This window comes from Cyprinodon tularosa, unplaced genomic scaffold (genome assembly GCF_016077235.1).
Source record: "Cyprinodon tularosa strain WSP-4 unplaced genomic scaffold, ASM1607723v1 ctg11, whole genome shotgun sequence".
Classification (NCBI taxonomy): Eukaryota; Metazoa; Chordata; class Actinopteri; order Cyprinodontiformes; family Cyprinodontidae; genus Cyprinodon; species Cyprinodon tularosa.
The window spans coordinates 583,803-705,698 of record NW_024037893.1 but is presented as its reverse complement, the minus strand read 5'-3'; the positions used below and the strand labels follow the sequence as shown (position 1 = coordinate 705,698).

At 38.9% G+C, this 121,896-nt stretch overlaps 3 protein-coding genes and 1 long non-coding RNA gene across 10 annotated transcripts; 3 read left to right on the top strand and 1 right to left on the bottom strand.

Annotated features, from left to right (window-relative positions):
- Positions 1-211: 211 nt before the first annotated feature.
- ndrg3a (ndrg family member 3a) lies at positions 212-52,861 on the top strand. 4 transcript variants are annotated; one of them, XM_038294812.1, is made up of 17 exons: positions 212-375; positions 28,780-28,865; positions 31,263-31,295; positions 41,896-42,001; positions 42,098-42,218; positions 42,739-42,801; positions 42,894-42,954; positions 44,971-45,057; positions 45,607-45,663; positions 46,554-46,657; positions 46,841-46,906; positions 47,003-47,054; positions 47,143-47,190; positions 47,277-47,312; positions 47,413-47,464; positions 50,967-51,005; positions 51,485-52,861. In XM_038294812.1, exons 2-17 carry the CDS (start codon positions 28,809-28,811, stop codon positions 51,658-51,660), a joined length of 1,158 nt encoding a protein of 385 aa, XP_038150740.1. In that variant the 5' UTR covers positions 212-375; positions 28,780-28,808; the 3' UTR covers positions 51,661-52,861. The 4 variants fall into 4 exon arrangements, with proteins under 4 accessions (XP_038150740.1, XP_038150759.1, XP_038150748.1 ...); XM_038294820.1 differs by lacking the exon at positions 212-375 and adding an exon at positions 16,190-16,364; XM_038294831.1 differs by lacking the exon at positions 50,967-51,005 and having other exon boundaries at positions 213-375.
- Positions 52,862-53,432: 571 nt separating this feature from the next.
- Positions 53,433-59,622, top strand: LOC119789770 (src-like-adapter 2). The gene is made up of 7 exons (XM_038294851.1): positions 53,433-56,896; positions 56,985-57,084; positions 57,170-57,256; positions 57,556-57,659; positions 58,303-58,455; positions 58,533-58,653; positions 59,049-59,622. The coding sequence occupies exons 1-7, from the start codon at positions 56,776-56,778 to the stop codon at positions 59,170-59,172; spliced, it is 810 nt and encodes a 269-aa protein (XP_038150779.1). The 5' UTR covers positions 53,433-56,775; the 3' UTR covers positions 59,173-59,622.
- Positions 59,623-63,487: 3,865 nt separating this feature from the next.
- On the top strand, positions 63,488-80,126 carry trpc4apa (transient receptor potential cation channel, subfamily C, member 4 associated protein a). The gene is made up of 18 exons (XM_038294789.1): positions 63,488-63,649; positions 67,552-67,680; positions 68,139-68,255; positions 68,347-68,404; positions 68,513-68,568; positions 68,707-68,835; positions 69,493-69,694; positions 69,768-69,953; positions 70,029-70,171; positions 70,257-70,388; positions 70,479-70,537; positions 70,622-70,807; positions 70,903-70,993; positions 71,118-71,258; positions 74,397-74,508; positions 74,631-74,743; positions 75,431-75,637; positions 79,082-80,126. Exons 1-18 carry the CDS (start codon positions 63,524-63,526, stop codon positions 79,217-79,219), a joined length of 2,325 nt encoding a protein of 774 aa, XP_038150717.1. The 5' UTR covers positions 63,488-63,523; the 3' UTR covers positions 79,220-80,126.
- A 1,205-nt stretch (positions 80,127-81,331) lies between these two features.
- LOC119789739 lies at positions 81,332-89,297 on the bottom strand. 4 transcript variants are annotated; one of them, XR_005281625.1, is made up of 9 exons: positions 88,873-89,297; positions 88,228-88,298; positions 87,994-88,073; positions 86,650-86,748; positions 85,946-85,998; positions 85,549-85,644; positions 84,607-84,722; positions 82,259-82,514; positions 81,332-82,190 (listed from the first exon to the last, which is right to left on the bottom strand). It is a non-coding gene; the product is annotated as an uncharacterized LOC119789739 (long non-coding RNA). The 4 variants fall into 4 exon arrangements; XR_005281624.1 differs by lacking the exon at positions 84,607-84,722 and having other exon boundaries at positions 88,152-88,298; XR_005281620.1 differs by lacking the exon at positions 84,607-84,722.
- Between the last annotated feature and the right edge of the window lie 32,599 nt (positions 89,298-121,896).

The window sequence follows — 121,896 nt, the reverse complement described above, 5'->3', positions numbered from 1 at the left end:
ATAAACACTGATAATACATCACAGGTAAGCTATAAGCCAGTAAAATCTACGAGTTTCTCTTAATTTCAGTGTTAACTGAAAAAGTGGTGACTTTTTTTTTTTAACCATGTTTTTGGGTGCAGGGTGGAGACTCCTGTTTTCCTTCTCCTATCTATGTTGTTAGGACGCCTCCCATTGGGTAATCAGTGGTTCTCGTCCGCAGCGTGTAGTTCCGCCCACAGTCACTCGGATATACAGGCTGTCGTAGAGAGGTAGCGACAGGCAGAAGCTGGCTGATTAATACAGCTGAAAATACACATTTATTACTTCATTTTTAGTTATTTACCAAGCCCACAGTTAACTTAAATTCACCCGGAAAAAACTTTCACCGACGAGGTAAGTGTTGTGTCCGTGTTTCACGCAGAACTCCTGTTTAACCGCTGTTGTGCAGATGTGCCCGATGCTACAGGAGATTACCTAAGCTCTGTGGATACAGCCTGCGCCGTTTACCGACCACATTTACTTTAAAGCTTAAGTCGAAAATTCGTTTGAGGTGAAAGCTTCAATAGAAATAAAAAAGTCCCGACTTAGCTCCTGTAAAACCTCATGTTTGAACCACGGTAGGACTGAAAATGAGACCCTATGGTTCCGTCTGAGAAAAACTGCAGTTCAGTTGGTCTGGATCGAGTAAGGGTGCTCTCCTCTCACAGAGATGCGACATTAACACACTCAAGAGCTTATCTCGTTCTTTTTTTTTAATCACGTCTCTAATATACAACTGTTTTTTATCGTGAAAATAATCAAATACATTTTGTTTGTTATTTTAAAGGTGTAATACAAGTGGAAAGAGGCCTCTCACGATGCGTTAAGAGCCGAACAGGTTATTACAGCTCTGACAGAAACACTACTTATACGCTCTGTATTATACAGGTTTTAAACACATAAACATCAAAATAAAAGTCCCTGCTGTTAGGTTGTTAATATCAGGACTCTAACATTGTTTTTTTATTCCACTTAAATACTTTAATAATAAGGAGGAAGAAAAGTGACTTGATCAGATTGTAAACGTCTCCTAGATTTAGTAATTATTTTATGGCTTCCAATATCTTACATAAAAAAAAAAAAAAAAAAAAACATGTCCCAGCATGCACTACAATGTCATCAGCCAGCTCAGAAGGTCACACAGGTGTTCACATTGTGTCGTTTTGGATTAGCACTAGAAAGCTATTATAATCCGATAGTTTAGTTACCTCTGATTTAAACAAGGTTACTACTAGTAAAAGGTCATTGTGACCTTTTTTTCTGATTTCATCGAACCCTTGATCAAGTTTCCTCGTCTGCATGCTTCACACCTGCTTTCTATCTCCCCCAGCGTCCTTAAACGCATCACATGGTTGGTTCATTGTGAGCCAAGCTTACACAACAAGCAGGGACCCTGAGTTTGTTGTTACTCACAACATGACTGCTGAAGACTGTTGCTCCACCCTCAAAGGCCACTAGATAACAGATTAGAGCCAAAGCTGACTTCTTTCTGTAGGATCAAGCCTCCCGAAGTACTAAGAGGATAACCGCCATGGTGGTGCAATCTGTTGCTTGATTATTACGCTGATAAGTCACTGCTCCACCAGCGGGAGTGTTAAGAGTTGATCATTAAGCCAAAGGTTGCCCTTAGGATCTTTGAATTTTTTGAAAACTTTTTTTAACTGGTTTTTAAGGAGAAATGTTCTCGTTCAAATTCCACAGTTTTTACAGCAATGAGGTCCAACTCATCTGTGTGGGAAAAAACAAGCGCAGATTTGATGTTTATTTTTAAACTTTTACCCATTTAGATTACCTAGCTTGTAAGAACGAGAAACAAACAGTGTTCATAAAAGTTTATTTGGCCTCCCTGCCATGAGATGTTATTTAATTATTAACGTAAGAAGCAACAGTGATATCACAGTGGATGAGAGAGAGAGCAGCAGGGGGGGGAATTTATATTTCACAAAATTGACTTGGTGTTTTAAAATCTTCATGTTTTAGGATTTAAGGAGCAAAGTTTCCTGCATAGTTCCAGAGCAGGAAAAGGCTACTTTATTAGCATGTCTAAAAACATCAGTGTCTGTTCGCATCCCTGAGATCCCGATTTCAAAAAGCCCCCAAGTATTTATGTTCTGTGACAGAGAGAGGATGAAGGCTTAGAAGAATGAAACCGAGCAAGTTTGCCATTCAACTTTTCTCTGATTCAGTTCCCTCCTTCACCCATTTGCTTCCTGCTTCATTTCTTATTCTTCTGACTTCTTTTTATGGCCCTCACTGGTACTAAAACCGGTAACCCTAAAGGTTTAGTGGAGGATTTTTGTGAATTTTGGAAAAGACCCGCCCTCTCCACTTTAAAAACAAACAAAAAAAGAAACGAACATGCACAACCCTGTAGCCACTCCTGAAAGGGAACGCCTATTAAACACGTGTGAGAGCGTGCACAAGCCCATTTCTTCTCAGGCATGCTTTACTTAAAAGTTGCTGTTTGCATCGCACATACAAGCTTACTTTCATAAAGAAGATTTGCAATTTTTCCATTATGTCAGACTCACCACCGGTAAGTGAAAATTGGGATGAGGACGTAGGACGTCCTTACATAAACATATCACCAGAATGACTAAAAATTAGGAGGACTACTTATTTTGGGGATCCTCCGGGAAAAAGAACATCCTCCACTATACATTTTAGTCTCTTATCGCTCGGTAAACACGTCAACTCTGAAGAGAAATGTTGCCGTTGTTTGGTTTTGATTGGATGGTGCGTTCACTGATCAGAAAAATATCTTAATTTGAGATTTTCCCAGACTACAGACAGTTTAAGATCTACTAGTTGTGGTCACCAGCTGATCCATCTTCTCTTCTCTATATTATTTTACAATTTTGTTTTTTTTTTATATTAAGACTATTAGTAAAGAAATAAATTCAGCGTGTTTGCATCAAGTAAAACTGCAATGAGTTGTAGGGATTATCAGGAACATGAAAAGGCAATAATGCTCTTGTGTAGCGGAGGATTTCTTAGAGCAGCGGCAGGGATGAATGTCAGGCCATAATACCCACTATGGGGAAAGGAGGAGTAATTTAGCCTGCGTGCTGACTGTCAGCTTGCCTTGTTTTTTCCATTCCACCTCAGCATTTGCTGCCTCTTTAGACTTGCGAGCATCAGTTGGGTAAAACGTGATCCATGTTCAGGCCCAGAGAACTAAACTGGCCTGTGTAGACCCCTGATGGCTCTGTTTGAACGGTGGACTGGTTTAAAAAGTGTTTATTTTTTCATGATGTTCAAAGAATAAAATGTATAAAACACAACGTGATAACTTGCGTCTTAAAGTTTAAGTTTATCTCTATAAAAATTTCTTCCTCAAAAATCACCCTAAGCTACAATGGCTGTTAAATCAGACTTCAAAAATTTTAAATATCACATTAAAGTCCTTAAACTGACTGCATTTGTATGAAAATTGTTCCAGTTATGGCTGTGACACATTTGGGAAAATGGAAACCTTTTTTTTTTTTTTTGTGTTTTCTCTTTCTTCTCTAACAGCATGATGACCCTATTGCTCCCTTACATTGAAACTCCATCTAAGTGACCAATGATGTTTATGTTTATTGTTTTCCTTGTCCAACTTTACTTTTCTAACATCTAACTCCAGTCCCATAGATTTCCTAACCTCTAGTTGATGAGATTTCATGTTAAAAAGTTGATTCTGTGTTAAAAGTTGCAGATAAATTTCCAAATTGTTCAACAACTTGTTGGAGCTTTAGATCTTATTTTTGCTGATTTGCTTAACTTAAATAAAATAAATGCATTTCTGCCCCTTGTTCTCCTGCCTACTTGTGGGTGGATGTATTAAAAAAATCTGCTGCGTTTATTATGTTCAGATCAGTGTTGGATAATCTCCCTGATAACCTTGAATAAAATCATGATGGGGAATATTAAGAAGGACATTTTAAACCTGTGTTTAACTACTGTTTAGTTTTAGTTGGAAAACAATGAATCAAGCCACCGTTGAAACTGTATATATGTACAAGTAGTTTTAATGTTGCTCATTCTTTATATGAGAGGGTCCAAACTTTCCTAAAGCAGCTGATAATAGCTGATCTAGGAGATGATCTCCTGAATCAAGTCCGACTGACATTTCAGGCATAAATGTGATTCTCTGTCTGATACGTTTGGTTTTGTTTGATTGTTTTGGTCAATAAGGAGGATTAGTTTTGCTCTAACAAAGGAAAGCATGGCGATAGCATGGGCAGTTACTGAGAAAGGTTATCTGGAGAGGCAGGGAGAGAGCCGTCACATTTGATCTCCTTTTTCATGATCAACAGTAACAGCAGCGGGTGCTAAGGATTCAGGTTTTAAGATTTTTGATCCTAAATATTAAATCCAGGCTGATCCAGATGCCCTCCTACAGAGGCCATGCTAAGGTCTAAGCACTCTGGGAACCTTCTTTAACACATGTTTTATGTATTTTTGTGGATTTAATGTCACAGAACAACTTAAATTAGTAGTAGTATGCATGTTGTACTTAAAAAAAAAAAAAAGTTGATCCATGGTTCAGAACCATTAAGAATCACCTCATCTTCTGTGTAATGCTACTCTTCCATATAGGCCAGATTTGAGGTGTGTGGTAACAAAAAGTTGTCATATGAATGGATTCTCCAAACTCTGCTGTTTCCAGACTAGCAAAGGACCTATGACTGCTTTCCCAATTAAAGCTCTCCCTGTACAGGTTGTTTTGTATGGATGGGCAAGGCTGGGTGGACCTGCTGTTCTACCAGTCTTACCCGAGGTGGAAGCAACTCGGCTCCTCAGGGCTGATTCCAGTCAGAGTTGATCCGATGAAAGCATCGCTGCGCCTTTCTGAAACCTTCCATTGTCCGATTCTCTATAATTGACAGCTGTTCTATTTTAGCCATTTGACGACTCAAATCCACGTGAATCTAGAGCGGATTGTTCTGGCAGGAAGACCGATGATGATAAGCAAAACAGATCTGGTCCACTTTCTAAATGAAAGACTACATATGCAGACTTCGGATGACTTTTCCTGTTTTTTTTATATCATTAAACAGTACCATACCAACTTTATTAATGAAGCACTTTACACACCGACAGGACCAAAGTGCTGTACGCAATCATCAAATACAATTCAATTATAAAATAGAAAAGATTAAATATAAAATACAGACACAATAAAACAAAGGGACACCTCTCAGATTGTGCCAAAAGCCAAAGAAAAAAGATGGGTCTTAAGAAGAGACTTAAAAACAGTGAGTGAAGAGGCCTGTCGTATGCCCAAAGGAAGATCATTCCATAGCTTGGGAGCTGCTACAGAAAAAGCACAGTCATCCAGTTAATCAACAGCCATGATGAATATGAGGAAAAGAAAAAAATAACAAAATCTTTTAACTTTCTTATCCGTGATGGAAGAAAAAATATGGAGATTAAAGACTTGGCTGGTTCATGTTCTATTAAAAGCCTATAAGTACACTATGATAGCAGGCTGATGTTATCATGATGTGATCAGAGTCTAACCGGACAGAGACGCTGCACTTTGAAAATGCTCCTGGCATAATATTCGTGTTTTTAAAAAGCTGCGCCTCAGCTGAAGCGCTGCATGTCTGCACCGTGTCCACTTTCTGCTGAACCCTGCTTTAAAGAAGACTTACTGTAGGTTTGAAAGTGCTGTAAGTTCCTGCTGAAGTGGGTCTGATGCTCATAGAGATGAACACCTGATCTAAAATGCATGTAAGACGGTGGGTCTCCCAGGAGGGAGCATGTGTATGATGTACAGATCAATCCAGAAAGCTTGGCCTAGCCGTGTGGTTTTCCACATGTCGGCCAAAGTTGTGAGAGCAGAACGACTTTATGTAAATGATGGCTGGAAAGGTCATTAGAGTTCACGGGCACCGCCAGCTGAGAAGCGGATGTTGATGGGCTGAGTGGTTGCCAAGGACACTGAGGACCTCCACAGCCAGCGTTGGCTAAAGGAGGGGCAGTGAAGCAGCGTTCCCTCTGTGTCTCTGGAGAATGAGTCGACAGTAATCAGTCACTGTGACAGCCAGGCCAACCACATGGATGACTCTATTAGTTGAGGCCGTGTTCCTGTGAGGAAGTGGCATATCAAACCGAGGATGACACGTTTGGATTGAAAGCTCCCCATGCTTTAACGGACACCATGCGCTCCCTAATGCCTGCGTATCACTGCATCCATGTTTTATTAAAGCCATGTCTCATGTTCTCCTTCTTGTCCTGTTGAACGTTTTCTCTCTGTCTCTGCTGGTTCCTTTCGTGAGCAGGCTTTTCCAGATGGCCTCCGCAGCTGCCCTTGTCTGCCGATTACACTGGGCGTCCAGCAGTGCTTCGCTGCTCTGATAGCTGTGCTTCGTCACAGCTGCTGCCTGCAAGCAGAGACTCTCAGTCTTTTTGCTGTGTGCTTTACATCGACAGGCATGGCGGAGGAAATCCCTACAGACCTGCTGCTCGCTTAGTGTAGCAGAGACGGGACAGGTACTCTATTAGCAGCCCTGAGTGCAGGGCTGAAGGTGGCGGCCATTCAGTTTTATTTATAGCTGAGTAGAAGGAGGGGATCGGCCGGGAGACGCATTCAGCTGGGTTTAGACCCCACTACAACCCTGTACTCCAGGTTTTGGGGGTTCTTTTTTAGGCTAATTCTCTATAGTTGTTATTTATTATCTGGGGGAGACTTATTGGTCATAATTTTGTCACCAATTTCCTATCTCTAGTTTTCTTGAGCCTTTGATCTGCCTATACTGCTTTTTATCTATTGCCCAATTTACACTACCCCTATTAAACAGATCTGTCTGCAGCAGTTCAGACCAAGCATAGATCAGTTAAATGTCTCGAGCTTAGTTCTTTCAACCATTTACACATCATGCTAGCAAAGTTCCTCACCTCCTACAGCTCTCAAGGTGGGAATTACGCAAATAAAAAAATGGATAGTGTACTCCGCCTAAAATTTAAATGATAATAATAATAATACCCAGGTCGCACCACGCTCTTTTGATATCGTTTATTGTTAATAGGCTGAGAAGATATTCGTGTTGTGAACAGGTGAAGAGATCTGTGAACTACAAACCCGGACACACCAGAAAACCCTCGAAATAAGTACGCTGACTATAAATAGGAGATGAAGCGGTCGGCTCATGCGCTCTTTGTTATCAGAGAACGAGCCACAACTGAACTGTGCCAAGCCCTACTGTCTACGGTCCAATTCAGTTGCATTCCATTTACACTCAACAGTTATCTACCGTGCTTGGACCGATCTCTGCTCGATTTCAAAAGGGTAGTGTAAATGTGGCTTAAGACACCCTGAAAGCTGCCATCATTTCCATTTCTTAACCTGTTCCATCACTGAATTTGAGAGACCAGAATCTCCAAACAGATTAATTTTTAGCCTTCCTGTTATCTGCTGAGTATCTTGCTCTCTTGCAGCCTGATTTTAACTGCAGATCATTTTGATTTTGTCATAAATGGCTTTCATGCATTCTCTGGCATTATTATTTAGCATGCCACTGTTTTAAAAATGGCTAACTTCTAGCCTCCATCACTAGAGGTGCCTTTATTGATTTGGCAGAGATTTATTTATTTTTTTACTTTCCAATGAGCCAATCAGAAGTGATTATGCTGAAAATTAGTCATTAGCTTTTTTGAAGCAGTCAAAGTTAAAGCAAAGACTAAATACGTTTTTGTGGCTATAAGGCAGATGATTGATGATAATATGTTGATGTGACATTAAGCAAGGGAATCATGGCTGCACCTTAAGAGCTGAGCTGTAGAAGTAGATCAAAGTTAGGTTTGGAAAAAGGTCTTAATTATTGGTTTTATCTGTTTTTTTGTTCTTCTTAGTCTTAGCTTTATCAGCTCAGTAGGAAGTTCTAAGAGTTTAGAGCCATCGTTCTATCTATACTACCATCTACCCAAGGGGAACAGGATGCACCAGCCCCTTTAAAAACATCTCAACCCAGGATTTAACTATTGTCTACCAATCTTTACAGGTTTTCTGCTAGGATCAGGACATGTTGGGTGGGGGTGTTTAGTCCTCCCACTGCTTATACTGCCCTGTAGCTGGCTTTGCAGCTTGATGGTGTGATGTATGAAGCCACGAGGTACAGCGGGTGGCAACACACACACATCCTTTTATTATTGCAGTCAACACACATTAACAGCTTTAGCAGAAGTCCTAAATTCATATCAAAGTGTCTTTTGGTTTAAAAAAGGCTGCTTTATTTTTGGAAAAAAAAATCATGGGAGTCATTTTTGGATGAGAGGAACCTCAGAGAGGGGACTGTGTTTGTTCGAGCTCAGCTAAATAATTTGAGGGTCCTGATCCTTTTTTGTCGCTGTAAACTAACTGCTTGCTCCAAACATCTGTGATTGACCTCAAGCTGGTAGGTATATTTATTTGAGTGGTATAGCCTTGTTTTTGTCTTAAAATGGATTGTAAGAAGAGTTAAAATGACCTTTAATCATCGGTTAGCAAATTCGGTACAGAACTGGCTCCTAAGAAGTGACTCACAGCTGTTTTTGGAAATCCTGTGGTAGATGACACAATATGGTCCTTACAAATGTCTAACAAACAGCCTCTTACAGATCTGTTCTGGTTCTGGATCCCCCAGAGGGTTTCGTCTTTCTTTCTGTAAGTCAAAACCAATACCACCTTAACTGATCCCTTTTCACCTACTGAAAAAAGACAGTTTGTCGCCGTTGGACGGCATCTCAATTCCTTGTTTAATCAGGAGCCAACCCATGACTGCTCTTTAGGAGCCGAATTCTTTCTCCAACAGTTTTCAGGTCCGTTTTCTGTGCTCTTTTCATGTCAAGGTGAATAACTCAACCACAGCAATAGATTTGATTCAAATGCTGGTTGGAGAAACGGTGTCGTGTGTCACCAAACTGCTGCTGTTCTGTCTGGTTTTCCATCGTACTCTTAAGGCGCCTGCTTGTTAAGTGATGAACTGTTTAAATGTCAATAGGTTCTGTTTAATTCTAACTATACGTGTATCCAGGTGTTCATTCACTGGTGTAAATACAACCGTTCCAGTCTGTTTTCTCTTTGCATCAGTTAACCATTACAACATGCTTGCTTATTATGAAATCAGCAGGAGTTTTTTAATAACGTAGTGTTGTCTTCCAAACGAATCACCCCCTGAAGGTGTCACTGTTTTGATTTCTTTTTTTTGTTTTGTTTTTTTTTTTTTATGTGGTTTTTGGTTACTACTGTAAAGCCTCCTTGAAAATGGCTGATTTGAAACACTCCCATAAAACTGATATGCTACCCACTGCAGAAATTGTCCTTTAATCATGCATGAAGTCGACTAAAATAGAGGCCTTGGTATCTTTGTGAGGCCGTATAGAGACAAACGCACTAAAGAGAGATGGACAGGAGAGACTGACTCGCATCCCAGCTGTCCCTGCTGAGTCCACAGCTGCACTTCCCTCTCCCTTTATAGGAATGGTGAAGTTTCCAGTTTGCGCCACTGGTGGAAAATATTGAATCAGCTCCTTGAGTCTGGATTGGTGGGATAAAAAAAAGCGCACCTCTTACAAACGGGTATTGTTTTCAGAAAGCCTTTCAGTTTTTCCCATCACTTTCTACCATATCCAGGAGGAGCATGCTGATGATATGAAGAAATGTACGATGCTGCTGTTTTATGCCTGGCGACGATTCATTCATAAATTGAACCCTCACATTTCATGCAAGACTCTAAAATATCTTAGCATAATGACATGCTTTCTGCAGCTAGACCTACATGACGAGACGTTTATGTTGTGTATCACTCTAAAGGTCCTGTTTAGATGGATGAGCGCGCATCCAAGGCTTTCCCCAGATAGAGCCCCAGTTCTGAGTGATTAGAGGAGGGCCTCCCCTTTGGCAGGCCGTCCAACACGGAGCCTGTAACTCTGTGCCAGTTTCTATCTTTGCTAATGAACAAGGCTTTTCCTCTCAGATATGTACACAGTCATTACAGTGACAGATACCATCCCTCTATGGGATTTTCTTAGCTCTCTTATAAAGATGCATTGGTACAATTACAGACATTTTGTGCCACATTTATAAAGGGATTGTGTAATGTAAATGATTTCTCTAGACGTCCTCTAAATCAATTGCACAGATTACGTGAAGAGTTCAATTTACAGATGTAATGTGATTAAAGAGATTTACAAACGGGGGTTTCCGTTTCTTCGTACCTGCAGAACTTGGTCAAATGGGACATAAAAGGAAAGGGAGGGGAGTAATTGAGAGGGATTTAGTCATAACTTGGAAAATGACCAGAATATGTCTATTCCTAGGTTGGAGTGCTAAACACAAAGCTTTTTTTCTGTAAGGTTCTCAGTCATAAGTTCTGGAAGGAATAAATACATTTTGTGAAAGCTGAGAAGATGTAATTCAAAAGAAGCTTTTAAGCCGTTTTATATTTGCAGGGTTTAAGCCTTGCTAGTTAGGAAGCAGTGATCTGTCCAATTATAACTCCATTCTCTGTCTGTCCTCTTTTCATGGATCAATTACCAAAATAAATGTTAAAGTTGCTAGAAATTATGACATTTGTTCACTCAAGTGAGTCAAAGGCAGTGGAATTTCCTGCTCAGTAAGTTTCTCAGCAATGTTTTCCATAATTTGAATTAGGGCTGCAACTAACAATGATTTTGCTAATCGATTAATCTATTATTTTCTTTATTTTAATTAGTCGATTAATATCCGATAGCAAAAGGTCACTTAAAAAGAAAATTTAAACCAGATGAAGCCAAAACTTTTGCAATTGAGAAATTTTGGATATAATATGATGACCGAAGGGAACATCTTTTTATTTTATTTTATTTTTTTATTTTTTTAAATCATTTTTATCTTAAATGCAATATGGTAATATATTTTTTATTTATTTTTCACTAATATGATTGCTGTCTTAAGTGGGTTGCTCTGTCAGCTAATGGCATGTGTCGGTGTCTCTATACTTGAGTTAATGCTTAATAAATTGCTAGATTGGTTGATTGACGATTATTTCGATAATCAATGCCTCTGCATTAATGCGATTGTTTCAGTCCTAGTCTGAATATATCTTTTTAGAGTTATCCTTCTTTTTAGAGTAAAATCAGGTTAGAACTTTTTAAATCAAAGCCCCACACTGGCTTCTGAAAACCCCAAATTGCAGAAAATGTCTTAAAATCGGATTTTTGACATGATAGGAGTTAGAATATCTTAATATTAAAGCTGTTGAGCAATTCACCCTCAGCTTCTACCTACGTTACTTGATTTATTGATTCAAAATGCTTAAAATAAAATCTAACTGCGCAAAAATGGCAACCAGTTACAGGGAAAGGTCGCTTCCAAACTGTTTTTCCAGTTTTTGTTCAATGCTACAAATACCAAACTAGTTTATTTATCGTTGAGTATTTGGAATACAGTCATTGGATTTGTTCAGTTGTGTTTGGATTTGTTGTATTTTCCAGCTGTTCTATAAATTCAGCTTCCTGTCTTTATTAAATTAAACCACAGAGCGGACATTGTTAGGAATTTGGTTTAATGCGGTGCGATCTGTCTAATCAGTCTTCAGTAACTTGATTTCATGTCAGCGCTCTGCTTCATAACTCACCGCCTCACTGGCCTGCCTGCCGATTAGTGCCACGAAGCTCAGACGAATCAAAAGGAAGAGAGGATCATGAGAAGTTTTGTTTCCTGATTCATGTTTTTGATATAGATGGCACACACCTGGAAGTAACATGAAGATTATTCCTTTACAATAATAAGTTGGCACTCCCAGTCTGTCTGTGATCATCTATACAATCAGTGCCACTATATTTTGAGATATCTGGTCAGAGGTTTCTCATTCATTTCCAGTTTTATTTGTGGGTTTTGTAAAGCTTTGACCTTCAAATACACATTTTCTTTCTGGCCACAATTTCTCTTCAAGAATTATAAACATATTCTAATTATAAATATCTACTCTAGCTTTCATGCTGTGATCACTTATTGTATTGTCATGCATGTTCTTACCCTTTTTCTTTTTTTTAGACTAGCATGTTATAGCATTGAGCATATTTTGAAGATAAGGTAGATCTCTATTTTAACTGTGATTTCTGACAGAATGTTTAAATCTAGAAAGTCTCATGATGGACAGAAATCGGAAGCTTCAAAGGAGTAACTTTGGTAATCCATCCCAAAGTGTATCCTGTTCATGGATCCAGACAGACCTGCCTCTTATTGATTGATTGGTTAATCTCACTGTAGAGAAATGTACTTGTTACATCAGCTCACATAGTCAAAAAGATCGGTATTTATCTATAACTATTGCCCTGGGTATCACCAACTGGGTATCAAATGTAGAGAGACAGGTTATCGCACAGGGTGTTAAATAGTAATTGCTCATTATACATTGCACAAGTTATTGCCATTGTAGTGTCGCATTGTAGAGTCTGGTTGCAGCAGGGATGAATTACCTGTGGTACCGCTCCTTTTTGCAAACGGGATGTAAAAGTATTTCACTGAAGGAGCTGCTCAGCTCCTCTACAGTCTGGTGCAGGGGGTGGAAGGTGTTGTCCATGATGGATGTAAGCTTGGACAGCTTCCTCCTCCACTGAGTCCAGAGTGTAGCCTAGGAGAGGAGAAGAGGCGTCTCTTGCTAGTTTGTTCAGTCTCTCTCTGTCCCGCTCTGCGCTGCCAGGGGCCCAGCAAATGACAATGTAGAGGAAGGCTGATGCCACCACAGAGTCATGGAAGGTTTTAAGCAGAGGCCTGCTCACTTATTCAGAGATGTTACTTTTTGGTGTCTGACTTCCTGTCTGGTTCATCTGGTCTTTTGGAAAAAAGAAATGGAATCAATCCTTCTCTCCGTCTAGTGAGATCAGAGCATTCACTAGAACTGCCTCTGTTTGGGACAGAGAGAAAAATGCAGTGATGACCACGGAGTCAGTGAGAACCTGGGGTCTAGCCTTCCTGTTGCTTGCTACACACTCATCTAGGGCTGCCACAACGAATCGATAAAATCGATAAAAATCGATTTTTAAAAGCGTTGGCAACGATTTTCATCATCGATTAGTTGTGTCGCGCGATTAATGCGTCATCTGCGGCCGCCGTCATCACATCCACGTGACTGAAACGGGAGAAGAAAAAAAATTACGGCAGAGCGAGCCAGCGCCGCAGGGCGCAGTGTTGCCAACTCAGCGACTTTTCAGACCCCTCCAGCAACTATTTTTCAAAAAAGCGACTAGCGACAAATCTGGCGACTTTTTACGGTGTCACTGGCGGCTTTTGGAGACTCTTACGTGAAAGCGTGCATCGTTCCTACTCTGCCGTGGGGCGCCTCCCCCATCCCAACCCCGTTCTCCCTCCTCCCGCAGGAGTCCCTCTCAGCGCCTCAGTCAGAGCCGCAGGATGTTTACCCTCAGCGTCCAGACTGCAAATGAAGCGCGCATGCGCCGGGATTGACGGCGCAAATTGATCACAATAATTAAAATAGCCTGCGCTTTGTAAAGTGAAAAAAGTCGTAACATGCAACTTTTGTCAAAACAAATTAACATGGCACGGAACCACCATGTTTGTTTTGTTTTAAAGTGGGGAAACATAACGTTAGTTTCTCAGGTAGCTCATCTGATGCTTTCCCTACCTTGTTAGTAGGTTACAGACAGTGAGAAGGTTGGCTACTTATTTTACTTTTAATTTCATTTGAATTAGCTTAAGCAGCGTTTATATTTACTTTATAAATAAATTAACTTGCAAATTATGAGGGCAAGGCTTTTAAAGTTTAAATCTTCTGGCAAAGATAAAGTAAAGATCCTGCAATTTATGGAAGTAAAGCAGAATAAAATCCAGCAAGATCAGTAATATGTCAATTAATTATATGCTGCATTTCCATGTAAATATCTGTCTTTGGAGGATGTGTTTTTTAGCACCCCTAGTTCTCTCATTTTTATTCCAAATACAATTTATAATTTGAATCACAGGGCTATTTTTATTTCTATGGTTCAGTATTTTCTCAAGTAGCAACTTTAACTGCTATACTTTCCTGTCTTAAAAGGCAGAACTCTTGTAGTCTTAAAAAAAAAACATTTGTTGAAATGGGGGGACCTATAGTTTGAACCCCTTTGGGGCTTTTAAAAACAAAAATGTCTTTTTTTGTGCTTTATGAAACAAAATACCCTATATTTTGTGGATGTACAGCTACATTTCTCATGTAAGTTTGCGTAGTTTTAACACAAACATTTATTTTTCATATTGCACCAGTACAGTTAATGAGCAACCTGTACTTGTGTGCTTGTTTGTTCTGTCTAAAATGTTTATTTTGGAATAAAGAGGTTAATATAAAAAATATTTTTTGTCCAATTCATCGATTAATCGAAAAAATTATAGGCCGATTCATCGATTTTTAAAATAATCGTTAGTTGCAGCCCTACACCCATCCCTGTTAGCTGACTGATCAGCTGGATGAAAATTCAGCTCTCTGTTTAGGATCTACTTCAAACCTTTGTTTATCCTCAGAATTCATTTTGGAAAACTGATGGTCAGCAGCATCTTTTTTACAGGAGTGGTTTTCCTCAGTGCCACCTTGCACTATGTAGCTGTATTAAGATTGAATTTTAGGTTTAGCTCTCTAGGGCCACCCAAACAGAAAACTCCCCAACTTCTGTCACCAGCTATTTTTGTCTTTCTTTAATGGCTCTAACGTTCTATTGATATTTTATTTTTTTTATTTTTTGCCTCCTGTAAAAATAGTCTCTCGTCTTCGTCTTCACATTTAATCCCATAATCTTTCTTTGCAGTGAAGAATTTCTATGGTTTGTTGGAGGTAAATGTTTTCACATAGGATTTAGTTCCATAGTTTCTCCTCAAAACTTTGGGCCAGTTAAAGATTATGTTAAAATCAAATTAGTTTTAATTTAATTTGAATTAAACTGAGTGGCAACTGAAACGTCCCTGATAAAATTGTTTTCATGGACCCCCAAAGAATAGCTTCATTAAAACACTAAATAAAAGGCATATCTGTATGCTGCTGCTAGCAACCAGATGCTGCTAAAACCACAGAGGCTGTAGAAAAACATGAGGCGCTGAACTTATAACCTCTCTTTAAATCGTTTCCTAAATAAATTAACGAAGAACCACCTCACAAAAGGACAATCTTGGATTTATTTGTAGGCTGATTAAAAAAGATAAAGACATTGAAGTTTAGAGTAAGTCTAATGACCCAGAAGTCGCTGGCCGTGTGTGTCTCTGTAGTATTGATCCAGTGTGTGTAATGTCCCATGTTCCGTTCCACAACAACGTCTGCAACATTTTTTTTATCACTTCTGTATTGAGTTATGGCCGACCGTGCGCCCAGGCCGCTGGGGATGCTGCGTCAGAATGGCTTTGAGTGTAGTCTTCTGCTACGGATAGCACAATTACAGTAATGCACTATTTAGATTTTATTAGTTCATTTTAATCCGGGAAAGATTTATCAGTAGGGGGTTATTTTTAAGGAGGTTATTTTTACTCTAAACCGAGTGAGTTTGTAGTCTGAGTTTCAGGTTGCCCATCAGTCTCTTTGTTTCGCTTATCTGATGCGGGATCCTTTCCCAGAACATCTTGTCACATTGTTCTCAGTTTTATTTCTAAACTCATGTGTGGGTGTTGTTCTTGGATCTCTGATCATTTTGGTGTTTTTTTTTTTTTGTTTGTTTTTTTTTGTCACATTGTCTGCTGAAGAAAGGTGTCAGTTTGTTTCAGGAGAATCCTGGGAGCTGTAAGGAGGAGGATGGCAACCCAGGAGAGCAAGCTGTCAATTAATTAAGCTGGCATGCTGGATGGGGAGCTGTGTGTGTGTGTGTGTGTGTGTGTGTGTGTGTGTGTGTGTGTGTGTGGTGGTTGCGGTCGCCGTGCTCATTTGTCTGAGTGGGTTTGCTGGAAATCACAGCATGGGACCTTTGGTCTTTTGATTCTCCACCACGGAGACGAGCATAGCACATACTCTAGATAAAATTTGCTCCCTGGTTTTATCTTTTGTGTCCTAAATGTAAAAACAATAAAGCAGGTCTGATAATCGGCGAACCGCTACCTCAGCCGTGTTTGCTATTGACCTAACGAGTAGAGGAGGTGGGGCTCAAATCCCACTCAGATGGATTTTTCCTGTTCTAATTCTCTTGCCAAACGAGCCGTGTTGGAGCAATAATCTGGAACTGAGCCTTGTCATAGTCCATTAGCTTTACTCCACTGCCGACGGACGTCTCTGCAGACTTAGAGCTGTAAACACAGAATTATGAAAAGTCTGGGGGGAGAAGGAAATTTCCAGTGGCATGGTCGTGGAGGTTTCCTAGCTTAACACACCTGGATTTCACAAGAAGAAGGAAGTTTGGTGCTGTTTGTAGCCCAGATGAACTACAGAGTAAGATATGCCAAACGCTGCAGGAATGTGTGCTGTGTTTTTTCTTTGTATCTGATGAACACTGGGTGAAGTTCCTTTTGGGATGGACATGCTTGTCTTTGTGTAAGATTGAGCTTTTTTTAGAGTTATTTTGCCCACTAAGATGGAGGCTCACAGACATACCTCTCCCTTTGAATGACAGAGGCCATTAGGATGGATCTTTGAAGGCTTCAATGCTAACTATAAATGACTTAATGTAGAACAACTTTGGGTTGGAAAAATGTAAAACCAAACAAACAACTGAACCTAATGAGAAAAAAAAACACTGTATAAGATAGAGATTGACCGATACATGTTTGTACTTATTTCTTTTAAAGGGCAGATACCGATTATTTTGACATCATCAACCGATTCCAGACATGTGCTGCCGATGTTTTTGGGTCGATTATTAACAGCTAAAATAGTTTTTTCTTCCTCCTATAAAATAATAAAAATTATAGAATAATAGCAAATGTTACACAAGTCTTTATTTAAATCAAAAGCAAAAGGTAACAAATCAAACTAACATTGGATATGGACAGAGTGGCAATGCATACACCTCGTGATTTCAAGGCATGGCTGCTGAATGCACTGATGCAGTGGTTCCCAGGCTTCCCCTTTCTGTGTCCAAGAAAGTTTGCATTTCTTAAATCTTTAATCAGGCTTGAACTTTTTTAAGTTCAACAAACTGACAAAAATTCAACAGCAGTGATTTAAGTGTTTCAATAAAATAAAATACAATGTGGTTTAAATTGCTAAAACTACCACCTTTAAAAATGCAGTTATTTTAACCTCTTAAAACGGGGACCCGGTGGACCTTAAGTAGGGCTAATAATTCAGAATGCATAAAATTCCACCAAGTTATTTTCTTTTTCATTTGGGTATGCAAAATAGGCGAGGATTACCTAAAATGAGGTGGATATTAAGAGATTAAGTGGAACTGTTTATTTTATGGTTCAACACAACAAATAAATGAGTGAATAAAAACTGTTAAATTGGGTCCTTTATTGGGATAATTCTACCTCCTGCATTTACACTGGGGCATCAATAGGGGGCACACCCCCTCAGTTTAGGAACTACTGTGGCTCTATCTGTAGTATAACGGATTATTATATCTTTTTACTTGGGATTATTTAGGACTGTAAAGCAGTGTTACAATCTACCAAAACTCAATCTTAATAAATAAATCAGAAGGAATTGATTTCAGCAGTGATAAATATGTTTAATATTTCAGGCCATGTTTTGGGGGTTTGGTATTTCATTCGAATTAACCATGAGATTAATCGACCCTTTAAACAAAAATATTGATTAAAAAGTCAATAAAGGCTTGTATTAAAATACTAAGATTTATTCATCTGGTATTGCTTTGCACAGAGTCGTAAACAACACTTCACCTGTTCTATAGTAACGGGGACATTTCTGACAAGATAGTAAATGTTCATAGCTTTATCTCAAATTAAAGGAACCAAAAATGACTCATCAGTCTTTATCCTGATTAAAGGATAAGTAAAATGGTCAGAATAAAGAGTCGTTATCAGTTTTCATCCTTCAGCTTTGAGCACCAGAGCAGACACCATAGAACGAAAGAGAATTTTGATTTAGTTAGATCAGAAAGTCAGAACACTCGACTTTCACAGTCAAGATGCCTGCTACTCACATTGACAGAAGGTAAACTTGAATTGAATGTAAGTAATGATATAAGTAATGATAAGTCAGTCGCTCACATTTTAGTTTTTATTGTTTGTAACACAATTAGTTTCAGGGCTGTTTATATTTGCAACATACTACATAGATTGTTGTTTTTCTCATTATCGTGTTTGTAACTCTGGCTGTAGTAGCCTTATACTCTGGTTTCCAATTTCCAAGGTAAATTGAAAGCCCCATAAGGCAAGTTTATTTATATCTTGGTGACGAAACAATTCAAAGGCTTTAAGTGGATAAAAAAAGGACTCTGCAGTGGAGGAAAATCCAAATAAATTTTGACAGTAAAATTTACAGATAATGTTGTGTGAAATGCAAACTAATACATTTGATGTAACAAAATGTGACCCGTGTATCTGTTGTCTGTCCTGCCATGCAGGCCTTCTTAAGAAGTTCAGGTTCTGTCTTCTGCTTCTCAGCTAGCACTTCTTGGGTAGGGGTGTCGAAATGTTTTGATCAACAAAACAGGAGCATATTGAGTTGTTGAAAATGAGTTGCATTGCACAGCAATTATTTCTTTCTCTATAACAGGCCTCTTTACATTGTCAGATGCTCTTTAAGCACTTTTCTGATTCAGACTGATTAAGACGAGCCATGCATTTGGTTAATTGGGTTAATTAAGTCTAATCTAATTTTCGTATTGTTTTTTTCTATGCACTAATTTAACTAAGTATAAGGACTTGTATAACATAGTCTAACTCACCTGATTTTCATTTTTCAAATATATTGTATTATTCTAAGTTGTAAGTTTCAAAGTTTGCTGCATAAACATATGTGAGAGTTTATGTAAATTTCTGCTCTGCACAGGAGCTAGAAACTCCCAAAAAACAAACTTGAAAAGCAAACTTGAAGTAAAGCTGTGCTACAGCAAGGAATAAATAGTTTCTGGGCCCCGAGTAGATGGAATAAAATATTTACGTGATCCATATACTTGGATTAAACGATACAGCAGGTACTTTTACTATCATTCTCTTGAATTTAAAATAGGTCTAACCCAAGCTTTGCTTTTTCAACGAATCTATGTTTTATATTTGAGACAGACTCAAACTGCGGCCTGTCACTCAACCCCCTCCCATTCCCTCCCCCAACTGTTCCCTCTAAAATCCGCTTTCCATGAAATGCGCAGCAATGTGCATTAAGTTCAGCCTGACATGGATCAGGCTGAGTCGGGATGCTGGGGAGTAGACGATGGACACGTCTGTGAACCTGAAAACTGTCAAAGCAAAATGACGTCAAGGGAGCCTGTGGTCACTGTCGCCATGGTGACAAACGGGAACGGACTCTAATTGAGGAGAGTAAAATGGGGTCAGTGGCTCCTGGGCCTCTGATGACCCATAGAAGTGGAGAAAGAGATGTGCTCATCAGTCTCCCTGGGCTGCCTGCTGATACAGTAGGTAATCACCAGATCTGTCTCCAGCAGTGGTTCTGGAACACAAAGCTTTATTATCCGTTTTGCACAGAGCCATAAGGGCCGCTCTTCCACTCTCAGCTAACTTCTAAAGGCCCACAGTACTAAAGTATGGTTTTTAATTAAACATTTTCACCTTTTGTCAAATAATGCCTACAAACTTAAACGCATTATTTTAGATTTTATGGGATTTACCAACGTGAGTTAATGTTTTTAAACTTAGAAGGGAAATTATAACAATTCTTAAAATTTAAAAGTCTTTTCCAAATATTCTTTGCTCATATTGAATTAAGAGTTGTTATCAGTTTCCACCTAATGCTACAGATTGAGATGTGGGTTTAGGACTGGACCATGACTGGAACATTCTAACACATCAGGATCTATATAATCTCTTGTTGCTCTGGTTGAATGTTTAAGGTCGTCATCCATTTCTAATGTTTTGATATACATTACAGTCTTTGCAATACATTGCCTATGGAAGTGATGCTGTTTACCACATACACTTAGCCTGGGGCTGCAGCAGAAGGTTATCCTCCAGTAGGGTAAGACCATAATAAGGCGACCAAACGTCCCCATTTTGGATGAGCTGAACCCTGCAAAATCAATCCCCCAAATGTCTCCCTTTTTTCCATCTCATCAATGATGTGGAGACTGTGTAGAAAGCATGATGTGCACAAGCAGCAGCTAGTTGCGCAGTTTAAAGTTACGCTCAGAGTTGAAGAGCTGAGTTTGGTTCGTTGTTGTCGCCATGCTCTTCTTTCCACAACGAATTCACATCAGCAGTGTGAAATGCTCTTCTTCTGTGGCAGCATCACAGTACACTTTCTTGAAATAAATGTATTTGCCCTTGACTTGAGTGGGTATGTGAAATGATCTGCAAATAAGATAAGATTTTCCATTTTTAATTACAAAAAATATATTTTCTCAAGTGCTGTATATAAAGTTATCTTTTTAGGGGCCCAAATACTCTTTCTTTGGCAGAAAATATTACATACTTGCTAAAATTCAAGGCAAATTAACTTATTTGAAGATGATTTTGCAGTATAGCTTTTCTGTGTGGAGACCATCCCTGGTTCTGTCAGGCCTTATTTCCATCAGTGGCTTCATTCTCTACAGCCAAACACATGTAGACCCAGTGGATAACTTCTAAAGGCACGGTTTTATCAAGGGGTATCAGTTTATAGTCAGATCTTCTTGTAAAGAAAACTGAAAAATCTTCATGAAACACATTGATATATGTGTGGTTGCAGGACTAAAAATGGATGTAAAAAGGGGTATGAATATTTCTGTACTGTAGGTGTTCCTATCATCCCCTTTTGAACTAACAAATCATCTTTGCTCTGTTATCTAAAATAAATAAATCAGGTTTTGAAATGTTTGTTGAGTACTGACAATATGGAGAGGACAGGATATTAAACTTGTTTTCCATTTAGAAACCTGGAAGGTTTCAGCTCGTCATTGCATAAACAGCCCATCTCTCACAGATATCACTGACTATGAAAACTGACCTTTTCTATCCCTCATGAGGTCCTCCTTCCGCACAGTTCTCTGTCCCCTGCAGCCTCCTCACCCCTCGCTGCGTGGCATGATATTTACAGCGGAGATCAGGCTCCACTTGCAACAAAAGCACGGTGTTTTGCTGTGAGAGCCCACATGTTATCTTATTTCACTCACAGCTGAGTCAAATTAGGTTTGATGTGAAATAGAGGCTTTTTTTCTGAGTGAACAACCCCACCTGCGAGGGAGGGTCTCATTGTGCATGATACTTTCTCCATCCCTGCTTTGCCAATGTGGGGCAAGCTGCATTGCTGGCAAATAGATTTCCCTGCTGTCCTCAGCGAGACGAGCTCGCCGCAACGTTCTGGTCCATTTCCACTAAGCGTTGTTGTCATATTTTGTTGTGATCCGGTTTATGGATTGTCAGGGGGGGAGAATTTAACCGATACAGTTAAAACAAAAACCAAAATATGTGCCTCTACAGCTTTGTTTCTATCGTTCGTCTCCTTGCCTCACATCTGTCCCATGGGTCTATCCCAGTTTAGAATAAACATCAGCAACCAGCTTTGTCTCTATGGCAACAGCTGTGAATGCTGAGCTGCAGAGCTGGCATGCAGTGGGAAGAAATGGGTGCATTATGTTGTTTAAAGTTTGATTTGGTTTTGCTTTGATATCAGCAGAGGGAATGATATCATTTGGGGAAAGAATAACAGGGATTTGGTGGAAGCAAAAGCTGTGTAGCTCTGTGTAAAACATCTGTAGGGTTGGGACAGAAAAAGCCACCCAATCAGTGTCTCATTTCAGGCTTACCCTGGTCTTTATCTCCCATTAATACCATAATTACCGACTTGCCTGCTACAGTTTAAAGCCGTTTTTGCCTCTATCCCACTTTCTGTGGCAGCCTGAGGAAGTATTGGATTGATCCGTCCAATACGCTCAAGCTGCCCAGGCATGCTGGATATTTGTTTTCCTCTTTTTTTTTTTTTTTTTTTCCTCAGGGCTCAGTCTTCTAAATATTATTCAGTTCCACATTTGAGCTGGATTTATTGGCTTGGATTTTTCCAGCCATGTTTACCCTTCTTATTTCTGATCACGGAACTCTTTCTGCAATGGATCTTTCCATGTGTTTCTAAACATTTTATTCAATATAAATCGTGTACTGCTTAACTCCCATCTGCTTCACCGGTTGTTTTCCTTGTGTGGTGCAATCTGTTGACAGACCACAGTGAGTTCCGACCCCAATAATCCATCTATAAGCAGATGTCTGTGCACACACTTGTCGTTTAGTCCGAGGTCAACACAGACGGGATCCCTAAGTCACTTTGTGGGTTCCAAACACCCACTGGAAGTTGGCTCATCACTATGCCAACCTTGAAAGTTATCCCACACCGGGAGCTCAAGGTTGTTTGTGGAGGATTGGCTCAGACTCGGGAAGTGATTCTGTTCCACTCCTGCAGGTGATTGGCTTCCACTGTCTGACTAAATTTACCAACTTCTCGTCCACTTCAAAAAGGGCTCTTGTGCTTCTCTACATGTAATAATTTATTTTAACTGAATTGTTATCAAGTATGTTAAATGCAATGATGGATAACATAAGTTCTTACAATTTTCTGATGGTAATATTTTGTTAACAACTCTGTCCTATATATTCACATTTTTACTAATATTTAACAGAAGATGTCTCATTGAGCTTTTACTTTATTCTTGATTTGCAATTTACATCAAAGTCAAGTCATTAAAGATGGGGTGAAGAGTTAATAAGAGAAACAGAAATATAATTTTTTCACAGCAAGGACGATACAAAAAAAAAAAAGTAATTTTGTTCAGCTAAATCCTAGAACGTGGCATAGCAAGCACATTAGAAACTGAATGCTTTGGCTATAGCCAAGGAACCAGTGTCGTCACACCGGGACATTGCTCTTATCTAACTGACGGTAAAGAGTTTTGGTTTTTATTAATGAATTTCTATTATCTGTAATGACACTGAGATGTGTAGCTTTGCTGCAGCGTTTTCATTTTCTTTAACATGGCTCCCATTATATTGTAAATAAAATTAAATCCTCTATCTGCTCTAGTGAGAGCAGGCGGCAGCAGGCTGGTAATGAAGTCAGGCTTTGCTTTGTAGTCATGCCTGCTGCATTTCTTTTCTTTTTTTTTTTTTTTTTTTGTATAAACAAATTTCATAATCTGACCCAGTCTAATTCAGAATATTATTTCAATATGTGGGGCACTGGGACAGAAGTAAAAAAAAAAAAATGTAAATATGGCTATCTGTTCATGCTGCATAGAAGAAGCTCTCTGTGAAGTGCAACTGGGACTGGAACAGCAGTTGCAAGACCTGTTCATCATGTGGTAATATACCCTAACTTAATAAAGATTCAAACAAAGTAAATTCCATCACTATCGGTTTCAGTGTTTATATCTGCCATGTTGGCGAGCCAATGTCCCGCAGTGTCGTCACATTTTGGGCTCTGGTATGAGCAAAAGAATTGACTTAGACATAGACTCAACTTTATTTTTCCCTTGGAATTACTCCTTCAGGGAAATTCTGGTTCCAGTAGCTTATATAGAGTACAAAGAGTTAGAGCAAGATGCCAGTAAAGATAAAAAATACAACATACAATATGAAAAGTCCATTGTGTCCTTGTCTCTACCACATCCCCAGAGGGTCCAGCTTCTTGCCAATCACAGAGCCTGCTCGCCTGACCAGTTTATCCAGTCTGAAGGGGTCCTCCTTTGATGTGCTGCTCCCCCAGCACACCACGGTGTAGAAAAGGATACTGGCAACCACCGACTGGTAGAACAGTTGGTATTGCAGATGTTGAACAACCTCAGTCTCCTCAGGAAATACATCCTGCTCTGTGTCTTCCTGTGCAGTTAGTTGGAGTGTGCTGACCAGTCCAGTTTATTATCCAGCCACACCCCAAGGTATATCTGTGAATCCACAGCCTCCACCTCAGCCCCCTCTAGTAGTACCGACTTAGTCACTGGTCAATCCCTTTCAAAGTCTATTACCAGCTCCTTCATCTTAGAGTTGTTGGCGTCACATTATCGTCCAGTCTGAGGTGTTTTAGCAATGTCTCCTTAAAGATGAGCAGGCTGCTTTCTCTTTAAAGCCGCTGGTTGTTCAGTGCAGTCAGCTCGTCAGTCTTGTTAGACAGCGAGTTCACATTCCCCATGATTATGGAGGGGATTGATGGTTTGTAGTAGGGGTGGAATGGTTCACAAAATCCACGGTTCAGTTCAGTTCACGGTTTCGTGGTCACGGTTTTCGGTTTGGTTCGGTATATGTTAATTGTTACACCGAAATCCCATAAAAATTTATGAAATTAATGAAAAAATCCAAAAGAATGAATGACTTGTAATTATTTTTAATTATCCGCGGAAACCCTGGATCATTTCCACATGTTTTGCTGCTTTGAATTTAATCATCTCACGGATGCCCTCTACAATCTCCAAGGAACTCAGAGCGGAGCGGACGGGAGCCACAGCGGAGGCTGTAGGCTTTGCTTTGTGCAGGCGGTCTGGAGCGCAGCGGAGCGGAGCGCTGACAGAGTATTTGGGAATTTTGGGTTAGCATGACATGTTGGTCATGTTGCTGTTTGCATAAACAAAATGTGTTGCACAATGCTTGCACACTGTTGCACTTTTATCCACAACTTTCTTTCCGCCGTCATCGTAGGTCACTATAAATGCAAAGTGGTCCCATACAGCAGACCTATAAAATGCTGCTGGCGCGTCTTCCAACTTCTGTTCTTTCCCACTCGCCATACCCACACAATTCTCCACAACAACTGATTTTTTTCTGCTACACCCGGCTATGCTGCTTCGCTTCTTCTTCTTCTTGTTTACTACTGGTGGTTGGCTTTGGTCGCAGTACCGCCACCTTCTGCTCTGGAGTGTAAACGCTTCGCCTATGAGAAAAAGGAGCAGCGCATGAACCGAATGCAACACACGCGAACCGAGACAGTCGAACCGAACGGTTCGGACTGTTTTCATAAACCGTTCCATCCCTAGTTTGTAGTGACTCCGATTCTCCGCTAGCCTAGCCTTAAGCTTAGCACCGGCTTTGCAGCTTCTCCAGAATGGCGTGTCGTGTACTGGCATGTCCTATTGTTCTCAGCGCCACCTGTTCCTCTCTCGAGTATGAAAGAAAACCAGATCCGTGTTGCATGTTCAATAAAAAGATAAAATCTTTCCACGGATGGAAAACAGTTGAACAAATTAAAACTTTGATTTATTTTGTCATTTTGTATACACAAGTGTAAACAAAAAGAAATTTCGTTTAGAACAGCTCTCTAGACAATTTCATGTCGAAGTGCAGCCTTGACAAGGTAAGCAGCAGTTGTTGTTGAGCTGCTACTACTGCCTCCAGCTCCTGAAGCACTTGCTTCTCCTGGCTCAGGTGAGGAAGAGAACGATTAAAGCTGCAAAAGAGCTGAAAAAAGTTAAAAAAGAACAAAGAGTACAAACTAGAGAGCTACTGGAGAGGCTGGTGTCTCCTACCGCGCCTGAACTCCTGAATAAGAAAAAAGTGTATTTTTCTTTTTTTTTTAAATGCTTTATTTTAAATCATTAGTATCTAAATATCTAAAGATTCTATTATTGATGATAATAAAAGACCAGAGTGACTCTCAATAAAACCTTTCAACCCATTTAAGGTTTGTTAAAAAGGGCCGTAAGACTGTTGGGAAAGTTTGAGGATCAATCTGAATAGTGCAAATTGGTAAAGACACCTAAGCCAAAGCAAAAGTGTATCAGAATATTGCTGGCAGTAAAAAAGCAGGTAGGAAAAGGAAGCAGAATGCCTTCTACCAATAAGTAATTTAGCATAGGGAAAAGCTGATGTTCTTATCAACCGCTAGGAGCTGTATGGTTGCCCACAATCTTTGCAGACGGATAGGCACAGCCCACCTCACAGAGTTTACCAAACACATATGATTTCTTCATGCGTCACTGTTTGGAAAATGCAAATACACACACCTTCAGGTTTTGGGTTTTTTTTAATGGAGATTTTTTTTTTTGGGTAGGTTGTAGACCCAGTTTTGACTTGCATCCTCCACATCTGTTTGTAAAGCTGAAGGTTGTCAGGATTTAGCACATAAGCGTGGAGTTCCTCTGTTCTGAATGTTGATTCCCTAAAGGGTGAAGGAACAGGAGATATTATTTGACCAATATTCTAATTAAAGCATCTGGTCGACCATCCATTGCCTGTAGCTGCTAATCCATGCATGTTTGTTTTGGGGCTGGGTCTATCCATCTCCAGCAGTCATTGTGCTACCTGGATAGGTCATCAGTCAACACACATACCCAAGGGCAATAAAGAAGACCAGCTGACCTAATCATGTTTTTTGGAGTGTGATAGGAAGCCCAAAGAGTGAGCCCAAGTACACACTGAGAATATTGAAACCTTAGACATTGCTGCACGGTTGCAGTGCTACACACAGCTTCGCTGTGCAGCTAATTAAATCATCCTCCTTTAATAAATATGTATGCCTACAAACTCAGGTACCATATAATATGATTGATAAGGGTACAGTTTCACTGCTGCAGTTGTTGGTAGATGCACCCCCAACCCCCCACCCAAACCCATCACTGCAAACAATCCACTTGGCCCTGCTTCGTAATAACTAACAAAATTGTTCTTTTTTGATATCATTTGGTTTGTTTTCCATCTTAAAAAGAAACAAAGATCTGCTCTATACTTTATTGAGACAGAAAGACCTATTAATTCAATTTGATCAAAGATGGATCTAAACCTTTTTCAGAACAGCCATAGCAATGATCTGCTGTTGACCTGCAACTACTAAATCAGAGCTAAGAAGCTCAGCTTTTTAGTAAGTTTTGCCTTTAATATTCATGCAGCCTCTACACTGTCCTCAATCTTTTTTTTTCTCCAGAACATAAAGTGTCATAAATTCAAGTCCTCTGGCAGCTGGTAGTATTCAGTAAGTTGATAAATTGATCCATATAACATGAGTGATTATGTGATCCTCACTAATTTCTGCTGAAACAACTATTGAGTTAACTTTTAGAGCAGTTTGGTTTTGGCAAGTGGGGGCCTCTGATATTCTCAGGATACCGTTATCATTTAATGCTACATTCACAGGATGATAAGCTTGATGACATTTTCAAAGCTTTCTATTTTTCTTTTTTTATTCTTAGAGATGTTCATGCTAGTGTATTGACACTAGTATTGACTCATAATAAATGTCCTTCTTCTTGTATAAAGAACGCAGGTTGCTCTGACCTCTTCAGGCTGCTTTAAACATTTACAAAGACCAGGCTTCATTTCAGATAATTTGCAACATGAGCCAGGTAATCCAACACTGTTTCCTGTCGTCAACCCCTGCAAACAGGCGGGGCTGAGGAGACAGGAAGGGGTCTGTGTCACCTTTCTTGTTCCGTAATAATTTCCAGGGACACTCTGCTCCCTCCAAGGAGAAAACAAACGAGGAAGGCTTTGCAGCATCTTGTAGAACCTGCCCTGCTCCATCTCTTGTGTGTTTGTGTGGGGATATGCCCTTTCTTCAAGATGGGCTCCCTGATACCTGCCTCGTCTTTACAAAGCTGTGCTGAATCTCTTACTATTAATCAACATGTGGGATGTACAGATGAGAAAGAAATGAGATCCCCACCAGCAGAGACATGAATACAAATGAGTCATGTGCAGTTTAAACACCTCTCCACCATGTTGGGAGTGCACATCAGAAATCCTAAATAACTGCTTTGACAGCATCGAGGCATACAACCTGCTACAGTTTAGTTTTAGTAAATGACAATAGTAGCCTAATGAACTGTAATTCTTCTATCAGTATCCATAAAGCTGCTAGCCATTTTTTTTTAAGTCAACCAAACTCACTTCAGCAGTAGTTATATGCTATCTATAGTTTTCACCTTGTTTTGCCTTTTGTTGTAAAATAATACTTGATTTAAGCTTCATCATGCATCATTTCTCTAGTGACATTAGCTAAGGCATAAAGTGTCTGCTTAGAGCTCTCTAAGTGTGACTATTTGTATTTTTCTATACTGTCTTTTCCTCATTATCCTCTTTAAAGGGATCTTGCGCTTCAGTTATTAAAATCCATGAAAATGTTTTTCAACAACCGAATATTTCCCCTGACCAATAAGTCACCCACACCATGCATCTACCTGCAGTATATACTATTTGCCTCCTTACTTTGCTCTGTCCTAAAGTGTTTATTTATTTTTCCAATTGTCAAAAAACATTAACATTAGACAGAAAAAGCTGTCGGATATTAACTAAACCAAACAGACCCTATAAATAGATTATTTCTCTCTTGTTATATTCTCTATTAGTGTTTTTATAACTAGGAACAAATTAAATCCTATATATTCTATTGTAATTTCTGTAAAAATGTTATGAAAACTGAATCTGTTAGTCTCATAAAATGAAACTAGGAATTAGGGATTGTCTTTGATATTTTTTATGCTATTTACATTTTTGACATAAACAAGCACAATCAGTAGCTAATTATTTCAGCACCCTTTTAAAAAACTTTTAAAAAACACCTGTAATAGAAATTTGTGTCTTTTCTAGTTGAATAACCTTCACTGGGTGGTATCTTTAAGAAAAACTCCTTTTAATTTCATTTGGCACTGTACACTGGATCCTTTGCAACCTGATTACTGTAGAGGCTAAAAATCCTATCCAGATGGTTACGTAATTCCTAACAGGTCTGAACAGTGTTGTTGAACGATGCAGCACTCTTGCTATGAGCAGAATCTTTTATTTTCAACCTTCAGCTTAATTTTCCTCGTTTTTTTCAGGAAGCATTGAGGTTTAGAGCAACAGGAAGATGGATGAGCTGCAGGATGTACAGCTGACTGAGATCAAGCCGCTGCTGACCAGTAAGGTGAGTGGTGAGACCCAACGAGACAGAAATTAGCTGCTAATGTGACGGGCAACTGAGTATCTGGCTCCATGTGACTGTTTCATTTGCTAATAAAAGCATATTCTACAGCTCTGTTCATTAAAGTGAATTATTCATATCTGCTGGAATGTTGAAGGGGACACGGAAAAGATCGAAAAAATTTATAAAGCCAAAAAACAGAAAGTAGAATTACTAAAGAAAAGAAAAGAGGTCAGAGACTGTGAGATCAAAGGAAGAGCTGGAAGAAATGCTTTTTATTTCTTTTCAGAAGGTCGACTAACCAGCAGGAAAATGGCAGATCAAAGCTGTTCCCATTCCCTCTTGCTTTCCTTTCTCCCTGTAGCATCCTCTCTGCAGCTGATTATGTGATTAGAAATAGAAGTGGTTATCTCGTACAGCTCACAGCAGATCGCTCGTCTCACCTCAGACAGGAGGAGTGAGCTGTCATACATCCAATGGGGGGGGGGACTCGCCTCCAGAGGGGGGTGAGAAGAACGAGGAGGAGAAAAGTCCTCCTTGTCATGCTGCACAGCAGAAGAAACATCATCTAAATGGATAACATTGTTACTGAGCTCTCACTCCACCTAGTGGTCAATTCATCGAAGGTTAAGATGAAGCTCAAAATGATCATGAATAAAGATCTTTCTTTTCTTTTTTTCCTTTTTTAGGTGCATTTGTTTTTTTAAAGTTCATAATTCGATTGACTGTTAGCATCACACTGCTGTTCTCTGTGATCAAACCTGGAACATTAACCTGGTTTTATGGAAGAGAAATTATCCCTGTAAACTGCAGTCCTGGTGAATACCTTTCTCCTGTGAAAGATTATCTAAACAAACGGCAGAAGGAAGAGAAGGCCTGAACAGTTATCTAATATGGATACAAAGCCCCCTTCATTCTTGTTGACAACATTTATTGAAATTTCGACCCCGCTCTGTTTATCAGGTCAAACACCTGATCCAAGTACAATCAAACATGGTCAGTGAATGTGAAGTGTGATAGCTTCTCGAATATACTTAATTTCACAAGTAGAATAAAGGTTTTATTTATCTTAAAATTAGTTTACAAGATCTCTGTTCTAACTAACTGTCTCAGTTAATATTAGATTAATTGACTGTTGAAGGAATCATCAGCAAATTTTGGCATTCAGGATTTAAAGCTGTCGCTCTCTCCACTCCCCTTTAGGATGTTGTTTAACGTCAGCATCTAAGTGTAGATATAGAGTCCATTTTAAACCAAAAACAGTTAAAGTTTTCATATTTCCTCTTCTCTCTGGTCGACCTGGTTTAAGTAGGATGACAGGATCTTCTTGGTGGTCACCATCTGTGTCTCAACAGGGTGCCCCCTTCTGGTAATGTGTTGAGTGAATCCCAGCACAGCTCTCCCTGTTCCTGCTGCCCACTCTCACTTCCCTGCCTGGTTACTCTGGCTCCAGGAAGCAGCAGAGTAGAAGAAAACCTTACCAACAGGAAGAGTAATGCTGCACCTTGCAGATATTTTTAGCGCTATATGCACACCTTTAACTGGGATGTGCTCTCTCTCTCTCTCTCTCCTGAATGCTCCTGTTTGTGCTCCATCTTTAAACTCTTTACATCATTACTTGAATTTAAAGCTGATCTGATGCTTCTGCCTCAGATTTTAATTAGCAGAGGAAAAAAAAGTAACAGAAGCTGAAAATCAATGATAAGTTTGTATGCCGCAGCACTGATTGAGTTATTAATGGGTTTATGATATTTTAAAAAATGTCTACCACCATGCTATATTACCATTAGCCTCATCTGTCCAAAAGCCTTTATGCCAGAAATCTCTGTCAGATACAAGTTTGCAAACCTGAGTAGTGCTGCTATATTCCTCTGTTGGTCCCGCCAAACAATCCATTTTTTCCTTAAACTGCCTTTATTTCACACACTCGATGTGACCTGTAGGGTCTGAGATTAGGTTGTTTAGAAGTGCCTCTATATTTCCTCCTGGATTAATGAGCAGCAGTTTCCTCTTCAGCATCACTGCTGCTCTCCTTCCAGCCCTGCATTGTTCGATACCAAGACTGATGTGGTCCAGAGACAGAAATACTTTTCAATACAAGCATTAACACTAATGACAATTCATTACATTCCCCCCTAAACCTCAAAGAAAAAAAGAGTAAGGGTGTAATTGGTTTCGTAGCTATGAACTTGAATTCTTCTTTGTTTCATAATGGTGTGTAATCTGTGGATGGATTTGATTAATTTTAGATTGTTTTCATAAATCATAAAGCTCTGAGGTTTATGCGGCTTCTGTGTTACACAAACCTAGAGAACTGTAATCAGCTTACCTCAACGTATGCCCCAGATATGAGAGGGCTGAATGTTTAAAGCTCCCTTTTTTTTGTTGCTTTTCTTGCAGAACGCACGGAACTTTCAGGATTTCGACTGCCAGGTGAGTGCTGCTCTCTTCATTACCTATGCAGTGGTCAAAGAGCGCGTAGTAAAGCTTTTAGTGGGTTGGGGTTGGGCCAATTTTCTCCACTGGGAGTCGATATGCTCACCCTCTGTCTCAGAATTGTGCCTCCTCAGCTGCACTCCATGTCAGAAACGTAAGGTTTGTCTTTTAATGGTTATATCCATTTTTCCCCCCTCAATGCTTAGTTTTTTCATATTTCTAATGGCAACTGCAGAATGTAACTACCACCACAAATTTTGCTTCTCCATTTTTGGCAACTTTGGAGTGAAGAGGGGCAAGAGATGGACATTAAAAAAACAGAATTATGTTTTTAGATCTAATTTTCATGTTGTTAGCATGGAAATTATGTGTTTTTGGTTCTATAATTTCCAATGAAAGAAATCCATGAAAATTGTTTCATGTTTTCTGAGCTAAAAATAGTGAATTGATTGCCTTTATTGATCTCGCAGTGGAGAAATGTACTTGTTACATCAGCTCAAATAGTCAAAAAGAGTAAAAGGTACCATAGGAAGAAAAGGTGCATGGGGGTCTATACAGTATATACAGTGCATCCACATTTGATAGCTTTTTTTTATAGCAGGATGTTTATGCAGGGTTATTGCAGAGGGTGTTTGCATAGGTATTTGTATAGATGGATACATTTTTATATATATATGTGTATGTTATTGTGCAGGGTATTAAAATAGTAATTGCTCACTATTCATTGCACAAGTTATTGCCCTTATAGTGTCGAATTGTAGAGTCTGCTTGCAGCAGGGAGGAATGACCTGCGGTAGCGCTCCTTTTTACAAGCGGGGTGTAAAACTTTTTCACTAAAGGAGCTGCCCAGCTTCTCTACAGACTGATGCAGTGGGTGGAAGGTGTTGTCCATGATGGAGGTAAGCTTGGACAGCTCCCTCCTCTCAGACACATTCTCCACTGTGTCCAGAGCGCAGCCCTGGACAGGAATAGGATTAGAATAAATATAAGGAATAAAAATAAACTGGTTGCTTGAAACAGTAACAGCTTTCCTATGGCAGATATTTAAAAAAGAAAAAAAAAAAAGTCATGTTTTATTAAAGGGTTCAACAATATTTGCGGCTCTTAATGGCTTTAACTCAGCGGAACTCAAGCCAGATTGGCTCTTTGGTTTCTGAAGGTTACAGAGCCCTGCTCTAAATGATCTAGTGGAAAAAAATCTTCCCTCCATGAAAACCCTGACTTAACCCTCTTAGTACAGTTATGTCATATCACTGAATAAATCCATTTTCACAAACAATCTCTTGATAACTGGAGATGTTCTATCAGTCTATCTTAAACCCTTTAGATTATAAAGCGTATTTACGGAAATATCAGACACACTTAATTAAAAAGGAGTGTTTTTTTTCTTTATCTTCCTGAAGAAAAAGGACCATCTGCACATATTAGACTGAGTAGAGCAAATAGTTGTTAATGAGAACAGTACACTCTCTGCTCTATCAGGTAATTTACATAAATCTCAATCATTACAGCTGCACTAAGCTCTGTTTGAATGAGAGCAAACTGCTCCAAATTAAGATCCAGGTTAGCAGACTGTGATGTAAATATATTATTAACAAGAACTGGAAGTTATTAAGTCAAATGGGAGGTTAAAACCAAGTGTTAAATGATTATAACTGACAATTTGCTAAATACAAGTTGTTATTAAAGGCTTACCTTTGTTAAAATCCAGGTTGTCTGCACCATCAGTAAATATCAATAACTTGGTTTATAATTCAAGCAGATTTATGAATCATTAACCACAAGGAGGATATTTGTCTCAGTCTGATCAAATTGTTAACCTAAAGGAAGTTGTTCCAGCTCTCTTAGACTCTTTACACTACTGTATAAATAATCACAGACAACCACAATTAAAACAAAGGGGGTGCTTTGTTGAACCTAGTAATCCCTATCACGGTTTTATTATGTTTAACAAACTATAGAAACACTGAACGCTACTGGAATAAACACAGAATACATTAAAGAATCAGTAAGGGTTCAAATTAGACGTTGAGGTAAAGTCTTTGATAATGTTCAGCTCATTAGCTCAGCTGCTGTGATGCACTGAGGGGATGTCCATCAGATTAGCAGCAGAAATTATATATAGCACAGATCTGTGACAGTGGTCTTTGGTAACATTCAAAGCAATGAAGTTTCACTTAATACAATAATGAACAATTGCCAATAAATACAACGCATTTGATATGGCAGCATTGAGATGTTTAGGAAAGCGAGCGGTGATGTGGGGAATGCAATGCCCCTGTTACAAAAACAGCTAACCCACCGTTAGCAACAGCTAAGCAAGAAGCTACAAACAAGCTACTACTGTATAATCAGGCTAACTCTGGTGCATTAGCATCTAGGCTATGATGATAACCACAGGCCAGAAACAACAAGGTGTAGGACTGCACCATAACCGGATCATAAAAATATCTTTGGGCCATAAACCAAGCTGCTTTTCACAACATAGCCGACACACAGTTTCATTTGAGTGGCGGCGTATATCATGAACTGAACTCGGACTGGGAGAAATGCACACAAAAAGATGGCACAACACAACCTTACAAAGACAGGAATGACGGCTGCTACATCAAAGACAATTTGAATGTTTGTCATAAACCTCAGAAAATAGTTTAGGAACTCCTTTTTAATAAACCAATCAGCATCTAACGACAAATTATATTTCCCAGATACCTACTGTAATATGAAAATAAAAAGGTCCTTAACATGATGCTCTCAGGTTAGGTTCTGCAGCAGCTCACAGGCAGCGACTCAGCTGTCCGTAGGATGGAACCACTCACAGTGTTGAAAGGCACACTGGACACAAGGCCTCAGGTCAGGACAGGAACCGGGTGCTATCTTGGTCTATGGACAGGCAGAGATTTAAAAAAAAACCCTCATCCATTGTATGAACAGACAGTACCAGTAAGGCTGTGTTAGGTTTTCAGCTCTGAGCTTCTTCAAAGAGGGATACAGTCCTAATTGCTAGCAAAAATGGACCACAGTTCCAGAGGTTGAACCACATTTAATCATGATGTCCAGCTGGAGTTTTGCATCTCTCGTAGCATTAGACTGAGTTTCAAAAAAGTTTCCTGATGGTTTTAAAGATGCTGTGGCCTGAGGATGTGATATCAGAGGGACGGACTTTGTCAAAATACATCAGTGACACTGATATGGGAGTTATAGTTCTGAACAGTAACAAGACATTTATCACCTTTAAACAAGGTTTATGAATCTGAATCTGAGTTATCCAGCTGGCAAGCAAAGCCCACTGCCTCTGTTTAATGATCATTATGATTGTAGAGGGGTGGATGGACAATAATTAAAGCAGCAGACTTTGCTCTCATACTGTGATATGAGAATGAGTTTCCTGAGGTGTTGACCTCTTTTTTAATATAAAATCTGTGTTGCTTTGATTATTTCCTTGGGGGCCATGCCTCATTCTATCCTCCCACCCGAGCTAAAAATAGCAGCTGCAGGAAGGGTTACGCTACAGCTAAGTTGGGTAGGATCAATATGCTTTCTTCTCAGGACTCGCATCATGTTTACATTATGATTCAGCTTCCCTTTCACTCATTGTTTAACATAATTCCTGTTATCGTTTTCCTTTCCTTATTTGGTGCAAGATGCGCAGCTGTAAGTGGCACAAAATCAGAGCTCACCGTTTCCCTCACCGACATATAGGCTTAAATACATTTGACCTTAATTCCTTGGTAGTTGTTTTAAGCTGAGACTACCACATTAGTAACAGCCACACAAAACTGATCACATTTAATCTTCACACAGACAAATTTTTGCGTTATGATTTAAAAATCAGGACAACAGTCGAATTTGTTACTTTATAAAATAACAGTGATGTGTTAAGCCATTTTTACATTTGCACACACTGACACAGCTGTGTTTTCATGAAATATGGGGACATTTCATCGACATGCAATCTTTTTATATGGCCTAGCCATGACTCTTACCCAAACCCTAACTATTTCCGACATATCCCTAACCGTAACCCTTACACTTACCTAACCCTCACCACTCAGAGGACAGAACTTTACCATATGGGGAAGAGTTGAATGCCCCCATATGTACCTCTAAGGTACATATACCTGTAAGGTACATATGCGTTTATTTTAGGACAATATACTAAGTTGAAGCATTAACATGTACATAACCTAATTTTACGTAGATATACTTGCAGCTCCCCCAATAGGCTGCCTGTTCGCCTTGCAGCTATATGCACCCAAACGGTGTTCCCTGTGTCTATCAGGTTTAAAGCCATGTGAAGCACAAGACTTTAAAATGTGATAGCATACTGAGTCACTGCATGGATGGACAATTCAAACTGCAGACTGGGCTCTAATGCTGTGATATGAGAATGAGTTTCCTGTGGTGTTGGCCTCTTTTTTTTTTTTTATCAAATCTGCGTTGCTTTGATTATTTCAGGAATAAATATTACATTTGGCCTTGGACAGATTGTTAACATGATTCTTCATGCTATTAGTCAGTTGGCTGCTTGAGATTGTTCAATCTGTGGAAGTGCCCAGCAGAGGGCAGCATTGGTCTGATTAAGGTTTTATTAAGACCTCTGCTTTTACAAGAGGACTTGGCTTTAAACAGCATTTACTAGAGGATAATCCTTTGTGATCGTTTTATAGAGCTTATGCACACAATATAGTAATCACACCACCTTTTTTCGGTAAAACCACAAACAGAAATTGGTTTTCTTTATTTTATGCTATAGACTCATTATGCTTTGATCTACATGTTCAGATTTATGATTTTGTTGGAAAGTGAACCTCCTCCTAAAACTCATGTCTTTTATAGCTTCTGACAGCTTGCCTTCCCGGACTGAAATCAGTTGAAATCCCTCCATCTTCTCCTCAACTCCACCTGCAAAAAGAGACAAACCCCAGAACATATTGCTGTCAACATAATGTTTGCCTGTTTGGATGGCGTGTTCAGAGTGATGTGGCATTATTTATGGGCTGTGGAGCTCTGGAGCGCATTGTTAAAATGGATCCAGTCCAGCTTTGACCTCCACCTGTCTGTTTTCTTCCTTAGTCCCCAATGGTGCCTTTTATTCCACCAGTTTTTCTTTTTTTTTACTTTGCTGCATCAGAAGAAAGGGCGTTGAAATGAAAGACTATTCCTGTTTCTGCTTCTACAACTATGTATATTACTCCTCTTTGTTTATCATATCAAAGTTCACTATAAATATTGAGGTTATTAGTTTTAATCTTTTTAAATATTATATGTTTTTCTGGTATGATTACTTTTATTATATTAATCCTACTGTCGCTTCAGTCTTCATGTGTATGTAAAAGGGTAAAAAAAACAAAGTAATGTCAGGTGTACTTTAAGGTGGATCTCATTTTAAAGTCTGAAACGGGCTTTAGTGCACTTATTTAAACCCACAGACTGCAGAGTTATGTTAAGACCCTGATGACTCCCTGGAGGACATAAAGCGACTTGAGTGAGACACATCTGACTAAAATGAGAATTAAGAAACTCTTCTTAAATCTAAAATAGCAGTTTGAGATATTTACTCCAAGATGGATAAAACAGCTCCAGAAAGACAGTTTGTAGTGTCTTTAAATGTTTTCAGGCAAAAGTCACTCTATTTGTGCATCTCTGGTTTTATTACTCTACACAGGTTTGTGTCAACAGCTCCCTCTAGAGGACCTTGAGAAAATTTATATGCTGCAGTTTACAATCCAATACACTGAAGGACCATAAACCCATTTTAACCCTTAAAGTGTCACCTGCTGCACTGCCTATGATTGGCTAAGGGAGCAGCCTGTCTCAGACGAAGGCATGACGCTCTGCTGCAAGGAGGGATAAGCCATGTGGATCAGATGACTAAGCAGGAAATTTAGAGGACAAACCCCCCCTTCATGTGTGCTTAAGGTTCTGGAGATGAAATGAGGGGCTTATTGGTTTGAGGTTCCTGTTAAATGAATACTCTGTATGGATTTATGTGATTTGTTGGGTCATATTTTCCTGAGGTTAAGGTCATTCCCATCCATCCCAGTGCAGCAGAACAGCCTTGGTCATAAGCAGCCATTTTGCTGGTCGTCAGAGTCAGCCTCCTCCCTGCTTCTCCTCTCCTCATCAATAACACAGTGATGTCAGCAGCCTTCCCATATTCCTGGACTGCTTTTGCATCCCTTGCACCCCTTCACCCCTCTTCCACTCAGTCCTCCCCCTCCTCCTGATGCTCCTCAAAGCCCCACCCTCTCCCACCACCCACCTGACCCTCTGCAGACCAATTAGATGCAGCATCAGCTGAATGCACGAACGCTCTGTGACTACCAAACACAAGCTGCAGTCTCACTCTCCTCCTCGTCTGTCTCCTTTCCTGCTCTTTTCCCCACCTCTCTCTCTCTCTCTCTCTGCATCTCACCCTCCTGCTCCTCCACACTCCTTCTGTTTTCATTCAGGCTGTTTACCCGTGTCCTCTTCTATTGCCCAGTCCTTTCCTTCTCTTTGCCTCCCTCGTTGCTGCTGCTGCTGCTCTGCCAGCCTCACCCTATATCCCTCCCATCCATCAAATCCTCCTCCTCCTTCTCCTTTTGGAGACCTTAAAAGCTGCTCAGCAAACATAGCATAACACACTCCTCTCCTGCGAGGGTAAAACATGTCAACCGTCCTGGACCTGGAGCAGATTTCACATGCTGGGAATGATTTGGTGAGTTATAATGTGTCTGGCTTGATGCCTCCAGTCTGATGTCAGAGGAAAGCAGATCAGAAGCATTTTTGTTCACTTTTCTAGAAGACAAACTGTCAGTATCTCATTGGGTTTGTTCTGGATAACTGCTGCTTGAATCAGGGTAGCGATTTTAACGTGTGCATGCTCCCACAGGTCACACTGTGCCCATATGTGTAGCCTGCACTGAACAAAGTTTCTCAGGGTGTGGCAGGCAATGCATTCTATTGTGATGATATGATGGATGCCTGAAGTGTCTGTTTAAAAGCCGTGTTTCATGATACGTGTGCGTCCCTATGGATGAACATGTTTTTTGACCAGTAAACGTGCGACGCACTCCTATGTTGTGTTCCTCTGTCATCCTTCACTGTAGAAAGCCGAAGAAAGGGGGGTCGGACAATCACCCCCAACACGCGCTGTGACAACCGCACATGAGAAATCTCTGCTGCTTCCCCTTCCCTGCAGAGTCCTTGAGTTTGTAGTTCCAGCCCGCTGCTTCAGTGTGACACATGCGTGTAGCATGGGGGCTGCTAGAGGGGAGGGCCACTGTGTCGCTGGGGAATGGCACAGAACACATGGATGTTATGTGTCCGCATGTAGCTGTTTAGTGGTTTGTACCTGAGATCAAGGTCTTTTAAATTTTTTTTTTTAAAGCTGGATGAGGACAATGAACTGCAGGCATTAATGATTGAAGCATTGCAGGAAGGGGATGAGCATATCATCCCCGACGCCTCTGTCACAATATTGCTGTAAAAGCAAAGAATAATATCTAACCTCCTGGTATCCCCAATGTGCAGATACTTTTGTTTTCCTAATGAACCCTAACCCTGACACTCCTTTTAACCCCACTAAAGCCCAAAGCATGCAGCAGTAGAAACCATCAGCTCTGAATTTCCAGCTGAGTCCAACTATTTGTAATACATGCAACATCCATACGGACGTTATGCTTTATATTCCATGTGCTATAACTCTGCTTGCCAACAACGTTGACCAGATGGGACATCTGGTCAAATACAAATTTATGAGTTTTTTTAATGATGAGAAAAGGAACAATAAGAATCATCTACAAACTCAAAAAAAACAATGGTGCATCTGTACTACTGTTCTATAGAGTGGTTCACACGGATTGCATAAAAATACAGAAGGTAGGGAAAAACAGTTTGAACAGTAAAAGGCAAATTTTAGAATCAGTTCGCGTCTTTGGCCTGTTAGATGTACTCCCACAGAGACGGTTGTGATATTGACAAAATACAGAAATGGGAGTTAAATATCCCGAGGAGAATGATTTTTTTGACAAAAAGTCAAATTGTGCCATGTTCCCTTGATCAGTAAGTCAGATACTGCACAATCAGTATTTGCATATATGCTCTGATGCATAAATCAGGATATTGATGTTATTTTTCTATTTTGCTAAAAACAGCTTCACTTGAATTGGCAACACATGAGATGTTTTTGTCTTTTATTGTAGCTTTAAAAGGAAAAAAGTCTGACTCAACCAAAATGAGAATCGGCAGGTCAGACCTGCATTCAAAGCACTGAAATTGAAAATTGATCGGAGCTGCACGGATTGGTGCATCTCTAAAGATACTGTTATTGCACCTCCATCAGGGTCTGCTACTTTCCTCTTATGCTCCTATGTACATTTTAAACAGCAGATCCAAATAACTACAGCAGGATACTGTTAGCTCAAAACATTGGCCATTTAAAAGCTGATCTCCACTTCAACTGTATCAAAACATTCATGTTTATGTGATTAAATGCCTAGCGAGCGATTAACGGCATGAATTATTACAACCTTTAAGCAGAACAATCCTCCTCACCTTCTACATTAGTGTTGGGATACTGCTGGAAAAGGCACGAGGAATTAAAGTGACGCAGTCCTTCCGTTCTCTCACTTAGTCTCTTGTTTTTTTCCTCTCTCTCTGCCACTGCTTTCTCGCTCTGTTTCCTCCCATCTACTTCCCGACCCTCTCTTGATCTGTCCATCCCTTCTTCACAGTGGTTCCTCCCACAGACCTTTTTATTTCATATCGACTGCTGGGGGGGCCCATCTGCCTCCTTTGTACAAAGAAAACAAACACACACATATCAAAATGCAGTCGTTTGAGGAAAGAATATTTGTGGACTTGTCCTTGACTCGGTCCTTGTCCAGAAATAACAGATCTGCAGTGACATGGCTGTGGATACACTTCTTCCATCTGTGCAAAGGCTTCCCATGAGGGCCGGAGTCCTCCATCCGGGTTTAACTGAACTCATATGTATGTTCAGATTGGTTCCTTTGCAACACATTGCTGGTCCCACTTTGCACCTCTGATGTTTCACTCTTACTCAGATGTAAAGAATCTGTCTCAAGACTTTGGGTGCAAATAAACCGGGGATCAAGCTCTAATTTCTTCTTCTTTTTTTAATTAAATGCAGATTTATCTGTCAATTACCTGGATGTATTTTCTTATTTTGTTTGCCTTAGAAAAAATATGAATAGGTTAAAATTTAGAATCAGCAAGTTACAGAAACTGGATCAGTGCATCTCTTAAGAAGACATGTCCTCCTGCCCTCTTGTATTGCTCAGTCACACACAGTGGATCTAAGTGATCTAAGTGATTGCCTCCAGGATTGGCCTCCATCTAATATGAAGTGTTTACACATTTGCTTTACATATTTGCCAAATTCTGCTGGTAGTCCAGGAGAAGGTGGATTCATGCTGGCTTTGGATCTGTTGAGCTTAATGTAGGTTTGTCTTTCTTCCTGACTTGTTTCTCTTCATTATTGATGACCAGCGGGCCCTGCCACTAGCATGGCTGATGGGCCCCACCCGCCGCTCTCTGCAGCTCCACATTATCACGGATGAAGGGAGCTGCATCCTTTTTCATTATCTTAAACATACATGGGGGTTCCTCGCTGATGATAAAGGAATAAGAGAGAAAAATGCTGTGGCTGCTTTTTAAAATTGATTGCTTTATTTTCTGCAAACCTGTAGGGCTACACCTCATGACGCTGACATTTTTGCTAAATCATGCAAGTGAAAGCAGTTTGAGTCCTGAACAGTAAGGCTGTTTTTGTGCCAAATGAAAAGGGTTTTGTCCTTTTCACAGCTTTGTTTCTTTAAGGGCCTAAACTCAAGAGGTGCATGCTTCGAATAGCTAATTTAGGAACTTGGCTTTGCAGAATGAATTGTTCATTTACCTTTAAGAGGTTAAGGGAAGTCACCAAATGGGCTACAGAGATCACCTTTATTTAAAGATAAAAAGCAATGTCTAAATGATGATGCAATAAATTGTATTTTTAGCTAATCAACAAAAAACAGGCTCTGACATGAGTTTCTGAATTTTCTAAAAATTTTATTTGTGCTACTATCTGTTTAAGGTGGACTTATTTATAACGTTAGGGTTATTAGAATAAATGTGTCAAACTGAATTTATGTCAGCTGATTCCTCTCCTATATTAGACTTCACAGCTAACATAGTAGAGAAATATGATATATAATAAAGGTACAGATGAAAGTAGACATTACAGACTATTAAAACCTGGTCACCTTATTAATTGCTTATACAAATTGGTCTTTTTAATTGCTTTTTATGTAGTTAAGTGGTGGGCTTCTCAGTGTTTAGTTTTTATTTCTGAGGCAAAGCAAGTTTTGAAATACTTTTAAAAAGTATGAAAGTGTTTAAATAAGATTTCCCAAATTTGAGGAGTGCAGAATATTACGGAGGATCAGTTACAGCTTTTCCCCAGAACAGTGAAAATAAATCAGAATGATGAGGTTTGGATAAAAATGACTCTTTTTCAAACTCTAAAAGGACAAATTCTGCATGTTTTCACCTCTTAAAGTATTGATCCTTTAATCTTAAACCCATTGTCTCCTCCCTCTCATTGCAGGAGCATGACATTGAGACTCCACACGGGGTTCTCCATGTGACGATGAGAGGTGTTCCCAAGGGCAACAGACCTGTCATCCTCACCTATCACGACATCGGACTCAACCGTGAGTCAGCCAGAAATATTCTCACCAATCTCCAGAGATTATTTTTTGTTCTTTACTTATCCGTCTCACCTTTCTCTCTCTCTTTTTTTTTTTTAGACAAGTCCTGCTTCAACACGCTGTTCAACTATGAGGACATGCAGGAGATCACCCAGCACTTTGCTGTGGTCCATGTGGATGCCCCCGGGCAGCAGGAAGGTGCACCTCCCTTTCCCAGTGGGTGAGTGGAACACTCGTAGGACTAGTGCAGATGAAGGTGGACACATTGGTTGTTGAGGTGGAGCTTAAACAGCAGCGTCGTTTACTAATGGTGACAGAAACAATGAAGAACTTATCTTCCTTAAATGTGTAAATCTACAATGAAGTCAATTTCTCTGATTAAATTAAAGGATATAGACAGCCTTCAGAAACTACTTAGATCCTTTACATACTGCCACCTTACAATCCCAGTCTGAACTGTATCTTATTCAGGTTATTTTATGAGACACCAACACAAAATGGTGCAAACCCTGGAAATGAGAAAAAAAAAACATATTAAAACCAGTTGTAATTTAAAAATAAAAACAAAATATATTATTGATTTCTTTGCCCTGCTACCTCTAAATATAACCCTGCTGTTCATAGGATGTTAATGTTTGCATTTCAACTGAATCTATTTAAATTACATTGAGGTTTTTGGCTGTGATATGACATGGGGTGAAAAGGATCACAGCGTTTGATCATGTGTCATGTCTCTGCAGATATCACTACCCTACCATGGACGAGCTGGCTGAAATGCTGCCCTCTGTGATGACTCAGCTGAAGTGAGTGTCTTTCCTCTCTTACTGATCAATGGTATCATCCAAATTTTGGATGTATTTCCCCCCTAACTCGCAGTAACTTTGTGTTTCTTTAGGGTCAACAGTGTGATCGGCATTGGTGTTGGAGCAGGAGCTTATGTTCTCACCCGCTTTGCAGTGAGTCCTCAGCATTTCTACCTTTTCTTCGTCTTCTCTCATAACATCCTAAAGGGCAGATTAGACTTCTGCAACCACACACATCAAATGTCGCTTGGGTCTGGTTGCGAACCAGTTTTGCTGGTATGCTTCTGCACCGTCGGTCTGGAATTTCTAGGGATGCACAGCAGTTTCCTGCCAAAGCGCAAAGGGGAGCCTATTTGAGAACTTTTTAATATTTTTAAAAATGGCACGCCCCGGCACCGAATCGAGAAAGATGACCACACAGACAGATGGAAAGGCATACCAAGGACCAATCACAGCTGCTTTTAGTCTGCTCACTTCCGCTTGAGGTCTGCGCGGGTTTGCGACTGTGTGCGCATAGACAGATTTGACAGTTGCAGAGGCTAAGCGTCAGAAGCATAAATTGGCCTTTACTCACCTGACGTTTTTCATACCATCCAGCTTGTTCCATCAAAACAGAAAAGCCTCTTATCAAACTTACACAGGAAACCAATTCATGTTCTGGTCCCGTTAATCCAGTAATCAATCACCTTTTAGGTTTTTACCCTGGTTTCTGTGCTGGTTTAAGTCAGACTAAAATAAGCGCAATCTAGGAGAAAGCAGTGGAAGATTAAGGAAGCACTGACTGATTAATAATGAAACGGGAGGATGAGGTGCAGAGATGAAAAATAGCAACAGTCGCTTTGAGGACAGTCTGCTGCTGTTTAAAAAATCAAGTGGAAAAATTGATTCTAAAACATGTTTGCTTTTACAGGCTGGAAGGAAAATCTGTACCTGAGATGGACAGAGTGGCTCGTGCTGCATTTATATTAGAATGAATGCAGCATCCACTCCTTATCAGAGGAGATAGATCCTGTATTTCCCCAGACAGTCCCTCTCCAGCTTCAGGCAATTTTAAAGCCACTCCCCTTCATTTAGAGTCCCAGTTCTGTCTGCTCTTGATTTAAACTGACAGATGTGCTGCTCTTCTTTAGAGGTTTTATCACCGTCTTCATTTTGTAACCATGTCTTTAATTCAAAGATATTATTAGATTTACACATTTTTGCTTTTGAACTAATATAAAAAGATGTATTTGTCCATACTATATCTTTCATTCCTTTAAGTGTCTGAAATCCAGCATTATTTTTGGAGGAGATAGCTGAGAGAGCAGCCAAAACAGCCCAGATAAATGACGCTTCATGCCAATGCAGAACCACGGTATTACTGCATAAAGTAATTACTAGCCTGGATTAAATAAGTGATATAATGTCCCAGTTTGAACCAGAGTTTATGAAAAAATGATTTATATAGTGATTTGTTGAATGAGGAGGGAAAAAAATGACTTTGCTCTTAACAACTATCAGCAGAATAATTTGCTGTTTTTCAGCCTGGCTGTTGCCATACTCCATCATTTAAATTTCTCATATTCTCGCCTTTAAAAAGAACTCAAAACTATAATAAAACAAAGAAAAAAAGATGGGAAGGGAGTTAAATCACTGAGATCAGATCATATTCTAGTTGCAGTCAAAGTTTCTCATTTATGACACCAAGAAAAATGTCTAACAATATCTAAATGGCCTTATTATTTATTGGTTAATGTTGTCCACAGACAACAGGCAGATGAAAACAAGAAGCACACTTTTTCATATTTCAGAAACCCAAAGGCCTCAAAGATCATCAGGCTGTGACCTCAGTGGGCTGACTCAGCTCTAGAACAGTCTGTCCGTTCTCTACTTTGTTTCCTGTTATCTTTCCTTCCTTTGAAATTAACATTTTTAAACCGTTTCAAATTATGTGGCAAAAAGTGTTTCTCACAGGAAAAAAAAAGTTTAGTTGCTTCCATTCAGACACATTAGTATTTTCTTCTTCTTTTTTTTCATTCAAAAGCCTCAAAGCCTCTTTTCACATCAACAAACTTTTCTTGTTTATCATATTTCTTCTCTGTTTGAAAAAAAAAAAAACTATAGAAAGGGGGATAGTAATTTATGTTTAATAATTCAATTTAAATATCCTGTTGATCCTGTACTTTCCAGCTGAACCATCCCAGCCTGGTCGAAGGACTGGTTCTGATCAACGTCGACCCATGTGCTGAAGGCTGGATCGATTGGGCTGCTTCCAAGGTCAGTATTCCACCTCAGCTCACAACCTGGAAATAATTTAACAATAAATTATGGCCAAGAAGTCTTCTGTGTGTGAGAAATGCAGTTAATTACTGACCATAGGTGAGCACGATCTAATGCTTCCAGATTAAAAATTACAGTCACAGCAGGATTTCTATGAAGGGTTTGGTCCTTTGCTGAGGGATTAAACAGGCAGCAATCAGCCTGTTTCTGCCTCTACTTCAGGCAGTGACTGATCATTTTCTAATCATTAGGTTAGGTCCACATTTTCTGACTTTCAAATCAAGGCAAGGATTTTACCATCAACAAAAATGGATACAGTTAAAGCTGTGGGAATTTTGATTTGCATCGACAGTGCAGACTCAGTATTTCCATTAACATAGCAATCTAAAATGGCATACAGTGACTTTTATCATATGAAGCTGATTCAATCTGTCTGAACAGGTTTTTCTGACAAGTTAAACATGTCTTTTCCTTTTTGAGGTCAATAATAATGAAAGGGATGATGAATATTTCTTGCAATGACCTGTCTCTGCTGGCTGTGTGTAGCTTTCTGGATGGACCAGTAACTTGGTGGACATCGTCATGGCTCACCACTTCAGTACTGTGAGTACTCACTTTTCCTTGATGCTGCCCAGGGCAGAGCCTGGAGCTTTGCTTTCTCTAGATATCAGAAGTTTACCTAAACCTATGTAACGGACATTTGCTAATAACATATTTAATATGTAGCGAGGTAGATTAGCTACATTAGCAAACACTAATCTAACGGTGCTATAAATTACTCCACTATACAAACATATGCAGCTGCTTGAGTCAATCAATAATGCAAATCTATTCAACTCCTTTCATCTTTGTTTAATATGACTCCCTGGCCTTTGCACTACATAAAACTACTTTTGTTTTTCTCATATTATCAGGTTGTTATCACAGAAATATGAAACTTCAGTTAATGTTCATCATAACTATGAAGCTACAGAAAAACGACACAACATTTTATGTTTTAAAAAGTTAAGCTGCAGAGACCCACTAATGATGAGGGAGAATCTGTTGAGAGCTATTTATGCTTTGCATGGAGAGGCTTATGAAGACTTCCTGGGGGTTCAGCACTTTGTTGGGAAGTGTGAAATCTCCTTTCCTGCCTGAAATGTTTCCTGTTCTCAGATGCTTAAGGAAAAATAGCTACCTATCCTGTCTTTGTTGAGAATGTAAAGGCCTATAATCAAGCAAACTCCAAATGTAGTCTTAATGAAAGAGCGGGAGTCCTTTTTACAGAAAACCGTTGGATCAGAAGAAAAGGTGCATTTTTGATCTGTATGTAAATGGAAGGTTTGGCCACAACCAAACAACAGCACTGCCCACAATCCTGAACAGGTAGTGGCAGCCACATGCTGAGGGTGGTGAATTTTAAGCAGTATTTTTACCATTACTTATAGTGAAAATAAGCTTGTATTGATGTATTTAGCTTTTTTTTTTATATGAAGTAATTTATCCTTCAGGATGAGCTGACAGAAAACCAGGAGCTGATCCAGACCTACCGCCTCCACATCGCCCAGGACATCAACCAGGACAACCTGGCCCTGTTCTGCAGCTCCTACCAGTAGTAGGTTCAGGGACATGAATATTACCTGGTTTTAGTCTTCCTCTCTCTTTATTCGTCCGTTTTTTCTATTTTTTTAATTTTTATTTTAGCTAAGTGTTCTCAGTAAAGACGAAAGGATTAGAGTTTTTAAACTTTTATTCTAGATCCATCTAATTTGATCATCTCTTGTTACCTTTTCTCCAGCCGCCGTGACCTTGAGATCGAGAGACCCATCGTGGGGTTAAATGAGGATACGGTGAACACACTAACGTAGGTGTTGAGACTAAGATGGTACTGCTCTGTTTCACATCTTCAGAGCACAGCCTGACCTTGGAGATTCTGTTTTTTTTTCCATTATCCTACCAGGTGCCCTGCCTTGCTGGTGGTTGGGGACACATCTCCTGCTGTCGACGCCGTGGTAGGTTATAGTTCACCAGTGATGAAAAGGTGTTCTTGAAGGAAGAAAGATTTATTAATGGTTTCTCTGACATCTGTCCATGTTTCAGGTGGAGTGCAATTCCAGGTTAAACCCCACCAAGACCACACTGCTAAAGGTGAGGGGCGCTGTTATATAAAATCAAAAAAATATATCCTTTAAAGGTGATATGTTGTATTAATAAGAGGGCTAATTCTCCTTTAGATGGCTGATTGTGGAGGTTTGCCACAAGTCGTTCAGGTAGGCTTTTAATTTCTATTTTTTAGAAGCACAACATCCATGTTTTTAACACCTTAAGTATCTTCTCATTACATTTTTTGTTTTTGCTTCCTCTCTGCAGCCAGGGAAGCTTGCTGAGGCATTCAAATACTTTGTTCAGGGGATGGGATATAGTAAGTAAACATCTGTCGTGTTTTTATGTGTCAAAGGTCCTCAAACGTCTGCATATGTATATATGTATATATAGTAACACCAGTTTCAGCTAGTTGACTTCGTGGTCACGCTGCAAGCCGCTTCAGAATGACGTTCTTGTGGTTCAGGTTTGCCTGTGTTTACCTCCTGAGTTTCCTGTTGACGTGAGTGCAATTACAAAACACCCTTAAACCGAAGGTTGTTTTCGCTGGGGCTTGTTGCTTAACAACCCAGCTGAAATGGGGGGTGCGGGGGGGTCTGGAGGAGCATGAATAGAGGTGCTTTTTGTCAGCCCCGTCACGGAGGAGCAGCCTTTGGGGCCCTATTCATGCTAATTTTTTCCCTCTGTGCTCTTTGCAGCGTGTGGCGCTCACTACTGCCAGTAGGTGAGGACTGTCTGAAATCACACTCAGTTTGCTGAACAGCAATTAACTTCCTGTTCAGCTCAGAGTGGGTGTTGAAAATGACCCTTTTGGTGTGCTTTTCCTTTCTATGCACAACTGTTTACTGATGCACCAATGGGGCAGCATCACGGTGCATCAATAAACATGTCTCCAAGTGCTGCTGTCAGAGAAAAGTGTTTAAACAATATGAATAAACAGTTACTTCAGGTTTGTTTTCCTTTTTCACACCAACTGTTTTGCAGAGTCGTTTATAACAACTGACATTTACCCATTTTGCCACACTGCTACCACAAGCCTCAGTGTACATTGACTTAAAATATAAACGCAACACTTTGGTTGCTATAAAAGATTTGAACAGATTTATAAGCAATATTTTGAATACTATGAAGATTTTGTGTGAAATAGCAGCACATCTGAATAGTGCATTTAAAACTGCTAAGAAAGTGATGTTTTAAGATGTTTTTTTAAACAAACAAGGTGAAAAAATCAGAAATGTATTGATATTAAATCCCTTATAATCTGCACTATGTGAAGCACCTTTTACTCTGCAAGTTTCACACACCTACAGCTGACAGTTTCTCCCTTTAGTCTGCACTACCTTCAGACTGGATGGAAAATGTCTTTAAACATCAGTTTCCAAGACTTGCTTTATATCCTCAGTTTGAAGTAGGGTTAAAACTAGATGCCATGTAAATATTTTATGGTTGGTACCACTTTTAATACCACAACAGCTTTAATTTTTTAAAGGTAAACGGTTGTTTTTAGTGTTGAGCAAATTTAATTTCTTAATTTTCTACCTTTGTGGTAATTTAGGATTATAGTTCCTGCTATAGCAGCAGGGAGGTAGCTACAGGTTCTGCTATAGTTGTCAGTTTTTGTCCAGCTTGTATCCATCAAGCTAATATTTGATCAGCTAGCTTTAGCTATCGTCATCCAGGAGGTTTACTGTCTCACTGTTGCAGATGCAGGTGCTTTGCTTGACTTTAAGTCATATTTAAACACCATTGTTGTAGCATTAGCTTGAAGCCATACTGCAGCAGCATCAGGTCTTCTTTGTCATTTTGTTCTTTTTTTCTCATTCTAATTTACTCCACAGTAAAGCTGTCATGTTTTCCATGTTGGCTTAAGTTAAGTGAGTTTAATGTGTTTTAGTTTTTTAGGGGAGGTACTCTCCATAACTGCAGAGTTTAAACCTTCAGACTGCAGCTCATCAAGTGTTTATACCCAAGGGAGTAGCTGAGCACTGCTGCTGGAAGGAGTGCAACATTTTGAGCGGATGAGAATGGCTGTTTGGTGTAGCTTGGAATCATTTAGATTTATTATTATGATTTTTTTCTTAGTATCAGCTTTATCTAAATCTTGATTAATATGGGAACAGCAACCTTCTGACAAATACAGCTTCCCATCAACTCTGACCAGCTGCTGAATAAGGCTTCTCCAGAGCATCTTTCTGCTGCCTTTCTCTTTGGTGGATGCTGTTCTTTGTGGGGGTTCATTTTCTGCCATGTTTAATGTTTTGCAAAAGCCCCTCTAGCTAAAAGGGGATCAGATCATCACCTTCCACTTGGCCTGTAGCAAACTGCTTAGCATTTTCCACTATTTTTCTGTAATATACCTCTGCTACCTTCAGTGAACTAAGATCCATCGATCCATCCATTTTTTTCCGCTTTATCCGCGGCTGGGTAGCGGAGGCAGCAGTCTAAGCAGAGATGCCCAGACTTCCCGATCCACAGACATTTCCTCCAGCTGCCCTGGGGGGGACCCCCGAGGCGAAACCAGGCCAGCTCGAAGACATAGTCCCTCCGGCGTGTCCTGGGCCTTCCACGAGGCCTGCTCCCAATAGGACTGCCTGGAACACCTCCCGAGGGAGGTGACCAGAAGTCATCCGGAACAGATGTCCAAGCAACCTCAGCTGGCTATTTTCGATGTAGAGGAGCAGTGACTCTACTCCCGAGTTCTTCCTGGGTAACTGAGCTCCTCACCTGATCTCGAAGGGTGCCCCCAGCCACCCTGCGAAGGAAACTCATTTCGGCCGCTTGTATTGGCGATCTTGTCCTTACGGTCACTACCCAGATCTAATGACCGTAGGTGAGTGTCGGAACGTAGATCGATTGGTAAATCGAGAACTTTTCCCCGACTCAGTTCCCTCTTCACCATGATAGTCCAATAAAGAAGGTCCTGGTTTAATGAGGCCAACAGGACAACATTATCTGCAAACATCAGAGATGATATCCTGCATTTAGAAATTCTGTCCATTAGTGTATTGAACAGAACCAGTGACAACATGCACAGACCAACATGCACCGGGAACAGGTCTGACTTACTGCCCGCATTGAGAACCAAGCTCCTGCTGTGGTCATACAGAGAACGGACAGGCATTAACAGGGGCCCCTGGACCCTATACTACCAGAGCATTTATGGGGGGTTGGTGTTATGGGAACAGAATACAAATTAATTTTATTTTAATGAGTTTTCTTTTCACAAAAAAGAAGCAACAGAGGCAACAAGTCTTAATATATGTCCACTTCAGTTATGCAGATGTTTTCTGTGGGTGTGTCACATAAACTCCCAGTACCATATTGAGATGAATAACAAAATGTGGAAAATATAGGTTAAGCAAGATTTATGCAAGGTTCCCAACATGTGAAGTTTATCATCAGCTTTCTTTTGCTCTCAAATTCTTCACGGTGGCAGCTGCCTTTGGGTGGGGCCAGTGTCTTTAGCGTTGCTGTAAAGGTCACTGAGTCCACCTGTTGAGTAAATGTCACTGCAGGATTAGCACAGATTAAAAAGGCCTGTTTTCATGCAGTGAAAGTGTGCAAAATAAAACTGAGCAGCTCAGCGTGTTTTCCCTCATCAACACATTGGGGCAGTGTGAAAGGCTACAGGAAATGGCCACAGACCACAGGAAATGATGTTTAAAATGTGAACAACTGCTATGATGTCTTACCTCTTGTTGCTATCGAGCTGCTGCCTAGCTCAAACAAAGCCTCCTCTATAAACAGGATGAAAAAAAACTTCACATGTACCTTTTCACACCTCCTTTTCTCCTCTTTCCTCCTCCTATCATCGCCTTCAGTTCCCTACGTTCTCCTCAGTCACCTGAGCAACGAATCAGGTACTAGACTCTTGAGCAGGAGGCTTTGAACCAGAACAGCCTCTTACCCTTCTCAACAGACTGAATGTTGGGTGTGTGCAGAAAGCTCCCCAGAGAGCCATTAGATGCCTCAATAGGCATTTTTAGAGCAGCTTTTGCATACATCCATCCCCTCGTTGGAGCTCAATTCTTTGAGTTAGCATGTCCTATTCTAGTGTCCAACTGCTGCATGACCTGCTGCTGCAAATGCCCTGCTCTGTTTTTATTGCTTGTGATGTTTTTTTATCTTTCAGTGGACGCATTCAGCAATTCTCAGTCACGCCTTTAATTTTATTTTAGTCCTGTTAGTCTTTTATTTTTATCTGAGAATTGCTTGCATGGTAAGCACCTTTTTTTGTTGTTAATTTTCTTGTTTGTTTTCTGTTGTGTCTGTTTTCCTGTGTCGCTCTGGTCTGTGTTTTCAGCGTGAGTGGAATATTAACATGGCCTCTCTGTTTCAGTGCCTACAGCGGGAATGACTCGTCTGGCTCGCTCGCGCACCGCCTCCTCCTCCAGCATCACCTCCATGGAGAGCAGCCGCAGCCGCAACAACATCAGCAGCCTGCTGGAGGGAAACGCCGGCGCCGGCAGCCTGGACAACCAGGTGGCACCTCAGACCATGGAGGTGTCCTGTTAAACCCCGCCTCCTTTCACACTCTCATAGTAATTTATATATCCCCTCTCTCTCTTTTCTCACTCGTCCTGCTCCAAAGCAATTTGATGCCGGGGGAGTGTGTGTGATTAGAAAGGAGGATCTAATAAGTATATTAACAGATGCATATTAGAGGATATGTTATAAACACACACATATATATATATATATATACTGTCAAAGTCCTGTTACTAACATAAACCAGGAGTACATTCAGATGTTGTATATTTAAATGTTTTAAACCATTGGATTGAGTCCCCTGTCAAACCTTGTATTTATTTTGTCTTGTTTGAATCCTCTTTATACACTGTAGAAATCCTCTGTTCAACCAAGCTTTTTTTTTTTATTTCTAACGTGTGTTTTCCAACCATTCTGACTCACTCTGTTTCTATTTTTAAATCTACCACAATGCAAAGAATAAATCGGAGAACAAAGGTGTTCAGAAACGGTACTGGTACCTGTTGTTGTACAGTGGGTCTCTGAAGTGTGCGCAGACCTGTAAAAATACCAGGTAGTAGTGATGTACAACAATGATAGATCATTTTAGATGCGTTTCTGCATATGCTGTGAGGTTTATCCTGTTTGATCTGACTTTAAAAACAGCCCAGAGGTGTGCAGACCTTTAAGGCATGATTTGGTTGAAGCGCCTTTTGATTACTTTTTAAACATCTTATTGTACAAAAGTAGCAGTCAGGGGAAGGGTACAAAAATGTTCCAATGCATTATTTATATTTCATATTGAAGACAGTCACCAATAGTTGGAGTAAATGTGAGGTTACCTTAAGTGTAAAGTACCTTTTTAATCAGAGCTGCTGCTGTCCTGCATGAACCAAGCTTCACCGTCTTCCTCATATGTCTGAACTTTAGGAGCAGGATGTGACAAACAGGCCTGGCCTGACTGCAACCTTCCCAAACCTCATAGCAGGCAGATGAAATTAGAGAACCTTCCCAAATAAGCTAGTTTTGACTGAAAGCCGCCAGGAGGGTGGGGGCAGAGATAAGGGAAACTGATGGACCCCCAACAAAGAAGACTGAATGCTGACTTTGAAATAGAAGCGATTTAAACAGTTGTTGAGCTGTGCACACCCCATCTACCAGGTTATTGCAGCTTATTAACTTTCCGGACTGATGATTTTTTTTTTTTTTCTGGAGGGGGATAAAGGATAAATTCTACAATAAATTCTTTTTAAGAAATTTAAGAATAATTCAGTTATCTCCTATTGTTTTATGGCATAAAAATCTGTTATAACAGGCATCCTTTAGAGAGCCACTGCAGCAGAGGTGTCAAATCTTGATGGTAGATAAAGTGAGGCAGATATTTGCTGCTTGCAGCACAGGTGAGATCTTCCTAGAAAGCTGCTTTAAATGTCACCTGTTCAGCTTCCCTGTGTAATCAAACTCACCATCTCCATCTTTTTGTTTTTTTACTTTCTGCTCTGTGTTAATGTTTAGCTGAATGGGTTATTTCAGCAATGCTTTACCGACCTTTAACAAAAGGGTTCAGATGTGAAAGTGTAACAGTCCTGTCACTTAGGGGCCAAAAAAAACGGCTTCTCTCCGTCTGCTGATTCAGCTCATTTCTACTACTGAATAAAGCTACAAGAGACGAGCACACGCCTGGTGTCCTTTATTTTCCAGTTAGTGGCCTACGATGTTCTCACGATAAAAGTGGCATGCAGGCGACTAGAGACATGTCTGAATGTAACAACAAACAGAACGCATACCTCTGCAGTAAGTTCTAGTACTTTTCCTGCTCTCTTAGTGGAAAAGCAAGGTGATAGTGGTGAGATTGTTTCCAACCACACACGCTCTTGTTTCCTTTCTGAGTGATAACTGCTGCTGTCGGAGATGAGGCCATCTATATTTAGCACCCACAAAAAAACAAAAAAAACAATGATCAGCTGCTTTGAGAGAGACCGACTTCAGCAGATCGACAGAGTGGAACAAAAAAAACGTATCTATGAAGGAAGGTTCAAACAATGGAGATTTAGCTGCGTTGGGTTCAAAACTGTTTTTTGTGCACTTGAGTTAATGAAGCCTTATATTGCAGAGTGGGGTTGTCTTAATTACTGATCTCTTTGCACTCGACAATTAAATCTTGTACGGTGAAGTTTTAGTACACCCCACCAATGTAAGAAAGGCTGCGCTGGTCTGGAAGTGGTTCCTTTCCATCTGCTAAGCTAACAGAATATTCTGGTGATTCAGTACCAATCTGATCTGTTCTTTTATTCTTTCCATTCACTGTTATCCTTTTGCATCTCAGAAAGCCTAGCTGATAAAGAACATGCAGAACTTCCAGCCTTTTATCTCTGCACTAATACTGCTGAAGGAGTCTTTCCAGCCGCAGATACATATATGCAATCAATCTTTTTCCCCCCAGTTATTTTGCATATTCTTTTGTTATTAGATAATAGAAACGCCTACTTGAAAAAATGGGGTTTAGGGGTGTGTTTTTAATTTATTAACTTTTCCGTTTTGCCTTTATCTTGCACTGTAGCAGTTAAGTCAGAAAGCTGAATTCACACACAGGTTCTGTGCTCTTTCCACCAGTTGTCCGTGTGACTGGCATGAGGATATGGAGTCGGCTCCCATGAAGACTCTGTTGTCTTTAGGCCACCATGTCATGAACTTTGAGTTATGCACAGGAGTACTGTTAGAGGGGACGCTCAACACCATCTCTGCCCACTTTCTCTCTGTATATGCTGAATAAATTCTACTAGCACCTTGAGCTGTATATTTATTTTAAAAATTACCAAGTTGTACCCAAACTTTATTTCCCTGCTGATGCCTTGAAATGCATCATTGTTTGCACCAGTCTCTCATGCAATGGTTTCAAATTTAGGACGGTGCCCTTAATGCCAGCATCTAGGATTTAGAGATATCAATGAAGGTTTTTGATATGTTATTTACACATGGAGTATCAGGTTCTCTAAGGTCTGCTTTTCCATAAACTAGTGATTAAAGTGAACTGCAAACATCAGGAGATGTCACTACTTTGTTAATTCGACCCCACATACAGGAGTTTACAGGAAGTACTAAATCTTGCTTTAATCGTTCCTGGAAAATATAATTATAGATGCCCTCTATCTTGAACAGTCAGTGAAATCCCTACCAAATGTCCCATTTAATTGGACAAAGTTTTAAAATTGTTTTATTACATTTTTTTGTTTAAATAACTAAAATGTTCTCTTTTACAACAACTAAATGTAGAGATGTACTTCTCTCATCCTAAAATCCTATTCCATGTGAACATGGTGACATGAATTATGAAAACATGATTACCCTGATCATTTTAATAGGCTTTCATTTAAAAAGGGCAAAGAATTAGCCAATTATTGTCACAACAGCTAAATATTTCTGAAGTAAGAGGTTTTTTTTAATGTACATATTCATCTCAGTGTCCTTGTGTAGCATTAATCCAGATTCTAAAGGCTTGTTTAAAGTCTGGCCAAGTCCAAAAACTATTTTTTTTCTGACTTAAAATCACTTTGATCTAAAACATCTTCACAATTTAATACAGATTCTTGGTTACAAAGGTTTAGACCGGCTTTGTGTTTGTTTTAGTAAATTTACAAAAACATTGAGGACTATTTTATGGAAAAAAGCAGGTTGAAGCGCGTTGAACACACTTTTTTTAATTGACAGGACGATAAAATAAGTAATAATACGCCTCCTCTAGTTTCCTTTTCTCCTGTAGTTCAATCCTCTCTGTAAATAACCACCTAATCAAACCATTGATAAAATAATATTGAGTTGGGGTCGGACAGAGGAAAGCTGATTGACAGGTGGTTAGTTTCCAGGACCAACTTGGGCTTAAACTAAATTAGAACGACATTTAAACCACATTTAAGAGCATTATAACATTTTAAAGCCAGAATTTAACAGATGGATTTTGCAAACCAATTGAAACTTCACCATCTCTACTTCTCTTAAATATTTGTTTTTATCATTTTCCAGTATTCTAACAAATGAATTACAATTAAATAGCACAACGATCGGCATGTAATGGCAAGGAGAAAATAAAAATTGAATTCAAATAACCATTTTTAAAGACAACCTTTAATAATCATTGAAACTTCACTCATCTGAGAGGTTAAAAATCCTATAGCCAATATGCATGAATGAATGTCTGACGTGTCAGGTCTATTTTTGCTGCATCTGTATCTTTATGAACTTCTGACAGGAGACAAATGATAGCAGTAGGTTGGCAGAAGATTCTGCAGAGCTCTGCTGGCTCTTATCAGATGTTCCCATTTCAGCACAGCTGGGTGGCTGTGGGCAGATGGAGAAACCAGCCAGTCTGTTTCTAGTGCCTTATTGCATTGAATTGTTCCTATAAAATGATGTCACCAAATCAACCCACAAAATCAGCGTCAGAACTACTGTAAATGCAAATGCTGCTCACGTAGAGGCGCAGCTCATTCCATAAACAAGTAGCTTAAAGATCTATTCAGATACAACCTTGCAGAGCTATCTGAGTCAGATGTTTTGAGTGTCGCACGTCACAGGAGGCTGGATGTCATACATAAGGCGAAGCGGGAGACCTCCTCTCTTCAGTCAGCCCACGTTAGACACAGCTGCAAAGACACAGCAGCTTCTATTAGAGCAGAGCAGAAGAGGGAGCTGAGTGTTGCTCACATTAAAAGGGATTTTCTGTTCAAGAAGGAGAGAAGGATTTATCTGCAAGAAGGCTTGGAATTTACTGGAAGCTCTGATTAAAATCATTTCTGCAAGAATTAGACAAGGTGAGTTCATTTTATGTGCCTTTTTCTCCCAATTTAACCACCAGGTTGTAGTGTTAAACTTTATTGCTTGGCTATGTCACTAAACTGTACTGTTATTGTTAAAAGTAGAAAATAGAGAGATATTTAAACAATATGCATTGTCTTCATGCATTTTGCAGAAACTAATGAAGGTGGATTCAGAGTGTATCCCTCGCTTACATGTTTTATGGAAATTTAACACAGGATATCAGGGCTTTTTGTTGTGGTTGGGCGCCTTCCTGTTTCACAGATCGCTTCTCTTGCCACTCTTGCTGCACAGTCATAATGTAATAATTAGTGGGATGGGTACAATTAAAAGGCTCCTGTATTTCCCGGCATGTCTGATTTAGTTTCTTTTCTCATGAATTTGCAAACCAGCAAGAACATGGGCACCTGCTTCACCAGATGCCATTCTCACCAGACTGTCCTCGAAAATCAGCCAGAATCTGTGATTCCAGGTAAGCTTTGGCCAAAAAAAACATGCCTGATGCAAAGTGAATTTAAAGCAAAAATCAACACTAAACATCCCTGACCTGATCTCTGCAGGAGAACAGGAAAGTGTGATTGTCTCTCTGTACGACTACCCATCGTTAGAGCACACAGAACTGACAATGCGAATGGGAGAAAGACTAACCATTGTGTCAGAGTAAGTATACCTTCTGATATCTTTTCATCACCATTAAGACTGAAGGACAAAAAAAAAAGATAAATATCTGTTCTTACATATACAGTGATGGAGATTTTATGATGGTGAGATCTACAACCTCAGGCCGCAAGAGCTACATTCCTACCAACTACACGGCCAAAGTCATTGACAGGTGAGAGGCTTTAATTGTGGAAGGCTGCTTCAAATGTAATAATAGGAGGGGACTTCCATGAGAGGCGAGAGGAGTTTTCGTGTAGGTGACCTGTGCCTCAGTGGAGACTGATCTCTGGAACAAGACATTTATTCTCTCCACTGACATGGGCAACCTCCAGCAGTTTCCCTCCCCCTCCTTAGAGATGAATCTGCACTGATGTTCCAGGGGTTTTCCACATCTCAAACCTCTAGCCAGATTGATTTTTTTTGTTCAACCTTGCTGAATATGTGGATAATCCTTTGCAGTTTTTTCTGCAGGTGGCTGTACACAGGAATCAGCAGGTATAAAGCCGAAGAACTCCTTAAAAATTCCAGCAACCAGAGCGGCGCTTTCTTGATCCGAGAATCAGAGACAAACAGAGGTCAGTTTGTTTTGCTTTGTTTTTTAATTGAAATCTCTATGATTGGCTGTTTGATTTAACCATAAACTGTGCTGTGAAATAACTCAAATTAAAATATGCTTTAAAAATGGAAGCATACACAAAAAAGTTAAAAAATAAAATAGGAGACTATAGAGTAATGGCAAATTAAGTAAAGAAGAATATCGTACAGATATTAAAAATAACAATCTGATTCAAAGATATATGCATCTAGATCGGATCATTTAAAGAATAAACATGTACACGTATATATTTGTGCATACAAAATAACAGCAGGTTGTTTACAATAAATTTAAAAATTCTGTACGACAGAAGGGATGAAATACTTCCTCATTTTCTGATCAGATTGAATGTTGAACAAACTAATATAAGGAGTGGCTGGATGAAATAACCTGGATCACTGAACTTAAAATGTATGATTTTATTTAACTCTACAAAGAAAGTGATCAAACTAAAACAAAAAATGTTACATTTTTATATCTGATAAAACATTTATGGAAAAAAATTAAGACATTTTTCAGATATATGTTTTAAAAAAGCAATAAGTGTGTAAAATTAATTTGAAAAGTCTTAAATCCAAAGCTGTGAGTTTTAACTGCTGCATCTGTGCTCTTTGAACATTTAGACAGCTATTCACTCTCCATCCTGCGAAGGACCGGTTCCTCAGACATAAATCCTGTGAAGCACTACCGCATCTCTCAGCTGGAAAACTCCTGGGTCTACATCTCTCCAGGACTCACATTCCCCTCCCTTCATTACCTGGTGGAACACTATTCAGGTTAGTACTGAGATCTTTTGTCATTACGAATGTAAGATTTGCTTAACCGACATTAGTGCAATTCTTTCTCCCTACAGAGGTTGCAGATGGACTGTGCTGCCGACTGACGGTGCCTTGCTTCATCCAAGGGTTGGATGACCCTCGACCAGTTCCCATCACTGTCAGAAGACCTACCATCAACTGGAGGGAAATTAGCAGGTTAGAGAAAGTACTGATGGTCGCCAGAATATGTCGCTCTCCAACTATTTTTATGTTTCAACTCTTTATTGTTGACATTGGCTCAGAGAGCGTTGATTCAGCCCCACACTAATGCAAGATTCAGAGCTGGGTAAACTGATGCAGAGGAGTGTGAAAACAAGATCAAAAGCCATACAGCCAGATAAGGCTGTGGTTGCATTTACTAGATGCCATTTGTTTTGCACAACACAACATGTTCGGTCAAACGCCCTTTGCAGCAGATTCTGATGCTTGATACTGTAAACTTGAACTTCATTTGTTAGAAATAAGTTTACCGTTGTTTTGTTGTTGCTTCATTTCTGCAAAACGAAACCGATTCAGATCTCTAATCTATTGTCCGTTCTGTTCTATTGAAGGTCTGTGATCCTCAGGAGGAAGAGAACTGAGTCAGACAACTCTCTGGTGAGCGACGGGCTGAGGGAGGCCATCAGCTCCTATCTCCAGTTAACAGAGTGTAAAGATCACAGCTGGGACACATGAAGGAAAACGCGGGCAGTCGGTTTGAAAAAAATGAAGTCCAACAGAAAGAGTAGAGTGAAATACTACCCTGGGGCTGCTGCAGGTGAAGCAAACAGCGGAAGGAGCTGCTCTGCGTACCCAAATGCAGTCTTTGGAGGATTGTTCAGGAACAGATGAGACGCTGAGACACTGCACTTCTCAGAGAACGCTCAAAAGGTTCTACGTCTCTATGGGTGATGGGTGACGCACAAAGACAGAGGATGTAACCTGCAAAGTGAAAGGCAAAGAGGCAATGAATGTTTCCCCTTATTTATGAAAACTCTTACCTAAAATGTTCTATTAACATGACGGCAATATGAATGTATGTGAATGTTTTCATGGTTTTCATGTTTTTTTTTTGTGGAATCCAGTATGATCCATACGCTACTAATAAATCATTCACAGAAATAAATCAACATATATTTACAGGAATTTTGGGTGTAATGGATTTATTTGTTTTAAATTGAGATCTAATGAGGTATATGGGCTCTTGAGGTTTTCCTTCATCATCACTGTCCAGTTCAGAGTTATGTTACTCATTATATCTCAGCATATATACTCAGTAACTCAAGCAAATGACAAAAAAAAGATTATTTAAAATAAAAATTTAAAAAGTGCATAGGAATTGGAAACTTCTAAACCCATATATCACTTTATATTAAAATACAGCAGTAAACATTAACTAGTACTCTTCTTTAGGACTTTCAAATCACTTTCTTGTGATATTGTTTGGGTTCAAGTGGTGGCTTTATCAGAACTGATTCTCTCCAGGAAAAGCCGGGGCCTCAAAAGGAAGATGGATGTAAAATCTCTCTTTTAATACATGACAGAAAGAAACAGAGCTAAAAAGACAAATAGCAGTAAACCATTCAACCTGAAAAAATACAATGTGGAGCTCAACCAGCTAGTGAGACAATATCAACCAAGGAATTTAAACCGGCTTTATTTAAATCTCTGTCAGGAAAATAATCATGAATCAATGACTTAGTTACTTAACAAAATTTTGAGTTTATGTTCCTAATTGAGACGTGGCTAGATGAAACTACGGAGATGCTGATTTTATTGGAGATCGCACCTCCAGATTACAATTTTCTCCATCAGAACAGACTGTTTACAAAAGGGGGCAAACTCATTACTCTGTTCAATGATTTACTAAAGTGCAGAAAAGTGATCCTGTGTGACTTTAAATCTTTTGAATATCTGGCTATCCAAGTACAAGGCCCTGTTCGAGGCATGTGAATGTTTATAGGCCTCCAAAGTCCAAGACAACATTTTCTAATAATTTTAACAAACTTTTATCCATGATATATATTGAACATGACTACTTAATTATTTTTTGGGGACTTTAATGAACATGCTGACAACCCTAAAGACAAAGGTACAAAAGAACTGTGTGATATTCTTAAAAGTTTTGGTTTGACTCAACATCTTAAACAGCACACACACACAATCAGTGACACATTTTGGACCAGGTCATCAGTAAAGGTCTAAATATTTCTAATTTTTCTGTAACTGATGTTGCTCTGTCTGGCCATTTTTCTTTCTTTCTCAGTGATCTAATTACCAAAGGAGTTGTTATATGAAATTTTGTTATCATTTTTAGTAAAATGAGTAACTTTACCCAGGCTTACTCTTCTGCTTCCACTTTACTCTTCATTCTCTGAGATTATCAACAAGAACTTCAACAATGATCGTGCCTTGTTTGCTACATTTGAAAGGTTAACAAACCCTCTTTTCTCTGTGGCCGATGAACTCCACATCTAAAAAGGCCTGAAATGACTTTGAAAAGGTTTTTTTTACCGAGAAAGTAGAAGGTATTAGAAAAGCTTTCAGAATAAATTCTATTAAATGTCCCAATATAAACTGCAAAAGCTTGGAAGAAACTGTTAGGCCGCTAAGCTCTTCTTCCTGGTGTCTTGATATTTTATCCACAGGTTTTATTAAGAAGGTTGTACCTGTTTTAGAGTCTGATTTGATTCAAATCATTAACACATTCCTTATGTTGGATGTTTTCCCTCAGGCCTTAAAGCAGCAATTATCAAACCATTGTTAAAAAAGAGAAAATTGGACAAATCGTCTTGTGGATCTACAGGCCCATCTCAAACCTCCCCTTCATCAGTAAAATTCTTTTAAAAATTTGCGGGGTTATTGGATGCTTTAATGTGTTTTTGTACTGCATCAGCAGTTGTACCTTTTTTTTTTTTCACCTCTGATCGTTATCTTTCGAGGTTGATATTTTCTTTCCAGCTGTACTATTTAGTGGTAATATTTATACATTTCTATTCATTTTTTGAATTTCTACATGTGTGACCTAATTCTGTTTGAAGCTTCCTTTGAATCGACGCTATGGGGTATTTTTTGAACCTGTTTTAAATTCCATCTGGTACCAATGCAGGTAAATCCTATTTTTTTTTTTTTTTTACAAAATTGTACATTTTGTAATATTCCAGTTTAAGAATAGCACATTTTTAAACCCCTTCTTATATTAATATATCAATCACACAATAATGATTTAAAAATATTTGATCCAAGGAATAAAAACAAAAAACATGTAACTTCTGCGATCAATAGAAAAAGATGTAACTTCTGCGATCAATAGAAAAAGTAATTATACAGAAAATTCACAGATAGTCAACAGATAGGTCCTAACACTGCACAAATAGATTAATTAAAAATTTTATTTCTAAAAAACTAAAAATAAAACACGAGTACAAAAATCTGCACAAATATAATTCAGGTGTCTTTCAACAACGGGGCATGTTTTCTCATGCATCAAAAGCCAATCTGGACAAAAACCCCTAGCCTGTCCTTAAACAGAGAGTTCTATATATATGTATCTGTTTAGTCTGTGTTTTTCTTTAATAGTCCCGCATTAAAAGGGACAAATAATACATTTGTAAAATAAAGCTTATGTAGCTTTTATTTTTATATTTTAATTGTTTTTTTATTATCCTTATTTCAGCTCCATAAATATATTTAAAATATTATGCTTTCATTTGCTGTCAGCATAGTAATAATTTCTAAAATATAAAGTATGGTATATATTTAGAATAAAATTTTTTACATATAATATCAAAATAAAAACACAAATATTTACAAATCTTCCACAAACAGTTTATTGTAAGAATCAGCTTATGTCCACAACACAACACTGAGATATCAATATACTTTGCCTGCTGTGGATCAGCCAATTTACCAGAATTCTAAATGCTTGTTAATGGGGAGGATTTTTTTTATTTTATTTTTTCCATTTAAAATGTGTATACATTTCTTTTATTTGTGCTTATTGCTTATTAATCTATGCAAAAGAGGTTCAATTGTCAGACTGATTTGGGATCTTCCTTCTAAACACCTCATCATCTATTATCACTGTTTTGTATAAGACTGAGATGAGAACTTTGTAATGGTCACACTAATATCCAGACTTTATTGTCTTTAATCCCATTTGTATCTAACTTGGTGACTTGCTTATAGTCCCTATCATTTTGGATGACTTGCATGTCCCCAAACTTTAACTGTGTACCAGATATCTTGATATGGTACTTTACTGTGCACAATTAATATATTTCCTCTCATGATATAATCTATTTTGTGAAGTGCACCAGTTCCTTCTGCAGGGAAACACCTACACACCATGCTGCAACCCCCGTACTTCACAGCTGAACTGATGCTCTCAGGCTTGACTGTTTTCTGCCAGGTCTGGAATCTGTTCTTTGTTGTCTTTTTTTCCTTTGATTCTTTAGTGGTAAGGGCCTCCTGACCCAATTATATTTAAGATCCAAAAAAACATCCACAGGTGTGTTCAAGATTGTTATAGAATTAGTTAATTAACTTATGAAGAGCTTATTAAACTATGACATTAACATTTGTGTTTTTCAATTTATTTGATAAAATAGTGTTCTTATTGTATATGACCTTCTATATTGGAAGAAAATAGATTAAAAGAATCTTCCTACCCTTATCTACATTAAGTCTGTACTATTGTATCAGCTATTTACTCACCCTAAATGTGTAAATCTTTAAGTGGGGACTCTAAGATTACTTTTTAAATTGTTGATACTCATTTCTCTTCTTTTAAAAAGCAAGTGGTTATCTTGTACGAATTGTGTTATACGAATAAACCACCTTGTCTTATTTTATGTTTCAAGACTTGAAAAAGTTGTACTGTTTACTAAGTTAACATGACTGATTTAACGAAATAACTGATTAAAAACCTGCACTGCCCATGATCTACCATCAGATGGCGCGTCGTTTCCCTTTTTTTTTTTTTTTCTTCTTTTTATTAAAGCCTTCCACTTCCTGCCCAAACAGTCCGGTTCAGGAAGAAGAAATAATGGCGACGCTTCTAGGGTCTGAGTTCTCTAGTAGTGGAAGAAAAAGAAGAAATTGTAATAGCAACATAGTCACAAAGTTAACGTCCAGTAAAATAACTGGCAAAGGTTTTAGCCGAGGAACACAGGTAAGAGAAATGTGCCCTGTATTGACAGCGGATGCATCCGAAATGTAAACCAGTGAGTCCGGGGACTTGCGCATGGATCCAAACCTCGAAAATGAAGACGTTATCCCGGAGAGCTAGCTAAGGAGCTTTTATCTCCATCTTTATCAGTTAGACAATGCATTACATCGTGTTTGAACCCAAAAATGATATATTTCAATATGTGAACATGCGTTTATATTGCCGAGTGGATAACGTTGATGTTAAAACCTCCACATAAAGTGCATCTTTTGTTGTTAGCACCACATTAGCTTAGCATTTACGGCGAAGTTAAAGCTATGTGATCTGATAAGTTATGCTAATAATAATATTATCTTTATCAACCTCTAGGACGTTAATTATACTGAGAATCTTAACGATTCGTTGTTAAGATGTTTCTAACTTTTAACAAAGGGCAGGTGGTTTTGGTATTGTTAGCGAACAGGCTAACTGAAGCTAGTTAGCCAGGGTAGTTCCAGCCGCTTAGGCTGTTACGTAACGACGCACCGACTACAACAAATCCCGTTTACATAATTTTTGAGCGCTAAAGAGCTACCTGTGCATGACTGTACGTTAAATTTGGTTTCCACTCGCAGAAAAAAACAAAAAATGTATAATCTAGGGTTCATGTTTTCAGCTGGCTAGCATGCTGGTGAAGATTCTCAGTCATCCAGGTCATAGTTATTCCAAAAAAGTAAAAAAAAACAACAACAAAAAACACCAGGGGTGTGAAGAAAGGTGCAGTGGTGACCTATTAGTAAGAGCAACGAGCTTGGAATCCTGAGGTTCTGAGTTCGTGTCCCACTCCCACAGACTGCAAGACCCTATACCCCACTATGGCAGCCCCAAGAGGATGGGTTAAATGCAGGAATAAACTTCTTCAATTTGAGATCAATAAAGTTCAGTTATTAAAAACACAAATGCTTCCTTCACACATCTGGGGAGTGAAGGAAGCCATTTATGTTTATATTTTCTCAGTTAATGCTCCCTAGTCTCCATTTTTCATTGACCGTTGGTAACAAGCATTTGCTGTTGGGTTGATGATGGGGTTAAACTACCCAACTGTGTCTAAATTTAAGTTCGAATCTACATATTTTATTTCAACGTCACTGGTATTGGATACAGACACAAATTTGAAACTCACAGTCCTTGCTTCCACCATTACCAACAAAATTGGGGAGGAATAGATGTGTATGTTCTAGGGGTGTAAATAATAATCGTTTTGTATCGATGCATCGATCCAAAAGCCGACGATCCGATGCATCGTCACGGCCGCGAGATAATCGATTCATGTTTTTTTTTTTTCCTCCGGTCTATTTTTATCCAGTTGCTCCTGGGCGTAATTCTCCCTCCCGTGCTGCGGTGCCGCTAAACCTATTTTGCCCTCCTACCGCGCTTCCTGGTTATACTCTTACAGCAGTGTATTGCAGTAAGCTTGACACAGACATTTTTAAATTATGCTCCATATTGAAGCCTGGTCTGGGCTACACGCTGTTGGTCTAGATACCGAGGCGGTGAGGAAGTGGGGGCGAGTTTAGTCCGACGACGGAGGGACATGAGAGCCAAAAAGAGCGGAGATCCAGCTGGAAAAAGGGTCCCAGCGTTCTCGCGCACCTCGCTCTTCTAGCGGGTCCAACTTCACGAGTTGTTTTCCGCAATTTCGGTCATAAAAACAAAACAAGCCGGCCTCCTGTCTGCTGCACTGTTTGCGGTCAGCTACAATCTGGGAGAGGTGCAGCGGAGCGTCTCTCAAGGGAGTGGTGACGTCGACACACTGGAGCCTTCTTCTTCTTCTTTTTTTTAATGGCGGTTGGCAAACAACTTATAGGTGAATTACCGCCACCTTCCAGAATGGAGTATGGACCAGACAAACTATTATATTCTCCCTAAAATACCCGTTCTTCTTAGAAAATTAAAAATACTCCCAAAAACTACATCCCCAGATTACCTTTGAAACAATTCCCTTATATCTAGTTTATTTTTATTCCTGTCTAACTCTCTACGCAACATCTCTCTTTCCTGAGTATATTTATTACATTCTAAAAATATATGTTGGACAGTTTCTTTGGAGCCGAGGTATTGCATTGAATTCATTACACTGATATTGTGCAGTATTTTTTGATGCAACTTTTCTACTTCTGTTATTTGCTGTTGTTTCTAAAGAAAATGCATAATGATATTACAGCTTTCATTGATTTATTTCAAACTTGAAACTTTGTTTAGCCTGTAAGGTGTAAAAAAAAAAAAAATAATAAAGGAAAAATGTAACCGATTAATCGATTAATCGAATCGTGGTGTATTCTTGAGAATCGAAAATAATCGAATCGTTGGGTCAGGAAATCGATACTGAATTGAATCGCCATGATGGATGTGATTTACACCCCTAGTATGTTCTGAACTTCAGAGCTCTATTGACCTTTCTGTCTACTTAATATTTCCGCCTCTGACAATTGGCATGATTTTCTTCCATATTATTGTTCAGTGGTGCTTTAGTTGTCCTTTTGCAAGACAAGAAGTGTTTCCCCGATATAGATTTATCATAATTTTAATGCCAATATGAATATGTAAAATTAATTATCAGCAGTAATGAAAAAAATAATTCATTAGATTTTTACAAAGCGCATCGAAAAACGTATTGTTTCTTGGTGTAGAATACCAAAAGTGTTTGTCTTACGCTGCCATATTGTATGGAATCATTCATAAAAATATGCTAAGGATAAAATTAATGGTTTAAAATTTGTAATATCTACAGCAGACTTTATATATCAGTTTATTTTTTCAATGTACACAGAAGAGCTTTTAGAAGATTGTTTAGCCTTTTTACTTTTAGGTGAACAGGAGAAGGTAAAGTTGCTGCTAAAAGATGATGTTTGATTGCAGGGCAAGGAGTTAGTGTTTGTTTGGTAAACACATGGTGACAGTAGGATTTGCTTCTTTTTTATTTTCTCTTTGTCATTATCCATCCAAGATTAAAGACATTTTCCAACACATATCCCCACATTTAGACTGAAATTTGGAACTTTTGCCTGCAGAAAAGATCCCCATTGAAAACGCCATCAGTGTGTCAAGCACCAGGTCTAACCCTCTTTAAATTTTCATTTATGCATATCTCCATCACGACCTGTGGATGACATCAAATAAATTGAGAAAATCCTCCCCTGCTTCGTGCAATTGCTAACACCACTGCTTCAGACTGAAAATATTTTTTTGTGATTTGGCTGTATTTATATTTCGTAAACATTCCGCATCTAATCACACAGAGTCCAGACTCGTAGATCAACACTGAGTACCTCAGCAATCCTTTTTAAATTCCCGAGCCCATTTATTGTTGATTACAGAGATTTTCTGTTCTAGATTCTAGAAAGTAGTTTTTTTTTAAGTGTTCTACCCCTGAGATAAATGAGTTTATTTCCAGCATAGCTCTCCAAAATGTTATTCTACCAAAGAGAAACCATATCACAGACTTCAAAGGAAACCATGGATCAGATAAAGCCTAGCATAAACAATCACCTAAAAGCTCACACTGTTTAACATGATTGCACACTACTTCGAAAAGAAACAAGCATTTCTTTGACACAGCCTTATTTTTCTCTGCTGCACTTCTCAATCCACACAAATATAAATGTGCAGACACAGCATGAAAGATACATTTAGCTTTCATGTTTCCCTATTTTCTTACTATTTTAGTTCTATAGATGACCTCATGAACCACCTAATTAAGCTTTTCTCTCTCTCTCTTTTTTTTACGTTGCTTGTACACAGTTTTAGACTTGCATTAATGAATATTGTTTGTTTACAGTCGGTTGTATGCTAAGGTTTTGTTCTACATTAGAAAACATTGCTCCTTCGAGTATCACTCCTACAGTTGTCTGTTTTGTGTATTGTAGCTCCCAGGAGGCTTGCTTCAGAAGAGAGATAAACCCGCCAAGTGGCATGGCATCCCTGACTTGCTGCAGAAGCTCTATGAGAGCAGCCACCCCAACAGTGACCTCTCCTATGCTCACGCCTATCTCAAGGTGAGGAGTAGTGCTTTTAAAGGTATAGTGGAGGATTTGTGACAGCAAATCCCATAATGCTGTGCAAGGTTTTCCGCTCAAAAGCATTCAGGGATATATCTACCTTTTCTGAGGCCTTTCTTTTCTTCTCATACACCTTATAGACACTTTTGCCTTTACAATTCTCTCCCATTTTCAAAGAACCGTGGTGAGAATGGTGAGCTTTAATGATTGTCTGAAACCGTAGCCCACTGAAAGTGTGCATGCCTGGAAAAAGATAGCTAACGGGACGAGCACATAGGACGGCCTGACGTAAACATATCACCAGAATGATTGACAATTAGAAGGACCACTTATTTTGATGATCCACCCGGAACAAAAATATCGTCCCTTATACATTTAAATGCTTTATTCCTGGTTTTTAAAACCGCAAAATGAGAAATTCATGCTGTTTTGTCTTTTTCTTTATTTTTCTCTAGAGCTTATCATCACAACTCTCAATGGAGGCCATGTCCTTTGTCACAGAAGACAGAAAGACTGCTCAGGAATCCACCTTTCCCAACACATACACCTTTGACCTGTTTGGTGGCGTCGATGTAAGTCAGAGAATGTCACCAATTGTCTTGTAAAGCTTAAATCTCTGCTTGGGTTTAAAGTAAAAACTCTACTTTTTACTTACTTTCAAAGCTGCTGGTGGAAATCTTAATGAGACCCACGCTGACTATGCAGAAGAAGAAACCTAAAAGTGAGTAAAAACAACTTCAAAAAGTTATCTTTGTCTGTTATCTCATAGCTACGGCTTTTTTTGTTAGCTGTAAATTTCCAGCTAACATTTATTTTCTTATTCCAACAGTGAATGATGAGTTGGTCAAAGACTGCCTTAGTATTCTGTACAACTGTTGTATTTGTGTGAGTATTTATTCAGGATAAAACCACAGATGCTTTAAGCCATCATAGTTTTTTGTTTCTCTTTTGGATTGTTTATTCGGTCTGTTTATATAAGTTAAAATCTTGATTTTTTTTTATTTTTTTTTTCTCTCATTATAGACAGAGGGGGTGACAAAGACCCTGGCAGCAAGGGACGATTTTGTTTTGTTTCTCTTCACTCTCATGACGAACAAGAAGACCTTCCTGCAGACAGCGACGCTCATTGAAGATATTCTTGGAGTAAAAAAGGTGAGTAGTTCTATGATGGGACCAGTGAAGTTTTTTTGGGGCAAAATATTCTGATTTTAATTATTTTTCAATAATATGAGTAACTTCTTGTAGATCATTGGTGTGATGTCCTTGTAATAGCTTAGATTATGTCAAAAATATATATTTGTTCATTTTCTTTCTTATCCTCTCTCTCCAAGATCTGATCATTTTGGTAACAGCAGAGCCAATTATAGTCCGATTAAAGACTGTTTCGTAATATGAACCAATTTAAAGGACATACATCGTATAGTCAGAATGTAATTACTAACCTGATTTTTGTTGTAAATTAAAAACTCTTAAGTCCCAGCATTTACACTTAAAAGGAATTTAATGGGGGTGTTATACTAACCAAAAAACAACAAAATATTTCTCATGATCAAGCATCAGTTCATTTACCAGACATAGTTAAGTTAATGGAATATCAGTTTTTATTGTAGTAATATATTTGCTTTGTGTATCTTAAATTAAAAGTGCTCTGATGTGATTAAGAATGACCTCTATTAGTACCTCAACTAAAAACCACCTGGTTCAGCTGATCATTGACCTAAAGTCTGATCTGTCAGTCGAGATGTTATCGACTGCAACCTGGTGGTTAATGGGCTGCTTGGAGGTAATGTGTGTGTTCACTTGTTTCAGGAGATTATCCAGTTGGAAGCAATCCCCAACCTCTCAGGTCTGGTCCAAAGCTTTGACCAGCAGCAGCTGGCCAACTTCTGCCGCATCCTGTCTGTCACCATCTCAGAGCCTGATGTAGGAAATGATGACAAGCACACTTTACTGGCCAAAGATGCCCAACAGAAGCGCAATGCGGGCCCATCGCGAGCCGAGCTCAACCAGGGTATGTTTACTATTGTAAACAGAAATATGACAGGACAGAGAAAACAGCCTATTGATCCGTGCTCCTTCTACAGTTACTCTTCTAAACATCCCTGGCTTCATTGAGCGGTTGTGTAAGTTGGCCACTAGAAAGGTGTCTGAAGCCACAGGAGCAAACTTCCTGCAGGAGCTGGAGGACTGGTACACATGGCTGGACAATGCGCTGGTGCTTGATGCGCTCATGCAAATGGCTACTGAGGAGGCTGAGCAAAGTAGCACAGGTGAGACGCCTTACATCTCATAACCTCTTCCCCTAAATGCTTGGATCCTCAGCAATTCGGCTTTTCTCTTTTCAGAGTCGTCAGATGAGAGTTCTCTGGCCACCAGCCCTCTGAGGCACAGGCTGCCGCAGTCCATGAAGACTGTCCATGAGATCATGTACAAGGTAGAAGTGGTGTATGTGCTCTGTGTCCTTCTGATGGGCCGACAGAGGAACCAGGTACTGCTGCTGTGCTTAGGGTCTAGTGTGTTGTATTTTTTAGCAAAGCTGAACCTGGCTTTATTCCTTCTATTCTGCTTTGTAGGTTCATAAAATGCTGGCTGAGTTCCGTCTCATCCCAGGGCTCAATAACCTATTTGACAAGCTCATCTGGAGAAAATACACAGCTTCAAACCACGTAGTGCACGGCCAGAATGAGAACTGCGACTGCAGTCCAGTATGATCCTCTTCACCTTCTGCTTTTCATTTTTATAAGAAATCAGTAAATTGTCACATTTTAAATTGAGCCCTGTTGCTTTTGTCACAGGAAATATCCTTTAAAATACAGTTCCTGCGGCTGCTTCAGGGTTTCAGTGATCACCACGAGTAAGTGCTCGAAATGTCAGCCAGTTTTATGCTGATTTTTGACTTTAAGGTTTCCGATTTTGTAATACTGCTTCTGCGTTTTAGGAACAAGTACCTCCTCCTCAACAACCAGGAGCTGAATGAACTTAGTGCCATATCCATGAAGGCCAACATCCCAGAGGTTGGGGCTCTAGTAAACACAGACAGAAGCTTAGTTTGCGATGGAAAGAAGGGTCTCCTCACACGTCTGCTCACTGTCATGAAGAGAGAACCTCCTGACTCATCATTTAGGTTCATATATTATAACTATAATTCACTAAATCATATTCATATCTGCAGTTTTTAAGAGAGGGTCTGTCTTGTCCTTTTTTGGTGACTTATTTTAGGTTCTGGCAGGCTAGGGCAGTGGAAAGTTTTCTCAGAGGAGCAACTTCTTATGCAGACCAAATGTTCCTCCTAAAGAGGGGCCTATTGGAGGTAGGCAGTTTGTCTTCCCATCTGTCTTTAATGAAGACTTCTGAATTCTCTTAAGAACCAAAAAAGTGTTTGTTTTCATTTTGAGGATTTTAACTGATCTCTGCTCATTTTCATCCTTGGCCAGCATATCCTCTTCTGCATCATAGACAGTGGTTGTGCATCTCGAGATGTCCTTCAGAGCTACTTTGATCTGCTGGGAGAGCTTATGAAGTTCAACATCGATGCCTTTAAAAGGTTCAACAAATATGTCAACACACCAGAGAAGGTATGAGAGGACTCCTGTTAGGGTATAAAAATACTATATTCTGTCAATCTTAATGAGCAGAAAGACTGACACCAGCTATGACATCTGTTGACAACTTTTCAAAGGGAATTTAGCCTTAGAATATTGCTTAAAATAGCCTCATACTTGGTATTTAAACATCACTCAGTCATTATGCAGATCAGCACAGTGAAAGAGAGAATGTATTGGATGCTGTAGCTCGTCTTTCTCCGATTTAAAGCTTGGCTCACTACAAAGTCCTTGGGAGAAACCCTTGCACACAGATGTAGCTTTCGATAATACTAAAATCTGAGCAGTTTGTCCATAAGACAGGAACTGGTGCTAAATTATCAACAAGCCATATTAAAACAGACGGCAAATGCATACAAAAAGGTTACAATCATGCAAAACAAACAGTCCCTGACTTCGTACAATGTCAAGTATCAGGTGAGACAATTTATTACCATCACATGTTGTTAATGCATCTAAGCACATGGAAACTGAAAAATTTGCACATAGTGCACTGAGGTGTGTAATGTTTTAAGACGAACAAAAACATCAAGGTGCAGTCAGGAAACCCATGAGGTGGAGGTGGTCTAATCTGGATGGTGAATCAGTCCAATGAGATTAAACTCAGCAATGGCAACAGGAATGAGGGGAATCCTGCTATTCCTAAATGAAAGGATGCCAGCCTCACTACAAGGTGAACAGGAGAAGATGGATTTAGCCTTAGTTCCTACCTGCTTATATTCAATATTTTGTAGCTGGGTTTGCTGCATTTCAATCTCATTTTCTGCCACATTAATGACCCTCTCAAGTAGGGCTGGGTGATATGAAGAAAATCTAATATCACAATATATTTGGGTTATAATCGCGATACATGATATAGATTACGGTATTTTCAAATTACCTTGTGTATAAAATTGCATCGATACACTCATTCAAACTTTTGGTTTCAAATTTTTGTAATATTTTATTTTAACCAGCTCAAAGCTTTTCTCAAATAATGCTGCCAAATTATGTCTTTCCGTGTCGGTATTAGACCTTTAACAAAATCCCAGCAACCAAACAGGAAACAAAGCAAAAATACACAATACGAAATACTATGGAAAAAATAAACAAGGGCTCTTTTGTGCATCATAAAAAAAAAAAAAATGCAGAATGAAAAAAGAAATTGACCTCATGTTACAAAAACAAAAGTTGAAATGCTGTCCAAAAGTTAGAGGATATTAAAACTATTTGCATTGATCTTTATGTGAAAATTAAGAACGTTTAAAAAACCCCTGCAAAACCTCTGAACACATCACAGGTATTATAGTATCTAAAAAAACATTTAAATCATGTAATATATAGCGTCTGCGATTTCCCGCCATTTCTTCGTTTTACTCTCATATGGGAACCCTTTTTTTAAAGTACTAGGTCAACGTCATCAGCTTCACAGCCGATTTTATTTAATGTTTTAATTGGTGTGCGAGGCGACGATGACATGCAGGGTTTACAGCATTCTTCATTTTGCAGCAGATGAGCTTTTAGGTGGTGGAATAAATTAGTGGTACTGCTACCTTTTGCCTTACAAATTACTGCCTTTTGTTTGACGTCCTCGGCATGAAATCTAAACCGCTGTCGTATATTGCTCAGCTGAAATACAGGCTGTCGCCATATTTCTTTTGCTAGTTGCTGTAGTGTGCGTACTGTGCAGAAAATTATCCTATCTGGAGGAGGGGTTTATGATGCATTCAGATTGTTTGAGAAAAATGAAACTTAGTGAAATAGATGCAGATGGATTAATGTCATCATGCATATTTGTACTCAATGGTTGTGATAGTCATTTTAATTATTGTGTGTGGGGAAACTAGAGATATATCAAGCATATTCGACATTCGATGGAAGGTTTAACAGCCAATCAAAAAGATGTGGGTTTAAATTAAACTCTGATAAAAGTTTCTCTGCAGCGGAAAGCTGGAACGTATCACAAATTAACACATATTTGATCATATGGGACACCCAAATGCTCTGCATAGTGGTTAATTCAAAAGAAAGCTGCTTCCTCCACAGCCCTGCCTGTCTGATTGATATAAATCAAACAAGATTATTGCATTAATAAAAACATAGCTAAGCTACATATTTCAGTTGGAAGCAGTGGTTGGAATGTTGTAGTTTCTCATTAAAGTTTGCATTGTGCTTCTCTTATGACCCAAATATTGAAAGCAGCTCTTTTGAAGTTTTGATTTGCTTAATTCAAGATATCAAAATGATTTTTTATATATGTTGATGCTCCATGTTTGCTGCACTTCTCAAAAACTCCCCATTGTCCCCCAATGAGACCCAGAGTGCTGCAGCCGTTTTTTTTTACATGATAAACGACAATTAAAATAACGTTGATAATTAAAATAACGTTGAAGAATTTTTTAAACATGAGCAAATAAAACTAAAATATTTGCTAGGGGGGAAAAAAAATCAACTTCTGTCTGATCTATCCCATGCTGCCCCCCCTCCTACACCAGCTGGTGGTCTAAATTATGTCTCAGACTTTGATGGAAAAGGCACCAAGAATTGGCTGGAGAAAGAGGAGACGGTGAGATGAGTGGATAAATAGAAATGTCATTATTAACCTAATCAGAAAGAAACCTTTGCAACTTGGCCTGTAAAGCTAGATTTAAATGCGCTCTAACTTAACGTCTTTTACTGACATTCATTTCTCTTAAAGCTGTAGTTTCCTAACAAAGTCGCTCCACTCTCTCCGCCTCCTACCAATCACTGGGAAGGTTGGTGAATGACTGAGAGGGAGAGAAACAGAATGAACCTTTGGGGTTTTTGTAGAATTTTTAAATTAGAATAGATGTAGCAGGCTGACAAAGACATGAGAAATTGATTTGAAGCAAAACTGTTTTTTTTTTTTTTTAATTATGTTCATATGTTATCATATGTCCAGATCGAGGTGAAATATACTGTAAAACCTTTGTGTAAAAAAAAAAAAAAAACGGTTTTATCTAACTTGTAAACTGTTGATTTATTTTCCTTTAGTAGGACAAAATTAAGCTCTTTTAAAAATGCAGAACCTTGATTTGTTTTTGTTTTTTTCTCCATACATTTCATCATTGCTGTTCTGTTTACTTGGCTAATTAAAGTGACACGGTTCAGTTTCAGGCCTTCCTGACTCAGATCAACAGCTCCCTAGTGGACTCTAACATGCTGGTGCGCTGCATCGTCCTGTCGCTGGACCGCTTTGAGAGCCAGACTGAGGATATCAAAGGTAACACTGCATACCTTTATTGGACCAGATTTTATCTTTAGACCCTGGTTAAGATCTTTTTTAATGATCAGAATGCAGTAATAGTTTTACGATGATGTTTGTCCTCTCTGTTTCCCCTTCAGTAATGGAGGTACTGTCTGAATGCTGCCTGTTGTCCTACGTGGCCAGAGTTGAAAACAGGCTGTCCTTCCTCTTCCGACTTATCAGTATCATCAACGTACAAACACTGACACAGGTGGGGTTTTACTTTCACATCATATGTGCACTGATGTATAAATGTTTGTTGTTTTATCTTACATCCTCCTTGCAAATTGCTGCAACTGTCACAGCTGCTAAATTCCAGAAACTCGGTCAGGTCTCATCATCAATGCGCTGTCCAGCAAAATAGTCTTTGAAAATTTTTGATTTGTTTTCATACCAGTAAAAAGCCTAAGGGGTGGGATTTTCTTTGTAGATCAGTTTCTTTCGTTCATCTCAGTCTTCAAACATTTAGCTTCAGCAAGCGTCTTTCTTCAGAAATGCTGTCATCGAATGAGGCTTATTATTCAGGCTCATAAAGGAGCATCAAACCACCATCAGGGCGGATGATTGATGTGTGAAGTCTTGATTTGCTCGTGATCAAACAGGCAGATAACTTCACAATGCCTCCTTTAAGGTGTCAGTCTGAGGCAGCATAGATTTCTGCCTCAGAACAAGAGACTGGATTGCTTGGAAGAATATTGGTCTCTTATCTGTTTCTATATCCCATTATCTATATTTGAAAAAAATTTGGTATAGAATGAATAAAAATTATCTTTAATGTAAATCCTCAAAGTGAGGCATATTTTAATCCAGTCTTTGGAATTAAGAGACACAGTTTTGTTGACCTACTTCCCACTGAGTAACGTTATTGGAATTATTTTCCTCCCGTTTTGTTCTGCAGGAGAATGTGAGCTGTTTAAATACCAGTTTGGTGATCCTGTTGCTGGCCAGAAGAAAGGCTAAACTGCCCTTCTATCTCAACGCCCTGCGGGAGAAGGAGTACAATGAGAAATACCCCGGCTGCCTGCTGAACAACTTTCACAACCTGCTGCGCTTCTGGCAACTGCACTACCTCAATAAGGACAAAGACAGCACATGTCTGGAGAACGTAAGGCGCCGGCGCTCACATTCCCTCTGCACAGATAGATAAATGATTCCAGGGAAAAAACTCAGTCCAGCCTGGTTGGTTAAAACCCTGAAATTCATTACTGAGTGAGATGTGACACAGCCATACCCCCACTATAAAAAAAAAAATGCTTTGATGTTTAAGCTGCACAAAAAAAAAAAAACCTTCCTCGGTTTGCAGTGGAAACTCTGTTGAAATCTTTCCATTTTAAACAGATTAATGTGATACTCTTTAGTCATTAAGTGTTCATGTGGTTTTCAGCTGTTTGTCAAACTCCTCACTGCTTGTGCAATAACCAGTCTGAAAAGTAGGTTTAACTTTCTAGCCTTTACATCTCGAATGTTCCCCCAACAACCTTAGATTAACATGGGAAAGAAAATTAAAAGAACCCAAAATGAAGTTTAGGAAGGAATCAAAATTTCCAGCAGCTTCCTTCAGAAAAGCATCATTAGGGAGCGATGGGACAGAAAAGATCAGAACTATTGTTCTAAGATCGACAGTGTTTTCTAGAACTTTTCTGTTATGTTCATTTATAAATTTACTGTCGGTCGTAGAGCTGCTTTTAACAAATGTTATTTTCAAATTTTGTTTTAGACTTTTTCATGTCATTCAAAATATATATGTATAAAATCAGTTTTAAAACGGCTAATCATGAGAATTTGCTCAGTGATGCCGCTGATATCTGGGCGATTCTTTTATTTTAATCCCCAGAATCGATCCTCAAAGCTTGCCATAAATTACAACCCAGTTCAGTTTAAAGCATGGAAGTTTGTCTCTTTTTAACCAACGCTGTGCTCGGCTTGCGGTTCTTCAACTTTGCATGTGGCTAAATGAGTTGCTTTATTATTGAGCCTGAGAGAGAACATTCTTTTCTTAATGTCAGCTTTTCTTTTTGGGGCATTGTTTCTGGTGGCCTCTCATGTTTTACTTAATGTTCTAAAAATCTGGAGGGAAAACAGGATTTTCTCCTAAATGCAAAGATCACGGTAATTTACAAACAGACCTTGTTGACACTAATTGCCATTCCTGAACTGAATCAAAAGCTAATTTCATTCAGTCGAAAACTCTGTTTCTTTAAGGTGCATTAAAATGCCTAAGCACATGATCTACATTAGTATCGCGTTCATGTCTTATTTAACTCTCCCCCCACTGACGTCCTGGACTCTACGGTATCCTTTGTTCTTGGTTGCAGATATTTTCCATCAGTAGTTTGTACAGAACATCTTATCTCTAAAGATCTGCACCGACATATTGAGCTTCAGTCTAACCAACGGATGTCTCGCTGAAGTCCTTTTACAATGGTTACATTTTCAATTAGAAAAAAATTATATTTCTTAAATCAACCTCCCAAATTGCAGGATTTTTAAATGTTCATGTAGCTGCTACAGATTGTACAGGTGCTGGTCATAAAATTAGAATATCATGAAAAAGTAGATTGATTTCAGTAATTCCATTTAAAAAGTGAAACTTGTATATTATATTCATACATTACATACAAACTCATATATTTCAGATGTTTATTTTGTTTAATTTTGATGATTACAAATGACAACAAATGAAAATCTCAAATTCATCATATCAGAAAATTAGAATATTGTGAAAAGGTTCAAAATTGATGGCCCCTGGTGCCACACTCTAATCAGCTAATTAACTCAAACCACCTGCAAAAGCCTTTAAATGGTCTTTCAGTCTAGTTCTATAGGCTACACAATCATGGGGAAGACTGCTGACTTGACAGTTGTCCAAAAGACGACCATCGACACCTTGCACAAGGAGGGCAAGACACAAAAGGTCATCGCTAAAGAGGCTGGCTGTTCACAGAGCTCAGTGTCCAAGCACATTAATAGAGAGGCGAAGGGAAGGAAAAGATGTGGTCGAAAAAAGTGTACAAGCAAGAGAGATAACCGCACCCTGGAGAGGATTGTGAAACAAAACCCATTCAAAAATGTGGGGGAGATTCACAAAGAGTGGACTGCAGCTGGAGTGAGTGCTTCAAGAACCACCACACACAGACGTATGAAAGACATGGGTTTCTGCTGTCGCATTCCTTGTGTCAAGCCACTCTTGAACCACAGACAGCGTCAGAAGCGTCTTGCCTGGGCTAAAGAGAAACAGGACTGGACTGCTGGTGAGTGGTCCAAAGTCATGTTCTCTGATGAAAGTAAATTTTGCATTTCCTTTGGAAATCAAGGTCCCAGAGTCTGGAGGAAAAGAAGAGAGGCACTTCATCCACGTTGCTTGAAGTCCAGTGTAAAGTTTCCACAGTCAGTGATGGTTTGGGGTGCCATGTCATCTGCTGGTGTTGGTCCATTGTGTTTTCTGAGGTCCAGGGTCAACGCAGCCACATACCAGGAAGTTTTAGAGCACTTCATGCTTCCTGCAGCTGACCAACTTTTTGGAGATGCAGATTTCATTTTCCAACAGGACTTGGCACCTGCACACAGTGCCAAAGCTACCAGTACCTGGTTGAAGGACCATGGTATCCCTGTTCTTAATTGGCCAGCAAACTCTCCTGACCTTAACCCCATAGAAAATCTATGGGGTATTGTGAAGAAGAAGATGCAATACACCAGACCCAACAATTCAGAAGAGCTAAAAGCCACTATTAGAGCAACCTGGGCTATCATAACACCTGAGCAGTGCCACAGACTGATCGACTCCATGCCACGCCGCATTGCTGCAGTAATACAGGCCAAAGGAGGCCCAACTAAATACTGAGTGCTGTACATGCTCATACTTTTCATGTTCATACTTTTCAGTTGGCCAACATTTCTATAAATCCTTTGTTTTTATTGGTCTTCAGTAATATTCTAATTTTCTGATATGATGAATTTGAGATTTTCATTTGTTGTCATTTGTAATCATCAAAATTAAACAAAATAAATATCTGAAATATATGAGTTTGTATGTAATGTATGAATATAATATACAAGTTTCACTTTTTAAATGGAATTACTGAAATCAATCTACTTTTTCATGATATTCTAATTTTATGACCAGCACCTGTAGATCAGCAATAAGAATGATTAAGGAAAAAAAAGACATATTTAGAAAGATTTTACGAATAGATGTTTTTTAGTTTTTCCCATTTAACTCTGCTGTGCAGAAATTAAACACCAAAGTTGAGCTTGAGTTGACGGTGATTTCAGAGCTTAGAGGCAATTTTAACCACTATTAGAAAAATAACTGACCGCCTTGCATAATATTTACACCTCTTGTCCTGATGCCACAGTTTGAGAAGGTATTTTATTCTTTTTAGATGTTTGACCTGTGGACCTTTGAATGTTATTGCTGCCCCCTAGTGGCAGAAAATTAGCAGTGGCTGTTTGAGAGCAACATTGTTCGTCCTAAAAATATGTGTTGCAAACCTGTTTCTCCTCCCTAAGTAAGGGCATAAGAGAAATAATTTGTGCTTTCTCCCCTCAGAGTTCCTGTATCCCATTCAGCTACTGGAAGGAGACGGTGTCGGTGCTTCTGGGCTCAGACAGAACTTCTCCCTGTTCCATAGTGAGTTACATTGATGAGCCCTACATGGATCTGGACAGGGACTTGCTGGAAGATTGACCGGCAGCCTGAACTCTTGGAGGAGGAAGGAAGCATGGGCGTCTGAAGCCGAAGAAAACTCTGGGCTGATCCTTCTGGGTGTTTCTGTGGCTACGTTCAGGATTTAAAAACTAGCTGTCTGTACCTTCGCATGGAGGCTTTCATCACACTTGTGAGCAGATATGGAGTCTGGCTCACTGACATCTTCTCACAAAGTTTAAATGCTTTTTATTTGGTTTTTCTCTTTTTTTTTTCTTTGAAATGAGAACTAAAACTTGTAGACCCCGTCCAGATGGTCTAACAGACGATGAGACATTGAAAAAAAAAAAGACTCCTGCATTGGTGGTTTGCTTTATGTGAAATTCAGATAGAGCCTTTTATATAGCCTATACAGAAATCTATGGAAAAGTATCAGAACAAATTATAACACAAAGAAGAAACAGTTTCTTTTCACTTGGACCTGATTTTCGGTTGGCACAGATTGGCACACATGTGCAGGATGGTGCCGTGTCACAGGCTGCCAGCCTCACTCTCGCACTACTTTATCACTACTGTTGATTTCTTTGACACCACTGCCTCACCTAAGGGGAAACCGATGGTAATGTTGGAGAACTTTCACCTGTTCTGTTTTACCACCTGGCTCTTGTTGGTTGGTGCTTTTTGGTTCCTGCTCTTATATCTTAAAGGATTCCTCTTGCATTAGGAAACTTATATTTGTTTTTCCAGGTTATTTTTTTATTCATTTTCTCAGATCAATGGCTTTTAGCTCTGGTTAAACTGTAGAAATTAAACGTTGCACAGGTTCATTCTTTTTATCGTTAAATATATATAAAAATATAAACTCATTTGTTGATTAAAAATGTTTTCATTCTCTAAAAGAAATTGTTTCCATGTTGTGAGAGCTGCTTAATAAAGAGAATAAACTATGCAGGTGCTAGTGATCAAAGAAGACTCTTTGTTCCCAAACCTTCATCTGCATCCAAAGGAAAAACTCTAACCTTTACCCGTTTATTCCAGTACAGAAGCACAGCTTGATGTTGGGTTCCTGACTGCTGCCATGTTTGACGTGTACACATTTACTCCAGCCTGACTTAACCTTAATACTGATTCCTTCAATACTTCTAATCAGGCATCAGGATCCATCCTATAGTGTCCAACATTTCTGTCCCTGTTTAAGAACAGCTTCCCTATCTCCTAATGCTGCCACCACTGTGCTTTAGCGTAGGACTAATGCTTTTGATCTCCCATGACCAAAGTATCTTGTAGAGGTTTTCTCTACATGATGTAAAACAGGAAGACTGCAGTGGGCTTCCTGTTCCCATCGGTCATAAAGGTTGATTGAACAAGGCTGAAGGAGATGTCAGGATATGTCTTTATAATCCCACTTCAAATGTCTGCATGATTTTCTCCTGCATGCTTTGATCCTTTTGTCATGTTTTTTTTTTCTTCTAATCTCCAAAGTTCTTCACAGAACGGCTGGATTCATGCTAACAAATTACTCGTAGATCGGCTGGCTAACAATGACATCGATTGGTTGCAGCTGACTCAATTTTCCTCAGCATCAGAGTAAAGATGGTTATGTATATTCTGACTTTTTAGGTTGTCGTATGTAAAGATGAATAAAAACACCTTTTCCTTTTATCTATAACAACTTTAAAAATGACTGTAACAGACTTGGTTAAGAAAAGTCAGGCTGTTTGACTCAAACTCTAACAAGAAAATACATCTCCAGCTTCAATGAGTTGCTTCGATTAAGAGGTCGTTAAATCAAGTTGATCCAACTTAAGTTTTTTAGTAAGTTGCAGAGTTAATTCAACTAAGTTGGGCAAATTTGATTAAATTCCTTGTTGCCAAGCAATTTAAATTGGAGCTGCATTTTTCTGCAACGTGTTGTTCCCGAGGTTGAACATTGAGGTGCTACAGAAAGCAACAAGTACAGGATGTAATAAAATGTTAACATGGAAAATGTTGAAATTTCATTTTCATCCGTTTGCGTTTTAGCCACACCTGGAACCAAAGTTAACCTCTTATCCTCTGGCCCCACCTTTAATGGTCATATCAAAGTTTTTGACACAAAATAAAAAGTCAACTTGAGAATCTTGCTGAACAATTTCCAACAAAAAAACAAAGTCATGATTTTTAATCATAAAATCTTTATTTGGGCGTGTCTGCAGTGATGAAAGGTTTGGTGTTCCGCTTTGCATCCCTCGGCCAACCATGATGCACCGGCTGGATATTAGCAGCGGTGTCCACAGCACCATATGAGACATCACATGAGAAGCCTGTGTGAGTTCATTTTCAGCAGAGGATCACATCCAGTCTCGTCTAAATTTAGTTCCTATAAGCCTGCTGGCTAATTTTAAAAGATTCCTCCAAAGGTCATACGCTTCCATTCTGTAGCATCGTGAGCCGCTTTGTAGACCAATTTATCCTCATCAGCCCCGTCTTTGATAAGAATAAACCGCATTAGATGAACACACCTTAGAGGTGAACTATTCTGTTTGGTTAGAAAATTGATCTAAAAATCACCACACTTGGCGCCATGGTCGTCATCTCATAGTTTTCCAGTTTACTCCATAATGAAGCCGTGGTTCCTTGTAATGGATCTTCCTGGTTTCTATGGAACACTACTGTGGATGTCCTGGTTCTCTGTTGGAAGCTGAGGGGTGGGACGATGAAGATTTTGGTTAATTTTTTCAAGATAGCTGAAGGTAAACTGAGGTTATATTTAGAATATTAGCTGAAGCTTACAGTCAGGCTATTTTTTCAAGGCTTTGGCCTCTGTTGGAATCACAGAGATGACATCTTAGAAAGCCTTTCCTCTTAGTCTCATGGTGAATCCGTCCCCCATCTCCTCCCTCAGCTTCAGGAACAATTCACACGTAGCCTCACCAAGAAGCTCTAGAAGCTTTTACAGTCAGTCCATCTCAAAGGCCAGAAAATCTCCATCATTTCATTAACCTGCAGGGTCTCCAGTTTTTGCTCAAGCCTGCTGAGGTAAAACATCCAGTAAGTCAAAATGATTTAAATTTGCAAACATGGGATATACAGTCTACGTACCCGTCCGAGTCTTATAGTAGCCATCTGCTCCTCATCCTCTGCGGGGGTCTGCTGCTTCCTACTGAGGAGTTGGTGTTGATTAGCAGCTTCTTCTCCAGCTATTTCCACCCGACCCTGACCTCCAGCTTTCCGCCCCCTTTCTCCTCCAGAGAGATTAGCTCTTGCTCAGATGCAGCAGTGCCCAACAGGCGTTTTACTTTTAAGTTCTTTGAAGACGCCGCCGACGGTCCAAAAAGGGTTGCTTTGTGGGACATTTCTGGAAATAAAGAAATTAAAGCAATTAATGGAGATTTTTGATTAAAGCTATTCTTCTTCAAGCACCAGATACTATGAGGAATTAAAAAAACAAAGTGTTTACTAGTTTTAAACGCAGCTCAAAATTAAAAATGACTTTTGCAAAGAAGAAAACACATTTTTCTAAAACTATTGGAATATTTGTTCCTGTATAATTTGGACGTTTAATTCCAGAAAGCTTAATTTTCTATAATTCTCTATAGTGTTGATGAAAATAAGGGTAAAATGATGCATTTGAAAGGACCTTTTCCAGGTTAAACTGATAATACATGGTAGTAAATCAGTGGGAACCGTAAAAAGCAAGTACATGGTCATATTATGTTTTTTTTTTTCAGCTTGGTTTTTTCAATTTGATTAAAGCCCAAATCCTTATACTAAGTCGAATTGATTTGGAAAGTCAACAGGCCAGGGATTAGATTTAAAATTTGTCAGCTTAAAAAATCTGGAGAACAATTTAATGATCAAAGGAAATAACAGATTTAACTTTCCGAACCATATGACAGCTCTCAATGTGTGATGCTGTCCAAAATTAATAATTTTAAACTGGTGATATGATTATTTAGTAAACATATTTTATTAAATAAATGTCCTGCTTAATTAAATTGAACGTGCACCAAAAATTTGTGAATTAAACTAAGAAATCAGATTTGTCTGATTGAGGATTTTCTCTAAATTGATGCAAAGCAGGAACTTAGATGCCTTTTTTTTTTTTTAGTAATTTGATATAGAAGAGAGGATAATCAGTTGGAACTGTAGGGACACTATAACAGAAGGGGTCAATTTAAAAACCTTGGTGGCAGCATCATGCTGTGGGTTTTTTCACTGATGGTTGTTGGGTTGGATCACACCAAATGGGTGAGATAATGGGTTGAAACGTGGACCCCTGGACTGACGCTCATTCTAAGTTAAACACATGCTAACATTGAGCATATAGAATCATCCCAGGTAGGATTAGACAGACTGAGCTGAAAAGCCGCATAATCGAGCATAAACTATCGGCACTAAGCTGAAGGGTGGTCAAAAATCCAGTCTGAATTATGAAATGACTTCTCTGCAGAGTTTTGATGGGCATTTATCCACTTGGAGGTTAGGTGTGGGTAAATATAGTCTTCCCTTTTAGACAGTTTGCATTTTTTCTGAAACGCAGTGCAGCTTTATCTCGCATGGGACAGTTCAAAAAGGCCCAAATGAACAACTTTCCTGCCAGGGATGAGTTGGTATAAACTTCTGACTGGTATTGTAACTAAAAACAGGCCTCTCTGTGAAAACAGCGTCATAATATCCAACCAGGCTGTTAAAGGAACTTTATTTTTAGTTTAAAAAGATGCCTGCAAGTAGGTCAGAGACTTTCATCCGGGACTTCCCCGTTTATTTATTGCCTTCTCCTTGGTGCCCGATTTTTGGCTGCAACCCGCTTCTTCATATCTAATCCTACAAATGAAGTCATACGCCCATAGCTGGTTTTATGTGAAGACAAACAGAGTTCGTGGATTGATTTGATCCCAGCTGGAAGGACTCTCACAGCCCTAAATAGGAACCTAGAGCATATTGCTCAAATCTTCCTATTGAGGGCTGGAGAGGCTGAGGTGAGTAAAGGAGGGGGAGCTGATTACATTTCTAACATGGCTCAGCATTGGGAGCCCCTCAAAGGTGAGAGTTTGTGGTTATTTAGGAACCAAAGCTCTCTGTCGGACAGGCGGCTTTAATCCTCCGTCACCCACCACTCATCCCATCAATGTGCCCGCTCAGAAGTACAGGCGCTGTGGACAAAAGGGGCCCGGGGCCATTGGGCATCCAGGGAGGGGTTAGTATTTTTAGGGAGGGCCCCGAGCAGCTGCTGCTTGACACATGTCAGCACCTGGCTCTGAGGACACCATCCGCATTGTCTGAATTAAGAAAGAGCAGAGAATGGACGAGACCTGTGAGAGTAACATGGGCGAATGGGAGCAGGGTTCTTATCAACAACGGGGCCCACACACATGCCGGGTGACCATACAAGGACAAGCACACGCCTCACACACGCCAATGACATTGCCCTTGCATGCCAGTCATACTTTCAGCAGGAGAGTGAACGCAAAGGTGTAGAGTATCACTGGCGGCTGAGCGCGGCGTTATCAGAGAAGCAACTGCAGCGTGAGGCCGGCCTCGGAGCGGCAGGTAAAGGACTTCCCTGAAGTGTTAGGAACATTAACATCAAGACCGTTTACAACAAAGGGATGGAAAACATGAATCTTTAGCATTGACATCCTGCAGCTCCTCTTTATGAAGAGGAAAACATAAAAGGAAAGGAAGGAGGAAAAAAACTGAATAAATTCTGAATTACTTTAATGAACATGCAAAGATTTATTCAGTTATTTTGTGAATGTCTGCTGGGTTAAATCAATGAATTTCTCAGGAATATACTGAACTGATATTTTTTAAAACCCAAAGATGCTAATAAAATGGTACTGCAACAATCAGAAATTCTAATTTAATTAATTATTAACACTAATTAAGGAATATTTACTAGTATTTTATGCTGATGATTTACTTTCTAAACTTAGATATTTATTGAGCAAATTTTCTACTTAAATTAAACATGCATCAGTCATCGTATCAAATAATAAGAAATCAGATATTTCCTTAATACATTAAAAGAGAAGTTTGTGTCTGAATTGATGCAAAGCCAGAACTTTAATGGCTTTTAAATTGTATCAATAATTTGATAATGGCTGAGATATATTCCTCCAAAAAAGTGAAGTAAATTGTGTTAATCTTTAAATTTTTCTGACTGATTAAAAACTGTAAAGTCCATAAATGGGCTGCATGTTCTCCCCTTACTGTTTTTAGTTTTTATTTTTTTTAAACAAAATATCAGAAACGGTTAAAGCTGGGAGTCAAAGGCAATGGAAATCGGCATTATCTACAAAATGTCTAATCGGTGCATCTCTACATTTAAAGCTTTGTTGTCAGATGACTTCTAGTTCGCAGTTTACTGAAAGCTCATTTCGTCTCACCTCTCAAATTTCCCCTGCCTGTGCTTCCAGTCAGTACGGCTGTTAACGACATCCAGGGAGGCTGCTTAGATCTCTGATCATCTCAGTCTCGTTATTCTGCAGAGAAAAAGTGTCACAAATGAACAAAAATAAATCCAACTATATGAAGTAAAAAACAAACGCCCAATAAGTCATTACATTCAAACTGTTGTTTCGGAACTCCCTGAAGTTGAGGAGAGCGAAGCCAGCACAGACTTAAAGTGATGTTCATGTGAACATTGCCCTAAACATCACTGCAAGTCTTAACTGCCTCCGGTCCGACTGATCGATGATGATCATGAATTCCCCAAGAAATCCAAAATACTGACAGACTCAAAAATCATCCCAAACACTGAAGCACAATCAGAGTGAGCCTCACCTTGTCAAAGTAAAAATAAAGATGCCTTCTTCGCTGATCTGCTTGGTTAAAGCCTGAAAAAGGAGAAATTAAATTTAAAACTGTTTTCTTTAAGCCTTTAGAAAGAAAGCACACATGATCAATTTTTTCTTGAAAAAACAACTTATAACTAATACATTTTTGCAAGAAAAAAATAATCTAGCAGCTCTAAACCAATAATTTTTTTTCTTTGATGGACACTTTTTGTACTTTTTACAAAAATTATGTTCCACATGATGCACAGCTGCTCTAAAGAGCAGAGGCTTTGATACAGATCCGATAACTGATCAGAGAGACAAAGTCTATCATGATTATAGATTATAATATATATTATTGACCAATACATTAATAAACAGGTGTTCATCCTGCAGACCCACATAAAGAATAAAATTAACTTGAAATGTAATGCAAAAGAGATAATAATCAGACAAATTTTACTGTAGACGTTTTCTTCTCTCTTACTAATTAGGACCATATATTATGACATATTAGATCAAAAAGATCGTTTAAAATCCAGAAAAACTAGACATGAAAAAATTTGCTCTGACTATATTCTCACGTTTGCTTTCATTATTATGCATCATCTCTTATAAATAAATACAAATTAAAAATACCATACCATGTTAAAATGGTTTCTCTATAGTAACTTTTTATAAAGATTATAATTTCTAAATAAATTAACTCACAGTGCAGATCAGCAGGGAGTATAGTTCAGGTCCGACAGAAATGTGGTGTTTCTCCTTCAACAGTTCACCTGCTCCACAAGCCAGTCTCCCTCATCCTCCCTAAGAAGAGAGAAGTTCTTGAAATCTAGTAAGAAAAAGATGAGTTCTGTGCAAATGAATGCTAATTGTACTTTAGTCTGTTTCCTCGATTTCATTTTGTGTTGGAATGTGAAAACCCAAACTGTTATAGTAGTATTGATCTAGAGGTGTATTCTCTGTATATTTGTTGGAGCTTATAATGTTTTCAAATATCTATGTGTGTATAAACTTTTAGGAAACGGATAGAAGAGCACATTTCTGCTTTCCTTATTTTGCATAATAACCTTGCTATTTCCTCTGTTACGTTAATGGTCTTGTTCTCCAAAGTGCTCTATGTAAAATCATTGTAATATTTCAATACACATTAATCAAGTGCATTTTTTTTTCTAATGTTGTACATTTTCGCTTACAGTACATAGCTTTGTGTGAATCATTAACACCTGATTTTCCCACCGAGAAACAATAAGGGTCTATTCTATTTGATTTTGCCAGTTATTTGCAATAATCTCCTCTTTGAGTCATAATATGTGTGAAATTGAAAAGTTTATTTTAAATAATGAGATTCATAAAGACAAGCTTTAATTTGAATGCAATAAAAAGGAACATTTTGAAAGGACAGACTTTTAAAAGCTCTGTGTTATGGGAAGTATCTTGAAAAATGAAAGGTTGAAGAAAGCAAAAAACAAATGTTAGGAAAAATGAAAACGTGGAGTCACATCAAACTGTTTTTAAATAAAGGAAACAATGTGATAGAAGATGACCCCACTGGAGGGATGAGTATTTCTAAAGGATAAAATTACATATTGAAAACCATTAAAAAAAATTAATTGCAGGAGATGGTGAGCAACCCTGAGCAACCATTTCTTTTTGGCAGATTTTTTTTTCTTTGGTTGCTTCTTTGAAATGTAAAAAACCATAGTGCATATAAGATGCTCCATGCTCCTGTTCTTTTATTCAGTTGTTTGTATCCAGTCTTGGCAGTTTAGTCAACATTATGGTGGGTCGGATTGTCTTGCAGTGTCAGGATGAATTTACTACACAAAAAAGTTTATAGAACAAGATAAACCTCTAGTTAACCAACTGACCTAATATAACTATTGTCCCAAAATGCCAAATGTGGTTCAGACATCAGAAAACAGACGACATAACCAGACCAAGAAGCAAATATTCACTCCATCGGTGCACATTTAATCTAATAACTGCACCCTCTTGCACATCTACATGCTCTGTCTGTATGTTTGCATTAAATTGGTGTTTTTTACTTACTGAACAGAAAAATTGTTTTAGAGCAGTGGCTCCTCGTATCCTTTGGATCCACAGTCACAACGGAAGAGATCAGAGGAGCTCTAAGAAGAAACATGACATCTGATTATTGTGATACGTGACCCGAAACCGTTCTGCAGCCTGACATGAGTCCAGCTCACATCTGATCTTTGTCATTTAATCCTGCTTCTGAAGGGAATATGGAAACACTGAGGAAGGGATAACAGTGACACTCACAGGGATCGTCCAGGGTCCTCAGCTCAGATGAGGCTGTGTCAGAATGGCCCTGTCTGTGGCAGAGCTCTCCACTGCGGGAAAGAATACAGAATAAAGGAGGATGAGGAAATACTGATGGATAAACGCAGCACAATGGACATTTACCCACTGAGTTCAATTAGTTTTAGCTTTAATGTCCCCTGGTTCTTCAGGGTTCCAGCCTTAATTTTTTTAAACCTAAACGCACAGCAGAGGGCTTTGCTTTCAAATAAGATGATTTTTGAAACAGCAATTGTAAAATAAGTTTATCTGGAAGTTTTAAGTTAGTTTTTCAATTTCTTAATTTTAAATTACATATAAATAGAATAAAAGGTTATATGATGTATAAAGTGATTCATTTATATAAACTTAACATATACATAAAACGTGGACAACATAATCTGCACATATATTGTTTTTTTTTTTTTTTTTTATTAATTGCAATTCTTTTTTACAATAATATCCATTGCATCCGTTTTAGGGATTTTAATTTGAAGAACTCTGATATAAATATTAAATATCTCATTTCAATCTTTGGTAGCACTATTCAGACCAAAACGATAGAGTTCAACACGTATAAAACTACTAACTAGGCCCAATAACTAGTAGTCTCCCTTTGAGGTTTACCGTGAGAGATACGCCTTCAGAAGATCCACTTGGATCCACTCCCCCAAACTTCTCCCACGTGGAGGCCAAGTGGAGAAGCCTAGAGCCTGACACGGGTCGTGGAAATCCTTTGCTGAGAAAACAGCTCTTAGTGTTCAGGCCTTGGACAGCTGGAGCGGCTTTGGAAAGGGCCGGGCAGCTTGTGCGCACTGAGCGCATGCCCTCCATCACCAACTGAAATGGTGCCATAAAAACGTAAAACCAAAACAAAAACGCCAACTGTTATTTTAAAGGATCAAACATGATTCTGAATTGTTGAACTGATCATAAAACAAACAAACAAAAACAAGAAAACCCGCGGCCTGTCTTCGCGCAAAGCAAAACGCGTAAAACTGGAAGCGTCCAAACAACGCCAAGACGCAGCGCGCTCAGTGACACCTCCTTCAGATGTGTCCCGCTTTATAGTCTGCTCCTCAAGGTCACGATCAGTGGACATCTGTCCCTCATTAGCATATGCCACCTCCTCCGCAGCCCATTGGTGCGGAGCCTCTGTCTCAATTGACACAAAAGGAAAGCTACGTTTTTGTCATAGCGCTAACCCCAAGGCGGCTATTTTTGTATCCCAGCTATTCCATGTACTATACACACTGGGAGGGAGTGGGAGAGAGCTGGGAATTGACCTGAGAGCATCTCAGTAAGAGAGGATTTATCTCCCCCCCCCCCACTTTAACCAGGCATCATTCTCATTTTAGACAATGATCTGGATGAGAAACCTCTGGAAGTTTCATCCAGGAGGCTTAGAGCCCCTGAAATGCTGCAGCTCCTAAACAAACATGAGGTTTGACTTTGATGCTGTGGGCCTGCTGCCCTCTGAGTTACGCTCCAGCAGGTCTGTGATGTCAGGAGCTGCTATTGTGTGGCTGCAACCTTAGAAGAGATTATTTCAGGAGCTGTGTGGCATTAAACATGTTACTATAAATACACTGTGTTTTATTAATAGAGGGAAACATGGCACGAGGCTCCTGAATCACTGCAAGGTAAAATCAATACCATAAAACACCCATTTTAAAACCATCAGCAGGGGAATTATTAATGTATTCTATTCACATTTGTTCTACTTATCAGCAAACCAAAGAGAGACATTCTGCTGCTTCAGCAGCAGTTAGTGTAACACATGGATCTGAGGAAATTTAACTTCAACAGAGACACATGTAACATTTTCGGCCATAGTTGCTGTAAATGTGTGTATCCAGTTTTTGCTCTGACCTTCAGCGTCGGGTGGGGGGGTGGGGGGGAGGTTGGTGCCTGCTGTGGGAGCCGGGTGAGAGAGTGGGAGGGAAGAGGACCAGAGTTTCTCAGAATAGACAAAGCCAGAGTCCAGCATTCCTGATAGGGAGACTGGTTCTGATGCGCGTACATGCAAACTGGGCCAGAACCAGTCTGGACTCCTCACAAACACCATAAATGCTCTCAAAAGCATCGCTCCCACTTCAACTTTAACTTTTTGCTACATTAAGACTTCATACCTCTGTGTATTTTACAAGGATTTATTGTGGCAGACAAACATAAAGGAGGATAATTGTAGAGCAGGATGAAAACAACACTTTTTTTTCTTGATTACAAGAAAATTACTGGAAGGTTTGGTGTTGGTTTGTGTTGGATTCCACTTACCGTAGTTGAACCACCTTATGTTCTTGGTTTGTCTCTACAAGCTTTAGATCTATAGAGACTACCATGTAGAGCTGAGAGCATCTATGAACATCAGTTTAATGTGCTACTACAGGTTTTCATTAGAGTTAAAGTAAATAGATTGTTCTAAAAAGTGATCCTAAACCTCATATGATACTTTTCACTGGGAAGATTTAGATTTCAATTTATTTCTATTCCACAAGAAATTTATTTCTGAAATATAAATTAAACAAATATTAAAACATGCACTAAAAGTGAAAATGATGTAAAATAATTCAGGTTTTTATTTACAGTTGATGAAAAAATGACCAATGGAAAACTATTCATACCCCCTTAAAAAACGAATGGACAAAAAAAAAAAAAAAAAAAAAAATCCACTTCATCAATCAATATTATCTTATCATTTCTAACCAACTTTCTGCTCTTTTTTCGTTGGTACTTTGACGATGAGCTCCAGGTCTACGAAGTTTAAAGACCTCTTTGATTTAGGGTTTTTCTCTCCCTTTGCAAAATAATTTTTGTCTGATTTAAAGACTCTGACTCAGTGACTTCTAAAGGTTTACAGATTTTACTTGGTGTCAAAATAAATAAGTCAGAATAAATTAGATAAACGCACACCTAAATCTGCCAGGAGTCGGAATAATTTTGACCTGAACTGTAGTTGCCTTTTTTTCCATACCAGTCTTCATTAAAGGCCAGATTTGTGGAGATTATAAATAATAGTTAATCTCTGCAGCTCTTCTAGAATCACCATAGATTTCTGAGCCTTTTCTCTGAATAACGATCTTCTTGTCCCGCATGGATTGTCTTTGTATGATGAAAGTCTTATCAAACTCTCACTAATTTCATTTCAGATGATAAATTGATCAGTCTGTAAGATATTAGTTTTTATTATTTTAAAGGCTAACCCTGCTGAGAACGTCTTCCACATCTTTCTCCTTACTGTCCTGTTGTTCTTTGGTTTTCCTGTTTCTGTTAATTTACTTTTTAAGTCAAAAGCACACCACACTTTTCCGATTAATTTTTAAATAAATAAAATAAAGCCTGTATTTTTCTTCATCCTTTTAGTGCTAATACTCTGCTCCACGCTGTTCTGTAATAAAAAGCATGGATGTTTGTGTTTCATCACAAACCCTAGTTTAACAAACACTTTAGCAGAGGGTGGTCATCCTGTTTGACGCTGTTATCTGTTGCCGTGGCAGCCAGAGAGGTGTTGCCGTGATGGCTGCAACTTTTCTTGGGCATCAGTTAGATAGAGCGGGCCGGGATCTATTCTGGGACAAGGGTCTCTTCAGGGAGGCAGAGGCTGGTTTGTGTACCGTGTCACTTGTTGCTTAAACGACTGGCATGCTGATAACACGCAAGGAGGAGACCAGTCCCAAACTCCCCAGAGCTGCTGGCTTTAAATAAGTCCACAACCACAACCCCCCCCCCCCCCCCCCCATAAATACAGACACCCACAGAAAGAGAAGGATGAGTGCATGCAATGCTTGCATCGTCCCCCCCTGCACATCTCTCTGCACTGCTGCAGCTCCCTGCAACAGCTGACCTCTCTGAGCAGCAGCTCCCTTTACTGCTCCTAGAAATAATTTCTGTTCCCTGTTCTACATTACATCTAACTGTTGTATACGGCCGTTTTACCTTAACAAGCGATGTTTTACAAGCAGATATGACCTGCAGGCCTCAGAATCTCTGGGCTGAGGCATCAGGATTGGTGCGCCGACATTTTGCGGATGAAGAGGTGAGCTGACATTTTGAGCCTCATGCAGGAGGTCAGCCACAGCTGTTTAAGGTCGCAATCTACCAAGAGCATTTATTATCATATAAGCTGAAGGATTGGCATCAATTTAGGATATGAGTTTTAAAATTCAAGCTGTTTGTGTCCATCTAAAAACCAAGAATTATTGTGAAATGTATAATCAATATAACTGATCTTCATTTTTCCCAACATATTTCTTACATTTTGTTATTAATTTGACTTATATTTTATGGTAAAAGAATAACCATGAACCCAGTCAGGGTCCTGTTTTGAACCAGATAGAGAAGATAAAAAATGAATCAATTAATTTACCATGAAATATAAGTAAATTTTATAACTGGTCAGAAATGATAATGTTGGTTATAGAGAAGGATTTAAAAAATTTTCTACATGAGAGATTTTGTTTAAATGTAAATAAAACAAATTTAATTTCTAGGAAGGTTGTTAATTGAATGGGATAGAATAAGAATAATAGAATAGAATAAAAAAGTGGATTTTAATTATCTGCCACAGAAAATTCTCATTAACAATAGGGCTTATCTCCAAAGAAGAAGAACTATAGTGGTGTGACAGTGGCAAAAAACTTGAAGAACACTAGTTAATTTGGAAAGCCAAAATGTAAAATAAAAAAATAAAAAATAGCTGTATAGCATAAGGAAAGTTATTAATAGAAAGGACATATTCAGGGGAAGAAAACTGACACAAGTCAAAATATTTAAAAAGGAAAATAGAAGTTAAATTAACCAAAAACCAAATAACAACAAACACATTTAAAACATACACAAACATGTATCCACACAGGCCAAAATATTTACAAAGAGAAAAAGGAATAAGCTATTCTTAATGAAAAAAAAAATAATGGAGAAATAAATCGGGGGGGGAATATATATATGTATATATGTATATATATATATATATATATATATATATATATATATATATATATATATATATATATATATATATATACACTCACCGGCCACTTTATTAGGTACCCCATGCTAGTAACGGGTTGGACCCCCTTTTGCCTTTAGAACTGGCTCAATTCTTCGTGGCATAGATTCAACAAGGTGCTGGAAGCATTCCTCAGGGAGTTTGGTCCATATTGACATGATGGCATCACACAGTTGCTGCAGATTTGTCGGCTGCACATCCATGATGCGAATCTCCCGTTCCACCACATCCCAAAGATGCTCTATTGGATTGAGATCTGGTGACTGTGGAGGCCATTTGAGTACAGTGAACTCATCAGAGATGGGAAGTAACGAAGTACAAATACTTCGTTACTGTACTCAAGTAGATTTTTCTGATATTTTTACTTTACTTTACTACTTATTTTTATGGCGACTTTTTACTTCTACTCCTTACATTTTTACACAAATATCTGTACTTTCTACTCCTTACATTTTAAAAAATTGGCTCGTTACTTTAGTTTTGAATCATTTTAATGGAGTTACCGTTATTATTTTTCACGTCACTGTGAAAACGGAGCCGTTTTCCCCCTCTGTTCCCAAAGTGTAGCCGCTGTCTATCACGCACAGCGTCACATCCTTCACTACATTTCCCAGCATGCACCACAAACCGGCCATCATGGCGGCGGCAGTTCCAAACAATTCACCAGGTAATTTACACTAGTTCCGAAATTACAACGTCACCTTTCATTCAACACTTTACTTACTCACCAGCGTAGCAAACTCTGAAGGTACCCACTGCGACAGCTTTAATATACATTCCGTAGTCGGTAATAAAACTTCCCAGTCAAATTACACATTCTCTTCCCTTAGTCCGTCAGCATACTGGTCCGTGTGGAAACACGTACCGCATCGGAGCCAGTCTCTTATCCATTGTCCCAGGGCATTGAAAAAGACTATTAGGGGGCAGGGGTGTTAAGTGGGATTTCAATGAATGTAATAATTGTTTGCATGGTAATAAGTAGGTAAATTGGTAATGTTAGCATGGTTAAATTATTTCATTAATATGTATGTTTTTGTATGAATGATGCTATTGTCTGTATTTATTTTTCTACAATGTTTTTATTTTAATGAACTTTATTTAAACAAGGTGGGTAGAAACAAGTTAGGCAATAAGAACATTAGAATTCTAATTCTATAGAAGGCATAGTAGAGGCAGATTTCAGAATGAAAATACAAAGTAACTTTGATGAGGAAAATAAAAAATGCGTGAGTAATGCTAATAATACAATAAAATAACATAAAGACAAGGGGATTCATATGTTAGGATTAATGTACATCAGTGGGCAGTTCCATTAGTATTTCAGTCAGGTATTTGTAAGATTCAATACATTCAAGAGATGTCAAATATAAATTAAATTCAGATAAAAAAATACTAAAGATAGGGGAGGATCTCAAGACTCTCTGTTTATGAATAAAGAATTTTGCTAAACAAAAAATTAGGTTACAACAGAGTTCTATTGTTTTGTCTTTCAATAGTATTCCAAAAACTACCATATCTCTAGAAATGGAATTAGGGAGTGCAATTTTTGATTTGATCCATCTTTCTAAACAATTCCAAAATGTTTTAGTCTGACTGCGTTCATAGAAGACATGGTCTATAGTTTCTACATCACTTTCACAGAATGAGCATTTATTGTCATCAATATTAAAACGGATTCTTAGTAGTTCTTTTGATGGGTAGATGGCAGTTTCTTTAGCTTTTGGTTGTATAGGAAGTTTAAAAAAAAAAAGTTCTTGGTATTTCAATTGATTTTTGTTCAAATTTGCAAAGAATGTTATTTTTATTTATTTTCCCAGGGAACAAAGTTTCATTTAGATAGTTTCTAATTGTGTGGTTATTGAATTTTTTATCAGTGATTGATATTCCATTAATAGATAAATCGGGTAGTTTGGGGGTAATTGGATGATATATTATTATATTTTGAATCTGATTAATAAATTGTTCTGGCAAGGCGTTAAGTAATCTTGTAAATTCATCTTTTGGAGGAAGGAACTGATATTTTGTACAGAATTGTTCGTAATTTAATATGTAACCATTAGTGTCCATTAAGTGTATAATAGACCAAATATTCTTCTCCATCCAATCTTTGTAGAATAATGACTTATTGCGATGTAGAATAAATCTATTATTTCATATGATAGAGGAGTGTGGCGAGTAGTTATGAACATATATCATTTTCCATTTTTTCTACAATGTTAACTGTGCTTTATTGGGGATTTCCCTTCCTGTTTAGTTGGGCTGTCCCAATTGGCTGATTATTGGTGGGTCTATTTAAGGGGCACACTCCCAATGGCTTAGGGGTCTGCTTGGAGAGACTGGTTGGAGAAACTGCTCTTGAAGGTCTGCTTAGAGAGACTATATATAAAGTCAGCTTGCTGTGAGGCTGTCAGTGTTTTGTATTGCCTGCAATGGCCGGTTTTGTTTTCTTTATTTGAAAGTATTTTGTTTGTTTGTTTTTTTTTTTGTCTTCACCGTTGCACCAGTAAATAAACCGCTACACGCTTTTGAACTGGAATTTTGTTGTCCGCTGGTTCTTACCACCTTTTTGCAAGTCATCTACTTACTCCTCCTCTGACGTGAGACGGGAGCTGGTGAGCCGTTTTCTCACAAATACCAAATTCAGTCTAATTGGATGGGAATCTACGTTGCATTTGACGCACCACTACAAGATGAATCGACAGATTCGGCGGTATTAATTCGCGGCAAATCATTGCAGCTTGGTGGCGGTGGCGTTAGCATAGTAGTATGGACGACGAGATGATTGAAAATGAACACAACGGAGATCTAGTCCTATTGGCAGACATCCATTTAAAATGTAGGCAACGGCATGAAAAAAGTGGTTTCTACTTTTACTTTTATACTTTAAGTAAATTTACAAGCCTGTACTTTGTTACTTTTACTTGAGTAAAGAAGTTTAATCAGTACTTCCACTTTTACCAGAGTATTTTTTAACACAAGTATCTGTACTTTTACTCAAGTACGGAAAGTGAGTACTTTTGCCATCTCTGGAACTCATTGTCATGTTCAAGAAACCAGTCTGAGATGATTCCAGCTTTATGACATGGCGTATTATCCTGCTGAAAGTAGCCATCAGAAGTTGGGTACATTGTGGTCATAAAGGGATGGACATGGTCAGCAACAATACTCAGGTAGGCTGTGGCGTTGCAACAATGCTCAATTGGTACCAAGGGGCCCAAAGAGTGCCAAGAAAATATTCCCCACACCATGACACCACCACCACCAGCCTGAACCGTTGATACAAGGCAGGATGGATCCATGCTTTCATGTTGTAGACGCCAAATTCTGACCCTACCATCCGAATGTCGCAGCAAAAATCGAGACTCATCAGACCAGGCAATGTTTTTCCAATCTTCTATTGTCCAATTTCGATGAGCTTGTGCAAATTGTAGCCTCAGTTTCCTGTTCTTAGCTGAAAGGAGTGGCACCCGGTGTGGTCTTCTGCTGCTGTGGCCCATCTGCCTCAAAGTTCGACGTACTGTGCGTTCAGAGATGCTCTTCTGCCCACCTTTGTTGTAACAGGTGGTTATTTGAGTCACTGTTGCCCTTCTATCAGCTCGAACCAGTCTGGCCATTCTCCTCTGACCTCTGGCATCAACAAGGCATTTCCGCCCACAGAACTGCCGCTCACTGGATGTTTTTTCTTTTTCGGACCATTCTCTGTAAACCCTAGAGATGGTTGTGCGTGAAAATCCCAGTAGATCAGCAGTTTCTGAAATACTCAGACCAGCCCTTCTGGCACCAACAATCATGCCACGTTCAAAGTCACTCAAATCACCTTTCTTCCCCATACTGATGCTCGGTTTGAACTGTAGGAGATTGTCTTGATCATGTCTACATGCCTAAATGCACTGAGTTGCCGCCATGTGATTGGCTGCTTAGAAATTAAGTGTTAACGAGCAGTTGGACAGGTGTACCTAATAAAGTGGCCGGTGAGTGTATATATATATATATATGTAAAATAATATATACCCTTATATAGCTATGTAAGAATGGCAAGGAATGAATGCAGATAGAAGCAATGCTTTCTGGCAACAAGATGAGCTTTAGTTTGAACGTTCTGCATGAAGTTGTTTATGTCTGGGTTCTCTTCGGCTGCTCCAGCTTTCTTTAATAATCTTTGAAATATGACTGCAGGGTTGATATGTCTGTTAGTTATGAGTGTCGCTGTGCATGACTGTTTATTCTCTGTCTATGTTACCCCCACCACCACGGTAACACAGACAAACTCTACACTGACACAGAAAATAAAGAAAATACACACAAAAAAAATATATGTATGAGGACATCTTATGGAAATCAGGTGACTTCTGAATACGGTTGGTTGCAGTGTTTTGTATTTAAAGGCGGCACAGTAAAGGGGACTGGACTCTTATCCTTTTTTATTTGGGTTAATTAAGGATTTAAAAAACAAACACTATTTATTCTGCTTCCCAAATGAAATACAGTGAGGTTTGTGGTTTTGGTTTGACAAAATAAACAACAACTCAATAGATATGGCTAATTTTGTAAGGCACATTTACAGTTTAGATTTTATTAGTAGCAGGATGTCATAAAAGTGGTGATATGTTACACTGAAGTATTTTACATTGATTTTGAAGTTTGGAAAAATTACTTGCAGCGTGATTTGTCAAAGGTAGACGTGGAACACTGATAAAAATTTACTAAAGTTACACGTTTCTGTTTATGAAATATGTTAATAAAAAGATAACTTAAGTTTAAAGCTTGATGCTCTAACGTCACAATATGTGCGAAAAGGTCAAGGGTCTGCATCGGTATGTGAGCAATAAAAGTATAGGACCAATTTAAGATGATGATGACGGCTTTTAAAGTCAAAACTCTTTTTTCATTTAAAATAATAAAATAAAATGATTTAGGGAATAATGAAAATAACAATTTATCCTTCATCAGATTTCTATTCTTAATTTTATCCAAAAGCTGTTTAATAAGAGAGATCAGTGAGAAGTAGTTAGTACTTTTACTTCATAATGGCATACATATACAGAGAGCGTTTAGACGTTTGTAAACACGTGATTTGATTTATTTTATTTCTGCCTCGTCCTGGTAGAACCCTACAGCTTCCTCACGTGGTTCCTGCTTTCTTTCAACCTGTAAAGCGTCTGTTTTCGATTTCCAAAGGTTGCAGTTTTATTGCTGTAGTGGTAACCTAAACTCGGAGGGGAGAAGCAGAGATTCATTTTGGATCAAAGCATTCATTGCCAGTGGATATTTCTGTAATCGCTTCATGCCTCCCCACAATACCTTGCAGCAACTGTGTGGGCTCAGGTCTTAGCCACCAGCTCAGCGGAGTGGAGACGGACAGACGCGTGTCACAAACACACTCTAAAGCCCCAATCATTCCCCCTCCTCTTTGCCCTCTATCAGCCTCACATACAGGCAACAGTGCCGCACAGCAGACTTAATCAGTCTTTTAGCAGTTGAGGGGTTTGGGGCCTCTGACATTGTGCTCTGGCTCCAGACAATACCCCATCTCTCATTGTGCTAAGTTGTGGTGCGGGTCAGAGGACCTCAGCCTGCGTGGCCAGCCTTGCCCTCGGTATGCATGGCAGCCCTCAGCTGTCCGTCTATTTCAGGAGCATGGAGGCATACCTCGGCCCAGCTGGGGCATCAGAGACAATGGACACACGGCCTTATCCAAACAGAGGCCCGCAGACAATCTGACGCACTCCAGAACCCCAGCACTGCCCCGCTGCAGCAGCTCTACTGTCCAATTAAAATAAAGAAAAGGGTTAACAAGGCTACAGAGCCTCTTAAACATATAACCCATAAAGTGCACGCCTCGTGGTTTAGAGCCCATGATATTCTGGAGAAGCTGCAGAAATCCACAGCTCTGCTGACGTTATCTGCTTTCAAACCTCTCCTCGACAGACTTTTCTTTTAATGGAGTCACGGCAAATAGAAATATACAATTAAAAACCTTTTACAGTTGACTATAAGCCATGTAAGGGACACGGATACCTGACAAACACAGCGCTGAGGTCAGAAATTAACGTGCAGAACTGCAGCAGCGGCGGCTAGTAACTAGTTACATCAATCAGTTGAATTTACTTTAGTACAGTTTGAAAGAGTAGTTTTACAGCATTATACTTTTTACTTTTACTTGAGTACAAATATGATAAAGTATAACTTCTCATACTTAATTCAAATTTCTTGATACACCATCCATTGTGAGGAAGTTCACTTAATGTAAAAGTTTGTTTTAAACAAATATTCACCACAAAAAGACAAAAGGCTCATTAGTTAAACATTATTTTCCATCTTCTGAGTCTGCCGTGCCATTTGGAGGTTGAGTAAACAATAAATAAACAGTTTACTGTAATTTTACCTATTCTAAATACTCCATTGATTTTGTAAGTTTTTTAAACAATCTGCTTTTAAAAGGTGTTCACTACTTCTATTTTTTATCTAATTACTTTATTTTTACTTATTTGAAACACCAGAATTTGCATTTTACATTTTTTGTTCATTTTTACATCATTTTGTAATCAGTTATAATGATCATGGGTGGTAAAATAGATCAGTTACTCAGTACCTGACTAGCCTTTTTACCAAAAACTGTTTTACTTTCACTTGAGTATAAAAATATGATGAAGTAGTGCTAAAGTATTGGGTACTCTGGCCAGCTCTGCTGAAAATGTTCTAGTTCAAACCTAAACTCAGCTGAGAATTAGCAGACAGGCTTGTAAATTGCTCTTCACTGATTTCTCCATCTAAAGCTGCTTGAAATGTTTAACCCTATAGAATTGCAGCTGCAATTCCAATTAAAAGTGGTCAGAAACGTGCTAAATGAATATACGAAACGCACTTTCACTGAAAGTCATATAGCAGTTTACTTTCAGCTAATACTTACCTGCTTTCTGTGACTTGAGCTCATAAAACTCCAATTAAACATTTAACAAAAGCTTAATTTTTAAATAAAATATTTATTTCAAGTCAGTTCTTGCTTAATTTTCTAGATACAAATCCAAATCATAGTATTAGAGGATTAAAGCTGAAAAGGATTTAAACTTCCAAAAATGTATTCCGACTTGATTTTATTAAGTGTTTGCTTCTTGACCAAAATATCAGACAAATCAAAACAAAATCCTCTGAATCCAAAGCTTAGTAGCTTGAGTAAAGTCACTCAGCTGGATTTTAAATAGACTTGGAAGAGAAACTGTTGTAGCTGCTTGGAGAGGTCTTCAGTGGGTGACCCCTAGGATCTGACCGTCCAGATCCTCATAGCTTAATCTAATATACTGTCAGCAGCTTTTGAGGGCCTGTTAAAGACGCCCAGCGATGCAGGTGACAGTGCACAGCATTTCACGATTAATTGCTGTTTAAACAGAGTTGCTGTCACAATGAGAAGCATTTCAGCGGGCTGCCCGGCCGCTCCTTCACAGTTTACTCAGGCTCCGAGCTCTTCTGCATTTCACTTATTTTTTTAAACTCGTTCACAACTACATCAAACTGCATAGATGCACACAAACGCCATTAGCACCTCTGACACACAACACGGCCCTACTGTCGCATGTGGCAACTGCTTGCAGGACATATGTCACACGCTCACGTTGTGGGTTCACTTGAATCTCTTTGTTGGCACGCAGGAACCCAGCAAACGGACGAGAGTCACCTCCCCTGAAACAGGTGGAGACCCGGACGTGTTCACGTCCATGTAAAGGAGAGAGAGTCCTGACCAGGTTTAATCCTGATGCTGTTAGATCATTTTACTTCTGCCAGATAGAAGCTGAAGAAATTTAATGTAGCCAAAGCAGGATATTTGGATAAAAAATTTTTGTGATTGTTTGAAAGGGCCAGTACACATTAATGAACATTAATCTGTAAACCTGCAGAAGCAGAGCTAAACAAATCCCATACAATCATACAGAATGTAAGAAGAACAACAAAGAAATAAATAAATAAAGTACCAATTCAAATTTAAAACATATATAAACACAAAACGTAAAAGAGATAAAAGTTGTGTAGAGAACCAGAAAAAAATTTTGCATATATGCAAACAATCATGACTGTTATGTGCCCATATATCTTTAGCTGCTTATTCAATAATCTGAGGGTTTGCATAGATATAGAACACCTAGAACTAAAGTACTCTATTGGGAGGCATGATAAGAGAACAGGGCTAGTCCACAAGCACTTCATCTAAAATTAATTCCACAATCATCTCTGAAACCTGCTATTGTCTAACTCAGATATTTTGTTTTCTCTTATAAATGTCTGTAGTAGAGCAGGAGTTGTTCAGAACTTTAAACACCAGGATAGGATCTGATTATTTTATAATATTTCCCCACTTTAATAAGTAAAGTTCTCCTATAATGATAAGTTTTAATTTCTGATCTAAAATTTCATGTTCTTGCCAGCATGTTGTTTGGAAGGGTTGTAATATAGTTTATATGTTGCTATGCTCTACGTATTTGATAAACTCATTGGATTAAAGTACAGTTTAGCTTCTTCAAAAGTTAAGCTATGTCTGATAATTTTTTGAACGGGGTGAATAGCAATAAATTTTTTTTACCTTTTAATTAAAACAGAAGTTGCAGCCAATAACTAAAGCTCTTTAAATTCATGTAGTATTTCAACTGTAGTACCTGGTATAATCGCTGCAGGGTCTTCATACTTTCAACTTCAATTTTTGAATTCCACATCCAGTTTTTCTGTGGTGCTTATTTCAAACATATTGAGCTGTTTGTTTGGAGTAATAGCCTATTAAACTGTATCGTCAGCATACACTTTGACCCTGTACTTTAAATGGATAAATGGAGATAATTGATATAAACAATAAATAATATTGGTCAAAAGTCTAAACCCTTAGATATCCAACAAAGGTTTTTAGGGTTAAAGCTCTTATGTTGGTTTTTACTGATACACATTGCTTTTTTTTTATGACAGGCGTAACAAAAAGTAACCTGCGGAGTCCCCCAGGGATCAGTCCTTGGGCCCATCCTCTTCATCCTTTACATCCTCCCCCTCGCTCATGTTATCAGCCACCATGGAGTCTCATTTCACTTGTACGCTGATGATACACAGCTGCACATAAAATCTGAGTCTCATCCCACTGCAGCTTCAACAATAGCATCATCATCGTCAAAACTCACTGCCTATCTAAAGGAGATAAAGATCTGGATGAAACACACTTTTCTCCAGTTTAACAGCTCCAAAACTGAGGCAATCCTTGTTGGCACATCACACCAAGTCCAATCATCCTTCATTGCTGGTATAACTATCTCTTACCAGGACATTCCCCTCTCCACAGCAGTCACCAATCTTGGTGTAAGATTTGATCCAAAACTCACCTTTGAAGCCCACATAAAATACCTCTGCAAAGTCTTCTTCTATCATCTAAGAAATATTTCAAAACTCTGTTCTACACTTGCATTTGCTGATGCAGAAAAACTGGTCCATGCCTTTGTCTCCTCCAGGCTGGACTCCTATAATGCACTTCTCATCAGGATCCCTAACAAGAGTCTGCAAAAACTACAGTATGTTCAGAACAGTGCTGCAAGGATCCTGATTTCCGAAAGGACGACCACATCACACCCATTCTCCCCTCACTTCACTGGCTTCCTGTTTCTGCAAGGATATGGAAATGCCCCCCCATACCTGAAGGAAGAGCTAACCTCTCTCGCTACAAGTCGATCCCACCGCTCAAAAACACGCAAGCAATCCATGGGCGACCGTGCCTTCTGCTCTGCCGCTCCTCGGACCTGGAATGCCCTCTCTGATCATCTGAGGGAACCATAGAACATGCAGCCTTTTAAAAACGCATAAAAACATTTCTTTATAGCAGAACTTATTTATTCCTTTTTATTCATATGTACTTTACAATGATAATTGTACCTGTAGCACTTTTTTCTTGAATGTAAAGTGCATTACAAATAAAATGTATTATTATTATTATTAATCCATCTTAGAGATTCTGGTGATTGACTAGATTTTCTTAAAATTGAATAAAAAATGCTCCTTTTGTCGACCTTGACTGACCTTAGATTTGATATTTTGTAGAAAAAGTTAAATAGCTGTTAAGTGGAACTATAACCAAGCACCATTGGTTTGAGATTAAAGGTAGTTTAAAGGGTTAATTAACTGTTCTGCTGTAGTTATACTGTGCAAAGAAAAATTGTAAAATTTCTAGATTAAAAAGGAAAAATGATAGAAACATATTCCCAGTCACCTGCTGCTATCTAATTATATTATGTAGTTAAGTTATTTGTGAAAAATAAATGGAAACCACGTTTTACCTGGAGATATTAATGCATTTCACTGTCTAATATGTTTTATAGCAAATACAGCTTTGTGGACAAAGAGGAAATATTTTTCCAAAAAAAAGTTTTGAAATAAAAAAAAACTTTTGTTTCCAAGATTGTTTACTTCAGAGCAGCAACCTCACTGGAAAATAATCTAAAAGAAAATAAACTGATTAGGAAAAAATGCTAAATTGAAGAGAAAAATCACTGTTCATGTTGCTGCCTTCCACAACAACTGGCACCCCTGCTAGAAATACGTATTAAAGCTTCAGCATCAATCTTCCCTGATATTACTTTTTTAATAGTTAAAGCATCAGGGAGTTTATTACAGATCATATATAATATTTTATTCACAAGTGAATTAGAAAAAATGCTTTTAATCTTATTCCATATGAGATTAATGTAGAGCAATAACTTTAAGGTTGTAGAAAGTGCTGTTACTGTAATAAAAACAAAACAAAAACACAGAGTTATAAAAACACTGGTTTAAAATAAAACATTGAATAAGTCAGACCAAATAATAAAAAAGGGATAAACTAAAACCGAGTTCTAAATAAAACTCAATGCTGCAAATCTAAGAGCATCCAGACATGCAGGTGTCAGTAGTTTTGACAACCTTTACTAACTGTTGTTCTGAAAGTTATTAATATTTGGTCAATTTGCAGCATCGATATAAATGTACTATTAATTTGTGTGCATGAATTTGTTTACATCTCTTTTAAAAAAATTTTTTAAAAAAGATTTTTTTTTTCTTCTCTTCACAACTTAACATCATTACAGACCACCATTATGCTCTTAAAAAAGGGTGTCCACAGTTCTCCCCACAACAGCTCTGAAATGGAGCAGATCCGGACTATTAGCACAGGCAGTCGATGCACATGAAATCTTTCTACTTTCAGTTTCACATGAAAATAAAATCTTGAAAGAAAAACAATTTGATACAACAAGAAATAGTAAGTTAATAACAAGGTTTCTGCATTTGTACTGATAATTATAACCAAAACATCCCACATTAAAACTACAAGCACTTTTGAACAACGTCCGTTTTATCTTTTTCAGGGCTCTTTCCAAACTGTGTTTTCATGTTAAGTTAAATACATAAATATATATTCCGGTAAAGGATAAAATAGATGAGTAACTTTTTTTGCTCAATTCTGCATTTAGAGAATATGTTGAGAGAAATTAGGAGGACATCCTCAGAGAAATCAATCCAAAGAATTGAGGCTTAGAGTCATATTGGTTCTGCTTTTTCTTAGAACCGAATACACTGTGCGTAATTAACTTAATTTATCTAACCATAACTCTGAATTTAGGAAATTTACTTGATCAGAAGAGTTTTCCTTCTTATATAAAGGAGCCGAGCTGTTATCTATAAACTAAATCCTATGAGTTTTATCCAAATGAGAACCAGGCTTTAGTTCTCTCTCTGCCTTCCTCTGATGGGGCTCTCATTCATTAAACAAGCCTACAATAGTCCCTAAGAGTATTTCAGAAGGTCCAGTTTAACTTCACACATTCCAGGACCAATAAAAACCATGATGGGATGAGTGGCTCTAGATTTTCAAAGTTTCCTCTGCTGGCCTCCGAGAGATCCTGCCAACATTTAACAGCTTTTCAGTGGTATGTGAGGCCCCCAGCATGTTGAGCAGTAAGAAGTCGCAGCAGGAGCAGGTGAAAGCAGTCCTGGGGGAAAAGAACTGAGTTCCTGCTTCACTCATGAAGACGCAACAGAGGGATCAGGGCGGCAGCCGGAGAAGTGCTAGTCGCCGGCAGAGGGCCAGGCCCTTGGACAGCTGGCACCACGAATACGTCTCCTTCCTCCACTTCTCTCACACTGAATTTAGTTCACAATACAACCGTCTGATAGAGAAGTGTTGCCATCTCCTTACTGGCAGTCCCAGAACTGTGTAATCAGGAACTGATTCTCAGGAGGAAACTTCTTATCTGGTAGCAGGTGCCAGAACAGAGTTCCTGGGGCAAATAATATGTTTTCCCTCAGAGGGAGGGGTTATAGGTCATCACTTTCTGCTGTTTGTCATCATGTCTGCTGTTTATCAGTGAAACAGACCATATAATGTGAAGACAGATTGCCCCTTTGGTAAAAACTGAAGGTCTTATACATTGCTGCCCTCTACTGCCATGAAAAATGAATCGCAGGTCAGTCACTAAACAGAACTGTTGGCTGCCTCCAATCAGGCTGGAAACATGAGTATTGGAGCTATATTTTTGGTTTGATGTAATACCTAAAATTGACAGTGGGTGGCTTCATTTGTTTTAAATGGAGTCACAGGTAGTCGCATGCAGGTGTGCTGATTGCGGCGGAAACAAACTGTTTTTTGACCGTCATCGGTTGTCATACATTTTTCTTATTGATCACTGTGTTGCATTAAAAGTAAGATTGTTTGGTTGGACGTCAGTGGGCAACGTTATAATTTGCATTTTTGGGAGCCCGCTGGATCAATACAGGTTCTGCAAGCCAAGATCCCTAAGTTTTATTAATTGAATGCAAGAGGAAGATGCGTCAACTAACCAATCAGCAGCCACACATTGGCAGCCTGATAAACCAGACTGAATGTGAGATTAAATGTGTCATTTAGTCTGGCCTAGATGAAAGAGACGTCGGAAGATAGTTGATGAGAACAACCCATTGCCTTTCAAACCCTGTCTGTGCCTTTTGGCCAACGCTCTGACCAATGAGCGCAACTGATTGTGATGTAGTAAGCGCAACAGAAAGCTGGTGGGGGAGTGTAAACAAACCAAAACTGATTCCAAAGCGGAGTCAAACGAGAACTGTTCAATAGTTGTTGCCATCTTCCTTGTTGTGCTTTCTCCAGCGTCGCACAGCTTTGTCGTCACGCCCTCAACACCCCGCCCGCTTTGCATCCAAAAATTCAAAACACATCTCTGCGTTGTGATTGGCCCGCCAGTTCTAGGGCCTGGGGCATTGATCAAGGCTCGACCAAACTTGCAGGCAAAAATTATTTTGGCCTCTAGGCTATCACATTGGCTTAGGTTCGTTTTTTTAATGTTTTGTTTTGTAAAGAACAAGTCACTACCATGAGGTTGTGACACAACTGATAAACAGGCACAAATAGAAGCACTTACAGATGTAACTATGAATGATTCTTGGTTTTATTCGTAGCCTATTGTTCGTGTTTTTTCAAAACATGCATGCTCACTCTACAGACTTCCCACATCTTGTCACAATAAACTTAAGATTCCTGTGTATTATATAGGAAATGTATCTGGTGGATCAACATTATGGAGGACCAATCCTGCCATGATTAAAAGTACATAAGAAAATAAATAAATGACTCATGAATATAATTCAGTGCTTAAATAACTGGTTGAATTTTAAATAAGTGAGTGAATGCAGATCTCAGCCAATAGAGATAGGCTGCAGCAGTGATGCTGATCCAAAGCACGCCCCTCTGGTGGAAAAACAAATGGCAGAAAAGTAGAGGTGGCTTAAGAGAAATCTGCAGAAAAAATACTATGGGTTAGATTAGAAAATATATCTGTTATCAGAAATAAAAAGCAAATTAAAATAAATAATTAAACTTATATAATAATTAAAAACAATATAAAGTCTGTTATAATGAAATACTGGTAATACTGTCTGAATATCCATTGTTCAAATAAAGTACAAAAATAAAAGTGAAGAGATAGTATGGAACAATTAAACTAAAAAATATATATATATATAAATTATAAATTACATATTTTCATATATATATATAAAATAATATTCAAAAGTTTGGGGTCACATTGAAATGTCCTTCTTTTTGAAGGAAAAGCACTGTACTTTTCAATGAAGATAACTTTAAACTACTCTTAAATTTATAGACATACACTCTATACATTGCTAATGTGGTAAATAACTATTCTAGCTGCAAATGTCTGGTTTTTGGTGCAATATCTGCATAGGTGTATAGAGGCCCATTTCCAGCAACTATCACTCCAGTGTTCTTATGGTACAGTGTGTTTGCTCATTGGCTCAGAAGGCTAAGTGATGATTAGAAAACCCTTGTGCAATCATGTTCACACATCTGAAAACAAATTAGCTCGTTAGAGAAGCTACAAAACTGACCTTCCTTTGAGCAGATTGAGTTTCTGGAGCATCACATTTGCAGGGTCAATTAAACGCTCAAAATGTCCAGAAAAAGAGAACTTTCATCTGAAACTCGACAGTCTAATCTTCTTCTTAGAAATGAAGGCTATTCCATGCGAGAAATTGCTAAGAAATTGAAGATTTTATACAACGGTGCGTACCACTCCCTTCAGAGGACAGCATAGCATATGACCCCAAATTTTTTAACGGTAGTGTATATGTAATTTATAATTTTCTTTAAACATATCTCTAATATTTGTCAGTTTTGCAGGATTGGTCCTCCATACAATACAAGGTGCCCAATTGCTGAAAAATGTCAAGAAAATACTGTACTGTCTGATTTGACATTGGGTAAAAGGCAGACATGTGAAAAGGGTTAAAAACATCTAAAGACTACATTTTTATCCATTTTTATTATGGGAATATTTTTAAGTCTTAGCATCAAACATTAATACATGTCCTGTGGTGCGGTGACACTTGAAATGTTTGAAGAAAGAAAAAGCAAGCCTGAAGGCCTAAGAACATTATTTCATCTGTATTGGTTGTGGCATCACTGTGGTAAGTGTTATGAAGCCAAATAAACTGGAGTACTTCACATAATTGATGAAAAATGTCCCAATCAGGTGTTCTGGACCAAAGTGCTGACAGAGACCAGGAAGCAGCATGTTATGTTTAGGAATTAAATGGCTCTTAAACAAAGAAACGTCATTGAGAAAAACTGAGGCTTATATAATGAAGAAAACTGATGCAAAAATTAGACAAACAGATGAGAAAAAGGTGAACTGAAGGCTTTAGTTGATGGAGAAATAAATAAAGAAATGGGGATAAACGCAGAAAATAGAAGGAAAAAACTTAGAGAACCTATTCAATAATGCAGAGTCAAAATCAACTGAAGCACAAAGAGATGCCCAAGAGAAATAAACCAGAAAAAAAGTAAGTAAACAACTAATGTGCCAAATCCCAAATGGCAAAAATCACAGCAAACCATAATAAACCAGATCAAAAATTAACCTGCAGATCCTGACAGGAAGAACAGCATGGGAAATATGAACGCCACATCTTTGGATATCAGACAGGAAGTTAAAGCTTGGACACTAATAGGTCATAGTGTACAACTAGACTCGGATACAGCAGTTTTGTCAAGAAGGAAACGAAAAGCTAAATATCGTCAAAGGCTTAAGGAGACCAACTCACACAGTTTAAAAACCAATTCTGCTATAAACTAAGGAAATATAAATATATGTTCTGAATGTGCACAGCAAAAGAGCAATAAAACTGGTAATCCTTTGAAAAATAAGCAGTACATATCTTGTTAGACAGAGAATGCGTATATTTAGCTTTGAATGTACATACAATTTAGCTGGAGTTTATGGAATGCTAATTGTGCAGAAGTTTTAATTCAATGATTTAAGACATTTATAATGAATTTAAAGAGCCCAATGAAATTATTAATTAATTTAAATTAAAATACTGTTTCAAACATTCACTAGAATAAAAAATTGACCTGAGACTTATAAGTTAAAACTAATTTGCTTAAGTTATGTTTAGCTTGTAGCTTGATCAAATTTCAAAATAAATGTTAAATGATCTTATATTATTTCTTAAATGTCATTTTTTTTAAACTGTAGTGCTATTAGATTCACAACACTTTTTGCCCTTTAGATAAGACAGGCTTTAATTTAATTGAAGTAAATATTTGAGTTCTTTCTTGACCAGCAGGGGGCGCCATGCTCCATTGGGCCCCGGTTTGCAGGCCAGGACATATGGTCAGTTGGGTCCAAGAGGAAACACAAAGGAACCTTATGAGTGTACAGCACCTTGCAGGCAGCTGGCTCCTGGCATTCCAAAACAGGAAAACAAACCAACATTTTAAAAGTTTACAAATGTATAGTAGATTAATCTGTGGAGCAAATGTGAAGCTTTTTAGACCCCCCCTCCATTGTTTTCCTGGTATATTGGAATAGAGGACATTCTACCTCACAATTATTAATTTGATGTTTCTGGCTGTTTTCTCAATGACAGGAAGAGGCTATCTCATAGGAAGTGGAAGTAGGAGCGTCCCTCTCTCACACCCCCTCCCTCCATGGACAGCCCATCCTGTAGCTGGGAGCTTTGTGAGCCAGGAACACCCCCGTATTGCTAGTCCATGGTTGCCTGCTTGTATTTTGGTACTCGTCATCCTTTCTGACCTGCTGGCCCGATCCTGGCGCCAGGAGTCTATACGCCTCCCCTCCAACGCCCCCAGACCCCACGGATAATTCAGACCAGCTGTTGCAAGGTGCCTTTCCTCCCACCCACCACATACTCACACTTGTCTCCTCCACAGCCTTGAGTTAGACTTAGGGAGAAAAAGAGGTTTCCTCCAGGGTTTTTCTATTTTTTTTTTTCTATTATTTTTGGAGGCCATAGTCTTTGTAAGGGGTCTCACTGCTATCCCATATTTTCAGATGCTTATTGTCATCTGACAGAGTCTCAAATGGCTCTTTTATGGGGGGGGTTTCCACCACTGTCACTGACCTGAATCTCTCTCCTCTGTCCAACTTTCTCCTCCTAATGATCTGGAATGTAAGTCTCTCCGAAATGAGAGCTGTAGTCAGAATTGAGTTTTACTGCAATATGCCCGAGCCGAGTTATCTCTCCACAAGAGTCACATGAAGAGCATGTGCATCCTCGATGATCAAGTGATACTGCAAGGAGATGGAAAGTTATTGCTGAGGAATGTTTGACGAATGTACCGTAGATGGTTTGTGTGCTCTGTTTAATTTGCACTCGAAGCTCTACTGAGTGTTTTTGGCATTGAGGGGCTCTGTGTAAAGTAAGGTGCCTCTCTGTCTACGGCCTAACCACAGTGGGACTTTGGACTGAGATGGAGGGGAACCCCAAGCTTTTGATCCTCATTCTTCCACCCCCAGTTCTGCTGCGTAATGGGCCCAGTAGTGAACTTGCAGATGTGTGTATGACAGAGGTTTGAACAGTTTTTTATTTTTTTTGCTCCTGATGCTGGTGTTGTGGTTGCCTCAGAGAACAGCGTTGGATATTTTTCAGAAACAGGGGCCCAATAGAGGTGGGCGTGGGGGGCTGGTGCAAAGAGCTTCTCTGGTTGGAACTATGGAGGAAAATAGTTCGTGTTGCATTGGGATTTCCTGCCTTTGCCCACTGCCCCCCCCCCCCCCCCCCCCCCCCACCCCCCACCCCTTCCTTGTCTAGCCACTCGGCTCTTAACGGCCTTCGGCAGTACAAAAAGTGCTTGGACAATATTCCAACTTGAGTAAAGCAGCTAAGTATAAGAAAAGCAGGAGAGATTTGAGAGGTGTAAGTTCAGCAGCGATCCAGACTTTTGCAATCAGCCTCTAATTTCCTGTTTTATCCACTGGCCAATTTTTCTCTTTGGTTTTTAAGCATACATGTCTCTTGAATTGATCTACATAATTTCTAAATTATTACCCTTTTTTCGCACAACAGATATAATATTTTTCTCTGTGTCCTTACTGCTGCTCCTTTATTCGGGGTCACAAACAGCAAGTCTTTAAGGCTTATTTGAGTTAACCTGGAATAAAAGGTTATGTTAGAGTTACAATACATAGTGATACAGTTAATTATATTGCTTAATAATTTCATATCAACCATTGTTTTATATTAACTAGAACTTTGGACACAACTGCCTACATTCACATTCTATTGCTCGGCCCAAACGGTCCACAAACACCATGTTTTTCAGAATAGTTTTGCTTTATGCACGCAAAAGCTGTTTTTTATCAACATAAATGTCGGATTGGAAACAGTGGTTTTCAGCAAAGACTGGACCTATTACTAAGACCCCATTTCATGGGTGGAGAAGAGACTAAATGGAGCCTTGTCTTCTTCTTAGACCATCGTTTTGAACCAAAAAATAATTTGATGAGACACCACTGAATCTCTTTCAGAGGATGAAATGATGCTAAGATGGAGAAATTTTAATGTCTGTGGCTCATATTAAAGATTTTAGTACAAACTAGATAAGTTATCTCAAAGAAAATAACATTGGTCAATCAACAGATTGACCGAAAACTATCCTAAATTAATTAATTAGAAATGATAAGGTATCTTTGTTTTTATGTGTTCACTTTCAGTGCAAAGTTAAACAAAAAATTTGTATTCAATATACCACAATTGGATTTTTATTTTAACTAAATCTCAATTAGTATGATGCTTCATAGATTATATTACCTGGACATTACATTTCCTTCACACCTTACCCTATTGTGTTGAATGAATTAAAGCTTGGATTGGTCCTTATTTAATACATGACCCTGTTCACAAAAACATCTTGGCCAACATCTTTTGCCTGGGTTACCATTATTTCTGTACTGGTCCATAGACAGTAATCTGTATCAATGTCTATGGTCTTGTCCAATATCTTGATGATCATCTCCCCCTATTAGTCTGGAGTAATTCCATAAAACATAGCTTGTTTGCAGCTTTTCTTACTCGCAGTTATTTCTTTTTCTTGCAGCATGTCTCCCTTTGCATGTATATTGGGTTCCTCATTTTTCTTGTTTGTGGTACTTTTTGTATTTGCCGCGCATACATATTTTTGAAGTACATTTGCACCCCTCGGCCACCATACAAGTTAGGAGTTTTTAATCCAACAGTTTTAAGAGTTTAAGCTTCTGGAAAGCTCAAATCAATCAGTTATAAATAACTCAAAAAAGAATTAATGATTCAGACACACTGCTGCAGTTTTCAGAGTGCAAAAGCAACAACAGATGCAGGTGATCAACTTCTCCAAAGCCCCCTCTGCTGGTTCTTCCTTTGTAGTAAAATTGTAAGAAACAAATTTCTTGACCTTTTAAAAGATGATATCATCTTGTTTCTCTTCCTTGTTTTGAGTGTGATTTTGTGCATAACTTAAGGTTACACAAATAGGGAAACATTTTAAATCGGTTTTCACAAAGTGGCTAAGATGAGCTGTTCTACTAACTCCACATTAAAGTGCTTGCAAGCTTGACTTTAGCTTTTAGTACTAACTTTGTAAAGTTAGAAACAAAGTTTTTGTTTTGCAGGGGTGTGAATCAGTACTGGCCCCTTCCTGATTTCTAATTGTTTGCATGGTCTTCACACTTAAGTGTTTCTGAAGATCAAACATATGTAAATATTAGTCAAAGACAACACAAGTTAAACAAAAGTTTTTGAATGAAGGTTTTAATTATAAATGGAGAAAAAAAAGTAATTTCCCCCTCATTAAAACCTAATCCAGACCTGATTACTGAGACTGAGAAATGTTTCAAATAGAACCTCCATGTCAAAATAAAATACCCCAACAGCTAGCCATCATATCTGCTATATTTCAAAGAAATTTGTTAATAAATGGCAAAGAAAGTCATTGAAATCATGCTTAGAAAGGGTTAAAAAGTCATTTCTGAAGCCTTTGGCCTCAAACTACAGGAAGAGACGTCATCCATAGAGGGTGAAAGCATTTAAAACAGTGATCAACCTTCTCAGGAGTGCATGGCCGAACAAAATCACCCCCAACGATTCATCCAACAGGTCACAGAAAGACCCAACAAGAACATCTAAAGAACTGCAGACCTTAATATCCTCAGAGAGAGCTGGACAAAAATGACTCCAAGACCACAGCCGTTGCTGAGCAAAGTGAGCTTTAAGGATTGTCTCAAATTTTCCAGATATGATTTTTCTGTAAACTGATGAAAAAAAAAGGTCAAACTTTTCAGGAGGTGGGTGTTCCATTAAATCTGCTATATAAAAGTAACACTGCATTTCAGAAAAAAGAACATCATTCCACCAGAGAGATTCAGAGGGGGTAGTGTGATGATCTTGAGCTGTTTTTATTTTTATTTTTTTACTTTAGGACCTTATAAATGGTACCATGAATTCTGCAACAAAATTCTGGATGGAGGAGAAGGTCCATCCATCTGTATACATATTATTTTATCTGTAGTTACTAATATCTGATATTCAGTGTGAACAAATGCAAACAATTAGAAATGAATAAACAACAGCCACGCTGCTAGTTGTTTTTTAATGCAATAAGAACAGGTGCTTCTCCATTTGGCAGCACCCAGACATGTCGCGTTGGTGTCAAAGAGGAGGTGGATGTGGCCCAATGGGGCCCTGTTTTTAGGACTTCTCTTCCAGGGCTTTGATCTGGAAGTGTGAGCAACGGAGCTCAGGCCCATGTGTCACTCATTAACGGTGTGGTGAGAGCATCCAGCCTGGCAGTTTTTTTTTTGGTGAGGATGTTATGAAAATGTCTGCTCATAGGGTGTTCCTGCTAATAAAGCCTGAGGGCGGTGTAAACCCTTGGGGATCTGGGAGCTAAAAATAAAACCTCGCCGTGCAGCTCTCTTTAATAACTTAGCATCTTTTCCATTCCACCTTGTGGTGCACACATTTATGCTAAACAGATTGCACAGGAAGTCAAAGAGACGATCTCAGTGAAAAAGCTCAGCTTCCAGCATTCACTGTGTTGGGAAAAGAGGGGGGGGAAATGGAAACCAGATGTCTTAGATCCACCGTGAATATGTCAAAGCTCTGAGACTATGTCAGTTCCTCCTCATCTCATTGGTGGAAAGAAAGTTTTCTGCGCCGTCATCAGTAATGTCTGTAATACTCGCTCCCCGTGGATCTCTAAGAGCTGGAGATTTAAGGAAAGAGGTCACACTGCTCTAGAAGATGATAGTTTTCTGTATTCCTTGGGTTTCAGTCCTCACCGCATTCCTCAAATTTCAGGGTAACTTCCCATATCCCAGGGCTCAGCCGGGTGGCAAATCTCTCAGCGCTCCTCTGTGGATAGATTGCTTTCTCTTGCTTGAGAAAATAACAAGCTACAGAGTAATGACTTAACAACCATCGGGATAATAGCTTCAACATGTGCAGGACTGTGTGCATGTGTGTCCGTCTGTGCACAGATTTCTGACTGTGTGCATGCTCTGCCTGCTTGGCCTGCGTGTGTCTATTGTTTGGGAAAGGACTGTGCAGAATCAAGCGGTGGAGCTGTTTGAAAGCTGGATCGCAGTGATACGGCTCTTGAAGCTCGAGGCCTTTGGGGATCAGGAGCTTTTCATGTGTCATGATGACGAGATATGTCTGTGGGGTTTCGGTGGGAGGGATGGGTGTTTTCCATCATAAACAGCTGCTTCTCAGGCCTCCCACAAGGAATTTGTCTTTTCAGGGAGCTGCAGTGGCTCTAAAATGTGCACACAGCACTGCCATAATGTAAGGAAAGCAACAACAACAAAAACGGACCGAAAAATCTAGAAAAACTGGACATGTTTCTAATATTGCTGAAAGTACAAGACTGAACCTTGTTTTATCTTTCATCCTGGCTCCTTGTAAGAAACCTCACCCCTGTTTAAAAAACAAAATCTGTTTTATGCTCTGATAAAATAAGCTGCACCTTTTTGGTCATTTTATAAAGTTTGGTTGGACATGCCATTGTCACAATAAGACATAGTGGTGGCAGCATTATGAACATGTATTCCTTCTCAACAGATGGAAGAGATGTCTTTCCTCCTTCAAAATGAAGGCAGGTTTTGTTCTTCAGCACAGTGTAAAATCAAGCTTACTTTAAAATCCTCATAGTTATGACACCATCCCAGGAAATTTTTTTTAAGAGTAATATTGTCTGGTTCTAAATAAAATTTGACAGAGAATCTGCAGGAACGCCTATCGAGGGCCATGGGCAAGAAAAGTCTCCACAATCTGTTGGACTTAGGGGACTGCCTGTTCCAGTGAAGGGATTTTTTTAGTCAATTGTTGGCTCTGCCTTTGTTAAGAAGTGCTTCAATGCCACACATCCATTTCCTCAGAGGCACTGCCTCCAATTTAAACTTTCTTTGATCTCCATTGCACCAAATGGGAACGTCCTCAGCATCCTACTCTTCAGCCGTGACAAACCAAACACCTGCTCCTGCACAAAACCCACTCTGGTGTGAACCTGTCGCACTGTTCATGGGAAGTTACATGCCCACAGACTTTTAATGACTCAGTTGCTGATGCTTTTCCTGTCAGTGATATGCCTATGCTCAGAACTGTCATCCTGCTTGATCTGGCTTGCCCAAGCACACGTAGCTATGTTTCACACAGGGCTTTCGAAGGTTCGGCAAAGCGCAATCTCAACAAGAAAAAGGAAAAAAAGGGGGGAGCCAAGATTGTTCCCAGCATGCTGGCTGACTCTGTTTACATACGGTTACACGGTGACACGTTGGAACAGGTGCACACAAATCTCTCTTAACATATTTCATAATACTGTTTTGAGGACCTGAGGCGACAGCTCAACGACAGCTTGCACCTTGCCTGGGAAAGTATGCACAGGTGTAACAGGCAGGTGAAATCTGCTGCAATGACAGGTGCAGGTCCAGGAGACCTTAAGAAGCACCTGTTCTACAGGTTTGCAGTTGTCAGATTTTGATTACAGCCGATCAACTAGTACAGATTTTAACACCTCAAACTTTAAACCGTAAAAAAAAAAAAATATATATATATATATATATATATATATATATATATATGTCTGTATTAGATTAGTAGTTATCATAGCAAATTATCATATTTGTACCCAAGTGAAAGTTAGGAGTACAGTGCTGGAAAACAACTAAAAGTAGGCTTACTTTTTTTTATTTACTAAAGTAAATGTAACTGAGTTAATGTAATTAGGTACTACCCACCTTTGCTCTTAGACCAGACAAACATTCTGTTTTTTCTTTTTTCTTTTTTTTTTTTCATTTAGCGGGTGAAAATAAAAAAAGAATTTTCAGAGTTGGACCTAAAGTCTCTTAAAGCATTAATTAGGGGTTTTATGAACAAGTCAGATACCTTTAAATCAGTTATACACAGATCTAATAAACATGATGTGCAAATCAGAACTACTCTTCAGCACACTTGCTAAATGTTATAACATTAGAGAAAAGTAGTCAAAAAGGCTTATTTTGAAGTAATTAAAATAAGCCATATAAATTTCCCAAATACTGATATACAAACATCCCCTTGCCAATTATTTATGCCCCTGGAGCTTTTCCCCATTTGCCATAAACCTAAACATGTTTTATTATGCTTTTTGAAAATAAACCGACACAACTATTCCAATTATTCTGACCTGAATTATTCTAACACCCCCAAATAAAATCAGTTATTCTCATGTTTGTAATTAATTTTCTTAATAGAACTGTAGGTATATTAGTGATGATTAGTGAATAATTTAATATTTAATTTAATAAGACAAGGTAACACAGGAGACAAGTCAGGGAGTGTTTTGTGCAGATCAGACCATAATGAATGTTTTGGATAACTTATAAAATGCCATATGTGGAAGACCACCACTTGCTTTACTCGTGCCGGCAAAGGGAAGTTGTTTAGACTGAACATGGATCAAACTAAAACAAGGGAACTCCTGTTCGAAAAACCCATCATAGGCTGTAAAGTATTTCAAATTGGTCTAAATACATACTTTTAATAGAAACCTGGTTAAAGTTCAGATCTTAATCTAATTTAGTATTTGTTGTAGGACTTGGAAAATTACATTTTAGATCTGGCTGATTTTGAGATATTCCAGTAAGAACAAAAATGAAGCTTAAGTAACAATTCAATCTGGAAGACTCTTTCAGCTTCTCCTGAGCCACCTATGATGTCCCTCATCAAGCTTCACCCAATCATCCTGAGGCAAAAAACTTATCTAAAGACAATCATCTTTAAAGATCCCCCGTTCAGCTCCTGGTCTAGCTTTCATCTCCCACACACATCCAGACTTTTACCCACCTCAACCCCAAGGGCATGATTATGCTAATTATTTTCCAAGGTTACCCATTCAAACGAATGTTGATTTACAGCAAAAAAGGTTTCTGCTGGGGCCAAATAACTTATTTCCTTTCTGTCACTATCTAAATATCCTCTTCTCTCTCCTTGAACCCCAGTCGGCCGCTCACACTGCGCCTAGTTCTGCTGGATATTTCTTCCTCTTTAAACGGAGTTTTACTCTCCACTTTCACTACATGCATGCTTGGGATTGCAGAGAGTCAATAAATCCATGCAATCAGCTGATTTTCATTAGATAGAAAACTAATGACCAATATCCTGTGCTACCTGTATAAATAATTTGAATTGAAATGAACAAAGTTTTCTATTTGCAGTTTTTCTCTGTGTGAGACACTTCAGGTTGAAATATCCATATTGTCATCAAAATCTCCTTGTTTATTGAATATTTATATAGTCGAAATGAGTGCCGATACATGTTCTCTTTTCAAATTTTATCCATAAAAACATTTGAAATCAGCAAATCAGGTTAATTCTCAATTATTTAATGCATTTTCCTTTTGGTCTGTCAAAAGGAAATACCAATTAAATAAGCATATCGTAGTTTTGCAATGTATTACAAAATGCATTAGATTTTATTCTTTTTATTTTTTGCTTTTGTCTCTGTGGCAGTAAACCTGGTAAGATGCCACACAAGCATTTGAAATGTACTAACTGTTAAAATAAATAAATAAATAAATAAATAAATAAAAAAACAACATCATGATATTTTCTGAGACTCTCTTGTTTCCTGTTTCAGATTACAGGTCATGTTTATCGTCCTCTTCATCTCCTCTCCAACCTTATCGGCCTCAGGTCGCTCCAATGCCCAGAAGGACACAGGAAAAGCAGAAAGCACAGACATCCCCCATGTTTCTCCCCTTTTCCTTCTTTTCACTGGCATCAAGTCCAGAGCAACACATGTCTCTGATCAAGTCCAGCCTGCGTCATCAGTTAGTAAACTCCAGGCTCCAGGAAAACCAACAGAGAGCACATTCATAGCCGGCGACCCTGTGACTGAGTGTGTGATTCATTACTTTTTAATATGCTCCTTCAAACCCCCCATCCCCTAACCCACCAAACCACTTCTCCAATCCGGCCGAGGAGTAACTCCACAGTCTGATCGAATCTATCATTAAGCATACTTGTGGTGTTACCGCTGTTGGTCTTATTTAGTAGATGCGATGGAGGAATTAGCTCGACAACCTGAAGTTTGCTAACCTGACAACAGACATGCATCTGGCTGTTGTCAGGTTAGAAGTTTGCATCTCAAGAGTGAAACAGCATCACTCAGCAAGCTTTTCTTGGCAAACAAACTCCCATCAAATTTAAAATGTTAACTCAAACCATTGTAGAGGGAGATAGGGCAGTAAACTCCTTGGAGGAGGCCAAAGGAATAATATATGAGATAAGAGGAGTCCAGCGTGTGTGTCTCTTAAAACTGAGCAGCAAATCTATTCTGAAGAATAAATTAGAAGGATGACTTTGTTTCCGATCACTCACATTACCGAGGTCAAGGTTTACAATGTTTCCCTTTAAATGTCCCACACACAGTTAGATTACAGACTTAAACTTCACTCTTTGTTTGGGTTTTTATGTGATAATCAACACAAATTAATCTGTGAAATAGAAGGAAAGCAATGCACGATTTACAAAGGTTTTAAGAAATAGAAATCTGAAGAGTTTGCCTGAAAAGCATTCAGGAGACACTTTATTATTAAATAGACAAGTGTGTGTTCTCAGAGTAAACCCAGCTTCTCTGTGAAGGCATCCCAGGGTCTGTTAGGGAGTGATGGTGAGCAATCAGTTTCATGCAGATCATATATTATAGCACACAGACCAGAGAAATTAAAAAATATGGAAGCAAGAGGTTAACTGTAGCTCAAATGCTAGTCATTCACTCCAACAGCTACATAAAAAGCCTGAATAAGGGCCAGAGCTCCTGTTTGCATCTTACTGCAAACCCTGTATGGGGCCCAGGAACATGCAGAAAAGGTGCTATGAACAGGGACCAAAAAATACCTTTTTGCAGACATCCAATGGATGGAAGAAAACTAATACAGGAATTCAACTTGAACATCTATGGCCCCAACAGAGAAAAGTAGTGGCAGCATCATGCTGTGGGAAAGGATTTCATCATGGTGGGAAGCTGACCATTATTTATTGAGAAGATGGCTAAATTACCAAAAGGCTTTAGACTGAAGATGAGCATCAAGCATGGCAGCAATCAAATTGAGAATCAGTCTAAAGATTTGAAAGCTGATGTTCACAGCTGCTCTCTGTCCACTCTGACAAAGCTTGACCCACTTTGCCAAAAAAAAAAAAAAAACAATTTCTGCTTCTCTAGATGTGCAGTTGGTAGCGATACAGCTTAAGACTTGTACTGTAAATGCAGCAAAATAGGAGTTTAATTGGTAAAACTACATTTGAAATCAGGGTTTTATTGACAAGTACAAAACAGAAAATGTTCCCTTGTTATCACTGTTACTAAGACACATCAGCTGTTTAGGTTTATCCACCGGACGTGCTCAACTTGCAGGCAAGAGACCATAACAATTAGTAAAATCACTTCTGACCCTCAGATGACAGTCATATGAAGGGGCAATGCTATGGTTCATTCTTCCTGCAATAAAAATCAGACGTAACAACGGCCTGCAGCTGGAGTCCAGGCTTTTCCTGGGAGTACCCTCACCAGGCCTCAAGTATCATGAGTGCAGATGACTCCTGTTTATGAGATGCTGACAGCTCCTTCCTGTCTCACAGATCATGAGCCCTGACTGCTGCTGCCCTGAAGGACACTTTTTAGTTTCTGGTCACTCAGCTCCACCCTAAAACCTCGGCAGGAGGAGCAGTTCCTGGTGGGAGGACTGTGAAGACGAGGGAGGAACACAGCGCTGGTCGTGCAGCAGCAGTTTGAGCACTTGATCTCTCCAGCTCCTCAACTCAGAGATGCTTTTTTTTTTTTAGGCTAAAGTAGGCCAGTGTAAACTCCCACTTCCTGTCGGTTCTGTCTCACAGGGGGAGAGATGATCCTCCTGTGAAGAGAGAAAAGGCTGCTGCTCTGTAGGGACCGTTTCCACTTATAACACACACACACAAATAGAAATACAGCCACGGAGACAACCAGAGAGTGAGTGGGAGAGCGAGCGAGCGAGGAATACACAAACACAGTGGGGTTCAGGAATGTTAAACACATGCTTTATGGCATAAATAGCAGCCACTTTTGGTAAATTACAGTGAGTGCTTTGGCACTGTAAAGCACCCAGCAGGAAAACGCTCTCAGATTTCAGATCCAGGCCCTGCACTCTCCCCAGGGGACAGAAAAAGGAGCATGTTGTGTTTTTAGTTCTGTGTAAGAAGTCAGAATAAGTACAACTCTTTGCAGTTAGTTAAGTTTTTTTAGTTAACACTGAACATATCAGAAAATTTAAATCAAAGCATATCCTGATCAGATCATTCTTACAGAAATTAGACTTAAAGAAGTGTTGCTGTTTTACTAACAAAGTTGACACCCTTACCCCAGGACATCACAGCTTACATCACCAGTATAGTCCTGAACAACAGCTGAGCTTTTATTAGCTTTTCCCCAAAAGTATCTTGGGTAAATTATGTGAGACCAAAAGGAAAAAAACCCATGTTACTTTCGAGTTTAGTTCGCCTTTTTCCAAAGATTTTTTTTTTTAATCTAGGGAGGGGCTAGTATCTGCTATCAAAATCATTTTTTATAATTTTATGCTGTTTCTACAGTTCAAAGTCATAATAAAACCCCCAAAAGGTCCCTGGTAAACTAAACGCTATGATACAAAGAGGAAACCTTCCCACATTCTTCACTTTGGACTGCCAGTCAGTTGGATGAAAAGAAAATGCTACTTTTCCTTTGCCTCCAAAAATGACATGTTTGGCTTTATGGAAATATTTCCAGACTCAAAAACCACAGATGGTGATCATGGTGTGGGAAATAGCCTTTCATTTTTTTTAAAGCTACAGTTGCCAAACAGCAATATGCATGTCTATGAAGCAGCTGACTCTTCTCCACCTGATTGATTCAGGTCACCAGCTAAATTATAAACTGTTGTATTTGTTTAACACTGCACAAAATTAACACATGGAAACTACCCCTGATTTAGGCAAGTTTTTTTTTTTGTTTTTGTTTTTTAAGTCTATATAATATATAGATATTATCTAAATCAACAATAAATTAGATTTTAATTAGCTGAGGATGATGTCAGGCTAGTTCAAGTCATCTAGTGCCACGGTGCAAAACTGCTGGACATTTGATGTAGAAGCAAATCACTTGGATTATAAAAAAAAAAAAGTTTTGATATAACTCTCTGCTCAATAAGTGAAATATTTTTAGTAACCACACACAGGCTGGTTTTTACAAACCTTTGTTACTGTTAACAATGATCATTTTCTACCAACAGCCAATAAAAATGAAAACAAAA

Excerpts from the sequence above, each read along its gene's own strand:
- ndrg3a (XM_038294812.1), top strand. The coding sequence starts at position 28,809 with ATGGATGAGCTGCAGGATGTACAGCTGACTGAGATCAAGCCGCTGCTG. Across the intron at positions 46,658-46,840 it reads TTCTGCAGCTCCTACCAGTA|CCGCCGTGACCTTGAGATCG; the intron begins GTAGGTTCAGGG and ends CCTTTTCTCCAG. Across the intron at positions 51,006-51,484 it reads TCACCTGAGCAACGAATCAG|TGCCTACAGCGGGAATGACT; the intron begins GTACTAGACTCT and ends TCTCTGTTTCAG.
- trpc4apa (XM_038294789.1), top strand. The coding sequence starts at position 63,524 with ATGGCGACGCTTCTAGGGTCTGAGTTCTCTAGTAGTGGAAGAAAAAGA. Across the intron at positions 70,172-70,256 it reads TGGGCCGACAGAGGAACCAG|GTTCATAAAATGCTGGCTGA; the intron begins GTACTGCTGCTG and ends TCTGCTTTGTAG. Across the intron at positions 70,538-70,621 it reads GGTTTCAGTGATCACCACGA|GAACAAGTACCTCCTCCTCA; the intron begins GTAAGTGCTCGA and ends TCTGCGTTTTAG.
- LOC119789770 (XM_038294851.1), top strand. The coding sequence starts at position 56,776 with ATGTCTGATTTAGTTTCTTTTCTCATGAATTTGCAAACCAGCAAGAAC. Across the intron at positions 57,257-57,555 it reads ACGGCCAAAGTCATTGACAG|GTGGCTGTACACAGGAATCA; the intron begins GTGAGAGGCTTT and ends TTTTTTCTGCAG. Across the intron at positions 58,654-59,048 it reads AACTGGAGGGAAATTAGCAG|GTCTGTGATCCTCAGGAGGA; the intron begins GTTAGAGAAAGT and ends GTTCTATTGAAG.